Consider the following 144,179-nt stretch of genomic DNA (forward strand, 5'->3'; position numbering starts at 1 on the left):
TCATCAGTGGCAAATCCTTGTAATACGCTGTTTTTCTATTTTCATATGTGGAGATACTTACACAATAAGTTATATTATAAAAAATTACGAGGTGCAAGTAAACTGTGGCAATTTCTGAAATGCAGCCTCAAACTGATCATATCTGAATTTAGGCAAATCATCCGTGTGTAAAATAAATGCAGGCGGCATTACGAAACTTAGCAACTTAAATACCTTTCATTGAAATTATTTTATCCCCTGTGGTTAAATATTTTCGAGCGTCTTCTAAACATTTCATCCTTCGTCTCTTGTATAAGGGACTAAAAAACAACAAGACAGCGAAATAGCCAACAATCTAGGATTTTAGGTAAGTCTTCCACTTTATATCAGTTGCTCTAATGCCGTCATTATAGCGGCAGATCAAAAGAACACTCTTTTCGGCTCATCTGTAGTAAAATATTGCTGCGATTGTGGTTACATTAGAAGTAATAGCGTTTATACATGCAACTATTCCGTAGCTATACAGAAGAATCTTATGGCTTGAGCCGCTCTAGAAAAAGCCGATAGTATTCTCTAAGTAATCTGCACATGTCTCCACAACATATATACAATTAATAAGCAACTTGGGATTGAAAATATCCCAATATTTCAAACTGTTAAACCGTGCTTCATTTATAAGACAAAAGATGCTTGTATTGAAATGAATTTAATTAGACGATCATAATATGAACAATTGGGGTCACGAAATTTTTTTTAGTCGCAGCAAAATGATAAAAAGTGTTAAAGATTTAGGCGTGTATTTAGGCTTTCAAAAAAACTCAATTACACTCAAATTCATTGAGTAGAAAGTTTTAATCACGCCGTAAGATTTCCATATCGTAGTGTTTCAACTCACATAAGAGTTTGATTTTCAGCGGTTTATCTTAAACTTTTCTATTGATTAAGAATCAAAGACTAATTTACTGTATGAATCAATAACAAACAATATCTTAGTTATGTCACACTCAATGATTGTAAGAAAGTTTTTTGAACACGGGCGATAGTCTTCATTTAAATGGAAGTTATATGTAGTCGGCATTGCACCATGTCTACAGCTTTACCTAAATTTAGACCTAGATTGAAGTACCTCAGTGCCGTAAGGACATGTAGTTCAGACCTGCATACCTGTGGTCTACCCGATTTTCCTGGCTAATGAAAGGCTGAAACTATGGCCATGTGCGCATACACTGTAGACAAATTCATGCGAAACTCCGCTTAGACTTGCCTGTAGTACAAACGCGGCTGAAAAACGTCGACTTGCCATGCTGAGAGGACAAATTCCTATATGTATGTAATGAATACACGAGAACCTATATACCTTGCCATTCAAACAATGAAAAAATCTTACGAATTTTAACTGTTTCAATAGCTTTCATTCAAGGTTGTATGGCGTTACAATAATAGTATAGGTCTATACGCTTTCTGAAAATACTCAGAAAATGAACTAATGCCATGTTTAATGCAAGGTTGCCATAAATATTCAAATAAATCCACCATCATTGAGTTTGTCAGCATTCATTTAATTGCTTGCATAAATTGGAATTCATAGGCCGCGTTTAACCAGATTCAGCTTACTGGTATTTCCGGTCATTTAGTTAAATTTATTTATTTTGAATACGATCATTGCCCGTCAGCCCCTGAAACATATATTAATACTCTATAGTTTAATAATACGTCGTTTAATAATATATGTTATCTCAAATGTTCCCAACTCATCGTCCTAAAATAATATTGTTGATATAATTATCTGACTGAAAATAAACTTTATAGATCGCGCATATTAAATCATCTCATCGTATAAACAAACATAGAAATGTAAATAACATGACGTATAGCGATAAAGCCAATGGCAGAATATTGAACCATCAGAATTATTACGTCTTCGGAAAATCTCGGTTCAAACCTTGAAACAGACAAAAACAGCGTGTAGCCACAGTTTTTATTTTTATGCCTAATTTACTTCCGGCGCTTGACCTGAAATATTCTAGATTAAAGTTAAAAGACAGTTAGATTAAGTCTGGCAATTTCGGACAAATTTCAAATGAAGAATTTTTAAATTCATCGCAATTATCGCTACTCAGGTTTAATTAATGAAAGAAATCACCACAGAAAGATTACATTCATTGGGTCGTGAATGTCATCTTTGTGTGGTGATTGCTTTCATTAATTAAAACTAGGAGCGATAATTATTATGGTTTATCTGGTTGGCGTGGTTGGCGCGTGAACTTATTACTTCAATTATCAAAATGTCAATATTTTTCACCACAGTCATCTTCACTCTTTACGCATGGCTATTTTAATTTACATACTTCTCTTTTTAGGACATTTTGCGTAAAAATGGGTTACGCGTGTCTTCGATTTTGTGTGTTCTTCTTCAATATCCTATTCTTTGTAAGTATACAATCACTAGCGATTTAATATTTAACTCCACGTATACTGCACGATTATTGAGATCGTTTCGCCGGGAAAAATTGTCAATATCAAATTATCTTTTACAATACAAAGACCTATATCAAGAAGCATGAAGATATTCCGGATGCCACTGCTACATGCAGCACCTTACAACGAATCTTTCTATGGATCAGATTGTAATTTAATTTATTTCTAACGATACTCTCTACAAATACAACACTATTTTCTCAAAAAAAAACAGATAAAACATGGAAGTCAAGGAAATCAATATTTCCCAAACTGATGCCCAAAATCTGCTCAGTGTACTCTACGGAAACCTTTCAAGAAAGAATATGTCTTGATTAAGATATTTAAGATTTAAGATAGAAGTACTATTTTCGCAGTCAATGACTAAACTGCATTGGTTAACAATGTTACTCTACATTAAAATATAGTTAGAATTACATGATAAATGTAAAATGATAATGATATGTATATTTTATTACCATTTTAGTTGAGTGGTGTCGCTTTGTGTGGTTATGGTATTTACCTTCGTGTGGATGAAGATGACTACTCAGATATATGCGAGCAATACAGCTGGGTCAGCGCTGCGAACTTGTGTATTGCTGCAGGGGCTTTGATATTCTTCATTGCCGCCTTTGGATGCATTGGTGCTGCAATGAAAAGCTCTGCTCTCCTTGGATTTGTAAGTGGAAAAGTTGTAGTGAACTATATAGTATGCCTCAGTACGTTAGGATAAGACTAAAAACCCCTTAGTGGGGAGGGGGGTGAAAGAACGGAACGAGAAGTTTTTGGTTGCAATGTCTACCGTTTTAAGGTATAAATCTAAATCCACGAATCCTTTATATCATATCACGTGCATAATGTGCGTATGTTTGGCATGCATTTTACACCAAATTGCTGATTTTTAAATGTTTTAATGAATGTTTAGTTGATTTGATTTCCTTTCAAGTTGATTGATCAGGGAACAAAAATCTATCAATTAACCTCTTCAATTATCAAAAGAAATCTATCAATTAACTCTTCTGCCGTTGTTCCAAAAAAGATTCGGGGGCCAATCACAGCTCGACCAGCCTTCTCGGCCCGTTTAATCGGATCAGTTCTTTTCTTTATTACATTCTGACAATTCCCCCCTTCTTCCGGTCATGCAATAAACAACTGTCGCGGCAAGTAGTTAAAACCTGTTTTGTCCTGGGATTTATTCAACTGGAATTGTAGTTGATGTAAGAGAATATTGCTAGGTGTGTCTTGTCAGCGATGATAACTGATTTACAGAAAGCAAATGCACCTTCTGATCATTTCACAACGGTGTATCTAACTTGTTCATGACAAATACGACGAAGGGGAATCTATTTTTTTCCCTGATGCAAAAACCCTAACACTGAAAAATTTTTTTCCAGTTCTTCTTCTTCCTGTTGTTGATTTTTGTTCTTGAACTGGCGGCTGGTGTCACGGCGTTTGTGTATCGAACAGAGGTCAGTATATAACCGTCATGTATGCATGGAGACATTTTGAACAAGTATGGCGTAGCCATGCATGCAGCCTAACGATTTTTTCCAGAATAAATATTCATTTTTCTAGCAATTGATCGTTTTCAAAGATTAGCATATATAGCGGGGCTAACTCATTTAGCAGCCTACCCTATACTACGTATATACTTTCCACAATTCTGATATTGCTTATTGAGTTTTTTTCTTCAGTGTTATACACGATTACTTCTATTTGCAGTCAAACCTATAGCAGCTAACGTGACGTTCTCCCCCACCCAACGTTACGTTCCGCCCTAATCAACTTTATGTTCTGATTCAATAATTATGCAGCTATGATTTGAGTGACTGTTTTTAAAATATTTCAACCGTCAACCCATTAGAACTGGCTAATCAAAACATACGGATTTTACTGTTGGCTAATTTTATTCAGTAAACACCCTACTCGCGAAAGCTTGCCGTGAATGTTATATAAGTGTAAGAATATATACAGCATATTAGGTTGATAATCACTCGTGAATCGCTGCGTTGGCAATAGCCCAACGTAACGTTGAGTGTGGGTGAACGTAACCTTGAGTGGAGGTGAAAGTGCGTTGACTGCTAATAAACAACGATAAAAATTCGGCTTCCGGCGCGTGTGTTAATTATCATCTTTTAATTTGATCATGGAATTTCTATCAGTTTATCAGTAGAACACCACGTGATCAGCCGCATATATTAACGTGAATAGCATTATCTTAATCAGAAGTCTCACAGTTCAACTAGGTCTTATACATATACACAGCCTGAATTGTAAAATCAAATTATCTATTATATTATTTAGACATAAAATTACATAAACCTATAATTACTCCGGCGCCAGCGACGGAGTTGAAAATTCGCCCCGGTTTTGTTTTGTCTTTGTTTTGTTTTTGTTTTTTTTTTTCGTCGTCGCAAGTCTGTAATGGCGCGAAACATTCTAGTATTTAAAATGTGTATGTGACTGTATTTATCTACGTCCCAGTCTTATCTCCCAAGAGTTGTGGTGCACAGCTTTGGCTAATTTTCCGATGCGCGATTTGATTTCGCTCGCATGATACGGCAATTTCTCCAAGAGGGACAAATAAACCGTTGTTTTCATGCTGTTCGATTAAGTTTAGATTGAATTGGAGTAAGAATATATTTAATACATGTAGATTCTGGTCCTATTTTAATAATATCGCTGCTATTTCGCCGTTTAACAAGATGATGTGGTGGTGTATGGGCGCGTTGACACGTCGTAGTTTGCACAGGATTGAAGATATAATATATAAGCGCGAATTCCAAAGGCTAAGTGTAAGACAAAGCGAATGTATCATGCGGTTTGTTTACATTTTTGAACAATTGAACTTCTATACTTTTTAAAGTACGATGTGCTTCTGAATTTTGCGATCGAACATTTAGCTTCGCAAGGCATCTAAATGCGAATATGAACTGTATTGTTTATGTTCAGAAGCTCTATATTGAAGACTGGCACGTGCGCCGGAGTTAACGCCAGAACAGGCGTCTTGTTGTATATTTAATTCGGAGGCCAAAATTCGCGTTTAGCTATTTAACGTTTATAAATTATGGTAGCATTTAAAAAATACATCCTTAATTATCTATATTTTATGAATAAAGAAAGTAAGGTTTGGTCACTTGCTTATGGGAAGAAGGAGGTTCCTTGTAATCGGCCACTCTTGAGCAGAGAAAACCAGCCAGTGAATTCAAATTTTGCATCAAAAATCCTCGTTTTATTTGCTTCCCTAAAACCTCTGATTGCGCATTGTCAGTCCCGTGAACAGAGATTCAGTTGATCAATACCATTCTTTAGGTCGTTGATGAGGCAGAAATTTGCTTAAATGGTACAATCCGTCAAGCTCGAGACGGAAAAGGAACCTATCAAGATGCTTGGAAAAATGTTCAAAAAGAGGTAAATTAAGTTGATACCTTCAGTTTCAAAAAGCACGAATAGGTTCATCAGGCGACTAAATTTCAGCTCGTTATACAAGTCTGATGACGTGCGTCTTTCTCGTGCGAAATTTCCTTGCGAAATTTCCTCGCTGTTTCTTTTCATCTATGATCTTGTGGATTTATATTTCATGGTAATTACTAAAAAAACCCCGAGGATTTTACCATGTTTGCCTTTTCTTACCCAAGTAGAATAATGAGTCCTATGTATGTTTGGGGTGGATTTCTATATGCTTCTTCCTTACTATTGAATTTTGAAATATTTTCAGGGTCATTTTGTGCATAAATCAAAGGATATTTTGCATTAGCTATTTAGAATCGTGATGTACCTAGCTGAATGTTCCGAGTTGGGCATTTAGCTAAATACAATGTCACGTTTTGCACGACAATGCACGGTTTTCAAGGCAGGCACATAGCTTGACTTGATCTATAACTAAATTAGGGTAATATATTACGTTGCAGTTTGATTGTTGTGGAGTCCGTGGTCATGCAGACTGGGAAGGTTTTGCCGATCATAACTGCGAGGATACTAAAAACGATGTAAGTTGCTGTTTAGTACTTAATTTTAGTACAAAAATTAAATGAATTATCAATGGCCGGTTGTTCGAAATGGGTTTAGCTTATATAGTATAGGTGGATAAGCTAAAATTTGAAAAATGAACGCAGCTCTCATACCCCATATTTCGGGGAAATATTGCACCATTGAACTATTCAATATCCTCCAACAAGGACAATGAAAACCGAGCAATGTAAAACATCTGAATTAGGGCTGTCGTATTTTTTTTGTGTCAATTTTACAGTTCGTCCATGCATATAATACCAAAACTTCATTTATTTCTATAACGCCAGTGAAATGTACCCAAAAAAGGAGTTGCACTTTTTCTCTTTATTATTGGTCTTCACTTACCGGTTCAATAAATTGCATGCCCTCGGAAAACATACTTTTTTATTATATATTAAGCAATTATTTTTCACAATTTGATGTAAGAATTTTCATTAAAAGGGCTGTTTGGACAAATTTGAAGACAAGTCAACAGAATTTCTTTTAATAATCGGTGCACTGTGCATTGGCCTGACACTAATTGAGGTACGTTGATCTGTTTGAAATCCACAAATTCACGCATGGTTTTGGTAAAACTAAAGTGGAAGTCTAAACAATATGTAAACAAACAGTTTTATTGAGATTATAAACTTCTACATTTTTTAATTCGATATAGTTTACTGTGCAGATGTCTAACAACTTTAACGCCTGTTTCAAACGTTGTGCATGCTTCCCTTCATTAGTTCTATTGTTTTGAAGGCGTTCGGCGCATGCAATAACATATTATATTTCTAGCTTATACGAGAAGCACGTTTGAAACAGCTAGGCCTAAGATTCGCTATACACGTCTAAATTAATAAGAACTATAGAGTTAACAGGCTCCTCCCATATAAATTTTTGTTAGCAGAACTGATCCTAAACTTGAGGTATATGCCTTAATTTGTGTTTTGCTAACTTTGCCAAGTTGGCTAGTTAGAAAATATAATTCTTAACAGGTGTTATGTTTTTATCAAGAGATTCCTTTAGTAAACCCGATTTGTTTTTTTGAAAAAACCTAGATGAAAAGACTATCTTCATATATTTATCAATTACCGTAATAAGCAATGATTTAAATTTTCCTTAATCCATAAAATTAATCCCTTCACAATTATATTAATGAATTTTAAAACTTATTTGATGATATTTTAATGTAATTGTTGCATGCATGTGCGTGTTCTTCATGTATTTGATAGTGCTGAGCACAACACGGAAACCATCTCTTGTTTCGACACCCGTTGAATAAACCTATTATATAAATGTTAAAGTACAAAACTAACAATGGTTCTCTTTTCTGTAGATTCTTGGAATGATCCTCTCTATTTCCCTAATCCTCAAGATCAACAAGGAAAAGAAGAAATATTCTCCTGAACCTAAAGAGGACTATGGCAAATTTTAAAACCTCTTTGACTTTTCAGCCTATAATCGTTTATAACTAAATATAATTTGAAATATCCTGAGAAATATCCACTTTCAATGTTCAAAACTAAGAAAACCGCAGTTGCGGTATTTTGTAGGTAAAATGTCAGCATGCTACTTTACCTCCTAATACAGCAGACATTTGCAGGTGGGAAGGTTGTTAAAAGTTTTCATAATTTTTTTATTTTGTAATTGATGATTTACTGTCACTTTGCCATTACGCGTGAAAATATACTTTGCTAAAAAGATAAGTTTTTAAAAGAAGACTCGTGATTCTAGAAAACACTCTAAGAAATAGTTATAATGAATGGTACTATACATTATATGGTAGTGAACAAGCTCGTAAATACCTTTTTTTGTCTTATTTAACCTACTGTCTACAACATCAGTGGCGTACGGGAGACGAGAATTGGGGGGAAGGCAAATATTCATATATTCATTTTTATTAACAGACCTGTTAAGACAATGGATTTGACTGAAAGAAATTAATCTTGCACAACCTGAATATATGAATATGTGCTCCCCCCCCCCATTATGGTCACCCGTGCGCCACTGTACGACATTATGGTATTCTGACCCAGTCCAATTAAGATTTGGCGTGAATTTGAAACTAAGGCAATGAACTGCCAAACCACAACTGTGTTGTCGAGTTCTCACTCTCTACGCAACGATAAATCCCTCCTAAACAAGCTCCAGTGTTGCCATAACTTCCAAAATATCCCGTACAGTTGTTACTCTCCAAGGGCTGACAAGACTTAGAAAAATAAACATACAATGTCCAATATTTCGATTGGGAAAGAAAAGTATAACAAGAATTCAATATTTTCCCATTAATTTTTCCAATATGAGTTGAAATAATGTCGGAAATTAGTGATGGAGGATGAAAAATGTCGTAGTTTATAATATTTCTAAGTCCAACGCGATAATAGTCTAGTTCTTCTTTGTCTTGTTCCTTCTCGTAGTCACAGGTAAACAGGAGGAAATCTGATTGGCTATAAATTGTTTGCATCCTTGCTTTGCTCAGCCGATACCCTGACCAAATAGGCACTAATTCATTTACTGGATGGTCTTCACTTACAGGTCCAGTAAATTGCAAAAGTTTTGAGCTGTTTTCGAAACTGTGCGACTGCACTAATGTCCATCTAGTGTTCGAATCAAAATGGCAATAAACGTTATAAAGCAACATGTTGGAGTCCAGCACTTTGTAGATGCCAGATTTCAGGGATCGGTTTTGATACCCCTTGCATGACGTGATCAATAGTTTTTCACAATTATCACCATGGTAACCGTTTGGGCATTCACAGGTGAAACGTTTCCAGGGTTGAGAAAGTGATTGCATTGGTTTACATAATTTATTCTCGGAACAGATACCTTGTTCTTGGCAGCAGTTGTACTTCGTGAAACAACTTATGCTTGAACATTGCTCCGCCATATTCTACCGGGATAAAAATATTATTCAGTTGGTCCCAACAAATTCTCGATGAGACGTTGCAGAAACATATTTTTTCATCTATGATATATCTTATGTAATTAATGTACAAAAAATAGAAGGGAGCGCGATTTGAGCATAAATTGCACCCATTCGCGTTGCGGGTAATTGCACTCTTGCCCATAGCTAATTAAAATCACTCCGAGTATTAATTATTTAACAACTAGCCAATCACTATTGAAGATACAAAATATGAATTGTGGGCACGGTCTGTTTACAAAAACTTGTGATGAGCGATATTCAATACTTGTATTGTCTTTTTTGATTAGAGAAGACGTATAATTAACAAGCAATAGAACAAAATTAATTAAGTCGTGCTATTAATGCCATATTGTTACGAGGTTGTTTCATTTTTGTAACTACCCGTATGATTTTGTAATTAATTGCACTCATTCTATATCACCATTATTACTCCGGCGTCAGCGACGGAGTTGAAAATTCGCCCCGGTTTTGTTTTGTTTTTGTTTTTTTTTTTTTTATTTTTTTTTTATTATTTTTCGTCGTCGCAAGTCTGTAATGGCGCGAAATATACTAGTATTTGAATAGTGTATGTGATCGTATTTATCTACGTCCCAGTCTTATCTCCCAAGAGTTGTGGTGCACAGCTTTGGCTAATTTTCCAATGCGCGATTCGATTTCGCTCGCATGATATGGCAATTCCTCCAAGAGGAACAAATAAACCGTTCTTTTTATGCTGTTCGATTAAGTTTAGATTGAATTGGGGTAAGAATATATTTAATACATGTAGACTCGGTCCTATTTTAATAATATCGCTGCTATTTCGCCGTTTAACAAGATGATGTGGTCGTGTATGGGCGCGTTGACACGTCGCGTAGTTTGCACAGGATCGAAGATTTAATACAACTATATATAAGCGCGAATTCCAAAGGCAAAGTGTAAGACGAAGCGAATGTATCATGCGGTTTATTTACATTTTTGAACAATTGAACTTCTATACTGCGATGTGCTTCTGAATTTTGCGATCGAACATTTAGGTTCGCAAGGCATCTAAATGCGAATATGTATGCGAAACAATACGCGAACTGTATTGTTTATGTTCAGAAGCTCTATATTGAAGACTGGCACGTGCGCCGGAGTTAACGCCAGAACGGCGTCTTGTTAATTAGTTTTTCGTCATTTATCCTTTGTCCAATGAATGGCTACCTATTTTAACCCAAGGACTGAATAGTATATTCACTATATTGGTAGAGACTGACATGCTTGTGACCGCTGTCGTGACATAAGGCAACATTTGCACTTGAAACAAATAAGAAATGCATGAATTTTTTTTCGTGCATGACGTGGATACATGATAAAAACAACAAAAATATTGCAAACTTTATAATAAATTAAATCTACATCACGTGATGTACCGCCAATCTAGTTAAGTATAATAGGCAGCTAATCAGGATAGTATAATAGGCAGCTAAAATTGGCCAATCACATGATTGGCTTTAAATCGATGGAATAATTTTAACCCTCTTTAAATAAAGTTGATTGATTGATTGATTGATTGATGTTCTACAAATAATAATAACAATATATTTTTGATATATTCATCCATCTTAAAATTAAAAAATACAATGGACGAAGTACATATAATTGCTAGTTAGATTTAAAAAGGTGGGAGATAGTTATAATCGCCCTTTTAGAAGCTAGTTATCGTTTCGCTACTTCGATGCCTGAATAAATTTTAATGTTGTAACAACATTTTACCTGAAAATTTTCCTCGTGGTGAACTTCCTTCATATCATACATAACATAGACGCAATCATTATTTTCATGAAGCAAGGAGCTGTTGTCGTCTTTATGACTTGAACAAAGTTGACATTTTGTGTTTTGGCAAATTTGAAACGACTGGCACCTGCAGTTCTCTAGACAACGCTCGAAACAATCTGCAATGCCTCCACTCTCGACATGAGCCGTTCCGACAAGACAAGAATCGTCAAATTCTTTATTTCTTTCTGTTCTTAGTGTAAACTGTGGTTGACCATTCAACATATTTGCATGGATGTTTAACAATATTGCGAACAAAAGAGCTGGGAAAAGGCTATGTAAAACGAAAATAAAACGGTTAGATATGATATAGGCATTCAAATGTTTCGGTGATTTATGGTTAAAGCTTCAGCAAGCTGCGCAGGATTTTTTCTTTCACAAACACCGAGAAAATTATAAAATTATCGGGTTTCCATGCCAAGAGGTTTCTAGTTTCTACCCGCAACATATCATGCACCGGCTGCCATATTTGCCCGGAAACGTCCTGCGGAGGGGGTAGGTTTCTTTGCATATCATATCAATGTATAATTATATAATTATAGACACGAAATTAAAAAACTCATGCAAGGGTCAGTGAGATTCATAACGAAGAAAAATCTTGCTTGAACTCCCAGGAAGCTTAGATTATAGAGTTAATTTAATTGAACATGCCCCAGCATGCTAGCTGGTTGTCACGAAAAATGCATGGACACGGTGCCATGCAACAGAAAGCGGATTTTTTAATCGCTTGAGTATTACCCGTTTGTTGGGTATGACGTTCGGATTTTGACCTATCATGCAAGGCTCTTTAATTATAATAGTAAAAATATAGCTCGACAATTTACGTAAATTTAGACACCACATAGAACTGACAATCAGGTTGCATTTAGCTAAAACACATTCAATTATAAATATACGTATCGATTAACGAGAGTTTTAGCGCAACCAAAATATACTTAGAGAGGGCAGGCTTGTAATTGGACTGATATCTCGCCGTTAGCGCAACGTTTTAGACACGTTTCTAGTTTTCGTTTTATTTCTGAGAATGTTATTTTGCGGTGACATTCACATATGCCAAAGATAGGCTATACAGTTTTGGCAGCACACCAGCAAAATATAAAACCCGCGGTAGACTTTTCAATAGTGTAACATTTATAAGTGAATTGCATACCTCAATTTTTTATTGACTAATATTCTTTGCGGCAAAACCATCAGGACTCGTTGTTCTGACTCGTCGTAGGGCATATTCAAGCGTTTTTTATGATACGATTATGAGACCCGTGCGCACTGACTGCTGTTATATCTGTCAATTGTAATTAATTTTGAATCAGTATATATCTATTTTGGAGTGCACCTGCAAAAGGAATTCATATTTCATATTTTAGGACCTGCCTGTTAATAACTAAATTATAAATATTGAGACTTATTTGTTTGTAACTAGATCTTACATATATACTAAGTTATGTTTAATATATTTTTAATTATAAACGCTGTTTTAATAATCACAATTTTAAATAGAAAATAGCATGTGACATAAGGCAAAGCGTTGCCGTGATAAATATCAACTTTCAAGACAGCAAAAAGAGAAAACAATTTTTAACATTTATAAACCGCCAGTAACGTGACTTTTCGCCTTATTCTTTTATTTCAATATCTTTATCAATATCTTAGACATTCTAGCGATGATTTGGTTGTCGAGAATTGTAATGAAAAATTGAATTGTAATGAAAAATGAAAATCTATAAAATAATTAACTCATTCAATAAATACCAACCGGAAATGAAGCAGAGAAAAGGTTCGGCGTCATATTGAAACGGCGAAAATTATACAAACATTTATTCACGGTTATCTCTTTATGTTTCGAACATATGACTATGTTTTGTAACCCTAATCTCATGCCCAGTCTCTCTAACACATTGCTGTCCAATTTTGTACTCAGGGCAGGGTTGTCCCGTCCGGGCAAAATGTCAGCCTAGTTCTTAGGCCTCTTATACGTTCCTAGTACAATTAGCCCTTGGGACTAGGCTGTCAAAATGTCAACAATTTCAAGTGCTCTTATTTCAGTGAGCTCACTCATAGGGCTGTCTCAAATTACATTGGCAGTATTTATATTATATATAGGACGGCTTAGACGTCTTTATTCTTTAACCTCTGAGACGTTAAAGTTGTCTTATATAAATACGAGAAAATGGTTCTATTTTTTCCCAACTGTAAATTAGAATTTAAATTTTTCACCCTTTATACTATTAGTTAGAAGAATAAGGACAAATAATACCAGGCGTATGATAACTCAGTTTTGTCGAGACGCTTCATGACGTCACGATCTAAGATAAGCTAGAGACTATTGAAAATGGACGCATTTTGCACAAAGGCGGGCCATCCACGCGATTATGTGGGCCCAGACTCATTTCGAAAAACGGAGCAAATTTTTTTTATCGTGTTCACAAATCGCAGTTAGCCGCAAGACGTTCAATTCCTCCAGACACAGCCGTCCTATAATATAAATACGGCCATTGTTCTTCCTCCATGTTTTCATACTTCTAAAATAATTTTTGACTGATTTTTTGAAAATAGTACATGCAGAACTAAGATTTACATTTCGTGCTCTCATGAAACACATAGCATAGTATAATAGTCATATTGTCAAGTTTATTAAAATAACTTTGCCCTTTTTTCACTGCTTCTCTCATGGGTATTATGGAAGTAATGCTAATGGAACTAGAATAAGTCTTTGAACTTAAAAATGGACACTAAAACCACATCTCCAAAAATTGAAACATTTATTTTTATAGTTCCTCACGAGATAAGCTGTTCAAAATATTGTAGGTGCAAAAGAAAATGTGTGCCAAATCAGAACTCATCCACACAATTGAAATATGTGGTGAAATTATTCCCTTTTGGCAAAAATTGATATTTTGTGACACCACAGTTGGTCTAAAAGGCTGTAAACAAACTTCTAGACCAGATCATGATTCAACATAAAGTAAACTACATACAATTTTTCTACTCATGATGCAGCAGCACATTTACAAGAAATAAAACCATTTACTAATGACAGCAGACAGGTCAACAATTAAGAATTTTACTAATTTGGATGCTGTAAGATCAATAAATTTAAAAAAAAGTAACAGCTGGAAGTAAATTTCTATCAGGCTGGTTATGAAAGTGCAAGTATAAAGTAAAGTAAACTAACTTTACTATTTTTTTTATCTTTTTTTGTATTTAGGTTTTATAATTTATTTATCACAACAAGAAAATTTACATGCAAAAAGCTATCTGTACTTATCACATGCTTTACTATGCCATGCTTTATAACAATTATAATCATTAGAAATGTGAAAATACTTTTTTTGGCACTCAGGACCTTCACAAAAAGTATTTACACGTTTCTCCCCCCTCCCTTCCTTATAACAAAGATAACAATTGCGCCTTATACCAGCCTTGATCCCAGGTGTATGCTCTATATGGAAAGCATCTGGATTCACTGTGTTTTTAGTTCTGTCAGACACCGGAGGGTCACGGTAGTCTGGCATACGACACAATTGCCTTACAATAGCCTCCCGATAATTTACTATAGTATACCCTTTCTTGCGCTGCAGTTCTTTGAGATCCTTGTGTTCTGCCCGATATTTCTGAAAAAGTATAAAACTATTAACAATTGCCATATCTACAAGGTGATAGAACAAAATTTTCCACCACCTATAACATTTCCTACGAATATTGTGGCTAGCAAGAAGCTGATCAGACCTGTCTACGGCATTCATGTACTGGTTGTACCTATGTATGGCCTTAGGCTGGGGGACATCTATCTTAACAAATTTCTGGTCCACCATTGCCCTTCTCTTAGCTACCACCTGGTCGTTGGCTGAGTCAATTGTAGTCAACACTGATACAGGCTTGTTGTCAACCCATTGCAGTGTCAACACTTCTGACTCCCTAACCCACCGTACCCCTCCACGCTTCTGGGTCTTGGCCCAGGCTTTTACGTCTTTTAGACACTGTGGGAATCCTATCCTATTTATTCTGGCTGTGCCTGTGGAAAGGGTACCATGCAAGAATAAGTCCCTAACTAATTGGTGGGAAGTGTAAAAATTATCAAAAAAAACATGATAACCCTGATTAAAATACTTATCTAATAAATTCATAACCACATCATAGCCCAACCCATGCTCAGATGAACCTTTGGCCTTCTTTCCTGTGTAGATCTCAAAGTTACAGGTATAACCATTAGAACTGTCGGCAGCAACCCATAACATTATCCCCCACTTAGTAGGCTTATCTTTCATAAACTGCCTAATCCCTGACCTATTCCTTGATTTGACCATGCGCTCGTCAACAGCAATATTCTGCGAAGGCTGGTACAATTGTTCACATCTCTCTCTAAAAGACTGAACAAAAGACTCTACCTTTCGCAGTTTATTACTGGGGTCTTCAGTGACGGGGTCCACCACATGCAGAAATGCCATTAAAGCCTTATAACGAAAGCGAGAAATTATTTCTCTTGCCCACAGACCATGATATAAGGTCTTCACACTCCAATAATTTGAGATGTCACTGCCGACCCTTACCAAACCAGCATACACTAAAAAGGCAATCAACCTTTCAATCTCTTCAAGGTTGGTGGGTTCCCAAGCCCCATCCTTTGTTGTGTACGCGGATGGTTGAGTACCTATATTTATGTGGGCATAAGCATTGGTGTGGGCAACTACCTCTTGAAGCATTCCCCTTGTGAAAAAGAGCCGAAAGAACTCAACTTCACGGTGCATACTTCTGGTGAAAGCATGATCAAGGTGGATCCCAACAGCTCGGCTAGGGGCAAAATCTGGGAGAACATTCCTAGTGTCAGGATCACAAAATCCCTCATGCACTTTGGGGCCTGATCGGTTACGAGACAGGGAGCTTTCACCTTGGGTCCTAGTGGGTTTGCCCCTCCCTTTACCTTTCCCTCTGGCTCTACCCTTAGATTTTTTTCTAATAGGGGAGTGGTGTTCTGAAGATGTGTCAGAACTAGAACTTCCCTCATCATCAACAGCATCTGTAGGGCTAGTATCTTCATCACTAAAAAACGTTTTATAGAATTAAAATTCACATATTGTCACCAATAGTACACTCGAGAAAGAGTCAAAATAATCAGAGATTAGTATACTTTGGAGTTTGGTCTACTCTGTGTATGAAATTATGAATAGAACACACGTCCAAAGGTCATTTCCGTTCGCTTAGGAATTCGGCTAAATATATTCATAAACTATCACTAATCTTCTACAACGATATAGTATATACACAGGTAACACAATTTAGATTTAATAATTCTGGTTAAGAAATGTTATTTGGAGAAAATAATCTAATATTGACACGTGAAAGTGACGCTCTTTATGCAAACGTCGTGGAAACAATGAAATAAAAAAATGATCTGAATATTTACCTTGAAGCTCCAGAAATGACTCCTAACTCTCGATTGAGATATTCTTCTTCGTCTGAAGACATTCCGTTGTTACTAGCACAATCAGAATCGGCTACATCTAAAATAACCTCCTCAAAAGTGAACGTACTAGAAGAAGCCATGTTTACAATCTGACAACCCAACGGAAAATGAGACAAAATCACAAGAACACTGAACACCAGTACGCAATGTTTTCAAATGTGAAGTGGCTATAAAAGGTTTGTTATTTTCTCTAAGCCAATGAAATTACGTATCTGGGATAATCGAAAGCCGAAATTATTCTGATTGGTCGTTCACAACGTTTCAAATTTGAAAATTGAAATACAAAAAACCGTTATAACTAACCGGAAGCCAGGATTTCTGGCTTCCGATTTGGATTATTTTAGAGCCTTTATTTATTTTCTGATTTTTCTCGCCAGAGGACCACCAGCTCAACGAGCTCGGGGACGAGATTGATCGTGGTTCAGCCGGTTTATTGCCTTACTCCCGACTTCCATTAGCCTCCTCCGCAGGCATCTCTTTAATATGTATTTACATTAGGCATTTATATTTGGCGTTTACGAAGCCGGTCCTTTCTACATTTAACAAAAAATTGCGCCTTTATATACACTTAGTATGAATATCTTATTATTCTTATACATTTCCCTGATATGGTTTTGCCCTGCCCTCGTAGTTGTTAAAGTATGCTCTATTATATTCCAAATATTCCAATATATATGTATCAATCAACTGTAAATAGATTTAATTTAGATTTATGAGTGATCAAATGATTCCATAGATTCCATAGATGCAAGTGTAGTAAATGTTTCTTTAATGAAAGCCAAATATGGTAACCAAATGTAAAATGAAATGTTATCCGCCCTAAAGAGATTATCATGTAACCACTTATATATAGATGTAACTTTCCTTGTATACATCAGAGTGAATAAAACTGTGTAACCCTAAAGTTGTGCTGTGAATATAAAGGAGTGGCAAATGGCTACCCAAAACTCAACAGGTTATGGGCCCAGGAGAGCTCTGGTCTTCGATGGAAACGAATCGAAGTACGAATTATGGGAGGTAAAGTTTTTATCCTTTATGCGGATCCAAAAACTTTACAACATTTTTGTGCCTAGCAGCGATGAGCGTGAGCTAGATGAGTCGAAGAATGCCGATGCCTTCGCCGAACTTGTACAGTGTTTAGATGACCGAAGCTTGTCCCTAGTCATAAGGGAGGCAAAAGATGAGGGTCGAAAGGCTTTAACAGTGCTGAGAGAGCACTACCAAGGAATAGGAAAACCCCGAATTATAGCCCTGTACACCGAACTTACTTCACTGAGAAAGGGGGAAAGCGAGTCAACAACGGACTACATCATACGAGCGGAGACCGCGGCGACAGCGCTGAAAGCAGCAGAGGAAATAATAAGCGACGGCTTATTAATTGCAATGGTTTTGAAAGGCCTTCCTAGGAACTATAAAACATTCTCTACTGTGATAATCCAACGAGAAAAGCAGATGACATTCAGCGAATTCAAAATAGCCCTGCGAAACTACGAAGAGAGTGAAAAGAGTTGCCATGGTACGGAAGGCAAAGACAACGTGATGTATGCCGCCAAGACGAAATTCGACGGAAAATGCTTCAAATGTGATAAGAAAGGTCATAAGAGTTCCGAATGTTGGCTAAAGAGCGAAAAATGGTGTGCCAAATGTCGAACCAAGACCCACAATACAAGAGATTGTAGAGCCGCAAAGAAGGACGCAGCGAAGCTTATCAACGGACAAGTGAAGAATCAAGATTTGGATGAACATTCATTCGCATTTACGTTAAAAGATGGTAAAGGTAGGAGTACGAAGAATTCGAAGCTTCTCGTGGACACTGGGGCGACCAGCCACATAATTAATGATAGGTCTAGGTTTGTAAGCTTTGACAAGAACTTTGATCCGAACAGTCACTTTATAGAACTTGCCGATGGGAGCAAGGCTAACGTAGTTTTAGGGAAGGGAAATGCAATGGTTAAATTGTTTGATGTAAGGGGTAATGTACAAAATCTAATGCTAAGCGACGCACTTTATATACCGTCCTACAGTCAAAATATTTTTTCAGTTTCGGCAGAAATAGGTACCGTAGAGGAGGATCGGTTGCTTTAGAAGAACAGGTAAGTAAATACACTACAGCTGAAGGTCAGGTATTTGAGATAGAAGAGAGAGAGCGTTTGTACTATTTAAATAGTATCTCTTCTTCGTGTAACAATGCTACCTCCATTAATGAGTGGCACAGGATTTTAGGCCATTGTAACTTTGGAGATGTGCGTAAATTAGAGCAGGTAGTCAAAGGTATGAAAATCATAGACCACAGCGAGAAAGATTGTGAAGCATGCATTCAAGGAAAGATGTGTCAGAATAGAAACCGAGAGCCAGATCAGAGAGCTAAAGCACCTTTAGATTTTGTCCACTGTGACTTGGCAGGGCCAATTGAGCCCGTTGCCAGAGACGGATTTAAATATGCATTGTCTTTTATAGACGATTATACAGGTATCAACATGATATATTTCTTAAAGCGAAAGAGCGACACTTTAGAAGCCACAGAAAAATTTTTGGCCGATGTTGCGCCTTATGGTAAAGTTAAAAGGATACGAAGCGATAATGGTGGTGAGTTTACGAGTCAAGAATTTAAATCTCTCTTACGAAAGCAGTCAATAAGACACGAGACGAGTGCCCCGTATTCCCCTCACCAAAATGGAACTGCAGAAAGAGCGTGGCGAAGCCTTTTTAGCATGGCTAGGTGCTTGCTATTGGAGGCAAAACTACCAAAACGGTTGTGGACCTACGCTGTGATGGCTTCGGCCTACATAAGAAATAGATGCTTCAACCAACGCTTAGAGAAGACACCATTTGAGGCGTTGACAGGTAAGAAACCAAATTTAAATAATATGCATGTATTCGGCACAACATGCTATGCTTTTTTGCAGAACACCAAGAAAATAGACGCAAAGAGCCGTAAAGGTATATTTATAGGGTACGACAGAGGTAGCCCATCTTATTGATATACTATCCGGAATTAGACAAGATAGAAAAGGTACGTTGTGTCAAATTCATTGACAACTTCCAAGGCAAAGACAATAAACTCAACGATCTTGATGAGTTTGTACCCGACAGAAAACCTTCGAGTACTAGCAATGAAAACCCCAAAATGCCGAGTACAGTTGAGGAGAGCTCGAATAATCTCGAAACAATCAGCGAAAATGTAACAAACAACACCGAGGTGGTTGCCGAGGGAGATAGGTATCCAACAAGAGTTCGCAATAAGCCAAATTATTTCGATCAAAGCAAATTAGATGACACATTAGGTGAGAATGTTAATTACACTGTTGATTATTGCTATAGAGTTGCGAACATTCCAGTGTGCTATAAACAAGCACTTGAGTTGCCTGAGGCAAACAAATGGCAAAAGGCAATGGAAATTGAGATGAAAGCGTTGACAGATAATGACACTTTTGATTTAGTACCGCGACCTAAGGATAGACAGGTAGTGGGGGCAAAGTGGGTTTACACTATAAAAACAAATCAAGAGGGAGGAAAAATATAAAGCTAGATTTGTAGCGAAAGGGTATTCTCAAGTTTCAGATATAGATTACCAAGAAACGTTTGCACCAACTGCACGCATGAGTTCGATCCGAATGTTATTACAACGTGCCGTGCAAAACGACATGATTATTCACCAAATGGATGTGAAAACAGCATACCTTAATGCGCCAATTGACTGCGAAATATATATAGAACAACCTGAAGGTTTTGAAAAGCGAAATGATAGCGGTGAAACGTTAGTTTGTAAGCTGAAAAAGTCGCTATATGGTCTAAAACAAAGCGGCAGGAATTGGAATAATCTACTCCATCAATATTTGATTAACGAAAACTTTATTCAATCTCTTGCAGATCCATGTGTGTATGTGCGTACAATAGATGATGAACGATGTGTGATCGTAATCGTTTGGGTACGATATCATAATCGCCTCGAGTGATTCAAATTCACTACAGAGCGTGAAAAAGTCTCTTAAAGAAAGGTTTAAAATGACCGACCTAGGGATTCTAAAATGGTTTTTAGGCACTGAATTTCAATGCAGTGAAAACACAATTAAAATGAATCAAACCCGGTACATTGAAAAGATTCTTGAGAAATTCAAAATGACCGATTGTAAGCCAAAGCCGACGCCGTGTGAGTTAGGAGTAGACAAAGTTTTGGAAGTGGAATCTCCTGAAATGGAGGACCCCGGGCTTTATAGAGCTATAGTAGGTAGTCTCATATATGTAATGACTGGCACTAGGCCAGATCTGTGTTACATCGTGACAAAATTGGCACAGAAAATGTCAAAACCAACCCAGGCAGATTTAACTAAGGCAAAGCACGTTTTGAGATATCTAAAAGGTACTTCAAAATTTGGTCTAACGTTCACAAAGTCCATTAACCCCCTCATTCTTCAAGGTTTTTGCGATTCAGATTGGGGAGCATCTATCGCAGATAGACGGAGTATAACAGGATACAACTATCAACTAGCGCAAAAGGGACCGTTGATATCATGGAAGAGTCGCAAACAGCCGACAGTGGCACTATCCACCTGTGAAGCGGAATATATTGCATTGACAAACGCGATGCAAGAAGCAAAATTTCTGAAACAACTCTGCATCGACATGAAGGTAAGTATACATGAAGGTAAGGCTTTCATAAAGATAGATAACCAGGGAGCGATGAATCTGGCGAAGAATCCTATTCATCATCAGAGAACAAAACATATAGACATCAGGTACCATTTCATTAGGGAAGAAGTGAAGGAAGGACGAGTTAGTTTAGAGTACGTTTCAACAGAGGAAAATATTGCAGACATATTTACAAAGCCAGCCAGTAAAATAAAATTAGAAAAATTTAAAGAGACCATATTAGGTAAGTATACATAGGTTCATAATTGCGCATATAATTTTAAAGCGATGGCCCGCCCTGCTGCACGCCATCAAATAAATAATTTACTATAGAACATAAAGAGCAAGTGGGGGTGTTAAAGTATGCTCTATTATATTCCAAATATTCCAATATATATGTATCAATCAACTGTAAATAGATTTAATTTAGATTTATGAGTGATCAAATGATTCCATAGATTCCATAGATGCAAGTGTAGTAAATGTTTCTTTAATGAAAGCCAAATATGGTAACCAAATGTAAAATGAAATGTTATCCGCCCTAAAGAGATTATCATGTAACCACTTATATATAGATGTAACTTTCCTTGTATACATCAGAGTGAATAAAAATGTGTAACCCTAAAGTTGTGCTGTGAATATAAAGGAGTGGCAAATGGCTACCCAAAACTCAACAGTAGTAAAGCCTTCTTTAGAAATGGTTATTAATACTTATAGCTTAAAATTTGACGCCCAAATTGCGGCAAATGCGGTTTCAGGGGTTCTTTTTTTAAAATTTTCCCGGGGGTACATTTCCCCTGGAGTGGCCTGGACAGCTGGACTAGGGTGTCTCACCCCTTCGACGCTCGTTTCGTTGCGCAAGGTGATATTGCCAGTTTTCGCTCTGGATCCGCCCCTAAATGATATTCGTGTAGTGTCGTTTAGCTTCGAATAATCCGTCTGTTTTTGCCCGTGTTTACACAAAAACGAACTAGAAGACGAACTATCTTTTGCTTTCCCAAGTTCGTCCAGACGGATGATCCGTCTCTAGTATAAATCGGGCCATTGTGTAAGAATGGACTGAAAACACGAGCGAGATATTATAGACTAAAAACGTCGAATAGGGTAAGCGAAATAATAATAACTTAACAAAAAATAAATACATTATCATAGAAACATGTTTTAGAACATTACATTTATTTATTGTTAGCTAACTGAATACACTTTTCAAACCGCCAAACCTTGTTTCAGTTCACAATAGTTTGTCGTTGGTTCCCATGACCGTTAGTGTTTAGTGACTCCCAGGCCCAGGTCATTTATCACGTGTGCTACCAGCCGGTTTAAGCTATCCAATTCTATTGCATTCTATTGCAAACCTATCTTTATATTTAATGCAAGCTTTGCATCTACATTATTGTCCGTAATTATCATAATTACGTTTTAAAACTTAAACTTTGCAACCAGTATGTTCTTAGCATTAAAAGTAACCGTCATAGTTCGCACTTTTTGCATTCGTCAATTTTGGGTAGAAATTATAACATCGTTAGTTGAAAGCGCATAAACCAAAAAAAATTTTCTACAGTCACAATCTGCCATTTTACCATCAAAACATCCTGAATTCTGGATAAGTGCAATAACAACTTCCGCTAAGGCCAGTAACTGCCAAACCACAACTGTGTTGTCGAATTTTGATTCTCCACACAGCGATAAATTTTCTCGAGGCAAGCCTGAGGAGAATTGTAGTTTCCAAAATATCGCAAACAGTTTTCAGGTACCGGTAATTCACACTTAGCAGCAGATAAACGCACATGTAATGGACGCTTTTCTGTCTGACTAATGGAAATGGGACAAGACTCATTCAAACGGTTCCCGCTAATTTGGCAAAAATGAGATGACGTAAAACCCCCTGTCCCTGAGGATTCAATCTTGAAAACCTGGATTGTTTTACCTGACGATCGTTCTGTTATATCTTTGAGTTGCACGCGACAGAAATCTCGTTTTTCTTCATCTTCTAATTCCTTTTCGTAGTCACAGGTAAACTCGAGGAAATCTGATTGGTTATAAATTGTCTGCATTCTTGCTTTGCTCAGCCGATACCCTGACCAAATAGGCACATGTTCATTAACTGGACAGTCTTTACTTAATGGCTCACTAAATTCCATAAATTTTCCACGACCGGAATAGTTTTCAAAACTGTACGACTGCACTAATGTCAAACTAGTATTCGAATCAAAATGGCAGAATACCCTGTAAGCTGACATGTCGGAGCCTAGTAATTTATAGATGCCAGACTTCAAGGAACGATTAGAATAACTCTTACATGACGCCATCAATTCACAGTTATTGCCATAGTGACCATCAGGACATTCGCAGGTAAAACGTTTCCATGGCTGATCAAGTGATTTGATTGGTTCACAAGATTGGTTCTCAGGACAGATATCCTGTTCTTGGCAACAATTATACTTCATGAAACAACTCAAACTTGAACATTGCTTCTCTATTTTCTATACGAATCAATAGACAAAAGACAATTATACATAGATGCAAGGTTTAATTGGACCTGCTTTGGATGTCAAACTTTCATAGGCCGAACCCAATGTTAAAGAGTTAAAGTCCGTTTGTCTAGGATTTAGCACACGAAAAGTTCAGGCCAGAAACAGGTTTTAGTTGCTGTTGAGAGCAGTATGCATGTATAAAAAACTTGACATTAAAATTAATAATTAATATTCTAAATCCCTATGACGTCATTGACGTGAACAGCCGGCACGCGGTAAAAATAGAGATTGTGTCAGGTAGGTAAGTTGATTTGGAGAACGAAGAGAAATATAATTTTGTATTAACATTGGAATGGGAATATCGTATATAGTCTCGCGAACAGTTGCAAAATGCAAAGAGTATAACCTTGCAAAATTTGTAAATTGCATGCCGTACATCTTTTGTATCACGCACGCGGACACGCAGGTGCTACTGAGTCGGTCACGGAAAGTCGGAAACTACAATAGTTAACTGTATATTCTTTCATACAATATGCCCCAGGCCTCAAACTTCACTATAAAAGGGCGTGCACAACAACCGAACCTTCGGTGGACCAACGGTGTAAAAATCATGCGAAAAGTTGAGAAACTCAACAAGACTAAAATAACGAAGAAGAACACCGGACGGAAACGACGAGAAAAAATAAACCTTACGCTTTTGAGAAGCCTAAACTTTAAGGAATTTTTGAGGATTTTTGATCCTGAACTCTGAAAATCGTTTTGTATATTCAACATAAATAAATGGATGTGCTTTCTCACCTTGTGTTAATACTCGGGTCGCGTCAGCGCAGTTATCCCACGATGTAAAGGCAAAACATTTTTTTTCTACTATCTATCGCGCAGATTCTGTTTATAATTATCTTGATATTTTGTATTTACCTGCAATTTTCCTGACAAATGCACTTCTTTTAAATTGTAGGTGACGTAGACGCAGTCACCATTCTCATGAAGCAACGAACTGTTGTCTTCTTTATGACTAGAACAAAGTTGGCATTTTGTGTTTTGGCAAATTTGAAAGGACTGGCACTTGCAGTTTTCCAAACAGTGCCCTAAACATTTTGCAAAGTCTCCACTATTTACATGAAACGTTCCAACCAGATATGTTACGTCAAATTCTCTATTTTTTTCCGTATTCAGATTAAACTGAGATTGTCCACTCAAGATGATTGTATCGAGAAGGAATATTGCCAACAAAAGGGTTGCGAAAAAGCTATATCAAATGAAAGCAATTTACATTGATTAAACTTGGATTGAACAACTTGCTTTTATAATATAAAGGCCCAAACAGACATGCAGGACGCGATTTGGCAGCGCGGCACGAATTTTCAATTTCTTTTTATTTTCTCGAAAGCAAATAAATTTTATCCAATCATAATATTCTTGTAGATTACTTAACGTTAAAATACTCATTAATATTCAATAGACGTTTTGACCAATCCAATGAACCTTTTTAAACACGTGAGTAGGCTTTTATACTCAATAAAGCACTATCAGGACACTGTTTTATATAAAGACACATGTGGCTTTATATAAAGTTCATGTTCAATCCGATTGGTCGCAACGTCTATTGAATATTAATGTCGTATTTTAAGCTATTCAAAACACTCGTAGCTCGTGTTTTATGCGCTATAAACCGCTCGGCTGCGCCTCGCGTTTTATACCGCGTAAGACACTCCTACTCGTGTTTTAAATACTACATAATACATTTTGATTGCTCTGGTGTCCATATATATGTTTAAAAAATTGTTTCAAAAATTTAATTTATATATATAAAATATATATATATATATATATATATATATATATATATATATATATATATATATATATATATACATATATGTGCAGAAGAACAAATACACCTTACATAAATATCCACAAGTGAACACATGGCTCAATTGAGAGCAAAAACGTACAAATGTATATATATATATATATAATTATATATATATATATATGCTTCTGAAAACTCAAAATTCGCATCGCGTTGCCCCTTCTCGTCCGGTGTGTGTGGATCCTTAGAGTTGATAATTCATTAACCATCGGAAGTCAATGGAAAGCATATGCCGAGTTCAAAGTATTTAAAAAAAGGCTTGCTCATTGATTTTTTTGTTCATTCATACGTGGAACCGGTTATATTTTATAATGCATTTTTCTGCAATTTTTATTACAAATAATGCCCCATGCAGTTGTATTTCACCGGGGAAATATACCGTGCTGCGCGCGTTCATGCAGCATTCAACATGCATGAATCGATAATATCACTGCATGCATACAAATTTTGAACGAGGTTGATTTTTTCCAATCGGTTACATTTTCGTGCCGGATAGCCTAAATAACGAGAAATTTTGTAATAATCATAGAGGTAAACTGACGTCTATGTTTAACGAAATTTTCACCAGAAGAAGAAAAAGAAATCAAATTTTTATACCAATAAGCTACGGCAAGTTCTCAGCCCATGTTTGGTACGAAAATAAAGCTTATAGACACAATTTTGAAATTTTGTCATAATTTTAGCAAACGGACTCAATGTCTTAAATTTCTAAAATTAAAACTGGGCACTGCGAGGCAGGTCAACAGGAGTCAACGCACCGTTTAACACGCCTTTGCGATGGCCCGGCAAAATTATTGCATGCATGGGGAGACAAGTCGTATTAAGCCTTCCACAACTCTTTGTGGTCACGCAAATCACTATTCCGGGAAGCAAATTACCATTCTGGCATTCTAGCCGGCAAAAAACCGGAATGATAGGGGTCTGAAGTGTGAACAGACGCTATATACTGAAAAAAACTGAATCTAACATTTCCCAGTAACTATATAATTATTGTAAATGGTAACCCCTTACCTCAAATTAATACTTGACTGCATCCTTTCTAATAATTCAAGCAATGTCTCGCATGTTTTACCTGAGGTTTTAAATTGAGGTGTTCAGACCGCATTCATGAGGAAATGTCAGTCACTATAAAACTTAATGTCGCGGGATATTAATATATATACTGCATATTTATATAACATATAATTATATATAACTGCTGTCATATCTGTCCGCTTTATTACATAAGTATAACAAATAAAAAAATGGAGTTAGTACATTTTTCTTTCAATTCACCTGTCAGAAATATATAGAAATACTCAATTTTAATAAACTGAATCATCAATAATGCATTTGTAATAAGAAAAAATAGAAGCCGACAATAAAATCACAATATATTATAATAACCAAGTCCAATGCATGTATGAATCATGACTGAATGGAATGAAACGAAACGAGGTATGATGATGTTCTGTGCGACTTTCTCCTTTTGATCGACGCGCGCGAATGAGTGATAAGTTACGGATGTACAAATAAGGACATGCACTTATTCCATGTGCCAAAAAAAAGGAAAATCGCAGCACTGAGAAATTGCAAGTGTAAACGTGCCTAATCATGATTTAGGTTAATTTATCGGTTGTATAAATCATACCCTATATTATAAATCATACTTTATATTATAAATCATACCTTATAAAAATTAATATAAATCATACTTTATATTATAAATCATATCTTATAAAAATTATTATAAATCAGACTTTCCTGCATAAATTATGTGAAACACATGTTGTCAAGTTTGAGAATCAGCCAATTAGCTATTTCCCAATCGAGCAGGGTACTTGGCGAGTCGCGAACCGGAAAGCATCTATGGACTGTTTGGAGGGACAGAAATATAAGTCTGAAACATTTGTCCCTCCAATCCGGTCCATATATTATGCTTTGCGGTTCGCGACTCGACTAGACCTAGTACCCTGCTCGATTGGAAAATGGCTAATATGAAAGCTATATTATAGGGCATGCTTTTTAATTATCAATCAGTGATCAAGACCATGTTTGCGGCAATATATAGATCATGATCGTGATCGCTGACTGTTCACAAGAGAGAAATTTGTGATGCCTGATTTTATTATTTACCACATTCATTTTTTTTTAAAATAATTTTTGGCCAATGCATTGCTAAACAACTCCTCCTAGATTGTCATCCAGCAAATCTCAGGGTTTTTTTTACCTAGGATACCTGGGAAAATTTAGCCTGTGACTATGCACATCATCTTAGAAACTTGAGCAACTGAAATGCCAAATGCCTTACTGGCTCTTACACGACGTATCCCTGCTGCTGTGTCGGATCGGAAATGAACGTAAAATTACGGCACGTCGTGTGAACGTTTGACGTATGCGATTGAAAATAATCGACTTTCGATATTTCAAATAATCTCCTCCAAATTGGAAATGTGGCATTTTACTCATCGAAGAAAATAGTCCATGTACAGGCCTTTAGAGGTTAGTTTTTTTTGTTGTTATGATATAATATGCTTTGAATAGTTTTTTTGCGGCATTAAATTACAAAATGCACCATGCAATTGCCTAAATTCGTGTCTGTTGATAGTTTGAAGTAAATGTGCCAAAGATTAGGATACTATGTGTGCATCGGATATTGTTGACATTTCGTTTATCATTAGCTTGTGCATTTCTAGTGTCTGTTTTACTCTTTTATTTTGAATGTACCGTTAGCCGAGATTATGTTTTTACAGATCTCACGAAATGTTTACTTTTGCCCACTGCATCCAATCTAGATCAGGATAAATAACATGGTTGCTCTGAAGCAGTATCTTTCTCGCATATCTTGAGCGAGTAAATACGATAGATGATCAATTTATAGTGTATTATGTATACGTTACATGGAAAGTAAATTATACAAAAAGTTTATAACAAATATAATAAGTGTTTTAAGTATTTATATTTTAACAAGTATTTAGAGAAATTGATCTAGCTAGTTGAATACATTCCATTCAATTTAATCCCCCTAGGGACATGAAGTTTAGGAAAATCTTAGGAACTGTCCTTTTGTAAGATCATCTTGTACTAAATTATTCCTTCAATTCGATCTGCACAACTTCTCTTCGGTTATGTAATTATATTTTAGAATAAATATGAGAACCCAACATATAACTTTAACAAAGACATATATTAAAAACAGCTAGTTTTTTCAAGAGATTTATCGCCAACAATCTCTAGCAGGATATTAATTATTTTTGCTCTTCACACCCACTTGAAGAAAGTCCATAAGGTACAAATTCATTATTAGTGAGCTTAAGCATGTTTCTGACAACACAAACTGCACGAGTAATGTCAAAAGATTGGGTAATTAAGGCGTGAAAAACAAAAACTTTACTTCCAGTCAACATACGTGTTGTCAAAACTTCACCTGCTTTATGTTCACTAATACAAGACAGCAGTTTGAAAAAACAAAACATAACTGGAAGAAAATAAAATCATGAAGCCAGAAATGTAGCTTGGAGTTAGCTAATTAACATGAGTGAGGTCTTAATAATGAAATTTTACTGCAAAATCATTGTCCAGACTGATGAGTTACTTCCAGTGACTGTTGCAAGAATAAGTCTACATGTACCACCTCTTTCGCAGGCCCTTTACCAGGTAAATATGGTAGGCGGTGATATTTTGCTGGTATAGAAACCTGCATTTTCCGAAATTCGCCCGAAATGCTCCCTAACACAGGAGGTAGATACATGTATATAACATTTATATGTTATTTAATATATGCATACCTAATTAGCTATTCAGCTTTCATTAATAAGTCACTACCCAGCATACAGTAGATAGTAGGCTTATATTTGAGATGTTTTTTATGGGGGCTTTATGTTTGAATAAGATGGTGTAGATTAGTAATGTGATGGGCTTTATGTAGTTGTGTGTGGTGATTTACTGGTGTTTACTTCACAGCTGGGTAAAATTTATTATTATGTACAGTTAATTTCAATAAAGAAGGTGTGAGCATTTCTTCTAAAATGAAAGAGCATGAAATGCTAGCTGTGATTAATCATATTTTTCCATTTAGTGTAGTAAGATGAAATGAGTTTTCTCTCTATGTTTACACTAAAAACCTCAATACAGGGCCGTAGCTAGAAGCTTAATTGGGGGGGTGCATATTCATATATTCGTCATATGCCCGAATGATTTCTTTTGTATGCTTATACCTATGATATATAAACATGAATATATGAATATACACCCCCCCAATTAAGCAGTCTAGCTACGGCTCTGCCTCAATATATCATGTTCTGTTTTTCATTAAAATGAAATACAATGTGTTTCAAAACATTGTTGCATTGCAAGTTGATGTTGAAAGTTGTTTTGTGTAACATCACCTTAAGGCTTAAGCTAGTACATAATGACTTTCTGTCTTTTGCTAAATTAGGTACATTACTGGTTTCTAGAGTACATGAAGGCATTCCTGATGTAAGATGTAAATTGTTAATAATTGATTTAGGGTGTATTTTGTTTATGGCTTGATCCTTAGTTGCTTTTTAATTTCTCACAACCCGAAATGGGTGCCTTTCATTTTTGACATGCTTTTCAGCCACAGTTGTCCCAGCTGAATCTTTGTCACCAATTTTGCATGGAAATCTCAGAGTTTTAAGTCTATTTTTAAGTAAACTACTATTCTGTTGTCCACCGCACCATTGCATGCGTCATGTAAGAAATTATTTATTAATTCAAATTAAAATTATTGATGAAAAAGAAAGGTAGATAGCAATATAGAACAGTGATAAGGACAGAATATTGTATTTTTTGCTGTAATTAAATTGTAGGACTTGCAGAACAAACTAAATAAAAGTAAATGCTCATACACAACTAGTTTATGAAATGGTATCATTTTTTGTAAATGCTCTTAATATAGTTTTGCAGAAACTTTATTGATAATATTTTTGAGATTTTTAATTCAAAATGTTGCATCTAGGGAAAAAACTTCTATCAGTCTAGGCTTTCATGTATAATTTTATACCAATTTTTATACCATACCGTACATACAAACTTAGTCTAACCAATAAAATGGTACCATCCATGCATGATATTTGAAACCATTAATTTTCATTGGTTGTATTTCCAGATGTATGGTGCTAGCTCAAATATCGCCCCGTATCCTACAATGGGGGGCCAGGGCCACGGCCACATGAGTGGACATGGAGGCCATGGAGCCCATGGTCATAGCCATGCTCCAGGTGAACACTGTGGTATGCATGGTGGAGAGGTTGAAGATGATGCAAACTTTCCTTCTCCTGGACCTGTGAATAAACCCAAACCCCCTGCACCCCCCGCCTCGTCAAAGCCAGACCCAGCTTCAATGAGTATAGTCCAGTCAGTGCAATATGGTGAAATGGAGAAACTAAAAGATTTTATAGAGAATGGTGCTGATGTTAGAACTCCTGATGCTGAGAATGTCACATTACTTCATTGGGCTGCCATTAATAATCGAATTGAGATTGTCAAGTATGTATCTTTATATATGGATTTTATTTAATTTTATGTTATTATTGTTTGGATTTATGTTTGCCTGCTTTTGTTTTGTGAAAAAGTGAAAATTAGTATCACTTCAATTCAAGAGCAAGTGAGAGGAATAAGAAAAACCTAAATTAACAATTAGTTTCTCTGGTGCTTATCATGTTGCCAGCACCTGTGGATGCATGTGGATGGTATGGTACGTACCTGGTTTACTTTGTGTTTCTGATCAATCACAGTGATTTTATTGACTTTGATGTCACCATAAAAGCTTGTTGTATAAGAACTCCTAATAACGTTTCTCATCACTATTTTGAAGCTCAAACATTGCTTCAAACATTAACCTTGAAGGTATAATTTTTAATAACCTCCAGTGGTTAAAATGGTGTACGTTTCATCATTCAAGCAATGAGAAAACTCTTAAAATCGACACATACCAAGAGTTTATTTCAACTTACCTCGTTGATTTGAGTATGCTTTTCTATTAATATTATCTCGAGTTTTCATCGTTTGTTTAGGTAATAGCAATATTATTTGATCATGTGGAAAATTGCGGGTGATTTTTTAGGCTACATTCGGACTCACGGTTTTAAAATATGTTAATTGCACAAAGAACTATGCTATAAGTAAATTTACTTATTTTCAATACAACAGAACAGATACCATGTCCATGTATGTAGTTCAATTGTACTTACAATTTGTGCACCCATTTACGATCTTTTCCAATGGACACTGATGTTTAAAAAAGAAAAAAATTCCATCGTTTGTTTTTCTCAAGATGTTATGTATTAAAATCTAACCGAAGTCGATTTTCTCTCAACAAAACTTGTGCACGCCCTGTCAGTTCAATGCGCCCCCCACGCCAGCCATGTTTGTTTTCTTTTCGCGGGAATTCTCGTCTCTCGACAAAAATCACATCACTCAAAATTTGATATAACTTTATGCTCTTGCTACACCGTTTTTACACATTTCTGTGCGGATTTTTTCACATTTACTGCACTCTAATCTTTACCGATGAAAATCAAGAAACGTTTCCTTAATCTTATATTATTTCAATCCAGGTTGCAATGAAAATGGCCGTATTTATATAAGAGGACGGCTTAGACGTCTGAACGAATTTAACGTCTTGTGGCTACATACATAAGTGCGACTAGTATAAATACTAGATGGACATAAACATGCCCCAAAAAAATTAATTTGCTCCGTTTTTCGAAAGATGTTTAGACCCACACAGTCGAATGGCCCCCGCCTTTTCTGCAAAAATGCGTCCATTTTCAATAGTCTCGCATTTATATTACACGATTTTAACGTATACGACGGTTAATTCGTCTGTAAAGAGCGCCATATGGATGTACTTAATTTGAGACGTTTAATTCGTCTCACCATTTTTTTCGTATTAGCCGAATTTATATCTGAGGGAATAAATCACACAAATTTTAGCCCAAAATGGAAATAAAAGACTGGTAATTAAGCTTCGCGGTGTATGTTAATTGGAATACAAAATGTCGTCCAAGAAGAGAGCACATGCAGGTATCAAGAATAGTTACCCGTCTGTGTCGAGTTTTGCGTCAAAGACAGAAATCCATCTTCTAATATAAATTCGGCTATTTATCTAACTATAAGACGTCTTTAACGTCTCGGACGTCAAAGTCGTCTCAGACGTCTAAGCCGTCCTCTAATATAAGTGCGGCCAATAGCGCAAATGTCAGTGAATACAAGTACTTCAAACGTATTTAAAAGCTACGCGAGCGGTTGACATTCCTACGTTATTCTATCAAACTTCACCGTCTATATAGCTACTCCACCCAATTGCGCACGCAAATTAACCCCGTGTATTTTTTTTCAGTCTCCGAATTGTATAGTCCGTCGCTAATTTATGATTCAGTTGACCAATGACTTGAAGCAGTAATAAACTGATAAAAAAGACTGAATTCTGTCCAGTTTTGAGTTTATAGTAAAAGCCTGTAAGATGTTTTCCGCCAAACCTTGACGTTTTAATGTCTGTAAAGCATTCAAAATTTTCAGCAATTATATCTTTTTATTTGCCAGATATCTCATTACAAATGGTGCGATTGTCGATCAAAAAGGAGGAAATTTAGAAGCAACACCTCTGCATTGGGCGGTGAGGTTAGTAGTATTCAATGTGTTACGTATGTATATTCTTATATTTAAAATATTTTACAATTATTCGCCGAAGGTGAAGTGAATATTGCCCAATAAAAACCGAGACGAAGTCGAGATTTTTATTTAGCGATATTCACCGAGCCTGAGGTGTGATTTTTGAGAAAAGCAAATCAGTTGTAGAGAATTCATGTTTTACAAACGTAAACAAATATCTCGACAGTTTTACGGCGATTCAATGTTTTCGCAAAATAAGATTAAAAAGCGTTCTACAAAGTTGTTTTACCTTTTTGCGAGTTTAAACGGGCCTATATGGGGCAACATAATATTCTTTGTGGAGACGACTTTTAACTGTAAAGTTAAAAATTTACACTCTCAAACGTGCATCTTGTACTAATCGTATTTTGTATATTCAAGATGTGTTGGTTATTCGTTTTTCGCATGCAATAGTCATTTGAACAGCGTTTTCTTGGTAGCATTCCATAAAATAAATAATTATTTTAAAAGACAGATATAGCAGTTTCTACAATTATAGCACTGTGAAAATCTGGGTTGCGCTAAGTTCATAGTCTGCATCAGAAATACCAGTGCAATATTAAAGTCACTTGGTTTAAAAACGATCACAACAGACTTTGTGTCCTAGTGAACTGAATTAACCAGACAATGTGCAAGGGCAGGAAATAATTCCACTATAGCTTTGCCTAGCTGCGCCCACAAACATAAAAAAGCAACACCTCATTACGAACCAATAAGAAAGCACCTGAATATACGAACCAATAAGATTAGGCTATCGTAGAAATCAGAACGGAGATGAAGTGTGAATGTGAATTGGTAGTCTATTTAGTCGATTGACGTGTTTTCCAATAATTAAGTTATTAGTTACCAATCTGTTAGTATTTGTTTACAACAATGATATAGTTAAATTGACGCTATAGACGCTATAAAATATCAATGTCGTTGTCTAATATAATTGAAACATCGTCGTCGGTTTTAAATGCATGGTTTTGGATTAACCCGGGTATTTTAAGCGTTTATTTTGTTTAGACAAGGTCTACTAAACATGGTTGTCATGCTGATGAAATATGGAGCTGATCCCAATTCAATGGATATCGAAGGTACCGGAACTCACTGTTTTATGCCTTTTGTACACACTTTTGTAAAATTAATGGTTATTCCATCAATGGACCATTGAGGTACCAGGACACAGCTGGCCACATGCATGGACGCGTGTACAGTATCATCTGTGACCTCGACTTGTTGTAAAACAGGCGTGATCCAGTGATACGAAGTAACAGCCTTCCCAATGCATCTATCGCCTTTGCTTCGCTTATTCTACAAGTCATCGATCTTCTCAAGACCTTCTCAATGATCTTTCTCACTCTTTTACTGGTTTTCTGCGCGTGCATGGCATGGCACCACCAGGTTTTAGCAGCCACCAAGATTTTTTCTCTGGCAGCGCGATTTTAAAATTAAAATTTCCTCCGAAAATAAGTAGTAATGAAATAACACATCACTGTTCTCTGATATCAAATAAAAAACCTTCTGCGAGATAACAAAACCTGACAATTTCTTAGCATACTAGACTCGGCAGAAGATTCTCCTGCCATTGGTGACTATATTCATTCATTTCAACGTTTTAGTTTCTTTTTGAACTATGCTTCAGGTTGCTCATGTCTGCATGTGGCGAGTCAACTCAGTCATACAGCTGTTGTTGCTTATCTTATTGGCAAAGGAATGGTAAGTACTGTTTACTGAGCCTCAAGTAAACGGGAATAATACTTGTGATAGTTAGCAATGTAATACATGTAAATGTTAACAATACATTACCATACCTGAACAACAACAATACTCCTGGTAGGAGCACCAACGAACGGAATCTTGAATCGTCCCTGCCACTCCATAAGTATGATTTCGTTGCACGTTTCCCAGTTATTTTTCTTAGTTAGTACATAATTTAATCGTTTATTCGATGATAACAATGATTGGAGCCTGGGCAATTATAAAATGAATTGTTTTAATCATTCAGGATGTCGATCAAGTTGATAATAATGGTATGACACCCCTCATGTGGGCAGCTTATAGATCATTTGGGTGAGTGTCAGCTATGTGTAATAGTCAATTGTTTGAAGTATTTATGTACTGAAGTAATATGTACCTATACGTTATTCCATATATATAAGAGTTGAGCATAAATAGGAGTCGAGTATAAAGTAGCAAAAATAAATGTCTATTTTCTTTAATCACCGCAAACAATATATTTCTTTATTAATGTGCTGTAATCCTGTTTTAGAGTGGATACCATAAGATTGCTGTTGACAATGGGAGCATCGGTGAACCGAAGGGATAAATTTCATAAGAATACAGGTATACATAAATTACATGCATTATTATATTACGAGCCAGTGTGTGTGAAAAGAACATGTGTGAAGAAGTACGTACTGTAAATAATGTATAACTAAAATGAAAGACGCAATCTGATTGGTATAAAGTCGTGCAGTATGAGACAAAACCACCTACATATACTGTATGTACGAGGAATTTAATGATTCTCGTGGTTTGAAATGTTTCTCCCGGCAGGAATGTGTGCTCCGTGCACGAGGGATGTTGCTCGACTTTTGGAAAGAAGGAAAATACACTCGTCATCGGCTCGAACATCCCTCGTGGCTGAGGATCACGCAATCCTATAAGGAAAACCATTTGGAATTACAATTTAACAATCATTCCACGCTTGTACATATCAAACAACATCGTGGGTACATGTATACGAGTTCACCAATGTCACTGTTTCAACATGGTGTACATTGTAGCTGCTTTACCCTTCAATGCAATGCTGCAATAATTTACATTTTACATTAAGCACTGTGAAAATCTGAATTGTACTAACTTTATAGTCTGTATCAGAAATACCAGTGCAACATCAATTTTTGGTTCAAAAACGATCACAACAGACTTTAATTGTGTCCAAGTGAACTGAATTGACCAGACATTGCATGCCAATGAGTCGATCATGTTTTTGCTCTCACTTCATAATTTTGACTGAAATAAGGACTGAACCAGATTTCGTAACTTCAAAATGGAGCTCGTAATACTGTATTACTAATGCAGTACTAAATAAGCCCTCCTAGCACAATCTCTTAGAATAGTGGGAGGGGGTATACTGTACAAGCTCTCAGTAAAGGGGAAAAGGTCTGGTTGACGAAGCTCAATATAGAAGTGTATTCTTCTGGCTCTATGTATCCCTGTAACTGAGAAAGGATCAGCCAGTCATTTATTGTAGTAAATTGTTTCTTTCAATTTCTTTGTGCAGCCTTACACTGGGCAGTTATCTCCAGTAACCACACTGGTCTTTCAGTGTTAACCAAAGCATCCGCGGACGCAACTATCACGAATGAAAAGGTCAGTGAACAGAGTCCAATATAGTCTTTTTCTCTTATGTGCTGTACTGTAATTGCGTGGGTAAGATTCGTCAAATCTACGTGACGCAAACTGTTGCTGGGGATAATCACAGCCGCTAGTACTTCGTGGTAGTAGATCTTTTTCATGCTGTATTGCACCAGCATTTTTAGAATGAAACTATGGTAGGAACCTTCTGTATGTTACTGTTTAATCCAAGATCTATTTATTTGTCAAGTGCTGTATGTATGTTCAATATTTATAAAACATTTCATACAACGTACGTTTAGGGTGAGACTCCTCTAGATCTTGCCAAGCAGAAGAAATCATCTTGGATAATGACTCAGCTAGAATATTTGAATTTAAACCAAGGTCGTGAGCAACCTGGTTGGCTTCGCAACATATCAACTAATAAGGTAACATGTATTTTATTTTTCTTGTATTCTGCATTAAAGCAGCATTCATGTAGCACCAAGCACTGTGAAAATCTGTTTGTGCTAGATTCATAGCATACTTCAGAAATAGCAAGTGCCACACTAAGATTTGGTTCAAAAACGATCACAAGAGACTAGTTGTGTCCTAGTGAACTGAGTTAACCAAACATTTGTCATTTTACCGATGTAGCAATCCGAAAGGCGACCCCCAATTTCAACCTAGGGATAAATTTACTCGGGGTGGGGTGGTTGCATCTGGGATTCGAGTAATTCGGGTTAATTTCGAGTTAATTGGGTACGAAAATCAGTACCCCATTAAAAGTACTTTTGTGTATTTGGAAGTTCAGAGTCTTTTTTGAGGCAGGTAGACCGAACCTTGTTTGATATTTAAATTTTTTGCTGGTACTTTGAACCTGTATACAACTGCCCTGGTGCACGTCATGTCTGCTGTACAATCGTGTAACGTTTCATTTGTACCTTCGTTAGGTGTTTCGTTATCGTATCATGTTCTGGATTCCATTCTATACTCTCTTCTCTGTTGCTTGTTTTTTGGAGTGGACAAGTGGTTGGGAATGTTTCCTACTCGTTTTCGCTACCCTGCTAATAACCTGGGGCTGTATAAGGTATGATCAATACTCTATGTTTCATAGCTATTAATATTTAAGCGAAGTTACGTATATAGTAACGTGTATATGTCTAACATATTGTAAACGTATATACATATAGTAACGTTTATATATCTAACATATTGAAAATGTTTTCTCCTGACCATGTTCGATTCTTGTCAAAAGACCCCAGATGCCCAGCACTGGCATGCCCGCCGCTTTTTCTGGCGCCTAAGGGGCTGTTTACATGAGCCCGGTTACCCGAGATTCAACGAAGCGTTGGGGGAATATGAGGTATTGAAATAAGTCTTTATGACACCAAACAAGCACATGCTATTGTTGTGGTGATTATACGACTGCCAGGATCATGTTATCTGCTCATTTTAATACCTCACGCTTCGTTGAATCTCGGGTAACCATGTAGACTTGCTACAAGTCGACTCTTTAAACCCACACGCGAGTTTGAGCGACCGAGCGTAGCGAGGTCGCGAAAGCGAGGGAAGGAACGCGCGGAAGAGTCAAACTCGCGTGTGGGTTTAAAGAGTCGACTTGTAGCAAGTCTAGTAACCATGCTAAACAGCCCCTCGCCTCCAAATTAATTTGAGTGCCCAGGGCGCGTAGTACTCAACATGGAAACTGTGCTCAGCATGGTTTATCTTTGGGCACCGGTGCCGGGCACTAAATCTGAACACAGTCTTAGTAATCGTATCATTCGACCTTCGTTTTCTTCATCAAAATTTAAAATATCGTATTAAGACAAATGTAAAGGGGAATACCCAATCATTTTTTTGTGATGCACTGTAAATTAACCCAGAATACCCAGGCCCTAATGCATACGTTAATTAAGCCTTGTTGTACAAGCTACATTCTCTGTCATATAAAGTAGACTGGTTAGAACACTGTCTCGCTGACCTAAGATGCATTTCTCTCTAATTTGTCTTCTACCAACACCAGCATTCAATCTATTTTATATTCCCTTTTCTTTCAGGTTATTTTATAGTTATGATCTCAATTCTAATCCTATAGCTCTTGGTATTGCTATAGCAACGAAAATTATGACGTATACTGTATGGTACTTTTATATTCTGGATTATATCCTTTTTGACTGACATTGCTTCACGTCTATTTTTCTGCATAATTCCATTTTTGTGTGTTTTTATTGATACCTCGGCAATGAAGCATGCGATATATGCACTGTGGACTTTACACTTGTTCTTTCCGGCTGTTATTTCCTTAACAATTTTTACATTGTTCATTATATTTTATTTTACCCTTCTGTGGATTTTCGACGATGTTATTTTACTCGTTTTATAAAGCGTGGAAAACAGATCCTGGTATCATTACAGCGACACACGGGGAAAGAAAAAGGGTATGAGTCAAGAACATTATCATATGATCTGAATAGCACAAGAGTAATTAAGCATTTGAAATAAACGACAAAATTTTTAATTGCAAACATGTTTCGACTTAACTTTAAGCCATCTTTAGTGCAAATGAACTAGTTATTTACATTATGAAATATATAAAGTAGAAATATGATATTTCTACTTTATATATTTCATAATGTAATAATATCATATATTCATATTTCTACTTTATATATTTCATAATGTAAATAGCTTATCCATTTGCACTAAAGATGGCTTATAGTTAAGTCGAAACATGTTTACAATTAAAAATTTTTGTCGTTTATTTCAAATGCTTAAGAACATTACCTTGTTAAAACCTTTACAATTAAACATCGACTGTTGACATTCCATTGACAAATTAAGCATCAGTTTTGTCTTATTTCCCATGGTTTGTATAAATAAGGGAGAAACGATGACCCAGCAACAAAAATCAAACTCGAGAAACAAATTGTTTAAGAAACATTCTGAAGTCGTTAATAAACAATATTTCCATGCACGGGTGGGGTGAAAAGTTACAAAGCATATGTAGGAAGAATATTTTATGTGTAAACAAGCATTCATACATGCAACACACATTCTACTACAATAATTGCACGTGACCTGCAAAATTTCGTCTCTGCATGGATTTTTACTCCTGCATGAGATGCTGGGAAGTGCTATAGTTATTAGATACCCGTTGCAATTTACCAATAAGCATTATTTACTTACGTCTTCAGTGATTATTAGGTACCACGACAGCTGCTGCATAATGATCTTTTCTTTTCAGATTATTGTTAATCTTGCTGAAGATGGTACTCTTGACTTCAAACGCTTCTGCCCAACATGTCTTGTAAGTACAACCAAGCAGTTTTGATATGACAGTTTTGACGAGATCAAACAGACACTTTCTAAACGCGAGCAGAGATAACTTAGCCTAGTTGCAGCTAGTGCGCTCGAAGAAGTAAAGAAAATGCTTAATATTGATAACGATCGTACTGTATTCAGGTTGTAAGATAAAATATATGCATGCAGGGTCGAATCTATAGATGTGGGCATGTATAATACCGTTCTATATGTTTCATTAGGTAAGACGTCCAGTTCGTTCTAAGCATTGCTCTGTGTGTGATCATTGTGTCGCTCGTATGGATCATCATTGCCCGTGGGTTGATAACTGTATAGGTAAGATATACTATAATCTGGGGTCGGTTGTTCGAAAGACGTTTAGCTTAAACGGTGGATAAGCCAAAGCTCAAAAATACTGTCATAGATCGTTGAATGACCGAACCTGCATCTGATGCATTAAAAATATGTACTTCCATGCATTGAAAATTGAATTATTTACATCGAAATAGTTTATCTCAGTTGTTCAATAAATCGATAATTTTCTTTTCCATTTCGAACTTATCCACCGTTTAAGCTAAACGCCCTTCGAACAACCGACCCCTGGACGCCAACTTTGGCTTGTTGTTCTCGTTGTTAACAATGATTCAAAAAAAAATGATGGCATCCTCTTTTATATCTAGGTGTAGGTAACCACGCAGCATTCATCATATATCTGTTCTCAGTGATTGTCTGCTACACGTATGTCGTGTATGGATCATTTTACTGTAAGTAGTTATAGATTAATAAATATATTGGGGGGATTGAGACTATGGGACTGCATCATATAGTTAAATCCAAAGCTCCCCAATGGTATATCCGGTCGAAAATCGTAATATAATTCCATATCTCGTCACCATCGGTCAGATTTGTTACCCAGTGCGCCTCCCAACTGCGTGCATTATTTGGTATGCAGAAATTATGGCCCGTATTTAAAAAAAAACGATATAATTTTTTTCAGTTTTTACGGACAAGTGTAGTGCATTTGATAATGGCGTTTTGAAAGGTTTTACAGCAATGTTCAAATGCTCTGGTATGGTGTCCTGGACGATATTCTTAGCTGTATTTTATCTGTTCTGGGTCAGTTCCTTGTTTGGATCGCAATGCTACCAGGTAAACTATCGTTACCATTTAGTAGAATAATATGGCGAGTATTTGTTTTTATCTTTTGCTAGATTAATCCATTCATTCAATAGTGGTAGTAGCATTCACGGTAAACATGCACCATGCAGTTTAACATGATTTCGCTAATATTATGTTTTTGCAATCATGTCTCATCTCGTAAATCTTGATGATGTTTAAATCTTGATCACGTAAACTGGAGTAGCGTAACAATGTTTGACATGATTTTGACGACTTTTTCGGTTGTTGGACGCCTCGTAGCCGCTTAAAGACAAATAGATATCTTGTGAACTTTACATGCAAAGCCATATTTTTCCATCATGCAGCGTTCTGCAACCAAACAGCATCACTCATTGTGATCTGTCGTTATTCGTATAGTAAAAACACAGCCGCTTTTTTTTAGATATTTTGGCGAGGAATGACAACGAATGAAATTATAAATGCTCCAAGATATCAACATTTCTTCACCGGAAGTGACGGCATGCCAACTAGTCCTTTCTCGTAAGTTCATATGGTTAATATTTACAGCAAAAAGCGACTGGTGGAAGAAAAAGGGGGGGTTAAGTATGTCTGTGTAAGAAAAAACATTGCATGATAATGCAGGTTCACTTTGTATAAAGTGTTATACTCGGGGCAGAGCAAGCATAACTGTATATATTAATCTCAAAAAGGGTTGGGTAGACGTAATTTTATTACGTCTAATTTTTGGGTGGTCTACGGGTTTTCTATACTCTTTGTGCTGGTCATTTGTAAGTTTCCCAAGTTTGTAAATTCCTGATTTAGAGCTAACAATTGCTATAAAATGAATCCTCAATTTAAGAATACTAAGTTTTATATGCTGCATATCTTTTAGACGTGGGATTATTGGAAATGTTGCTGATTTCTTTCAATGTTCGTGTTTTGGTTTGGCGAGACCGGTTTATGTTGACTGGAAAAATGAATACGACTTTGATAAATTCTCAGGGCATAGAAAACATACTGTATAACGTATGAGAAACATTGTCTATATTGTCTGCATGCAGTTGAAAAACATAGAGATCGTGACCTTTAAGACGTTTTGGCAATCCCTTCTGATTTAGTTGCTAGTTTTTAACGTAAACAGATGCATGTAATAGTTAGTTTCGATTAGAACGTAAAACCATGTCGCAGTTACAAGCTTAACTCGATTGAACTGGCTACGATTGCAGATTGAATACTGAAATATCTCAAAAAGCGTACATGCATCCGTGTGATGTGTAGTCAACATTCCTGTGTTGACGGAAATATATATCTTCTGGTCCACAACACAACTGGATTACGATAGTGAAACAAATGTACGGAAAGAAACTTTTTTTGGATTGCAGCATCGCTAAACAGCCAATCGATAACTTTCGCATAACATATTTTTACATACATATGTGACATTATATGGATTTAGTGTTTCACAAACAATATGATAGTGCAGAATTGTAATTATTAGCTAACTACCTGAAAGATTTGACTTTAAGACTTTTATTTTGACAAGTGAATACATTTTAAACTGAAGTCAATTTACATCTATAAAATATAAGCTTCCTTTATTATATGAACGAAGGTTTAAACCAAGTAAACTTTATATTCTTGGTTCGACTTTGGCTCGACATTTTCTTTTTCCAATTAACTCAATGCAGTAACGTAGTAAGCATTAATGAAGAGATAGCCTGGGAGATGGGAATTGAGAGCATGATAAACATTTTATTTGCAACCATTTAACAACTTCGAACGATAAGAAAACAATCTTTAGTTATTACAAAAATTACAACTCGAGACAGAGTAGATTTTTCTAAAAATCTAGAGTCCACGAGGAAATAAGAAGCCGAAAATTTAACTATCTAAAATAAGTATTTGCCTATCGCTGATATCTTGAGATTCATTTAAACTATTTTACGAGTATGTTACAAATATTATTAAGCTACAACTTACAAGATTTAAAAAAACGAACGAGGATAAAAAAGAAAGACAATACATTAGTAACTAGGGATTCAAAAGTACACCCAAGTGACCCAACTGCATGGTCACTAATCTTGTTTCTCAACACTAACAGTCAGAAGAGAAATCATGTACAGCAACTTTTTCAATTATAATATGGCATTTTCCTATTGTATTAACTGCAAAGAAGACCTTGATTTTCTTCGTGAAGCTTGAGATTGTAGTACTTTACTTGTTGAGTGCATGCAACAGACATTGGCCCGAATTATACTAGAGACGGATGATCCGTCTGGAGTATAAACACACGATCTAGACGATCTACAGTATTATATATCACACGTTGAGAAATTGCACTGGAATTGGGAAATTATTTATGTGGTAAAAAGAGTGTACAAGAGCCGTTTTATGATGAAAATTTTGTTGTTCGTACCCACCCCGTATACAAGGACTGTTTTCCATGCACTGTCGCGTTTTTCATACGCACGTCAAAGTCTAAATTCTTATATAAGTTATCTTTAAAAAAACGAAGTGAATAAATCTTTGTAGTAATAAGTAGAACTTAGTTTTTTACGCATTTTAGAATGCATTAGTTGACCTAGATGTTAAATAATAAAAAATTAAAAGCATAATTAAAAACTTTTACGTGTGTGTACGTACGTGTTAAAACGCGACAGTGGAAAGCAACCCTAATAGACGGATGATGCGTCAAGGCGAACTTATATGTATACACAAGAACTTATCTAAGATGTCTTGAATTGACTATATGGGGGGTGAAACTTGCGATGTGCGCAATTTACCATGCAGTATGTGTAGACGTCGGAATTCATTAAAGTCCGAAGACTTCATTTGTAGGTCAAAAAGTGCACAATGTTATCACACAAGGGAATTTTACTATGATTCGTTTCTTGAAATCTAAAATCTTTATCGGCGTCTATCGCTTCCTCTACCTTTAAATCTTCTAATCTCCTGTCTATCGTCACTAGGCTCCTGTCTCCTGTCGCGTCTATTGCCGAAATACTCCCGCATAAAATCGCTACGGATAGAGGCAATTTTGTCATGAACCATTGCTGTGGCCGTGAGGCAAGCCTGGGATGAACCATTCATATACGTTACTAATGTTAATGTTCCACATTGCAGTGGAGTAAAACGTACAGCACGTGACCCATCGTCACGATCTTCAATGGAAACATCTTTTACTGCGATATCTTGAAAACATGGTATCATCGCAATTTTACTATTATTCACAATTGAATTATTGGGATCTTTCCTCTTTATCACTACTTCTGCTTTCTCTGAAACTGTCAAAGGTGAAGTGAGGGTGGCGATGAAGTTATCTGGGCTGTCATCATTAAAATCAATCAAACGAAATTGCACCATTCGATCATAGAGATCCGAGTATTCATTCACCTCTATTTTTTCTCCAGTACATGACCTCTGATCAGCATTTCCATTCTTTAAATTTTCTAAACACTGTGTCATGTACTTTGTTAAATTCAAAATTTGCACATCATTTCCATTGCTAAAAGCTCGCTGGGTGAATTCAACAGCGCTCTCACAGCTTGCAATATTCAATTCTAATTCTTCTTGTTTAACATGAAGTTGCTTTATCTTGCCAACGTTGAGGATCTCGGCTTCCTCCAAATATTTATTTTTCTCTTTCTCAAGAACATCACCCAAGCCCTCGAAATATTCATGGATTTTTTTTACTGAGTTGACTTTGCCTTCATGAAAGTTGTTTTCCACTTCTTTAAGATAAGCCAAGTTGTCCCCAAACTCGCTCTTTTTCACGTTTACCTCCCCAACCAACTCAAACAATTCGTCCTTCTTTTTTTGAAACACGTCTCGGGCAAACACGAAATCATGTTGATGGTGATCTATAATAATACAATCCCGACATATTGTTTCTTGGCATGTGTTGCAGTAAAGCTTGAGAACTTCGTCTTCATGCTTAGGACATCGATCAGTTTCGGTGATCACGGGTATTTTGCTATCTTTTAACTCGTCCAATGTGCTCAAAGTGTGATTTTTTGTGTCCCGAAATCGTTTGTGTGCTTCAGTGCAAAATTTGCAAAGATATCGTGTGCATTGTCGACATCTAGTTTCTGGCAGCTCTTTACTATCACAATTTTCACAGATAATATCTCCCGAATTGGATTCCGCAGCCAACAACACAGTTGCGAGAAGGTTTTTCGCAAAAAAATTCGTAGGCAAGAATGAGACGTCCGGGGGGTTGGGAACCTAAAAATGGATCATTTACTTTTAGCTAAATTCTGATTATAAAGGGACTCAAAAAATGTACCGTGATCAAATCATGCACATTGTCAGTACCGGCCATTGTAGCCATGCATGATATTTAGTCTGCTATGCGCAATTAATGAACTTGCATCGAAATAGGTAAAATGGAATACCGAATGGACAACTTGCGCAATAGACTAACTTTGATTGAAGTAACTAGAGGCAAATAAATCACCCCAGCTAGAAAGATCTTACTTAAATTAGTAAAACTGCCAAGTTTGGCTGCGAAATTTTGTAAAATAGGGAAAATATAGCCATGCGAAGTTGGCAAATTTAGTATACTTTTGTATTACGTGCGGAAATGTGTAACTAATTTAGTATACAAAAATCGACAACTTCGCATGGCTATATTCCGTATTTTACAACAATTCGCAGTCAAACTTGGCAGTTATTTTAGTAAGCTCTTTCAGAAATTAAATGTCCTTTTTATCGCCGAGGTAAGAAATTAGTCTAAAGCGCAAGTCGTCCAATGCAATAAAAAGTTGCTTGGGATCAAGGCTTGTTGACGCTAGTATAACAATGCATGCGGAATGTAATAATTATCTAAGTTTCATAGCAAATATATGGTGAATAATAGCAAAAACTTGAAAGGTAATTCATTTTAGCAGCGGAAATACAGAAGCTAAACTGATGATACAGTAGATATTAAATATTACGAGCGAAATTGAAGCAATACTTAATGTGGATGATGTGAAAAGAATATCGGCGTATTTTCTTTAGCAAGTCGCCACTACTCAACTAGGCATAAAAATATGAATTTAAACTAAATGTAGGCAGAAATGAAAGGACAAAACGTGTATTATATTAACTTTGGCGGGCATTGCGGTGTATTTTGCGGGCTGAAATATATTTTAGCCCGCTGATCTAAGCCAATCAGGAGAATGAAGAAAGTGTTTATCCAATTTTTTATACAAAAATTGCCCTTTAAATTAAATATAATAGTACCGTAATACAGTTGATGTTCTTGGCCTTGGACATAAATGTTTTCGGCCTGACTCTGAACACATTAATGCCTGCGAACATCAAATCTATTGTTATAATATCTCATACTTTTAATATTTCTTACATACATTAATATTAATAAGTGTAAACCGTATTATAGTATAATCATACCTCAACTGTTGTTCGACATTCTGGGCAATTTAACACACCATCTTTCATATCAAGTTTTGCAATACAGTCATGACAATAAGAATGTAAACAAGGCAAGACTTTTGGGTCTTTCAACTGCTCTAAACAAATAGCACATCTCAAATGTTCCTCAAATTGACTTCGTAATGATTCAGCCATAAAGTCTAAAAGAAGGGATAAAACTAGACTAATAAATTTCTGTTAAAAAGGTAATATAACTTGCGTGTAACAGCTACTTGCATCTGACCACAAAGACCATTATTCTTTGCAAGGGAATAATGGTATGACACAGTACAGGCAATTCAATTTAACGTAAATGAGTTAATTACACAATAGATTTACCAGAGAACTGCATGTGAACTGGAATGATAACTTAGACACAATCTTTTAGCTAGCTATAGGCAATTTGAAGGTGAAATGAGGGACATGCAACTGTAGCTAGTTCATGTCTATGCAGTTGATAATTGGCAGACTGGCAATTATCATTAATTAACAAAACTGGTGCTGGTCCTAAATCTAAATATCGGCCTGCAGTTATGATTCCAGTCTTTGTATGTATTTTATTGAGTTCACTGATCTACTATCAGTGATCTACCATCAGTGATTTAATATCAGTGAATTAAGTGATCTACTAATCAGTGAATCAGTGATATACCATCAGTGATCTACTATTATTGATCTACTATCAGTGATTTAATATCAGTGAATTAATGTAGTGATCTATCGGTATACCATCAGTGAATTATTGATCTACCATCAGTGATCTACAAATTGGTGGTGACTAACAAAATTGAACTCAATAATTTGTAAAACAACTTTATTTCAGGATTTCCAATCAGGTGCTAAACTTAATTTTTTTTTGCACTTTAATCACTGCTTCCAGTGATTTTGTGTAATTTTTGTGGACTCAATAAAGGACCTCTGGGAGAGGCTTGGCACTCTAGCTCTTCTGCCAGCAGCTATTATGTAATTAGTTAAAGGTAAGCATGGATATAAGTGAGCATTCATCATATTCTGACTATATATAGAGTCAATTCTCACAGATCAATCATTGCTTATACAATGGCCATAGTAAGAATCTTGAGCAAGTGAGAAGATCAAATCAAATACAATGTACATATCAATATTTAACAATTAAAACACACCAGTAATTATAATGTGTCAAAGACATTTTTAAAATTGGAGTTACACTTTTCAAAATTAATTGAATGCGATTTTATTTGATGAGGGTAAAATTGTATTATAAAATATAAAAAGTAAAGTTAATTAGTATATTTAATATCAAATTAACAATCTATATGAGTCTACAGTATAAATGTGCCAGTATTATATTGGAACCAGGCAACAAGGGGACATTGATATCCATTTAATGCAAGGTTAAGACGCCTTTTTAATGAACATACCATTTCTGATGTGCAAATGATAAAAAATTGAGCCTTGGTTGAGTGTTACAACTTTTACAATAACTGTTTGACTGCAGTTTCAGACTAGAGAAATGTATACAAAAATTTAATGTGTCCTTAATTAGCCATTATTTCTCTTGCATACAACGTCCTTAAACTAGTGTATTATATTTACCCGCAATTTGCTTAAAGTTCATCAATTGCATGGCAAGGGCAATGTGGAAAGTGCAGCACAAGCTGTATAAATTGTAAATTTGTACGACGTGATTCCATCATAGACAATCCAGAAGACAATGTCTTCTGGATTGTCTATGATTCCATCATCAAATAGCCATTAGATAAAGAACCGTGACAGGCTTAATCATGTGCCACTTCGACTTCAGCTTTCGTCATTTGGGATGTATGAGATAAGCCTAAACTACTGCTAAGCCCATCAAGTCTGCGACACCATTGACCAACTGAATATTTTCATAGCCATAGGCTTGCTTTGTATCAGCAGCACATAATACAACTTAAAGAGGACGAACTGATGGCAATACATGTTCTTTATTTGACGGTGCCAAATGTAATATGAATACGTACCGTATTAAAATGAAGAAGAATGTTCAACTTCGCCAGAACTTTGCTTTGCCTCACTGATAATTTACTAGAGTAGATACATATACAGAAATTAATAAAATATGGCGTAAAAGTGACCAACTGCGCATGCTCGGAAAGTGCCTGAAATGTTCAAAACACTGAGCTATATAATAATTCCTGGAGGACCGGCTCGCTGCCAAATCGTGTCGCCAAAAACATGGCGGATTTTGAGCTTTGCTGACGCCACATGGTTCCTTTTGCTCATGGTGGTTACCACTGACACACCGCGATACAAGGTGAAAAACTGTGTCCATCTCCCTCCTGGTTTTTATGAAAATATTTTCAGCTTTCTGTACATATTTTTTGTTTTTCATATAAAATGGATAAAAGACTTAAAAAGTGTTTCTCTTTTTCCCTGTTCAACAAATGGAAAGGACACGTAGCTTCGTGCTCTGCGTCTGACGTTGTGAATGGCTTAATTCACTTATCGGGGGAATGATTTTTCTCATTCGGCTGTTATTTTATGGCATCCAGGTAAGCCGGTTTTTATAACAATTTCAGTTTTTTGCCTTTGGACTCGAATATAAAATGATTACCAAAGGCTCTGAGCCATATAAATCCATCAAAACTTATGGTACAAACAGCAAATATACTATTTTAGAACTTTGGCACATGTGCAATGTTATATACTCAAACAGACGAAACAGTCAAACTTTATCATTTTTCTTGACTTGTGTGGAGAAGGAATTAAATTCCTGGCAATGTCAATCTTTAAGTTTGGTCTATTTTGTTTTCATGATAACAAACAATAATGTAAATAGGTAAACCTTCCCCTCAGTGAGTCTATTAGATTCAAGCAATAATTACATGATCTAACTGACAAAAGTGCTGAGTGGGTGCTGATGCAAAGTAATGCAAAGTAATTGCTGCAAACAGTGTAAATTTCAAGCTCTGATGATGGTGACTGTTAAAACCTAGTTAATATATTATCTTGTTTGCCTTGTCAAATTCAAATCAATTATCATGGCTTATATTAATTGATTTTTTAACTTCTTGCACCTTGTGAATAAATCTTGATCATATTTCCATTTATATTTTTCAGGATGAAGATGCTATGAAATAAAGCAAGCTAGAGATGGCTTATTAACTAATTGTCATGCAATTTGTGGGAACATTGAACTGAGATGTATTAAGCATATTATACACATTGTTATGAATCTGCATTGTTATCCTTGATTACCATGTTATCTGATTTTGTTTTGGCTGTTATTTTTAAAACCATTGTTATATTTACAAAGGAAATAAATATAAAATGCACTGTGTGAGAAATGTATCTTCAATCTGCAGCCTCTTTTATAAGTTTCTGTTTATGGTATATCAAACTTCAAGAGGGCTAAATTCAATGGGCTAATCAGGAGTAATTGAGTCTATGGAGGGATGAATATTATTTATTAATAAGACCAGGGGTCCAGGGGTGCAATTGGATATTATTGAAAACTTTTATAGCCCATTGAGGTACAATTAAGCTGATGACCTTAATGAAAAGTATATTATGCAAATATGACTCATGGTTGAAACTATACTCTTGCACTTAGTCAGCTGCCAAGCATCTTGCCCCTGAGCTTTGGCCTCTGTTTCTTTGGATTATACCTAGATATATTGTCCTGAAGACATTCAAGAAAACATTATTAATTGAATTCAGTAATTCTGCAGTTCATGCAGGGTTCAAAAAAGTCTAATTGATGTCCATAAATATCCAGTATTGTACCTAGATATATTGTCCTGAAGACATTCAAGAAAACATTATTAATTGCATACTTTCAGTAATTCTGCTGTTCATGCAGGGTTTAAAAAAGTCTAATTGATGTCCATAAATATCCAGTTGTCCCCAAAATGTCCGACAATAGTGCCAAAAAGTTCAAGCATTTGTTATAGGAATGTATAAATAATGAAAATATAAAAAAAACACCTGTCAGTTCGTGTCAGAATTAAAATCTTCAATTTTGTCCACAATTTTTGACGTTTTAATATACAATTGTTCTTGCGTTGGCAATAACAGCATCTACGACTTGTATTCATCTTAAAAAAAACGCTTTATATTTAAAAAAAATGCAATTAATGATGTTTTCATGACTTTATATTTCAGAAAAACAAAACAAGTTTTCAAGGGAATTTTTTTTATAAAGGCCAGGGGGGAGAATCTGTTGTTTACTAAATCCAGGGGGGAGAACACCCTTGTAGCGGGCTCATATTTGAGCCCGGTCAGTGGTAAATACCATGGCCAAAAGGAACCATGTGGCGTCAGCAGAGCTTCTGCGGTTGCGCAGAAGGGCGAAGTCCGCCATGTTTTTGGCGACAAAAAGATGGCGGCGAAGTTACCGAAAAATGACGAGCCGGTCCTCCAGGAATTATTATATAGCTCAGTGGTTCAAAACAGCTTGGAATTTCTTGCTCAAACATTAAATTCTAGATAGTAGGTTTGTTGTGGCGAATTAGGCGCCAATATTGCAGACTAAAGATCAATAATTAACACTTATTTACTGCGACCGAAGGAAACATTATGTTTTGTGGACCCGAGACCTGTCGATATTTCACGAGGCAAAGCCGAGTGAAATATCGACGGTCGAGGGTCCACTAAACATAATGTTTTCTGAGGTCGCAGTAAATAAGTTTTTTATTGTATACCACTTGTCAAAGAAAAACTAAACAACGAAGTAAACAACGAAATGTTTATTTATAAAACATGTAATTTCAAATAAAGAAACAAACGCTGCGAAGGACGAAGGTCAACTTAGCCCAATGTCAACTAAAGGTCAGATGTCCACGAGTGCAGCACGTGATTAAAGTTGTTATTTCCCATGAAATAATGCATTGTTTCCCCCTGCTGGGGGTCGCGCGGGCGACATCAAAATTTCGTCACTCTCACGTGATTCGCTCTCGACCAATGAAACGCTACGAACACCAAACTTTGACAAGTGGTATATAATAATACTTTTGATTATACTGTGGAGTACGTCAGAGATGAGAAACTGTTGACGGATTAACTATGCAGGCCGTTGCTATGGAAACAATGAGGTTTCAATATGGCCGCTAATTATAATTTAATTGCAATTATTTCGTGAATCCTTCGGTGAATTTTTTTTATTTTTCACCGAATGCTTTGCAGGTCATTTAGTAAACGACCGGACAATTTTAAAAGAAAGCTATCGATAGGTTTTTTTTAATTGCGTAAAACCATATTTTCCCCCTTTAATTTTTTTTGTATCGATAACTTTTTCTTAAAATTGTCCTGTCAATTACTAACCATCTGGAAAAATCTTCAGTGGAAAAAGAAGACATTTCACCGAAGGGTTTGTGAAATAATCGTAATTTAATGATAATTGGTGGCCATATTGAAACGTCATTGTTCCCATGGCAACAGCTTCTATGATTGGCCAATCAATATTTTCTTATTTCAAACATGGTACTCAATACGTTAAAGCTAATTTTAATCTATAGTTTACAATGTTGGTGCTTAATTCTGCATCATCAAACCTGCACTTAAAAAAATTCTCAAAACCCTAGGGAGCCACCTTAATTGAAGCTTTAAAATATCGTCATTTATATAGCGTTTTGCGCACTTAAGATAAATTGCAGAATTATTATACTAAAAATGGCACTTGCTGAGCATGCGCACACAAAAGTGGGTAAACTAGATCCAGCTCTGTATCCTTTAAGTACTCTGTGCCCTTTTCCCCGCGTTTTTGTTTACGCGTTCGTCAATACATGGTTGGTATGCCGCAAGCGCACTACATACACTGTCACATGCATCCGGAAAATGCGGTCACACTAGGAACCTGGACCTGACCTAATATTTAACCGGTGAATCTCGCGCTCAGGGAGTGAAGCGTGCTTTGGTGTGCAATTGGAGCGACTTCCAATGATAAAGAGCTGCTTTTCACTGTCGCCTTTTTTACTACGGACGTGCACGTACGTAAAAGTCTAATTAAAGCCTCATATGACATAATTAAAAAAGTTAGTCGAATAAATCGAAAGAACCTGGTTTTACGCATATTGTAAAATCCATTTGTGAAATAATAGGCGATTTAGGTCAAAGACGACGTGAAAATGCCGAATAAATGGCGCGATGCGCTCAAATATGGACATGCCAATACATTCACTCGCCATTTTCACGTCGTCTTTGACGTTCACGTCTTCGGGCATGCTAATTCTCCCTAATAACAATTTGATGGAAGCGTTTCAAATTTTCCGCGCGTAAAAAAGCGCGACAGTGGAAAGCAGCCCAAATTATGACTCGTAAAACAGATTTCAACATAAAATTATGCATAATTTTGTTTATTGTTTAGTTAACAGAAACGAATCTCTTATGCGTAAAATGCAAATCACTCTTGGTCTCGTCCTGTTAAAAACAATAAGCTTAAATTAAATTGTTCTCTGCAGCCAATCGGAGGATGAAAATTTTGATGACGTAGGAAGAAACTTTGCAGCATGGAGTTGGGCGAACTTTGATGCAGAAAGTCATTTTTGAACATTTCCTTGTCAGGAAAAGTTGTTTTGGCAAGTACTCTGGGAAGAACTCTTTAAACCCTCAAGAAGCGAACGTTTCATGATGAACTAACAAGTCGTCTTATCTTGTTAGCGGTGTTTATGGCTATGTGTCTACAGGTATTTATTCAAAAGTAATCGATCTATAATGAATGCTCTCCGCCACGGTCAACGCATGTTGTTGAATTTGAACGGCAAACATTAGCATTGCCGGTTGCTACCAAATAGACCGATTTTATTCGATTTTTGAACCTAATTTTATTATTAGTCCACTAGTTTTCCCATATTAAGTTTACTGTAACTCATATGTGCCTTCTTTTATCATTTTAGAGCGAGAATCCTGAAAAAATACGCTGAATTCTGAGGGAATGTGACCACGTGTAAGGTTAGTTCGTGTCAAACGTTAACTTGATTTTATCAATACCTCTCTGTGGGAATGTAATTATACCTTTGAGAAGTTGTTTTTCATGATAAATTAATATATAATATGCGTGATGAGTTCTTACAATTTTCTCTTTCCTTCAAAATGACTTTGCGTCCTAAATCGTGATATATATTGGGCTTAGACCCTTTGTAACACTTTGAGCCTTAGTTTAATGCACCTCGAGTTGCAACAGCCGATTTTACATCCAAGCAAGGAAGTTTCACCTTCGTCTAAAAGGGGCAATTCTGTCCATAATTCGCATATAGAGACGTTTTTACAGAGACGCGAGACGCGAAGCGTATAAAGTCGGCGCGTAATTCAGTTTTTATTCAAAGGTTTTCGCAAAAGGCCGGTGTTTCGACAAAGCGAATGTTGACTGGATGCGGGTATAAAAGTGCCACAGTTCTTTGCAAGGACCATTTTCGTTTAAAAACTGTCCACCAACCCGTACATTTCAGTGAGAAGAACAGAATAAAATCATGATCTTTTCAGTATAAGACCACCCTAAAGGGGGCATACATGTATAATTCCTCATAAATTCTCTGTTTTCAATTTTTAGAAAGAATTGAATCGTTCGCTTATCGTCAAGAGAAAGAAACTAAGAAAGGTGACTAGAGGAAATCCCTAACTGCGCGAAAGTGTGAAAAATGTTTCAACTTTAAAATTGCATGTGCCACTTTCAAGGGCAAGGAAATTGATGATAGCAAGTGAGACTTCAATGGGGTGAGGGCATGAGGGTTATTTCATTTCTGTGCATTGTTGTCTTTTTGTGCAAATTTTAAATGCTTTCGAGGTTTGAGTTGTGCTCTTGAAGTAGGAATCTTTGTGAACACTCCAGTGACTTCGCAGTTCAGTCGCCTGTACCGGAGCATGCTTTGAATGTCCGACTGTGATGTTGATTTTCCCCGGGTGTCAGTTGTGTGCATGTGAGGGGAGGCGCCGCCCTTCGTATGTTCATCTTTCGGGAGGCCTGTGGGCCCGACTGGCATTCGGGGAGAGTCGGCAATGCAGCCGAGCGTCCGAAGCGTGTTTTGGTGCAAGCAACTGAACTGCAAAGCTACTGGAGTATTCATGAAGGCTCGTACTTCAACAGCACATCTGGAACCTCAAAGGTATTTGGAATTTGAGCAGAAGGTCCACTATGTACAGCGATGGAATGATTCTTATAAACTTGCCAGATTGAAGTCTTTCTTGTTTGAGTCTTTTGAGATGTTCTTTTGATTGGCATTTGCCCTCGTTCCCAGACCCTTGCTATATGCTTGCGGTCTTCTCCTAGACTCGCATAAGATCAAGTTATATGCTTGTGATCACCCAGTATGCATTTATTTCTAGACCTTGCTATATGCTTGTGAACACTATGTATTTGTTTCCAGACCTTGCTATATGCTCACGGTTTTCATTTAAAAACACGAGTCGTTTCTTCAGGGAACATTTTCGCCTTTTGTTTGGCATTTGATACCAACATTATTCATGAAGCATGCAATGTGATGCCTCGACTATTTCATAATATTCTGTCAACCTTCCTTGAGTTTCAACTTTCGATCGTAAAGTATAAGTTAGATTTAACTTGCCCGCTTCTAACAAAGGAAATACGGGTGAAAGGGGCCCCTCATTTGTATTTCTGAGTTGAAGCATTATCTTTAGGCAAAACTATCCGCTCCCGTGAGCGCCTAAACTTAAGCGCATGACAAACAATCTTTGCAAGAGGTTTACAGTATATAATGCTTTAGTCTGCATCGGTTTCAAATAAAAAAAATCGAAAAAATAAATAATTTTTGAGCAACTAAGGGATAGAATTGGGTTGTTTCGCGACTGTGTCTAAAAATATCCACTTAAACAGTCCAGAGAATAGAAGGCCATTATTAATTTTCTCAATAATCGATTGACTTTTAAAGCAAAAATTAGGCAAAATATGCATTTGCGTGCGCATTGGGAGTGCCTCTACATCCAATCTTAACATGAAGCATCAAGTTGTGATAAAAGATCGAAATTGAACAAAGTTGTCGGCCATGGATTAACAACGTGTGAACAATATATTGGATGAAATGAAGAAATCAACTTTGTTTTGATTATAACTTTCCAATGGCTGAAACTGAATATTCCAAAGATGTTACTGGTCCAGCATCAAAACGCACTAAACTAATGTGATTTATGATCTTTCAACGCCAGAGAAGTGATCGTTAACGCTAATTTACATCATTAAAAGATCAATTTCTACTTCAAACTGGATGTTGTGTTGCGTTCTAAAACACGAACTGAAGTTCTAAAACACGAGCTGCGAAGACGAACTGAACACGGCTTTGACTTAAAAGCAGATTATAAAGACGAAGCAAATCATGATTGATGCGTTCAACGGACGACGATTTCGACGCGGCGACCGAAGACGATACGACGACCACCGATCCACGACCAGCAATACGACGACAACCAAAGATGAGATGACAGATGAAGATGATGACTACTCTCAGGTTCATACTATACTTCTATAGCTACTGTAGTTCAATCTCGAATCCAGGACTTCCAGTTAAGTTTTGAATTTCAATCAAATAGGCTATTGTTGAGTCCTGGTTTGAGATCTCCTGGTGGTTTAGTCAAATGTATTTACACACGGAGTTGATCAATCCCCACCTTTTGGCATTGCATGTAAAAGTATGAACAGTCTGTTTGAATATCCGCATGCAAAACAAAACATTTCGAGATCAGTAAAGTTGGTGCAGGTTAATTCGTAAAATTTGATTCTCGAGCTCGTGTGTAAAATGCAATTGATGTCGTTGTGCGATGAGCCATAGTTTAAAAAATGGCCATAATGAAATTTCAAAATCTTGCTGCATGATTTTTCAAGTTCAAATCTAACATGAAATCAAGTGAATTAATAATATTCACATTGAAAGTTGAGGTTTAATTCTTAGTGCATGTTCCTCGGTCGCATGTGCGAGGTTTTAAATTAGTTGCATGATACCTCAACTAAGTTTGGCACATATTTTTACCTCAAAAACTAGCTGCATGTGTGCATCATGACCATCATAATGATGGCGCTTTTCACGAAATAAAAAATGATAGGATGAAAAATTGCATGGCTGAGTTGCCTTTGATTTCGGCCGCGCAAAAAGAGTGGCGGATTCAGATTCCAAGTTGGTAATCGACGACGACTCTTTAAAAGCAGCGCGCGCAGTCTTTCAAACCACCAGGAACGTCTGAGGAAGATCAAGCACAGCTTCGATATTTGTTTGTTTCCAAACTTTGCATGGTTGTTCTTGATCTTCAGTCAGACGAGCGGTATCGTAGTGCGCGCGTTCGGTTAACGTTGTGCTCCAAGATATTTTTCACTTAGGACTCTAAACTGAAAACTGTCTCATGGCGTACACGTTATAAGCGTCGTTAACAGCGTTTTTCTATTTGAAAAATTGTTGTGGCGCCAAGTACCATGTTGTAATGATCTTTCGCGCTGAGGCACCTGTTCTGTATTGTTCTTCGATAATATGGAACGGAGTGTCTTCAGCTGCGCGCCGCGCACTTTCGGATGAAGATTTTTGCCTTTAAATCTTCGCCGGAGTAAGTGGAGTTCGCACGGTCTGAATTAGGAACTACTGACGAGACGATTAAAAAACAATTGGTACAAATTCTTAATCTCTGTTTCGGCCGACAACGACTTCAGTGCATGATCCAGATCATTCAGACCGTTAAAACGCAGCGCTGGAAAAAAATGCGGCAAAAAAAAGAATGAAAGAAACACTGAAATCCGTGATGTTCGATACATGGTACTTTGAATACTTCAACAAATCGTAATTCTGCGGAAACATGAGATTGTGTTGACGTCGGAATGAAAATTCGTTAAAGTATGCGACGCACTATCATGCAAAAAAGAGCGACATTTTTAGGCTTAAAATGTTGTCTCTGCGAAGGTTGGATGGGAGTTTGACTAACGGACAATCATATAAGAGCATGCAACCCAGTTTGTGGAGGATCACTAGGGTGCGATATAGGATGCACCATAGGTTAAGTTAGGTTAAGGCCATGATTGAGAATCCACATCTGGGTTTATCTGACACGACGGACATTGCGCGCGCTTATTCCCATTTCAACCTTCAAATATGGCGGTAAAATATTAATGGAGCAGCGATTTTTTTTTTGAAAAATTAATAATCATCATGTTCTTTTTTTCAGGCTGTAGTTTGTAAATAGTTGTAAATTGCACTATGTGTAATATTTAAACTTATTATGTAACTATAGTTAACTTGGGGGGGACCCCTATAGGTTGCGGAACTGCGGCTATTTCGGATTAGGTTTTCGGAACTCCGGCATTTCGATTTCGGTGGAGGGTTTTTCTCCGGGTACTCCGGTTTCCCTCCTTAAAAAAACAGTGTCCATGTTTGGGGCCAAAGTGACCGGTTTTTTTATTGTGATCATGAAGCGTTGCTGATAATTCTGACAGAAAAACAATGTTTGCACTATTCCTAATTATCACTGATTCAGGACATAGTTTTCTTGATTTTTGCCTCGATGCATGGCAATTAAAACGCAACTGTATTTTGGATAAGAGAAATTAGAGTTGAAAATTAGGATAAAAACTGAAAATTTCACTGCAACCACCTTAGAATTTACTGGCCTCTGGGTTCAATTCCCAGAACACTGAGTAATATTCATTGCCAGATCTTCAGTAAAAGGAAATTTATAGCGAAGATCAATTATTTCACTCACGAAGCAAGAGGTGGGGGGTTAGAAGCTCGAGACAAAGGGAAGAGAATTAGAGAAAAACTGAGGATCCACAAGCTTGAAAATCTTAGTGTCGAACGACAAGAAGAGTTGAAAATCATCAGCTTTTGAAGTCTCAAGATAAAAGTCGGAGAGCATAAGCTTGAATCATCCAGACGAGTCGAAAATGGACCAGGTTTTGAAGTCTCGGGAAGAGCCAGAGATCTGGAAAAACACCTTTAAAAAACAAGTAATTCCGCTCCATGCACTGTACGATTATCCAAAGATCTCAAGTGTTGTAAAACCTACACTGAATATCAAACAGCAGCTACAATATACAGCGAGGTTTTATTGATTTGTTATACTAATTCAAGAACAACAAATGGTGTTCTTTCGCATCCCGTCACATCGCGCTGCATTTCTCAATCGCATCTTTTAGTATTTGTGTACGATTGCAGTTGTAGAGACCAAGCTCTAACCAACCCAGCTTCAACTCATCTCTTTCTACTGGTCCTGGCAACCTTAATGATATTATGACCGCAGAAAATAGAAAGCTTTTCTATATGTATACGTGCATGGCAGCGTCTTCAAACAACTTTGCTTCAAATATGGTATAACAACTGCCTAAATAGACAAAAACACTTCTTAAAGTTTCGACTTTTTGAAGGGACTTCGTCTAGACAGTTGATCATGGTATTATAATTATACTAACTCTCCTGGCGAACGCACTTAGGCCACTGAAATGTCGATAAGTGGGTCTAATTTATCGGCAGTTGTTATACCACATTTGAAGCGAAGTGGCCTTGAATGGGGGAACAGCTCAAGACTTTCGACCAATATAACCACAAGTTTGTTAGATTATATAATTAACAACAATCGGGCTTCATTGTGCATTGTTCGTCGTGCATTGTGCATTGTGCGAAGTGTTATCGTTCCCGTACTCCCGGTTTCAAACGGGCTTTATCTTGCCTTGCGGTCACGCACGTGTTTCACGCGGGATTTGAATTGAAAGGCGTGATATATTCCGCAAGACGCATGCAAACGTTGTTTTAAAATTTATAAAGGATGATTTTTCAAGCCTTTCATGCAGCAACAATCGGTAAATAGCTTCGTAAGGTTCCTCGAATGTAAAAAGTACAAGACTGCATAATTTTCTTTTGTGATAGGAAATTATTCGCGTGTTTTGAAAATTGAATTAAACATTCATGATATCCTGCATGCTGTTATCGTATAATTTTTACTACTTATCTTAGATATTTGATGCTGGATTTTTTTATGGAAGGCTTTTAGCGAACTATAAGTGTAGCGCCTACTCTCCAACAGAAATTAAAAATTCCATGCAATCAGTTGACTTGGGAATGTGGTAAAACGAATATAATTCCTTCTTATTTTATTTGGAGCAAAACTTCAAATACATGATAAACAGTTGTGTTGCAAAAAAATCACATTTTTGTGCCACAAAAATCTTAATCAGATTAAGAAAGATCAGATTTACATTCTTGACACACTTAAGCTAGGTGACGTCGTGCCCTTAAAAAACGGTTTGATAAGCTCATTCGCATTAATATGCTTTAAGCTCGTAGCAAGGATGGCAATTTTGAAAACTGTATCGCTATTATTTCTTAGTAATGTTTTGTTTCTGGTCAGCAGTGAGTTGATTGATATGAGCTTTCCATACAAAAACAACTCCGTGACTTTTCCTGGTATAAAACCGTTCAGCATCTCACTGTTTCACCGCGGACCATTTCTCGACGCTCCGTTCATGCTTGTTTACGATATTCATTTGAACGAAAACACCGGCACCCATATGGATGCACCAGTTCACTTCTTCAAAGGAAAACCCTCGGTGGATCAAATCCCACCTAAAGATTTGATAGCAAAAGCAATCGTTGTGGACATTACTGAACAAACGTTAAATGATCGTGACTATGCATTGACTGTTCCTGACTTAAAAAACTGGGAAGAGAAACACGGAAGGATTCCTGATGGAAGCATTGTGTTCATTTTGACTGGACTTGGAAAACACTGGGAAAACTATGAGAAATACATGGGAAAAAAGGAGAACAGCAATGACAGCTTTCATTGGCCAGGTATTAAATTATAGCGACTTTTGACTTATGCATCATTAATTTTTAATAACACCTTGCCTCTCCATAATTGAATTCCCATCACATGCACGAAATGACGATGACAAAGTGATGACAACGAACATTCCATTGAATCTGCAAGTGCTGATAGCTCTGTTGGGATTTCTTAATATTGCCAATCATGAAAATTGAGAATATATGAGACGCAAGCTTTGCAGGCAAATCTACTCTCTAAATTGGGACCCAAGCGGATTTTCTATAATGCACGTACAATAGTGAGTTGTTTTAAATGCGAAATCTAATCTATGAAATCACACAAATGTTATCATAATAGACCTTTCCTATAACGACGTCAAACGGGGAAAGTCTGATGTTCCACGAAATTTGAACATCAGACTTTCCGCGTTTCAGTGACGTCATTATGAAAAAGATCTATTCCATTTCGTAATTTTCATTATAAAATAGCATATGTATGTTTATATAACGCGTGTTCTGATTGGTCGAAGTCCGTGTTTCCATCAGGCCAAAGACGCGACCCTCCATCCACGACACCTTTTTACTCCTCTTTTTTCTTAAATGTCTAAGATTAATATGATCTGCTTTAACGATTTGTTAGGCTTTGCGAATGCTACAGCTCAATGGTTAGTTGACGAGCGGAAAATAAAAGGAGTTGGTACTGATGCTCGTTCTTATGACGTTGGACCATCTACAACCTTTCCAGCACATCAAATCTTTCTCGGAAACAATATCTATTGTCTCGAAAGTGTCGCCAATATTGAGAAACTTCCAGTGAAAGGTGCCGTTGTCTACGTGATGCCGATGAAAATCAAGGGCGGAACTGGAGGACCAACTCGTGTTATTGCTGAGACTAAGCCTGCAGGAAACGATTTTCATACGAGCAGTAATGATTTGGTATGTAGTTGTCAAAGTGAATGATTGTGTTTTTCATAATTATTTTAGTGAAAAACGTTTAAACGAATCATGTTTTTACATTCCCCACTCAACGTGTTTGAGTATTCTATATAATAACTAAGCATTGGTAAATAATCGTATAATTTCGATTCAGGCATTTCCATATCGCTAAATAGGCGAAAATTGACCAAAAATTGTTGAAAAAATGTGTACTCTCAACGTCTCAATGAGCTTCACGATGCCAGCCTCTATGCTATATGCTATTAAAAGTATTAAAGAAAAAATATTCTTACATTACATAATCAGAAATCTGTATTTCAACGGAATTGATCCATTAGCGTTCATTACGTGAATTTGTCTAACTGACTATAAAGTGACTGAATCTGATATTTTCATATAGTTCTATAAACGTCACTAGTCCCAAAAATTTACTGACGATTTTTGAAGCACGCGCATTTCTATTTGTGACGTTTCTTCAGGAATGCCACAGTTTAAAGATTTTGCATTTAAATCACAAGACTTACAATGTCCTGACACGTGAAGTCTTGAGAAATTCTAAAATTATTTTATTCTAGATTGCGAAATTATTTATTTATATAAGGTGTATTAACTATCCAGATAAGTCCATACTTCATACGTTGTTCGTTTCAGAGAGTTTTTAAATGCTAGAAGCAACGTCCATGCACTGACTTATTAGAGTGTATAAATAACTTATGTATAGTGTAAATGTGACCCTCCACGGGAAAACCAACATTAACGGTTTGAAAAAACGGGCTGAAATACCGTTTGCTATCCGTTTTCTATCCGTGAAAATCAAAAACGGTTGCCGTTTAAAAATTTTAAACGCCCGTTTAAATTTTATTGCTTGGCGTTTAAACGGTTTGTTCAAAACGTGAAAACGTTTTCATCGATCCGTGAAAACGTTTTGAGCGATCCGTGAAAACATTTCGGTAGAGCTGTGAAAACGTTTTGCTTTGGCCGTAAAAACGTTTTGGTAAAACCGTGAAAACGTTATGGTAGAGCCGTGAAAACGTTTAAATAAAACCGTCAAAATGTTTTATCACAGACATAAACATGCAGGTTTCACCTTTCACCTATATAACCAGTGTAACGTTTCCGCTAGCGTGCAATTAAATATTTCCATCAAACAGTCGGGACGACCTTGTAAAGTTAATCGTGTAAAACTATATAAAATGTAATAAAATGTTTATATATCAGAGGCAAGCAAAATGGGTCGAACACCAAAGTGAGATATCCCTATATATCACTGATTACAACAAATCTAGTTTAGGTTTATAATGCTTATTAGGCCGTAGGATGAGCATCCAAAAGATGCAATTCCGTTGCACCCCTCGTGGAACTACATAATTTTCACATGAATCAATAGATAAAAACTTACTTTATCAGAATCCGTCGCTCCCCAAGTGAAACAGGTGCACAATTGGGAAAAAAATCCCTCCAAAGTTTGCTATATTCGCGCTTCGAAATATTCGAACCGCCATTGTTTTAGTAGCAAACACGCATGCGCATGTCAGCCAAACTCGCACTGCGCACGCGCAGACAGGAAAAATGGATTTTCCCTGTGGGTTTTCCCCGATTTCCCGTGTAAAAATAACAAAATAAAATCACGGAATAAAGATCAAACCTTGTAATATTAACGAATAAATACACACACATTAAATATTGTTAAAACACATTGTACATTTTGCTTGCTCATATGCTAAATCACTTCAATTCATTGGCTATTGTTTCAAAATACCGTTTTAACGTATAATTCTACTTATTAACAACTTAATTCAATAAAAAATTGTGAGGTAAAAAACCCACCTGTATCAAACAGGATGGAGAATATATAAATATACATACAACTCACACAATCAAGAACAAGTTAAATATTTCGCTTAAATATAGCCTTGGAATGCTATCCCGTTTCTGTAACTCAGTACTTGCACTTTGTTCCCTTTGAATGATAATGCCCCCAGTGATGTGAGTTGTCCCTTTGCCAGATCTAGTTTCTTCTGAGAAATCATCATTATCCCATGCAAGAGAAGTTGGAAACATCACTAACAAAGCCTGGAGGAATAGCAGAATCATTGGATATATTCATCTGTGCAAGGGCAGTTTCATGGCACAATACAAATGAGTGTGACATGCAATGTCCAAAGCCACTCAATAGAGAAATCACTGAGGCTGAACCTGTCAGTTGTCTAAGTGCCATGGCAAGTGCTATGCTCTTGGGCGTAGGATTCCTTCCCCCAGATGCTAAATTCACAAGGTCTTGTACAATTGATGTTAGTTTGGCATTGTTCTTGCCCTCAATTGGCACGTACTCACTTAAAGTTGGAATCCACAAGTCCAAGCCGAGACATTAAAAAGTTCACATGGAACCACTTTTTGTACATTATCCATTGTCAAATCAGATGCCAATAGTGGCCAAGGAAGATTCAGTTTTGTATATCTTGGACCTTTTGGCGAGAATCAATGCAGCATTGTATAGATTTGTAACTCATTGACTCTAGAATTTTCCTCAGTTTCTGTGTTGGAATTCAGATCATCATCATCAATGGTACCGGTATAGCTCTCTTCATCAAAGTCTTCATCGTTGTTTTCTGACTTGTTTGACATATGTTCCTCAACCAATTCGGAAGAATCCAAATTTTCCACATATACAATCTCACTAACATTTCTCATTTTCGGTACTTAGAACACAAGTTGGGGATAACTTTTCATCAGTTGTTGCTTGAGTTTAAAAGCTCTATATTTAGATGCATCCACATTCTCGGTGTCCTTAGCAATGATAACAAATTTCTCCAGCAAATCTTTCATATACCTTATTTGCTTATTTGCAATGACCTCAGTCTCGATTACTTTCTTACAGAAGACATCATAAGACTTCTCGTACACTGATGTAGATCTTTCATCTCCAATTGCTTCTTTGTCTCTCTGGTGAGAAATTTTGTATAATTGCAGTAGCAAACTTTGTGATAGGGGACTTCCAGTGCTACACAGTCTTTCCCCCGGATTTGCACAAGTATCCGTTCATCATTCTTTCTCACGGCAGCTGTACGTAGAAGACCAGCATCAATTATTTCTGCCAACATGAGTGGGGTTCTTTTTCTCTTCTTAGTTACCTGGTGTGAACAAAACTATTAAACTAAATATCTGCTAATAACACAGTTGGATGTTTGTAGCATTAAAAACTATTTTACCCTAAATAAACTTAATTGACCACAATTCAAGATATTTTAAAACCAAACTCGAGAATGCTGTGCTACTAGTACACATTGCACTATTGCACTAGTATAATTATATCTATCAAAATGACCATACCTTGTCTAGTGAGACCAAGAGGCGTCTCTTCCACAAACAATACATATCTCTGGACTCGTTTCTTTTAGGCAAGGTCTTATTAACGCCTGCGACTGATTGGCGTGTAATTTTTCGTCTTGGTTCTATTGGTTCCACTTCCACATGTAGTTCTTCGGTAGAAGTTACAGTTTTAGAGCTAGTTCCTTCTCCTTTTTCTTCTTTTCGCTGTTGTCTACGGATATTCTCTTCATCAGAAAATCTCTTCCAGCATTTCATACGATGGTACCATTCTAAGTTAATGCTGTCAGGGTTCTTCTCCTGTTCTCCATGTATGAATTGACAGATCCGTCATCGATGTTCTCGTACGATTTCTTAGCTATTTCAGCTTGTTGACATTTAAGTTTGGCCCATTTAGACCTACACTCAAGACATTTCTTAAGCCCTTGGCGTGTAACTTTGCAAAGTTGCTCCGTAACGCCAACAAAATGAATAAAACATGAGGATATTCGAGTTTTATAAATATTTTCAGCCATGATTGTTTTGCATAACTAAGCGTGTTTCCACTTCGAAGCATGTGCGTGCTTATGCGCGTGCGCAGTGCGAGTTTGGCTGACAAGCGCATGCGTATTTGCTACTAAAACAATGGCGGTTCGAATATTTCGAAGCGCGAATATATAAAACTTTGGAGGGATTGTTCTCCCAATTGTGCACCTGTTTCGCTTGGGGAACAACGGATTCTGATAAAGTAAATTTTTATCTATTGATTCATGTGAAAATTATGTAGTTCCACGAGGGGTGCAACGGAATCCGTTTTCTAAGCATCTTTTGGATGCTCATCCTACGGCCTATATTAAAGAAGTATGATTGATTATATGTCTATCTTTTAATAAAGTATTATCACAGAAGCGAAGACACAGCCGCCCTTGATGATTTGCCAAATTGCACTGCCAGAAACCCATCACCTGGGTCAACAGGCCCCAAAATGCTTTTTCGCAATTATAAATGTACCTATTTCTATAGTGCGTGTGAGAAAACATATAGTTTAAAATTTATTACAGCAATTAAATTCTATACACATACTAAGCAACATATCTGAGATGCAAATATAATTCAACTAATTATAACGAGAGATATCTGGTATTTGTTATGCAAATACTTATATAGATAATAAAATACGCACATTCACGATCCATTTTGGCAAAAACAACTAATTAATGCGTTATAGGATCGTGTGCGAGTTTCCTGTTATATTATATCAACTTTTATATACGCTATATTACACATTTTCACAATATTTTCAACAAAGTGCATTTAACCAATCTTCGCCAGTGCGTGTCGAAGTTTGAAAAATGGGTTGGTAAAAAATCACGATCGGTATGATATATATAAATCGCCGTTTTTCTGCCATATCGATCGCTTTTTAGACTAGTTATATATGCTTTCATTTTTGAGAACACACGACTACACAGTCATAATAGCCTATGCTGTATAATCAGATTATTCTAATCCGTACTTAAAATTGAACGAATATTTATGTATGTTATTGAAAAGATTTGACCTCTGTAGGAAAAATATGAAGCTCTATGTCAAATCTTACTTAACTAAGATTCTTGGTGGTCACAAAATATCTCTAAATATTCATAATGAATACTTTATCTCCTTCCATATTTTAGAGCATCTGCCCAAACTTTAACAGTAGAATATAGCTAGCATGTTATCTGAATAATATTATACGCTATCTGCGCTACACTGCATGAAAAAAAGTTTTTTGTTAGTTGATATGGATCGAAGGCCTTGCGTTCTGTAATCCAAACGTCAAGATTTCCGCCCTGAAAAAGCAACTTAATACTCCATCCCGGCGCAAAGGTGCACAATTTTTTAGCCAAAACATATAGCAATTACATATACTGCCCTTATAGAAACAGCGGATCGAAACTGTCAAAAATGCGCACAATTTTTTCTGCAAAGCATATAGCAGTGCAGTCGCCCATATAGACGCGACAATCCCAAACGCACGCACAGGGGAGTTTATACTCACCATTATAACAAAAAATCAATCCACATCATCTTCGAGACATCTAATTGTGACACAATTTGTGCCCCCTGCCTACGATTACCCGGCAAGCAAGACTTCTCCAGAAACATTATGTGTTGATGCATAAAATGTATCTACTGACTCTCGTGTCTGGAAAAATCTTATTTGCCTGTCCTGCCTGTCTCAGCTTAGGAATTAATAAGGTTGCATCTACACACAAATTACTTAGGAATTTGCATGCAATTTTTGGTTAAGAAAAATTTCTGGTGTTTGAGTGCAGATGCACCTATTTATGTTATCTCAGTTTTGTGACCACCCAATTAAAGTACTCAAACCTCTTTGAACCTCTGGCAAACGATGTTCGATTTTACGATGTTCGACTGAGCCAAAGTGATCTTGACCAAACAGCAACTTTCTTTTGTCATATAGTCTACAAAAATTTCATATAAGCCTTAGTGCGCACTTAACAAATAAATATATATGCACACACTTAACAAATAAATATATATGCACACAAGGCAAAAAAATAAAGTTTTGATCGAGCCAACAGTAATACGAAATCTGATGATTCATGATTTCATCGATAGGGCCTGATTTCAATGCTTGACGGGAATTATTTCCAAGCGCGACTGATGCATAAAGTATTTTTAATCAAACATGCCTTATATCAAACACTACAGTCTAGAAATTAATCAATATGTGTTCATACCTTTATATGCACGTGTTAAAACACCTCGACGTATCCATAGATTTGAATATCCAGCAAATATTTGGGATAGGACTTCGCGAAATTATTGGTAAAGATCTTTACCCGCGTGCTTATGAACTTGATTGGCGCCATTTCATATTTGTTCACTTCGCCGATCCCGTGCGCCGATCTATATAGCTGGCAACAGCCTTCAAGCGCAAATGTGCAATGACCATACATGCCAAATGCATGATTACAATTTAATATCCGGAATGCAATTTCCTTATAAAGAGAACCGAAATCAAAATTAGTGAATATTTTCCTATTGTCCAAGCAGCTGTTAAATAAGAATTCTAATGTTTATTTTCTGTGAGGTCAAGCTTAAATGTTTGTAAGACCTATGATAATCGAACGAAATGGGTTTCTTTTAGATATAACTTATCGCCATTCCCAATATTGTATTAGGCTTACGCTGCGGCATGTCAGCTGCCAATTTTACCAATTGGGCTTGTGCCAGTGTGCGCAAGGATTGCACAAACTTGGTAAAAACATAGCGCTAAAACTTTACCTCGTAAAACACGCAATTTGTAGACCGTGTCTTTCATTGCTTATGCTCTAGTTTAATATCCAGAAAGCTTATATATATAGTTAAATGGTATAATATCGATTATAATTTCTGGTTTGTTATATTTGTCACATGATCCTGATTATTTTGAACAATTAGTATGGCTTGTGTTTTGTGCCTATCAAAGTTTAGCTACGCTAAATTTCAGTGAGGAATATTATGATGTTCATTGGGCGACTTCCTTGTGGTTCTATTTTTTTCATTACTTTCATACAATCTATATCATTTGTACAATTTGAGCTTTTCCGCGTTCCACGTTTCCGATTCGAGGAGCTAGTCGAGGGAAATCAAATTATAACCAAACATAAGATGCCTGATTATAAATGTGCTTCAGTGCTTGGTGCATCTGACTTTGCCGAAAGTTGCGAAGTGTTTTATTCGGATCGCCCTCGGCCGGTGAACATCGGCGTCCACGATCAAGCGCTTCAAAAGATCTATGTCTGTTGTTGATACAATTATTGCGATATAGTTTAATAGTTATTTACATTTATTTCATTGTTTACACAACTATATAAGGGTTTTAATCATTGCATACTATAGATATGCAGTTATCCGCGGTTTTGCTCCTATACTATCAGGCTGCTTCGTATCTATCCTAATGACTATTTAAACGACTTCCAACAACCACACAACAACTATGCAATTCTACGTAATGCTGCTTTTAAGGTATATATGGCTAGATCGAGACGTTGCATGTTTGTGCGCGCGTTGAACTTTGGCTTTATGGAAACAACAAGAGTATTAAAGCATAGATTCTAACCATTGCATTGCCGCGGCATTAAAAAAACAATCAATTTTTGAAAGAAAGCTTTTTCAGTTTATGACTTGAAATTTGACCTTAATGACATAATTGCATGCACTGAACGCTAAGAGAAATCTTGAAGCGCACGAAATAGCATTCGATTCGGCTAAAATGATGTAACCCCTCTACAAGCCTTCTGTTAAGGAACTGAATACGTTTCTAGGAATATTATGTGTTACACATTCGTCGCTTCTTCTATAAAGTTGTAACATTGCAAATGTTTAATCTAACGTTCTACCAAATCCAATGCGATTGAACAAAATTCCAGCAAACGTTCCAACGAACGGTAAATCAAAACGGTTGAACGCTTTTGGAACGATTTTCGAACTTTTTTTCTCGAGGCGTTCAAACGGGCAATTTCGAACAATGAACGATCTCGAAAATCGTTTCAACGAACGCAAGAACGCTTGAAGTGTTTAATTGAACGGGAAACGAATGAATAATGAACAATATTTTTCAAGGAACCAAATAGCGTTAACGTATGTTTATGTGTGGAAGGCCACACATAAACAACAAAGTAAATTGCTTCGCACGAGTGGCAAATCACAACTGTATGACTGTTACTGGTCTGCTTGCTTCTCTACCTATAATTAACTTCGTTGACTAGGTACATATGACATTGATCAAGTAGCTATTTATGTGTAGCTGTCAACGGAGCGTAATTAGCCCTAAAGCTGTTGGACTGCATGTATAATAACATATGTCTGCAGTCAGTGCAGTGGCATGACTGTGGCCATGTTCTTCAGGTATATTTTGCTATTGTTTTTACAATTTTACTCCATTTTATTATTTTAATATTATCCATGCTGTACTGGGATAACGAAGCAATAAAGAGTAGTGTACGTGCGGATAGCGATCGAAGCTCTCGCTCCCTCATAGCTGAACATAAACAACGTATATAATGTTACACCCGCTACTTGCGTTTACCTGTTAATCATTTCCCCCCTCCCGGTATATCAAACATGCCCATGCAACAGACAGTTGACATATTTTACCGTTGTTTGATTTAAACACCAGTATCATGGTCTGCGATCAAAGGATTCCCCAAATCGTCTGGTTTCGTCCGTGAAATTGGGTATATAAATTCGTCAAACCGTTTATACGGATGAATAGGCCCATCCAAAAAAACGGTTCATTTTTCTGTGCGTTTAAACGGTTATTCGTATCCGTGTAAACGCTTTCACCAAAGCGTAAAAACGCTTTCTTGAAAGCGTTAAATTTTTTCATCGAACCGTTTTAACGTTTTAACGAAGCGTGAAAACGCTTTACGGCATCCGTTTACTAACCGTTTGTAATCCGTTTTTTTGCCCATTTAAACGGAAAAGCGTTAATGTTGGTTTTCCCGTGGAGGGTCACAAATTATGCTCATTAGTTATATGAGCAACCGTATTATAGCTGTTACAATAATTATATGCTTAATTGCATGTACTCTATCACTATTTCAAAATAACTTATTTTATAGGCTACCAGCGTGCTGATTGATATGAGCTTTCCTTTTGAAAATGACATGATAACCTACCCTGGTCTGTTACCATTCCGCATGTCCAAATTTCACGCAGACCCTTACACAAAACAAGTTCCCTATTTATTATTTGATATGGACTTCAATGAACATACTGGCACACACATAGATGCGCCAGTCCACTTTGCTAAAGGAAAACTTACTGTCGATCAAATCCCACCTAAAGATTTGATAGCAAAAGCAATCGTTGTGGACATTACTGAACAAACATTAAAAGATCGTGACTATGCATTGACGATCGATGATTTTAAAAACTGGGAAGAGAAACACGGAACGATTCCTGATGGAAGCATTGTGTTCATTTTGACTGGCCTTGGAAAATACTGGGGAAACTATGAGAAATACATGGGAAAAGAGAAAAAGAGTAATGGCGAGTTTCATTGGCCAGGTGATCTATAAAACATATCTATTTCTTCACCAGCACAAAGTTTCAATCACAACTATAGAATGATCATGGTTGATCCGTATTAAAATAGTTTCAACTTTCAAGTAGTTTGGAAATGATACTAATTATGCAAGCACTTTTTCTTTGTATAGGTTTATGTTCACGTCCTTATTTTCGAATTCAGAATTCATGACTTATGCATGTATTCAAACAACTCTCTCGCGCTCATTGAGAGTGATATAGAAATTTTATCACTACTGATCAATGAGAAAGTTATTTTTGATTTAGTGAGTGGGAGGTGGGGCGCTGAAAATTAAGCTCGATCGTATAGACACTACCCGAAATTGGGTGGACACAAAACTGGCTTGGAAACGAGGCGGACAATGTAATCTATTGTTAGTGGGATGGTTTTCATTGCCCGAGAACAAGTTTGGGAAGTGTCCATTCAACTAAAGATACCGGAGAAGATTGAGATCCTCCAACTCAATGAGAGTGAGCTTTTAGAATACAGGCGTTACTGCAGTGTGTATGAAGGTTGCAAGTACAATACATATACAAAGGAAGTCTCTTCATAATGTCTGTTAAAACACAACATTATACGAAGATTATTAATATCGCGAACCCAAGATAAAGGTTAAATTACGACAGAAAAATATTTCGTAATTTTTCAATTTCATCCTAAATTCTTCGATCGCGCTATATAGAGTTACAGTATATTCAAAGTTTTATACCCAGATTGTACACTTTTTTAGGCTTTGCAAATGCCACAGCTCAATGGTTAGTTGACAAGCGGAAAATAAAAGGAGTTGGTACTGATGCTCGTTCTTATGACGTGGGGCCATCTGAAACCTTTCCAGCACATCAAATCTTTCTCGGAAACAATATCTATTGTCTTGAAACTGTTGCCAATATTGAGAAACTTCCAGTGAAAGGTGCCGTTGTCTACGTAATGCCGATGAAAATCAAGGGCGGAACTGGAGGACCAACTCGTGTTATTGCTAAAACCAAGCCCGCAGGACGAGGTTCTCATCTGACGAGCAGCATCTTGGTTATTTTCTTGTCCATTCTTTTAACGTTGCTTAACCACAAGTAAAAGTAATGATGTTGGTATTATTCTCACAAGGTCATTCAATTGCATACAATACGATCCAAAAGTTGAACAATGCTTAATTCTTTACTGTGATATCTAAAATTAAAATATATTTTCATAATACGATACTGAATAACATAATAAGCATGAAATGAAAATAAAATGATTATGAAAATAAAATGATTGTGTGTAATTTATGTCTATATATACTTTTTATATATTTATATAATATATTTATATATTATATAATATATATCCGAGGTAAAATAGTTCGTTTCTGCAGTATTTTATTTAAGGTATTAAAAATTTCTCCGGCAGGATTTCCCAACAATTAATTGGCAATCCATTCCGATGCCCCGAACAATTTCATTTTTCTAGCTAAAAAATAATCGCCTCCCAATGGACCATGCATTCATTGGAAGGCATACACAACAGTCATGCTCGTATTCAAGAATTGCGTTTGATTTGCAGCGATACATATAGAAATGTACTATAACCACATAATTTATATTCAAGCACTGAGCGCTATTACAACAAGCTTAAAAGTCCATTTTTCACTGCTCTTTGTGAAGTACTTAACCTTCTTGAAAAGTGTCTTGTTTTTTGGAGGTCAAGTGTACAAATATTATAAAACCTCATTTTGATTTTTGACAATTGCATGGCTCCATGCATCAGATGATGCATATGACGCAGAGGCAACAATTGTATATCGTCACGATAAACAAAATGAGTTGTCCATATTTGAACACCTGCCTCACCATACTATCATATACGAAAAAACTATACATTTTATTTGCTTTTTTTATGTTTTGCTATAATTAGATATAAGTGAACTAGGGAAGTATTAACTCAAGGCGTATTTCACTTAAACCGTGAAAGTCTATAACTGCAAGAAACGTAATGCAGCAGAAAAAACGGGTGATTTTTAGTACTTCACCTTTACGACTGTGTTTGTTTCCGAAAAATGTGAAACATCAGCTATCACTGCTTAAGTCATTTTATAATAAATAATAAGCTTGGAGGATTAGGTCTGGCTAGCTCAGGAAATACTTTGCTTCATTTGAAATGGTGAGGGGTTGCTGCATTCATATATTTCTAGTATGCTGGTAATCCTCGGGCCAGCGCGGAGTCCTGTGCGAGGGTTTCAATTTCGCTCGAAGATTAAAACTATGCACCCGGGTATTGTGACAATTGAACAATGACGGAATCCGCGTTTTTCAAATTCTATGTCATGCACGTTACATGTTCAACGATCATGACTCATCGCACTTGTAGGCCTGCGCGAGATTTGCAGGACCTTGTCATAAGCACCTTTTACTTGCAACGACCAGTAACGACAAGTTTGTAATTTTCTATTTTTCAATGAGAATGTCAACGATTTCACCGTCATTTCGCGAACCTTTTTTGTAGAAATATTTTATTAACTTTATACCAAATTAAAGATGACTATGAAGGAAACATGGATATAGTTTAGGACTCAGCAGTGAAAAAAGGAGGATTTGTAATCCGAATAAGTTTTTAAAACAGTATAGGTGTCCATTTAGTTTATTCTGTGTTTACTTATATAAGATAAAGGACTGCAATGTATACACGTAGTGGATTTTGTAACATATAAATTATTTAATATAGCCCACTGACAGCAACACCAGACTTTGAACTTGTTGTGTTCATAAGTTAATTGCAAACTAGTCTTTAGACTTATTTATGTATAGGGCTAAATATTGCTTAATGACGACGAGAAGTCTGTTCTGTGCATATTTTCTGCTCGAAATATATAAGCCTAACATTATAAACAACAGTCGGACCTTCTCCGTTTGAATTTTAATTGCATTTACAAAATAATAAAACAAGACAAAGCTTTGTCGTAATGCTTCATGTCGTGATGCAAGGAATTTTGCTTAAGCTCGCCCCACACTGTATGAAGCTATCAGCTGAGCTGACGTTTTGAGTGCCACAGCGCACCAGAGGCACTTGTGCACGTCAACCGCCACGAGAGACGCTTAGCTCAGCTAATAGCTCTAGTATGCAGCGGGCTTTAGGGGCAGTTCACATTAGCCGGGTTTTACCCTACCTTGGAAACCGAGCTTTTCCATTTTGCGACGTTGCCAGGTTACGGATATTTAGCGAAGCGCAAACAGAGGCGTACGGGAGACGATAATTGAGGAGGGGGGCACATATTCGTATATTCATGTTGTGCAAGATTAATTTCTTTTCAAATCTATTGTCATCACAGGTCTTTTAACATGAATATATGAATATGTGCCCGCCAATTATCGTCTCCCATACACTAGTGAGCGCAAAATGGACTTTGAGGTATTGAAATGAGTAAATAACATGATTCTGGCAGTCGTGTTATCATCCTAACAATATCATGTGATTGTTTTGTTGTATAGATAAGCTCCATTATAACCAAGGAGCAGCGTGGCAGCGTCTTCAAACAACTTAGCATCAAATGTGGTATAACAACTGACAAAATAGACAAAACACTTCTCGACGTTTCGACCTGAGGGCCTTCGTCAGAAGAGTTAGTTTTGTTTTATGTTAAATCTCGATAGCCGGGCTCATGTGAACAGCCTATTAGCATGGAGGCTTTTTTAATTGGGAATATTTTTAAATTTATTTAAATCACTATGCCTCTGCATGGGTTTACTTTCATTAGCACAAACAAAGACCACTTATTATTACAGACGTTGCTCAACGTGGCAACTTTCGAAACCGCTTTGAATAAAAAAATAACGTGTCAACCAATCTTATTTTTCTGTTGTGAAGAACTTGCAAGGGTCACATATTCAATTAGTGGGCAAGATCATCGAAATGTAAGTACAAATGCACAATTCGCTCTTTTGTCTTTATACATTTGTTAATCAGTTAGTCTTTATGGCATACATCTTTTGTAAAATATCAAGTATCAAATGTCACCAAAAGTGTTTCTTCAACTGTGTGATATTACTTCTTATTCAATGTAGCTTCATGGCAGTTGTACTGCATGATTTCGGAAACGGCATTTTATCAATGGCAATAAGTCCATATTACTTCAATATCTGCCTGACTGAATATACTCAAGGGCCTTACCTAGAAATGGTTTTTTAAAACATTTGTCTCTTTGAATAAATGTTTAAAAAGGAAGCATCGTTCTGTACGCAAGACGCTCTATTTCTGAATATCTTGAAAACGAAAATTAAGCGCGTACGCATCAAATGACATACATATAGAGAGACCTGACAAAGTTTATTAAGGGACTGCTTATTCATGCCTGGTTACCCGAGATTTAATGAAGCGTAACTTGATTTTGAGGTATTGAAATAAGTCGTTCTGAAGCAAACCAGCTCATGCTATCGTTAGGATTAGTTAGGATTAGTTAGGACACGACTACCAAAATCATCTTATTTACTCATTTCAATACATCAAAGCTAGGCATTTAATGCTTCGTTAAATCTCGCGGGTAACCGGGTTCATGTGAATAGCCCCTAAAGTGAACTGGGGGGAGAGGTTTGGAGGGGGGGTGGCAAATATTATACACCTATTCTAAAATACATTGTGCACATAAACTGAAACGCAGTTATGCAACGTTGTAATTATATATTAAATTGTTCGTTTGTTAGAACAAGCGAAAGGAAAAGTTGTAATATTATTTCTTATAAGTCAGTTTACGCTATATATTTATAACATTCTGTTCAAATGCCCCACTTATTTGCATGCATGGATTCCGGCTTCCATTTCCAAAGACAAGACTCACAGAGATTATGACGCTGGTTTATGAACTCCCAGTATCCAAAAATATATTCCTAAAAATGCTAATTAAATAAAGTTTATTTGAAATTAGCCACAATACTTCCAAACAGGGCGACTATCATTGTTGATAGTCTATTAACAGTTGTGTGCTTAAGAAAGTGACGTAATGACGAGTGAGTAACGTCAAAAAGACTGGGTCAAAGATTTTGATCAGTGGAAAACAAAAAAAAAATTACTTCCGTTCAACGTATGTGTTGTCAAAAACGCCACTTGCTTTAAGCTCACTAATGTTTTACAGTATCTGTCTCTGCCATTTTCACTGAAATGAATGCAAAAGTAGTTTAGATTCAAGTGTGTTTACCTTCAGAAATCTCTTCATTGTAGCATTGGTAATTTTTTCGGATTATATAGTTAATTCTTTTCAGATGGTTTTGTGGTTTCGAAAACGTCCTTAATGTTTAGATTTTATTACTTTTGCATGATATAACTTCGATTTAAGGCACGTATTACTGTAAATAGCGCAAAAATATCTCCTCTCAATAAAATATGCGGAAAATTATCTGGCCGTGTTTCTCATCCCCTTCCTTCCACAGCATATTTTGGTGAGTTAAAAACATCAATAACTTCGAAAAAATCAGCAGCAAAAGATTCGGATTCCATGGCAAAAAAAATGTTGTCGCAAGTGGGGGCTTTGCGAACATTTAATCAAGTTTCGGGCTATGCCTCTCTGCGTAGCGTTAGTATAACAGTTTGAACAGCTCATCATGAGCTAATCAACATGTACCTATCGTTTTTTCGTGCTAACTTTCTCTTCCTGAATATTTTGTAGGATAACCAAAACAATAATAATTTCTTTCCTCCTGGTCATTGTTTGTGTCACATCAGGTCATGGAAAATCATTGCAAAAAGGTGGAAAACGTCATTTCATGCTGCCGCCTCAAATCCCTTCTGGAAAACGTTCCTTAATGGACACGGATCCCCCTCGTGGTGGTGAGGGGTTAGGAAAACGTCGTTTTAGGGTACCGCCTCCAATCCCTCCTGGAAAACGTAGCTCAGTGCTGTATCCACCTCCAGGAAAACGTAGCCCAGTGGTGTATCCACCCGGTACTGGAAAACGTAGCCCAGTGGTGTATCCACCTCCTGGAAAACGTAGCTCAGTGGTGTATTCACCTCCTGGAAAACGTAGCTCAGTGGTGCATCCACCTGCTAGAAAACGTAGCTCAGTGCAGAGAAAGAGGCCACCTATGGGAAAACGTAGCTCAGAGTAGGGGCAACCAGCGGGAAAACGTATAGCTCAGTTTATTGATATAAATTTTACCGTTTTTTGCACTGATTTATACAAACATCGTAATTATTAATGACTATAAATACTAGAATAATTTATCTTTTAGCACCACGTCTTGCACTATTGAACTGTTATATAACGACAAGAGACGCGCATGTTATCATGAAATTGTGTTTAGTTTGTAATGTTGAACGAAAAAAAAAAACATTTGCATAATCATCATCAAACACGGGGCACTGTTATTATGTCCATTGCTGATCATTGTGAGTGGAGACGGTAGCTGACGTTTCAACCGTTTTTGGCGATGCGATGAAGTTACATTAATCCAACCTCTCCACTGTTTTATCTGAACTGTTTTACCTTGAACTATGATAATTTTATTTCATTAGCCTCCATTGCGCGAGATTCAACCAGCCAGGCTTGAATTGTTGTTGAATTCAATAGTTATATGCTGTTACTTTTTATGTGTAACCAGGACCCGAAAGATATATTCCTGCAGTATTTTATTCCAACAACTTTTAAGATATTTTCCTCAAGTTATAACCGACTTAAAAGTGCAGAAGTTGAAATAATTTCGACGCTTGCCGAATATGTGATTTGTAATGGATGTTCACATGAGCCGGGTTACCCGACGTCGGAAGCCAAGCTTTTCCACCTTGCGAGGTTGCCCGGTAACCGATATTTAACGAAGCGCAAAATGGACTTTTGAGGTATTGAAATGAGCAAATGACACGATTATGGTGGTCGTGTTATCATCCTAACAATAACATGTGATTGTTTTGTTTCGAAAAGACATTTTTCAATACTTCAAAGTCGCCGTAAAATACGCTTCGTTAAATCTCGCAGGTAACCGGGCTGATGTGAACAGCCTATTAGCCTGCAGGCTGTTTTTAATTGCGAATATTTTAAATTTATTTAAATGCGCTATGCCTCTGCATGGGTTTACTTTACTTTCCATTAGCACAAACAAAGACCGCTTATTATTACAGACGTCGCTCAACGTGGCAACTTTGGAATCCGCTTGGAATTAAAAAAAAAACGTGTAAACGAATCTTATTTTTCTGTTGTGAAGAATTTGGAAGGGTCACAAATTCAGTAAGTAAGCAAGATCATCGAAATGTAAGTGAAAATGCACAATTCGCTCTTTTGTCTTTAAACATTTGTTAATCAGTACACCTTTTGTAAACTATCAAATAATGTCAAATATCACCGAAAGTGTTTTTTCATCTCTCTGATATTATTCTTATTCAATGTAGCTTTATAGCAGTTGTACTGCAGGATTTGCAAGAGGCATTTTATCAATGGCAATAAGTCAATATTACTTCAATATAATTATACTTTTATATAATTTATATTAATTATACTTTTATATAATTTATATTAATTATACTTTTATATATTTTCAACATCTGCCTGACTGAGTGTATTCAAGGGCTTTACCTAACAATAGTTTTTTAAAACATTTGTCTCTTTGAATAAGTGTTTATAAAGGAAGCAACGTCCTGTAGGCAAGATCCTATCTTTCTGGATATTTCGAGAACGAAAATTGAGCGCACTAAATGACATACGTGTAGAAAGACTTTACAAAGTTTACTAAGGGGCTGTTCATTCATGCCTGATTACCCGAGATTTAACGAAGCTTAACATGATTTTGAGGTACTGAAATAAGTCGTTCTGAAACGAATCGGGGGGGGGGGCTTTGAGTGTGGCAAATATCATACACCTATTCTAAAATACATTGTGGAAATAAAATGAAACGCTTTTATGCAGCGTTGTATTTCTTATAATTATATATTAAATTGTTCGTTTGTTAGAACTCGCGTATGAAGCATTATAATATTATTTCTTATAAGTCAGTTTAACGCTATATATTTATAACATTCTGTTCAAATGCCGCACATATTTACATGCAAGGATTCGGCCTCCCATTTCCAAGGACAGGACTCACAGAGATTATAACGCTGGTTTATGGACTCCGAGTATCCAAAAATATATTCCTAAAAATGCAAATTAAATAAAGTTTATTTGCCTGAAATCAGCCGCAATACTTTTCAAATTGGGTTATGATTGTTGAGCTTAATTATCATGAAGTAAAACTTGGGATTTATTTTTTAACAAAATTTTACCATGAGCCTATGCGATTAGGCGACTATCATTGTTGATAGTCTATCAACAATAGTGAGCTTAAGAAAGGGACGTAATGACGAGTGAGTAACGTCGAAAAGACTGGGTCAAGGATTTTGATTGGTGGAAAACAAAAAAAACTTTTCTTCCGTTCAACGTATGTGTTGTCAAAAACGCCACTTACTTTAAGCTCAGTAATGTTTTACAGTAACTGTCTCTGCCATTTTCACTGAAATGAATGCAAAAGTAGTTTCAATTCAAGTGTGTTTACCTTCACAAATCTCTTCATTTTAACATTGTTAATTTTTTAGATTATACTACAATGAACATATCTTCTTTTCAGAAGGTTTTGTGGTTTTGAAAACGTTCTTTAGTGTTCAAATTTTCTTACTTTTGCATGAAATAACTAAGATTTTGAGCAGGTATTACGCTAAATAGCGCAAAAATATCTCCTCAATAAAATATGGGGAAAATTATCCGGCCGTGTTTCTCATCACCGTTTTTCCACAGCATATTTCAGTGCGTTAAAAACATCAATAACTTCGAAAAAAGTCACTAATAAAAGATGCCTTGGTAAAAATTGTTGTTGTAAGTGGGGGCTTTGCGAACATTTAATCAAATTTCGTGCTTTGACTCTCTGCGTATCGTTAGTGTAACAGTTTAAAAAGCTCATCATGAGCTCATCAACATGTACCCATCATTTTTCAAGCTAGGTTTCTCTTCCTGGACATTTTGTAGGATAACCAAAACAATCATAATTTCTCTCCTCCTAGTCATTATTTGTGTCATATCAGCTCATGGAAAATCATTGCAAAAAGGTGGAAAACGTCATTTCATGCTACCGCCTCCAATCCCTTCTGGAAAACGTTCTTTAATGGACACGGATCCCCCTCGCGGTGGTGATGGGTTGGGAAAACGTCGTTTTAGGGTGCCGCCTCCAATCCCTCCTGGAAAACGTAGCTCAGTGCAGAGGCCACCAGCTGGAAAACGTAGCTCAGTGCAGAGGACGATGCCACCTGCTGGTCGTTCTGGAAAACGTAGCTCAGTGCAGAAGCCACCTGCTGGAAAACGTAGCTCACTGCAGAGGATGCCATCTGCTGGAAAACGTAGCTCAGTGCAAAGGATGATGCCACCTACTGGAAAACGTAGCTCAGTGCAAAAGCCACCTGCTGGAAAACGTAGCTCAGTGCAGAGGATTATACCGCCTGCTGGAAAACGTAGATCGGTGCAGAAGCCACCTGCTGGAAAACGTAGCTCAGTGCAGAGGCCACCTGCTAGAAAACGTAGCTCAGTGTAGGGGCCAACTGTTGGAAAACGTAGCTCAGTTTAATGATATAAATTCTACCGCTTTTTATACTGATTTATAGAAACATCGTAATTATTAATGACTATAAATACGACAATAATTAATCTTCTAGCACCACGTCTTGCACTATTGAACTGTTATATAACGACAAGAGACGCATGTTATCATGAAATTGTGTTTACTTTGTAACGTTGAACGCAAAATAACAACATTTGCATAATCATCATCAAACACGGAGCACTGTTATTATGTCCATTACTGATCATTGTGAGTGGAGACGGTAGCTGACGTTTCAACCGTTTTTGGCGATGCGATCAAGTTACATTAATCTAAACTCTCTACTGTTTTATATGAACTGTTTTACCTTGAACTATAATCATTTTATTTCATTAGCCTCCATTGGGCGAGATTCAACCAGCCAGGCTTCAATTGTTGTTAAATTCAATAGTTATACTTTTTATGTGTAACCAGGACCCCAAAGATATATTTCTGCAGTATTTTATTTTAACAACTTTTGTAAGGGATGTTCACATGAGCCGGGTTACCCGACCTCAGAAGCCAGGCTTTTTCACCTTGCTAGGTTGCCCGGTTACCGAGATTTAACGAAGCGCAAAATGACTTTGAGGTATTGAAATGAGCAAATAACACGATTCTGGTGGTCGTGTTATCATCCTAACAATAGCATGTGATTGTTTTGTTTCAAAAAGACATTTTTCAATACTTCAAAGTCGCCGTAAAATATGCTTCGTTAAATCTCGTTAACCGGGCTCATGTGAACAGCCTATTCGGCTGCAGGCTGTTTTTAATTGCGAGTATTTTAAATTTATTTAAAAAACGAGTCGCGTGCCTTTATGGTGTAATAATGCACGATGGGGGAATGTTGGGAGAATACGAGAGAAGCTTGTAAAACACGAGGCGTAGCCGAGTGTTTTACAAGCTTCTCGAGTATTCTTCCAAAATTTCCCCGAGTGCATTATTACACCAAAAAGGCACGCGACGAGCTTTTTTAATTCTTTTATAATATAAGAAGAAATTATAGGGCAACAACAAAATTTATTTATTTGATCAATAATGAAATTCTCCTTACATATTATTTAAGATGTTGCTTAGCAACAAAAACTTCAAAAGCCAGAAGCGTGCATTATGGTCTCATAATGCACGCGCGGTAGCCAATCAAATTGCTCGTTATATCATACTTATATTATAATCCTTAATTAAATGCGCTATGCCTCTGCATGGGTTTACTTTCATTAGCACAAACAAAGATCGCTTATTATTACAGACGTTGATCAACGTGGCAACTTTCGAAACCGCTTGGAATAAAAAAATAACGTGTAAACCAATTTTGTTTTTCTGTTGTGAAGAATTTGCAAGGGTCAAATTCAATAAGTGAGAAAGATCATCGAAATGTAAGTACAAATGAACAATTCGCTCTTTTGTCTTTATACATTTGTTAATCAGTTAGTCTTAATGGCATACACCTTTTGTAAACTATAATATCAAGTGTCAAATGTTACCAAAAGTGTTTCTTCAACTGTCTGATATCACTTCTTATTCAATTAGCTTTATGCATGCATGGCAGTTGTACTGTAGGGTTTCGCTGGGCTGTTCGTTCATGCTCGATTACCTGAGATTAACGAAGCGTAACATGATTTTGAGGTATTGAAATAAGTCGTTCTGAAACAAAACTAGCTCATACTATTGCTAGGATTACTACACGAGTACCAGAATCATCTTATTTACTCATTTCAATACCTCTGAGCCATTTAATCCTCCGTTAAATCTCATAGGTAACCGGGCTCATGTGAACAGCCCCTAAAGCGAATCGGGGGTGGCGGGCTTTAAGTGGGGCAAATATCATACACCTATTCTAAAATACATTGTGCACATAAACTGAGACGCTGTTATGCAGCGTTGTATTTCTTATAATTATATATTAAATTGTTGGTTTGTTACAACTCGCGCGTATGAAGCGTTATAATATTATTTCTTATAAGTCAGTTTAACGCTATACATTTATAACATTCCCTTCAAATGCCACACATATTTATACATGCATGGATCCCGCCTCCCATTTCCAAGGACAAGATTGACAGAGATTATAACGCTGGTTTATGAACTCCCAGTATCTAAAAATATATTCCTAAAGATGCAAATTAAATGAAGTTTATTTTAAATCTGCCACAATACTTTTAAAATTGGGTTATCATTCTTGACCTTTAAGGTCTTTAATAAAAATAAATAAATAAAAATAAATAAATAAAAATAAAATAAAATAAAGCCCCTTTTACACGACCAAATTTTCTTTGACGAATTTCATGTGCCATATATATTTTGGCCGTGTAAATTAGAATTGTTCGACGAATATATTTTGACAAGTGCGTTTGTCCGAAAGCTGTGACAAACGGTAAAATTTGATCGTCTAAATTAAATGAACGTCAGAAAAATTTGGCGAAAATTTAAAAACAAATGGCGGCAGTTCAAGGAGCTAGCTGTCCACTTATCCGGATGGATGCAGCGATTTATTCGCTTCTCTAAGTTACGTTTTAACTCTTCGCTTTGTATTTTTGTTTACGAATTAAAGTATGAAACATTGTGCAATATTTGCGCGGAATATAATGCGCATACTTTTTTTACGCGGACTAGCGGATATGGAAGGGAGGGAACTCCCTTATTTCAGTTGTTGACACGGAAATATTTCAGTTGTTGACACGGTCAAAATATATGCCACATGAGATTTGTCACGGAAAATTTTGTTGTGTAAAAGGGGCCTAATTATCATTAAAAAAATTTTGGATTCATTTATTAACAAAATTTTACCATGAGCCTATGCGATAATGCGACTATCAAGAATAGTAAGCTTAAGAAAGTGAAGTAACGACGAGTGAGTAACGTGAAAAGACTGGGTCAAGGATTTTGATTAGTGGAAAACAAAAAAAACTTAATTTACTTTCGTTCAACGTGTGTGTTGTCAAAAACGCCACTTGCTTTAGGCTTACTAATTTTTTAAAATAACTTTCTCGGCCATTTTCACTGAAATGAATGCAAAAGTAGTTTCCATTCAAGTGTGTTTACCTTCAGAAATCTTTTCATTTTTACAATGTTAATTTTTTTAGATTATATGGTGAACATATATTCTCCTCAGACGGTTTTGTGGTTTCTAAAACGTTTTTAATGTTTAAATTTTATTACTTTTGCATGATTTATCTAAGATTTTCAGCACGTATTACGCGGAATAGCTAAAAATATATCTCGATCTTCTCAATAAAATCTGGGGAATAGTATGCGGGCGGGTTTAGGGGCTGTTCACATTAGCCGGGTTACCCAACCTCGAAAGTGAAGGTTTTCCACGTTGCCAGGTTGCCAGGTTACCGAGATTTAACGAAGCGCAAACAGTGGCGTACGGAAGACGATAATTGGCTGGGGGGGGGAATGGGGCACATATTCATATATTCATGTGTGCAAGAATAATCTCTTTTCAAATCCATTGTCGGTCTGTTAACATGAATATTATATGAATCTAGTATATACCACTTGTCAAAGTTTGCTATCCGTAGCATTTCATTGGTCGAAAGCGAATCACGCGAGAGTGACAAAATTTTGATGTCGCTAGCGCGACTCCTTCATAGTGAGATATCACGTGTTATCTCATGCGAAATAACAACCTTAATCACGTGCGGCGCACCTGGACGTGCGACCTTTAGACTGTTAATCCATTTGAAATTATGTCTTTTATGAATATTTTAGCTTGTAATTTGGTTTTTCTTTGACAAGTGGTATATAATAAAAAGTTATTTACCGAGAACTCAGAAAACATTATATTTTGTGGACCCGAGACCTGTCGTTCCTTCCTTCCTGTCCTTCCTTCGTTCGCAGTAAATAAGTGTTTAATGTGCCCCCCCCCCAGTTATCGCTTCCCGAACGCCAGTGAGCGCAAAGTGGACTTTGAGGTGTTGAAATGAGTCAATAACATGATTCTGGTGGTCGTGTTATCATCCTAACAATATCATTCATGTGATTGTTTTGTTTCATGCTAAATCCGGATAGCCGGGCTCATGTGAACAGCTTATTAGCCTGCAGGCTTTTTTTAATTGCGAATATTTTTAATTTATTAAAATGCCCTATGCCTCCGCATGGGGTTTACTTTCCATTAGCATAAACAAAAACCGCTTTTTATTACAGACGTCGCTCAACGTGTAAACTTTCAAAACCGCTTGGAATAAAAAAATAACGTGTAAACCAATCTTATTTTTCTGTTGTGAAGAATTTGGAAGGGTCAAAAATTCAATAAGTGAGCAAGATCATCGAAATGTAAGTACACATGCACAATTCGCTCTTTTGTCTTTATACATTTGTTAATCAGTTAGTCTTTATGGCATACACCTTTTGTAAACTATCAAATGTCAAATATCAACGAGAGTGTTTCTTCAACTGTCTGATATTACTTCTTATTGAATGTGGCGTTATGACAGTTGTACTGCAGGATTTGCAAGAGGCATTTTATCAATGGCAATAAGTCAATATTACTTCAATATCTGCCTGACTGAGTATATTCAAGGGCTTTACCTAACAATAGCTTTTTAAAACATTTGTCTCTTTGAATAAGCGTTTATAAAGGAAACATCGCATGTACGCCAGACCCTCTCTTTCTGGATATTTTGATTAAACAGGAAAATTAGGCGCACCAAATGACATACGTATAGAGAGACCTGACAAAGTTTACTTCATTCATGCCTGGTTACCCGAGATTTAACGAAGCGTAAGATGATATTGAGGTATTGAAATAAGCGCAAAAATATCTCCTCTCAATAAAATATGGGGGAAATTATCCGGCCGTGTTTCTCATCACCCTTCTTCCACAGCATATTTCAGTGCGTTAAAAACATCAATAACTTCGAAAAAAATCAGTAGCAAAAGATTCCATGGCAAAAAATTGTTGTTGCAAGTGAATGCTCTGCGAACATTTAATCAAATTTCGGGCTTTGCCTCCCTGCGTAGCGTTAGTGTAACAGTTTGGAAAGCTCATCATCAGTTCATCAACATGTACCTATCGTTTTTTCAAGCTAACTTTTTCCTGCCGAACATTTTGTAAGATAACCAAAACAATCATAATTTCTCTCCTCCTGGTCATTGTTTGTGTCACATCAGGTCATGGGAAATCATTGCAAACTGGTAGAAAACAACATTTCATGCTGCCACCTCCAAAATCTACTGGAAAGCGTTCTTTAATGGACATGCATGCCCCTCCCAGTGGAAAACGTTCTTTGATGGACATGCCAGTCCTTCCTCCCAGTGGAAAACGTTCTTTAATGGACATGCCTCACCCTCCCATGGGAAAACGTTCTTTAATGGACATGCAAGTCCCTCCTCCCAGTGGAAAACGTTGATCAGTGCAGGGGCCACCTGCTGGAAAAGAGCTCAGTTTACCGCTTTTTACCCTGATTTATACAAACATCGTAATTATTAAGGACTATAAATACTACAATAATTAATCTTCTAGCACCACGTCTTGCACTATTGAACTGTTATATAACGACAAGAGACGTATGTTATCATGAAATTGTGTTTACTTTTGTAATGTTGAACGCAAAATAACAACATTTGCATAATCATCATCAAATGTTATTATCTGTTATTATGTCCATTACTTATCATTAGAAGTGGAGACGGTAGCTGACGTTTCAACTGTTTTTGGAGATGTGATCAAATTACATTAATCCAAGCTCTCTACTGTTTTATTTGAACTGTTTTACCTTGAACTATTATTTCATTAGCCTCCATTGGCGATTCAACCAGCCAGGCTTGAATTGTTGCTGAATTCAATAGTTATAAATGCTGTTACTTTTTATGCGTAACCAGGACCCCAAAGATGTATTCCTGCAGTATTTTATTCTAACAACTTTTAAGATATTTTCCGCTAGTTATAAATGACTTAAAAGTGCAGAAGTTGAAATAATTTTGACGCTTGCCGAATCTGTGATTTGTAAGGGATGTTCACATGAGCCTGGTTACCCGACCTCGGAAGCCAAGCTTTTCCACCTTGCGAGGTTGCCCGGTTACCGAGATTTAACGATGCGCAAAATGGACTTTGAGGTATTGAAATGAGCAAATGACACGATTCTGGTAGTCGTGTTATCATCCTAACAATAGCATGTGATTGTTTTGTTTCAAAAAGCCTTTTTCAATACTTGAAAATCGCCGTAAAATACGTTTCGTTAAATCTCGGTAACCGGGCTCATGTGAACAGCCTATTCGCCTGCAGGCTTTTTTAATTGCGAATACTTTAAATTTATTTAAATGCGCTATGCCTCTGCATGGGTTTACTTTACTTTCCATTAGCACAAACAAAGACCGCTTATTATTACAGACGTCGCTTACGTGGCAACTTTCGAAACCGCTTGGAATAAAAAAATAACGTGTAAACCAATCTTATATTTCTGTTGTGAAGAATTTGGAAGGGTCACAAATTCAATAAGTGAGCAAAATAATCGAAATGTAAGTACAAATGCACAATTCGCTCTTTTGTCTTTAAACATTTGTTAATCAGTTAGTCTTTATGGCACACACCTTTTGTAAACTATAATATCAAGTGTCAAATGTCACCAAAAGTGTTTCTTCTACTGTCTGATATTACTTCTTATTCAATTAGCTTTATGCATGGCAGTTGTAGTGCAGGATTTTGCTGGGCTGTTCGTTCATGCTCGATTAGCTGAGATTTAACGAAGCGTAACACGATTTTGATGTATTTAAATAAGTCGTTCCGAAACAAAACTAGCTCATACTATTGTTAGGATTAGTACACGACTACCTGAATCATCTTATTTACTTATTTCAATACCTCAAAGCTAGGCATTTAATGCTTTGTTAAATCTCGTAGGTAACCGGGCTCATGTGAACAGCCCCTAAAGCGAACCGGGGGGAGAGGTTTGAAGAGGGGCAAATATCTCACACCTATTCTAAAATACATTGTGCATATAAACTGAAACGCAGTTATGCAGCGTTGTATTTCTTATAATTATATATTTAATTGTTCGTTTGTTAGAACTCGCGTATGAAGCATTATAGTATTATTTCTTATAAGTCAGTTTAATGCTACATATTTATAACATTCTGTTCAAATGCCACACATTATTTACATGCATCGATTCCGCCTCCCATTTCCAAGGACAAGATTGACAGAGATTATAACGCTGGTTTAAGAGCTCGCCAGTTTCCAAAAATATATTCTTAAAAATGCAAATTATCATGATAGGGTTTTTTGAAATCAGCCACAATACTTTTAAAATTGGGTGATGATTATTGACCTTTAAGCCCCTTTTACACAACCAAATTTTCTTTGACAAATTTTATTTGCCATATACATTTTGGCTGTGTAAATTAGAAATGTTCGACGAATATGTTTTGACAAAGGCGTTTGTCCGAAAGCTGGCTTGTTAGCTTTGCAGCAAAGAAAATGTGACAAACGGTAAAATTTGATCGTCTAAATGAACGTCAAAAAAATTGGCGAAAATTTAAAAACAAAAAAGCGGCAGTTCAAGGAGCCAGCCGTCCACATATCCGGCTGGATGCAGCGATTTATTTGCTTCATCAAGCTACTTTTTGGCTTTTCGCTTTGTATTTTTGTTTACAAATTAAAGTATGAAACATTGTGCAATATATGCGCGGAATATAATGCGCATACTTTTTTTGTTTACGCGGACTAGCGGATATGGAAGTGAGGGAACTCAGCAACTGGGCAAACAAAATATTTCAGTTGCTTACACGGTCAAAATATATGCCACTTGAGATTTGTCACAGAAAATAATAATTTCTTTTAAAATCCATTGTCGGTCTGTTAACATGAATATTATATCATTTTAATATATACCAATTGTCAAAGTTTGGCATTCGTAGCATTTCATTGGTCGAAATCGAATCACGAGAGAGTGACAAAATTTTGATATCGCTAGCGCGACCCCTTCATAGTGAGATATCACGTGTTATCTCATGCGAAATAACAACCTTAATCACGTGCGACGCACCTGGACGTGCGACCTTTGGACTGTTCATCCATTTGAAATTGTGTCTTTTATGAATAGTTTACCTTGTAGTTTGGTTTTTCTTTGACAAGTGGTATTTAATAAAAAACTTATTTACCGATAACTCAGAAAACATTATGTTTTGTGAACCCGAGACCATCGATATTTCACTCGGCTTCGCCTCGCTTCCCGAACGCCAGTGAGCGTAAAGTGGACTTTGAGGTATTGAAATGAGTCAATAACATGATTCTGGTGGTCGTGATATCATCCTAACAATGTCATGTGATTGTTTTGTTTCATGCTAAATCCGGATAGTCGGGCTCATGTGAACAGCTTATTAGCCTGCAGGCTTTTTTTAATTGCGAATATTTTAAATTTATTTAAATGACCTATGCCTCTGCATGGGTTTACTTTACTTTCCATTAGCACAAACAAAGACCGCTTATTATTACAGACGTTGCTCAACGTGGCAACTTTCGAAACCGCTTGGAATAAAAAAATAACGTGCAAACCAATCTTACTTTTCTGTTGTGAAGAATTTGGAAGGGTCACAAATTCAATAAGTGAGCAAGATCGTCGAAATGTAAGTATACATATGCACAATTCGCTCTTTTGTCTTTACACATTTGTTATTCAGTTAGTCTTTATGGCGTACACCTTTTGTAAACTATTAAATGTCAAATATCAACGAGAGTGTTTCTTTCAACTGTCTGATATTACTTCTTATTCAATGTAGCGTTATGGCAGTTGTACTGCAGGATTTCGGAAACGGCATTTTATTAATGGCAATAAGTCAATATTACTTCAATATCTGCCTGACTGAATATATTCAAGGGCTTTACCTAACAATGGTTTTTTAAAACATTTGTCTCTTTGAATAAGCGTTTATAAAGGAAGCATCGCATGTACGCCAGACCCTCTCTTTCTGCATATTTCAAAAAAGAAAATTAGGCGCACCAAAGGACATACGTATAGAGAGACCTGACAAAGTTTGCTTCATTCATGCCTGGTTACCCGAGATTTAACGAAGCGTAAGATGATTTTGAGGTATTGAAATAAGCCTAAAATATCTCCTCTCATTCAAATATGGAGAAAATTATCCGGCCGTGTTTCTCATCATCCTTCTTCCACGGCATATTTCAGTGTGTTAAAAACATGAATAACTTCGAAAAAAATCAGTAACAAAAGATGCCATGGCAAAAAATTGTTGTTGCAAGTAGGAGCTTTGCCTCCCTTTGAACAGTAGTTTAACAGTTTGAACAGGTCATCATCAGCTCATCAAGATGTACGTATCGTTTTTTCAAGCTAAATTTCTCTTCCTGAACATTTTGTAGGATAACCAAAACAATCATAATTTCTCTCCTCCTGGTCATTGTTTGTGTCATATCAGGTCATGGAAAATCATTGCAAACTGGTAGAAAACGTTATTTCATGCTGCCGCCTGGAATCCCGTCTGGAAAACGTTCTTTAATGGACACGGGTTCCCCTCGTGGTGGTGAGGGGTTAGGAAAACGTGGTTTTAGGGTGCCGCCTCCAATCCCTCCTGGAAAACGAAGCTCAGTGCTGTGGCCACCTGATGGAAAACGTTTCCCAGTGCAGAGGGATAGGCCACCTGCTGGAAAACGTAGCCAAGTGGTGAGGCTACCTGATGGAAAACGTAGCTTACTGGGCCACCTTCTGGAAAACGTTAGCTCAGTTTAATGATATAAATTTTACCGCTTTTTACAATGATTTATAGAAACATCGTCATTATCAATGACTATAAACACTACAATAATTAATCTTCTAGCACAACGTCTTGCACTATTGAACTTGTTGCTGATATAACGACAAGAGACGCATGTTATCATGAAATTGTATTTACTTTTGTAATGTTGAACGCAAAATAACAACATTTTCATAATCATCATCAAACACGGAGCACTGTTATTATGTCCATTACTGATCATTGGGAGTGGGGACGGTAGCTGACGTTACATTAATCCAACCTCTCTACTCTTTTATATGAACTGTTTTACCTTAAACTATGATCATTTTATTTCATTAGCCTCCATCGCGCGAGATTCAACCAGCCAGGCTTGAATTGTTGTTGAATTCAATAGTCATGTACTGTTACTTTTTATTCGTAACAAGGACCCCAAAAGATATATTCCTGGGGCCGGTTGTATCAAGCCCGTTTAGGTTAAACGGTGGATTAGTCAAAATTGAATAACACTCGACGTACATCTGTCTTGAATGAGTCAACTTGAATATTATGCATTGAATATGCAGTTGTAAACGGTATCTTTGTATTAAAGTTAAAAACATTTGGTTTGCTTCTTGAATAAAACGATAGACTTGTTTGTATTTTGAACTTATCCACAGTTTAAGCTATAGTAAACGGTTTTGATACAACCGGCCCCTCGACCGTTAACCGTAAAAGTGCAAGTTGTCCACCTATTACGTTCTAATACCGAGACACTACTCGCGAGTGGAGTTAAGATCACAGCGTTTCCATACAATGGTAATTTATATGTGCTTACCATCAATAAAAGTTCGATAGCGCTATCAACCGGATAGCTATTTTTTAACCGTTGCAAACATGCCTGGAAAACTAGAATACTATAGATTAAGATTTAATTAATCTACGTTATATTAACCACGGGCGATTTCAGTTGTAGAAACCAGTATCCGATGGATTGCGCTATCCTGCTTTCGTGCAACTAAGCTCAGAGAGTTAGATTCTTGTAAAGAGTTTAAACTAACGAATGATTATAAATAGAATTTTAGAATATATTGCAGACATTCTGTCTTTGGTCTGTAAATGGAAACAAGTTAATCGACACGGATTCTTTAAAATCCTTTGCAAAAAAAAATAAAGAATAAAGTGTAGATGAATTTTTACTAGCGCTATGATTTTACCCAATACATCGTAGTTTATTTGGAAGGCAACGTTATCAAACTTCAAAGCATTGGCTGCCTAAATAAGTTGAATTAATAATAAAACGCCAGGACACTGTCCTTCTCGTTAAAAATCTAAAAGAATAATGATTTTATCTTATGACTTTATCTTGCAGATATAGATCTAATGCGACTATTAACAGAATTATTATATTCAAAGATCCTTTATTGGACCCTTTCTCTATCTCTTGCAATATTCCAGGATCACTTAGCTACAGAAATTTTGTCTCATTGTATACGTATATGTTTAATGATTGGAAACTAAGACTACTTTTTATTGCAGAAATTTATCGGCCTATATAGCGAGGCCTATAAAACCACTTGCATGGAATAAAGATAACGTGCACACCGAGCTAGCTTACTGCTGTGTTGTCTTTCAGAAAGAAGGATCGTCGAAAAGTAAGTACGTACAGTTCGTTTATACTTATATTGATATATTTATTCGTATAGCAGTGTTTCTCAACTAAAGTGTCTCATTAACTTGTTAAATTTCAGATTCAATAAATCGTGTGACTGTTGTACTAACAGATTACAAATGGCAATAAATTATTGGTTTAATATCAACCTTGTTGTGTACATTCAATAAATAAATACTAACTTTAATTAATATATTAAAACATCTGTTTCTGAAAGTTCAGTGCATGGGTATCCAAAGGAATCGCCCATTCTACGCTGAGCTAACTGTTTTTAGTTTAACTTTACGACTCAAGAATTCAAAATGATAATCAAGCTTACCATGCAAATGACTTTACTTGAGTTAAAAGACTTTACAACAATGATTCTCATGTTTCATTGAAAATTGCGTTGGAACCACTTGAAACATACTATTTCTGGTGTATAATTACGTCATTGTTGTCATAGTGAAACGTTTCAGGCTTTTTCTTCTTTGTGTTCTACTATTAGCTACACATCATCCCAAAACTCTCTCATTATCTCAAATTAGAAAATTAAATTAAAATTAGAACCCTTGATTAAAGAGTTTCATAATGCAAAAACAATATAAATAATCTGTACTACGCTTTCGTCTCGACGTAAAGCTCCTAGGAGATTAGGTAGAATTATAAATTCAGATGGATATTAAAATTACTCTGTCATGTCATCAACACATGAATATGTAATGTATCTTCCGTTATATTGTCTTATTTTCCCCTCCGATCTTTATAGGATGATTAGGATCAGCAAAGCATATTCAATTTTCCTTTTTCTGGTCGTTGTTTGTGCGATGCCAGGTACTAAAAGATCATTCGAACATGCGGAGATGCACTCCGAAGCGCAACCTCCACAAGAAAGTCAGGAGATACTTCCTGATGAGGAACGTGTTCTGATGCGTCTGGCTCCCAGACTTCACAGAGTCCGTGCCACAACGGACCAGTATTCATTCGCGGGGGCTGAGGATAATTTAAAACGTAACTTTTTGAAAAAGCCACTTTCTCCTGGAATACACAGTCCATTAAACAATGCACCTCCTCCAGTACTACGTAACTCATTGAATAATCCACTTCCTCCTGGAATACGTAACTCATTGGACAATCCACTTTTTCCTGGAAAACGTAACTCGTTGAACAATCCACTTCCAACTGGAGAACGTAACTCATTGAACAACCCACTTCCTCCTGGAATACGTAACTCATTGGACAATCCACTTCCTCCTGGAGTACGTAACTCATTGAACAATCCACTTCCTCCTGGAAAACGTAACTCATTGAACAACCCACTTCCTCCTGGAAAACGTAACTCATTGGACAACCCACTTCCTCCTGGAAAACGTAACTCATTGGACAACCCACTTCCTCCTGGAAAACGTAGCTCATTGAACAATCCACTTCCTCCTGGAATACGTAACTCATTGAACAATCCACTTCCTCCTGGAATACACAGTCCATTGAACAATCCACTTCCTCCTGGAAAACGTAACTCATTGAGCAACCCACTTCCTCCTGGAGTACGTAACTCATTGAACAATCCACTTCCTCCTGGAAAACGTAACTCATTGAGCAACCCACTTCCTCCTGGAAAACGTAACTCATTGAACAACCCACTTCCTCCTGGAAAACGTAACTCATTGGACAATCCACTTCCTCCTGGAAAACGTAACTCATTGGACAATTCACTTCCTCCTGGAAAACGTAATTCATTGGACAACCCACTTCCTCCTGGAAAACGTAGTTCATTGAACAATCCACTTCCTCCTGGAAAACGTAGCTCATTGAACAATCCACTTCCTCCTGGAATACGTAACTCATTGGACAACCCACTTCCTCCTGGAAAACGTAACTCATTGAACAATCCACTTCCTCCTGGAAAACGTAGCTCATTGAACAATCCACTTCCTCCTGGAATACGTAGCTCATTTAAAATCCGACTTCCTCCTGGAATGAGTAGCTCATTGAAAAATCCACTCCCTCCCGGAAAACGTAACTCATTGAACAACCCACTTCCTCCTGGAATACACAGTCCATTGAACAATCCACTTCCTCCTGGAATACGTAACTCATTGAACAATCCACTTCCTCCTGGAAAACGTAACTCATTGAACAATCCACTTCCAACTGAAACCCGTAACTCATTGAACAATCCACTTCCTCCTGGAAAACGAAACTTATTGAACGATCCACTGCCTCTTGGGAAACGTAACTCATTGGGCGATCAACTTCCTCCTGGAAAACGTAACTCATTCAACAATCCACTTCCTCCTGGGGAACGTAACTCATTGAACAATCCACTTCCTCCTGAAAAATAACTCATTGAACAATCCACTTCCTCCTGGAATACACAGTCCATTGAACAATCCACTTCCTCCTGGAATACACAGTCCATTGAACAATCCACTTCCTCCTAAGAAACGTAACTCAGTGTAATGATTTAAATTTAATATACCGCTTTATATGGTATTATTATTATTACCATTAGAAATACCATTACTGAAATGTTATGAGTTAAGATGTTGTATTAACACTGCTAAATTATTTTAATTGTTTAGCACACTCATGCCATGTATTTAAGATATTGTTTTTACTCGTAGAGTTGAATCGTAGTGTATGATTTGCGAAGATACAACTCGTGTTTGTTGTATTTGCGAAGAGCCGTCATCCACATCGCTGCCTTAGGCCACAGAAAATACGTTAAATAAATAGTTGATTAACGTAAATCAGTTCCCAGGTAGATTTAATTTTGTGTGCACATTATTTGATTTAAATAAGAATATTTTCATGGGTAAGTTTGTGCATACAGTTAGTGAATGTAAAAATTTGGGTGAGATTTGGCAACTTTATAAAAGGATGTACATGACATTGTATATCATCGGCTTGTGCACAGTTGCAGAGTCCTGATGGAGAGATGGAGAATACTTAAAGGTCATAAAAATATAGGAAACAATTTTTGTGAATTTTAAATAACTACTGGATACATAGATGCATCCATGCATACTATCGAACTCTAAGAACAAAATTTCCACGCAGGAAGAGCAAAATTAAGCCTCGCATACTCATAAGTGTCCATGTTATAAATGGAATTTTATAGATTTATGTCCCAGATTGTAAAGTGTATGGCTGTGAAACTTTAAAATGCGACTAAGAGAATCTTAATTTATTTCCAGACCGCGGATATTCTTCTAGTACTCTAGTAGCTAAAGTACTTATTCAAAGACAATTTCTAGTAGCTAAAGTACTTATTCAAAGACAATTTCTAGTAGCTAAAGTACTTATTCAAAGACAATTTCTAGTAGCTAAAGTACTTATTCAAAGACAATTTCTAGTAGCTAAAGTACTTATTCAAAGACAATTTGTAGTAGCTAAAGTACTTATTCAAAGTACTTATTCAAGACTTTTCTAGACACTTTCTCTTGTTAATTAATGTATTTCTATATCATATATTTTTGTCAAATGGCTGGGAGGGTTTTCATCCAATGAGAATGCTTTCAGGTTAAGCACTCGCAATAACTGGAGAAGGGTCATAAAAATATAGGGAACAATATTTAATTTGTGATGTTTAAATAACTACTGCATACATACATACATGCATTCATGCATATTATCGAACTCTAAGAAGAAAATTCCCACGCAGGAAGAGCAAAATTAAGCCTGGCATACTCATAAGTGTACATTCTGACTTATTTTCATTAAAAATACAAGCAACAAGGTTGTTGCATGTATATGTTTCTTTAGTAAATTGCACATAAATTGTATATATATATATATATATATATATATATATATATATATATATATATATATAATATATATATTATATATTAATATATATATATATATATATATATAACAAATGATGAGTTGAATTAGGGAAAGTTTTAGAAATTTTAATATTGTCAATAATTGTCAGTAATTTAATAATTAAATAATCACGCGAAAGGAATACTAAAATATTTTGATAACAAGACTTGAGATTTAAAGAGACTTTTCTAGACACTTTTTCTTGTTAATTAATGTATTTCTATATCATATTTTCGCCAACTGGCTGCGAGGGTTTTCAACCAACGAGAATGCTTTAAAGGTTAAGCACTCGCGATAAGTTGAAAAAGGGTCATAAAAATATTGGAAATAATATTTTGTGAAATGAACACTTATGCAAAAACATGCCCATGCACATTGCTTAACCCGCTGGTTTTTTAATTGCGAAATTTTTAAAATTTATTTGAATGCGCTATTCCTCTGCAAGGGTTTATTAGATTATCACAAGCAGAGACCGCTTATTATTACAGACGTCGCTCAACGTGGCAACTTTCGAAACCGCTTGGAATAAAAAAATAACGTGTAAACCAATCTTATTTTTCTGTTGTGAAGAATTTTGAAGGGTCACAAATTCAATAAGTAAGCAAGATCATCGAAATGTAAGTACAACTGCACAATTCGCTCTTTTGTCTGTACACATTTGTTAATCAGTTAGTCCTTATGGCATACACCTTTTTCAAACTATCAAATGTCAAATATCACCGAAAGTGTTTATTCAACCGCCTGAATTACCTCTTATTCAATAAGCTTAATGCATGGCAGTTGTAGTGCAGGATTTCGCAAAGGGCATTATTTTTATCATTAATGGCAATAAGTAGATATTACTTCAATGTCTGCCTGACTGAGTATATTCAAAGGCTTTACCTAACAATGGATTTTTAATACATTTGTCTCTTGAATAACGTTTATAAAAGAAGCATGCATCGTTCTGTACGCAAGACCCTCTCTTTCTCGACATTTTGAAAACGAAAATTAAGCGCACCAAATGACATACGTATAGAAATACCTCACAAATTTTACTAAGGGGCTGTTCACCGATTACCCGAGATTTAACGAAGCGTAACATGATTTTGAGGAATTGAAATAAGTCGTTTTGAAACAAAACTAGCTCATACTATTGTTAGGATTAGTACACGACTACCAGAATCATCTTATTTACTGATTTCAATACCTCAAAGCCATTAAATTCTTTGTTAAATCTCGCAGGTAACCGGGCTCATGTGAACATCCCCTAAAGCGAACCGGGGGGAGAGACTTTGAGGGGAGGAAGGGGGGGATTATCACACAACTATTCTAAAATACATTGTGGAAATAAACGGAAACGCTGTTATGCGTTGTATTTCTTATAATTATATATTAAATTGTTCGTTTGTTCGAACTCGCGTATAAAGCATTATAATATAATTTTTTTATAAGTCAGTTTAACGCTGTATACACTGGCGGTCAAAAAGAACTGCTCAAATTTTGCTGTTATCGTTTGTAACAAGAATCGTGACAATCAATCTTTTATTGTACACTAGCGGTCAAAAAGAACTGTTTAGATACAAATTCATAAAAAAAGAAGGGAATATAGGAGAGAGCTTCATAGGCATTTTGGATAATTCTCTCATTCCAAGCAATATTTCAATAATATTTTGCAACCTGTCACCCTTCCAAGATAGTCAAACAATGGTTTCAGGAGAGGCAGTGACAGAAATGTATTGGCGTACACACTAAAAAGACCTTAATTAACTCTATTGAAAATCTGTGGAACAATGTCAAGGGGATAGTGCAAGAAAGGAATTAATTCATAAAGCGTCCATGATTCATGGGTTGCTGTAAAGATTGTCCATAGGATGAATTTTTCTTACCGCTCACGATTACCACCTTAACAAAAAAGTATGCCACGCCGATGTAAGGCCGTCGTCAATTATAAGGCCAACGAAGGGTTAACAAAATATTAATATTTCATATAGCTTAGCAAGTAATCTAGTCTATATTTACTCGTATATATTGTTAGAGGGACAGTTACGTTCACATTACCAGAAATTTGCGACATGATAATTTGCATGTATACTAATTTGCATTTAACTTTCAGCATAATGGCCTTCAACTTTCACTATAAAATACATATAGTAAATATACAAAACCCAAAAATGCCGTTGACCTAGATCTTGCCCACTGTTTGCCGACCTCTGGATCAATAGAACAGCCGTTTCCCAACGTTTTAATGATCGAATTACTTTCCTTAGGTATTTCTACGTTCGGCCAAATGATTGTGAACAAATGTGTATATAGCCTTCGTATTGTTCAAGTTCCAGACAAGACTGATAATATTTTTTAAAGTGATTGCAGTAAAAATCCGAGCCGTATAGAAAAGTTTATACACAAATACGAAAGAGAATATCTTAAACAATTTTTTTGGGTACATTATACGTCAATTCATCAACTACCTGAATCGAAATATTCGAATCAATATGAGCGATTTTATAAGTTCGTGGACAGCACACGGACAAAACTTTGAGCAATATATTTTTAAATTTGGCCGAATGCAGAAATGCCCAAGCTAAAAAATCCTGTCACCAAAACGTTTCTAAACAGCTGCTCTACCGATCTAGAGGTCGGCAAACAGTGGGCAAGGTCTAGGGCAAGGGCATTTTTAAGTTTTGTCTATTTACTATATGTATTTTATAGTAAAAGTTGAAGGCCATTATACTGAAAGTTAAATGCAAATTAGTATACAAGCAAATTATCATGTCGCAAATTTCTGGTAATGACTTCACTGGCGTAGCCAGCATCGATAATTGGGGGGGTCCATATTCATATATTCATGTAAACAGACTGTAAAGACAATTGATTTGAAAAGAAATTAATCCTGCGTATCACGAATATATGAATATGGACCCCCCCAATTATCGTTCTGGCTACGCCGTTGGTTCACTTGAGAGCGTTTTAACTTGTTTTGAGCAGTTCTTTTTGACCGCCAGTGTATTTATAACATTCTGTTCAAATGGCACACATATTTACATGCATGGATTCCACCTCCTATTTCCAAGGACAAGGACAATCAAAGAGATTATAACGCTGGTTTATGAACTCCCAGTATCCAAAAATATATTACTGAAGATGCAAATTAAAATAAAGTTTATTTGAAATCTGCCACAATACTTTTAAAATTGGGTTATGATTGTTGAGCTTATTTATCATTAAGAAAAATTTGAGATTTATTTACTGACAAAATTTTACCATGAGCCTATGCAACTATCAACAATTGTGAGCTTAAGAAAGTGACGTAACGACGAGTGATTAACGTCAAAAGACTGGGTCAAGGATTTTGATTGGTGGAAAACAAAAAAACTGTACTTGCGTTCAACGTATGAGTTGTCAAAAACGCCACTTGCTTTAAGCTCACTAATGTTTTGAAGTAAATTTCTCGGCCATTTTCACTGAAGTGAATGCAAAAGTAGTTTCGATTCAAATGTGTTTACCCTCAGAAGTCTCTTCATTTTTGCATTGGTAATTTTTTTAGATCATATGGTGAACATATCTTCTTTTCAGACGGTTTTGTGATTTCTAAAACGTTTTTGATGTTTAAATTTTATTACTTTTGCACGATTTTGAGCACGTTTTACGCGAAATAGTGCAAAAATAACTCACCCCAATAAAATATGGAGAAAATCACCGCCCTTCTTCCACAGCATATTTCAGTGCGTTAAAAACATCAATACCTTTCAAAAAAGTCAGTAAGAAAAGATGCCATGGCAAAAAAATTGTTGTTGCAGTTGCAAGTGAAGGCTTTGCGAACATTTAATCAAATTTCGGGCTTTTCCTCCCTGCGTAGCGTTAGTGTAACAGTTTGAACAGCTCATCATGAGCTTATCAACATGGGCTATCGTATTTTCAAGCTAACTTTCTGTTCCTGAACATTTTGTAGGATAACCAAAGCAATCATAATTTCTCTCCTCCTGGTCATTGTTTGTGTCGCATCAGGTCATGGGAAATCATTGCAAACTGGTAGCCATCCCCCTCCCGGCCATCCCCAACCCCCCCATACAAGTGGAAAGCGTTCTATAATGGACATGCATTTCGCTCCCTATCCCCCTCCTCCCGGCAATCCCCAACCCCCCCATACAAGTGGAAAGCGTTCTATAATGGACATGCATTTCGCTCCCTATCCCCCTCCTCCCGGCAATCCCCAACCCCCCCATACAAGTGGAAAGCGTTCTATAATGGACCTGCATGGGAAATCATTGCAAACTGGTAGAAAACGTCATCTCATGGTGCTGCCTGCAATCCCGCTTGGAAAACGTTCTTTAATGGACATGCCTCGCCCTCCCAGTGGAAAACGTTCTTTAATGGACATGCATCCCCCTCCCAGTGGAAAACGTTCTTTAATGGACATGCATCCCCCTCCCAGTGGAAAACGTTCTTTAATGGACATGCCTCGCCCTCCCAGTGGAAAACGTTCTTTAATGGACATGCCTCGCCCTCCCAGTGGAAAACGTTCTTTAATGGACATGCCTCGCCCTCCCAGTGGAAAACGTTCTTTAATGGACATGCATCCCCCTACCAGTGGAAAACGTTCTTTAATGGACATGAAACCTCCCCGCAGTGGAAAACGATCTATAATGGACATAAAACTCCCTCCCAGTGGGAAACGTTGATCAGTGTAAGGCCACCTCCTGAAAAACGTAGCTCAGTTTAATGATATAAATTTCACTGCTTCCTATACTGATTTCTACAAACATCGTAATTATTAAAGACTATAAACACTACAATAATTAATCTTCTAGCACCACGTGTTGCACTATTGAACTGTTATATAAAGACAAGACACGCATATTATTATGAAATTGTGTTTACTTTTGTAATGTTGAACGCAAAATAACAACATTTGCATAATCATCATCAAGCACGGGGCACTGTTATTATGTCCATTACTGATCACTGTGAGTGGAGACGGTATAGCTGACGTTTCAACCGTTTTTGGCGAAGCGATCAAGTTACATTAATCCATTGTCTCTACTGTTTGATATGAACTGTTTTACCTTGAACTATGATTATTTTCATTAGCCTCCATTGCGCGAGATTCAACCAGCCAGGCTTGAATTGTTTTTTAATTCAATAGTTATATGCTGTTAGTACTTTTTATGCGTGACCAGGACCCCAAAGATATATTCCTGCGGCATTTTATTTTAACAACTTTTAAAAAAATTTTCGCAAGTCATAAACTTCTTAAAAGTGCAGAAGTTGAAATAATTTCGACGCTTGCCGAATCTGTGATTTGTAAGAAATGTTTCACGACTCACGGATGATTTGAGCTGTATTTACGTTACGGGATAAAGACTGGCCTGTCTTGTACTTTTTTATACGGTTTGAATGGCCAGACTGGTCCTATTACGTTCTATTACCGAGATACTACTTGTGAGTTAAGATCATAGCGTTTCGTGAATACACTCGTATTTTATACGTGCTTGCTATAAACAAAACCTCGATTAACAGGGCCGTCCTTAGGATATTTTACTGATCGACGGACTTGTACCGACTACACTCTGGATGAAACTTTGTCAAGTTTATATTGGATCGGTCTATAGTATCAAAAATATTTTTGTCTGCCGACTAAAATAGCAATTTTACCGACTGAACCTCAGAATAAACTTTCTGGGGGGGTGTGACACCTCCAAACTCCCACCCGTAACTCCGGGCCTGCCTCGATAGCACTATCACGCACCGGATAACGATTTTTTAACCGTTCTAAACATGCCTGGAAATCATTAGATTAAGACACGATTACTAAGGTTCAATCTAGATTATAAATTCTACTGGTTAAACCAAGATTATATTGCAGCCATCGTGCCTGTGGTCAGTGAATTGAAACAAGTTGATCGAAATGGATTCTTTTATAAACATTCTGTGCAATAAAGAATAAAGAATAAAGAATAAGGTAGATGAATTTTAGATAGCGCTATGATTTTAACCATGAATGCATCATGCAGGGTTTTTCAACTTTATCTGGAAGGCACATTCAAATGTGCTACATTGTGCTACATTGTGCTACATTGTGTTACATTGTGCTACATTGTGCTACATTGTGCTACATTGTGATACATTGTGATACATTGTGCTACATTGTGCTACATTGTGCTACATTGTGCTACATTGTGCTACATTGTGCTACATTGTGTTTGTGAAGAATAGTTTGATTATAATTACATGATAATTGAGTTGTAGATATGGTAATTAATTAGGGGGATATAAAAAAAAACTGGGGAGAGGGTTGAAATCAAGGTCAAGGAGTTAAGACAGGACAAGTCAGCAAAGCGGTCCTGAGAGTTAAAAAGAACCTTTTGAGTGGAATAAGCGGAGTATTGGGGTGATCCCGTCTAGAAATTACTACGCTATATCTACGCTATATTTGATAAAGTTGAAGTAAAGCCTTGAAAATCAAGTATATTGAAGCGACGGGGCTACTGAAGCAAAACCCAGAAGTGTGGTGAAGCTGAACGAGTCAGTGTTGCAATAACCAAAACCGATAAAAGAATAACCGTAAGAGACGAGGGTTTCCCTGGGAATCGCTTGGTGATACATCGTAACCAAAGTGTTGGGCTAGCCGAAGAAACAAGACGGAAACTCTCTGGAATTAGGGTTTGTTTGAAAATACTGTAGAAAAATAATAGTTAGGGGTAGTTAATTAGAATAAAAGATTTTATTAATTATTAGAATACTTTTGTTGTTTTGGATCAGCGTTTGCAGCGCCCACGTCGACGATAGAAATCGTCACAGTGCTACATTGTGCTACATTGTGCTACATTGTGCTACATTATGCTACATTGTGTTACATTGTGCTACATTGTGCTACATTGTGCTACATTGTGCTACATTGTGCTACATTGTGCTACAACATTGTGCTACATTGTGCTACAACATTGTGCTACATTGTGATACATTGTCAGTGCTACATTGTGCTACATTGTGCTAAATTGTGCTACTTTGTGCTACATTGTGCTGCATTGTGCTACATTGTGCTACATTGTACTACATTGTGCTACATTGTGCTACATTCAGCTACATTATTCTACATTGCATGTGCTACATTGTGCTACATTGTGCTACATTGTGCTATTGTTAAACATTGCTCTTAATCAAACAGGAAATTACTCAAAGTACTCAAATTATGTTAGCTGCGATATTTTAATACTAGATTATAATTTTACTTGCTCATGCAAAGCGGGCGCTATTTTCTCAGTTTGGTATTACAGGGTTCGGCAAAAAACACCAAGTCTCTTCTCTTCGTCAAACAACTGTGACTACATGAACTACATGTATATGATGGCAACAATTTATCCGTCATTTCAAAAGAATAGCCAAAATAATTGCATTGTAAATAATGTAAATAAACCGCGGTGAATATTATGTCTATGATGTGGAACCGATACTTCGACGCGTAAATCGATAAAAAACAATACACTTATAATCAACACAGTATACCACCAAAATGATTTGATTATTGCACAAAATGTCCGTTTTGTGTAGTATCAATTATGTACTGTATGCGGAATATCAGGTATTGACTAGGTATCGACATAATGTATATTCAGGTAAGAGATCTATCACTACATACACAATACAGCATCGTTTGTCCCTAAGCTCTTAGCTCTATTTATGGATATACCGTCCAATTATATTTGTGCTTTATCAGAATGCTAGTAATTTATTGCATCGATTCTCAAAAGAATTACTTGATTTTGCGCCCGAAATGTTTCGAGGAACACTCTTCGCCCCTCGTTTCTTAAAATCGTGAATATTTATCAAGCCCGGTGGCACATGCGCAGTTGTGACCTGTAGGAAAAAATCGGGTGCTCCGGGGGTATATTTCTTAAAAAAAAACCACACCACGGAAATGTAATGCTTCAAAATTTACAGTAGCGGGCCAGATTCCTCAATGTGTTTGTGAACTTAGGAAAAGGGATAGATGATTAATAAATAAAACAAGTTAAACTGATTTAAAAACGTTACATTACTGATCATGTACAAAAAATTACTATATAAGCATAAATCGAACTGCCCCCCCCCGGAAAGTTTACACTATGACTGACTGACTGACTGACTGACTGACTGAATGTATGACTCGTTTGATTTTTCTGCCACTATTCACAATACTGTTAAGTTTCTTTGAAACTTTGCACTAAAAATGAACAAAATTAATACAAGCTAAGCAAGAATTTGGTTAAGTTTTCTACAAGGTAGCAAGAAATGGTTTTACTATAAAGTCTGGTAATTTTATTTGGAGATAATGTCGTTGAATGCATAAAAGCGATCGAAAACTGTACCCTGCGGTTCATGCTATGGACTTGGCCGATGTTCGCGATGAGTTAGAACGATATAGTTTCGGCCCACTGTCGGGACGACAACTACTTGTACTCAACGACTGTTTAAGTATAAACGAGAGCAATTATCGAAGGAATCAGCTTCAAAGCTAAACAAACCAAAGGGAGTAACTACGCGTCAAACAGCAAAGACTCAAGCCCATGTCGGCCAAGACCTTTCTGAACCTATAACAGCGCAAAATGTCGAAACGAAAGATGCTTCACCACAGCTCACTGTACAAGATAGATCGTTCGGAAGCGTTGTCGAACAACAAACAACAGCTAAAGGCTGTTTTCCACTTACGCGTTTGTCATACGCACGTACACGCACGTAAAAGTCTAAATCCTTATACATGTTACCTTTAAAAAAACTAAGTGAATAAATCGAAGGAACTTGGTTTTCTGCATATTTTAGTATGCATTAGTTGACCTAGATGTTAATAATAGAAAGTTAAAAGCATTTAACATTTCCCGTACGTGTACGCGCGTATAAAAAACGCGTAAGTGGAAAACAGCCTTAACGCGACACTTGACACGAAGCTTAATTTAGAACACCCTATTGAAGAGTCCCAACAGCGGGTGGGGAAATTACTGGATGAGAGTCTAGCAATTAAATTAGCATTATGATGAACGCAGCATCATCCACTCAACGCAGACAATGACTTGATTGGCTTGAACTTAATTTGTTTCAAGCATTTGTGAATTGAACACTTATGCACGCACGCATGCACATGCATTGTATTTAAAATTTAAAATTTAAATAAAAGTCGAACACTGCTTTATCTTTTAATATGAAGGCCTGTTGTGAAACATTTTCATTTCTTTATACGCCGTTATAAAAAATTTTCAAAACGGGCATTCGACTAAGAGAATCTTAATTTATTTCCAGACTGTGAATATTTTTCTAGTATATTCTAGTAGCTAAAGTGGTTATTCAAAATTTTATCTTGTTTTCTTTAGGAAATGCAATTTTCTCCGAATCATTTTAAATTTTGGCTTGATTTCATTAAAAATACAAGCAACAAGGTTGTTGCATGTATGTTTCTGTAGTAAATTGTATATAAAGTGTGTATATGTAACAAATGATGGGTTGAATTAAGGAAAATTCTAGATATTTTAAAATTGTCAATAATTGTCAGTAATTGTAATCACGCGAAAGGAAAATTAAAATATTTTGATAACAAGACGTGACCTTTAAAGAGACTTTTCTAGACACTTTCTCACGTTAATTAATGTATTTCTATATCATATTTTCGGCAACTGGCTGCGAGGGTTTTCATCCAACGAGAATGCTTCAAGGTTGACTCGCGATAAGTGGAGAAGGGTCATAAAAATATAGGAAACAACATTTTAGGCCGAAATTTTTAATAACTATACCGCATCCATGCATTCTATCGAAATCAAAGAAGAAAATTCCCCGCAGGAAGAGGACAATTAAGGCTTGCATGCTCATAAGTGTACATGTATAAACATAATTCATGCAATTTTATAGATTTATGTCCCAGATTGTGAAAGTGCGTGGCAGTGAAACTCTAAAATATACATAATTATTTTATTATCTTATCGAAACACAGAATAAAACTGCTTTCAAACAGATTCATAACTTTAAAGATGATGTAAAGTCCGTTCTGCGTATGAATACCGCGCATAACAATATTTGTTTACGTTTGTGCACTGTTCATAAAATGATTGCAATATACGGGGTATTTAATATCTATATATGGAATGCAATTGATATGTATATTAAAGGCTCTATGCATGAAAGATTGTGATGGCTTTTTAATCAAGATAGAAGGTCGCACTGCGATCTCTGTGCATTCAATTAATATTTTATATAATTATGTTGTCAAAACAATTCTTAATGAGTGATAAAAGAAGGCAGATACATATATGACTGACCTTCTTTATTGTAATGGCATAGAATATTACTCCCTCTTTTTCACATCATTCTATTGCTATGTATCAGAATTATATCAGAATATGTGGTTTTGAGCAACTACTCGTTAACGATAAATCACGCACTTTCGTGATTCACAAAATATTGCAGCAAACAGGGTCAACCATGTGTATAAAATCTGCGGTATGGTTTTAGAATTCCTTAGCATCTATACAGTATAGTTATTAAATGACAAAATTATATTTCCGATCTGCTGCTTTCTTCAAGCCATATGAATAAACTTATATAATTTATATGAATAAACTTATATAATAAACTTATATAATTTTTTTCGTCAAATAAGGCCAGATACAAAATAGATAAAACTAGAATGCAAATTATGGATACACGATATGATTCTTAGTAAATGCAACTGGCTAAAAAAAACACGACAGTGCATTGCTCCTAAAATGATTGCAATACAGGGTTATTTATTTATATATGGAATGCAGTTGATAAGGCTTTGTGGGATATTGTGCATGATGGTTTTTTAATGAAGATAAAGGGTCGGACAGTAGCTATATAAGGTTGTGTGCATTTAAATAATATTTTATATAGTTATATACAATCGCGCAAAATAATATTTAATTGGTGATAAAGAGAGCAGATTTTACATATAATATTAAGGCTTTATATAAAATAGGATATTACTCCCTGGTTTTCACATTCCATTAAGGCTAGTTTCCCTCAAAAAAATTCTCCTTTGGATCGGACAGGACAGGAAAGTTTTCTTTGTATAAACGCGCAGCCTGAGAACTCACCGACAAAGAAAATTTTCCGATCCCAAAGAGATTTTTCCTGAGTGGAAACTAGCCTTTACGATTTATCAGAATTATACTAGAATCAATGGTTTTGAGGTATGCAACTACTCGCTAACAATAAATCACGCACTTTCGTGACTCAGAAAATATTGTGACAAAGAGGGTCAACCGTGCTTGTGTGAAATCTGCGGTTGGTTAACAGAATTCTAGAATTCTATAGAATGCATTGGTTGTATGCAGTATATATATATATATATATATATATATATATATATATATATATATATATATATATATATATATATATATATATATATATATATGCATATGCATTTTAAATTCACAAAATATTATTTCTTATCTGCTGTTTTCTTGAAGCCATTTTTAAATAAATCAATCCGTAAGCACAATGTAGGAATAGCAAAATTTTCATTTTGGAAGCTGCATTTGATAGAAATAAAAGTCTTTTGAAAAAATCAACAAAGACGTTAAAATAACACGTACAAAGGAAACGTACCTGGTTATTAGTCTTTGTTTCCATCCACTGAACGCAAACAATGCCTTGATTGGCTGGAACTTAATTCTTTTCAAACATTTATAAATTGAACACTTATGCAACGCACGTATTCACCTCGTATTTAAAATTCAAATTTGAAATTAATGTCTGATAACACTTCTTTTAATTAATGTATTTCGACATCATATTTTCGCCAAATGGCTATGAGGGTTTTCATCTTTAAGGTTAAGCACTCGCGATAAGTGGAGAAGGGTCATAAAAATATTGGAAACAACATTTTGTGAAATGAACACTTATGCAACAACATGCCCATGCACATCCCTTAACCCGCTGGCTTTTTTAAATGCGAATTTTTTTTAATTTATTTAAATCTATTCCTCTGCAAGGGTTTATTAGATCAGCACAAACTAAGACCGCTTATTATTACAAACGTTGCTCAACGTGGCAACTTTCGAAACCGCTTTAAAAAAAAATAACAAGTAAACCAATCTTATTTCTCTGTTGTGAAGAATTTGGAAGGATCACAAATTCAATAAGTAAGAAAGATCATCGAAAGGTAAGTACAAATGCACAATTCACTCTTTTGTCTGTTAATCAGTTATGGCATACACCTTTTGTAAACTATCAAATGTCAAATATCACCGAAAGTGTTTCATCAACTGTCTGATATTACTTCTTATTCAATTAGCTTAATGCATGGCAGTTGTAGTGCAGGATTTCGCAAAGGGCATTTTAGCAATGGCAATAAGTCGATATTACTTCAATTTCTGCCTGACTGAGTATATTCAAGGGCTTTACCTAACAATGGTTTTAGTTTAAAACATTTTTCTGTTGAATAAGCGTTTATAAAGGAAGCATCGTCCTGTAAGCAAGACCCTTTCTTTGTGGATATTTTGAAAACGAAAATTAAGCCCACCAAATGACATACGTGTAGAAAGAGTTGACAAAGTTTACTAGGGGGCTGTTCATTTATGCCCGATTACACAAGATTTAACGAAGATGATTTTGAGGTATTGAAATAAGTCGTTCTGAAACAAAACTAGCTCATACTATTGTTAGGATTAGTACACGACTACCAGAATCATCTTATTTACTCATTTCAATACCTCAAAGTGAGCTCATGTGAACCAGGGGGAGAGCCTCGGAGGGGGAGGGGGGCAAATATTATACATACCTATTCTAATATTCTAAAATACATTCTGCACATACTGAAACGCTATGTTATGCAGCGTTGTGTTATGCAGTTATGTTATGCTATGTTATGCTATGTTATGCAGTTATGCAGCGTTGTATTTCTTATAATTATATATTAAATTGTTCGTTTGTTAGAAATTGCGTATGAAGCATTAAAATATTATTTCTTATAAGTCAGTCTGAAACAAAAGATCGTGAACTCCAAAATATTCTAAACAAACATTCAAAAGTTTTCCATGGGTTGGGTAAACTCAAGCAAGAGAAAATCAAATTAAACGTTGATAAAACAACAACACCCCGAGCACAGCCACAACGCCGAATTCCCTATCACATACGTCAGAAGGTCCAGAACGCGATAGAACAACTAGAGAAAGACGATAGCTGGTTTGATCCAGCGAAATTTGATTATATTGTTTGACTAGTTTAGTACTTTACCTTGAGATGGGTGCAACAGTTTCGTTTCTGATTACCCACAAACAGCCATACAGACTACCTCCTTCTCTTCATCTCAAAAGGTCGATGCAAAACATAATAATTTCAGCCTTCTTTACTCTGGCAAGTGGCATCGGACTTATCACATGTATCTTGACGGGAAACCTGTTTTCTCTAACGGATTCAGCTGTTCAGTTACTTTGTAGGGTCTAATATGTTTGTAAGATAATTTGCATGAAGGTTTATATTCTTTAAACAAACTGTTCCACTTTTCTCCAAATAAAATGTAAAAATTTTAAAGGCTTGTATTTTCTTTGGGTTTAGACATTAAAAGAAATCTTTGCCATCGTCGAAAATGATCATCTTCCCCCTATCAAGTTTTATCCTCCTGGCTGGGATTGCAATTCCTGGTAGGAATAAGATTATGATGAAGAAGTAAAATTGTTTTAAAATTATAACTTTTTGGTGAATTCACAATTCGTTGCAATTTGCAAACTTATATGTATAAAAACCAAATAACATATGTGCAATGATTTCCAAATTATGACGAATTATGACATAATAATGCCAACAGATATTCTGTGTTTGCGATATTTCTTTAGCTTTGGGAGCCAGATGATAAAAATTATGATTATAAATTCCATATCTGGAATCCATCCAGGATATATATATATATATATATATATATATATATATATATATATATATATATATATTTAGAATATCCTAGCTGTGCAATGTTTTTCGTAATGTATATATTCAGAATATCCTAGCTGTGCAATGTTTTTCGTAATGATTACATTCTCAAGTTATTTTCACTATTGGCACTGAACTAATTTTGACATATCTCCATTCAAGCTGAATCGCTTTGTGGTTGTCGCATCCCATTTAAAGCAATTGGATGTAGAAAGGACAAACGTCATGATCGCGCTTTGCCAAAGATGTTGATCAATGAGAGAGATAGATACAGTAGCCACTACAATGGTTTTGATGTTGACTGGATGAATTGGGATGAATATTTACCTGCTTTTACATGTCGCTGTGCTGAAGCTGCCATGAAGAAAGGATATAAATATTTTGGACTGCAGTTCTGGGGTAGGATATTGGATATTTGGTTTGCCCCTTCCTTTACCTTTCCCTCTGGCTCTACCCTTAGATTTTTTTCTAATAGATGAGTGGTGTTCTGAAGATGTGTCAGAACAAGAACTTCCCTCATCCTCAACAGCATCTGTAGGGCTAGTATCTTCATCACTAAAAAATGCTTTATGGCATTATAATTCACATATTGTCACCAAAAGTACACTCGAGAAAAAGTACTTTCCTAGAACTTCCCTCATCCTCAACAGCATCTGTAGGGCTAGTATCTTCATCACTATAGAATTATAATTCACATATTGTCACCAAAAGTACCTTCGAGAAAGAGTCAAAATAATTAGAGATCCGTATAATTTGGAGTTTGGTCTACTCTGTATATGTAGAACACACGTCCAAAGGTCATGTCAAAATCATGTTCTATATACATATTATATATATGTATTCGTATCACGTTGACTATAATGTTGATATATGACTCAACTTAAGGGGAATGTTGGAGTGGCCCGTCACCAGCAGCGGAAAAAGGAATTATAAAACATGCAAGGGGAAAGAAATGCTATGGTCCCCAGTATAAGAAATGTGACAGTAACTCAAACAATTGTGTTGGAGCTGAAAACCACAACTTTATCTATGAAATACGTAAGTTAACTAAGTTTATATTATGACGCTAAGAATTCAGTGCCAAAGTCTAAACAAGTGGCAAAGTCTAGTTATAATGTTGGGGTCAGGTGTCAATTGAGACGCAAGTCCTGTTCCTTACCTCTGTCACACTTTTGCCCTCTGTTATTATTATTATTATGCGTAATAATTGTATTTGTGTTGTGACAAATGATTACATTAAATCAAATTCAAGCAATTTCGTTAGTCGAGAGCTATGATCTATAAAATGACAGAAACTCGGCATATCGTCGCAAAAATATTAACGGATTCGATCAGTCATCGCTTGTATATTTTTTTAGCGATTCCGCCAATTTTAGCACGTGTTTCAGTTAAGCTGATCAATAGCATTTTTTGAATCCTCTATGTGTTATCTATGCGTGATATGTTCAAAATTTTGACTTTTCCAATTTTCTAAGTGTTGCGGAAAACAAAAACGAACTGATTGCCGTTTAATTTCGGAAATTTTTTCGATGTGGTGACACGCACGTGTGACACTAGGGTATACGAACAAACAGCGGAGATTAGTAGAAGTTTGACTGATATAGAATCTTTTCTACTTTTCAGACCCTTACCAGTGTCCAGTTAAATTTGAGCGTTTGGGTTGCTACAGGGATAGAAAGCAGAAGAATACAAATGATCGTCCATTAAGTGACTACCTTCTCACCGATCGGGATAAACGGCATTCTGTGTCCAGTGGTAGAGATATTGACTGGTATAATTATGATACTTACCTACCAGAACTGGCATGTCGCTGTGCAATGAAGACAGTTGAAGAAGGATGGGATACTTTTGGCTTGCAGTATTATGGTAAGATATTAGAGAGTTTTAGTTTGACGTTTACGGCAACCGCTAACCACAGTTTCACGTTAGCGGTTTGACGTTGTCGTTGTTGCAAATTTGACATTTAGTTCACAGTCATTTACCTATACCTTATTTTGGAACGATTCAAAATTGGCATCGAGTAAACAGTTTCGCTGTTAAATTGTTGATAGCTATTTCTAATGCTTCATTTTTTTTAAATCAAATGTCGTTTAGACCTGGAAAAGTTGACTGAGAATAATTTATTTTTTAGTAACTTACTATCGACCTACCATATTGCCATACAATCGTGTTATTGAATAGTGAGCCGCTTTCTTAAAGAAAATCGGTAAACGCATTGAAAGCAAGCTAGAAAATTACCTCAAAGAAGATTTGAATATCCAATAAGTCTACTATAGTAGTGTTTATACGTGAAACGAGGCACCATTGCAAAAACAATTCGCTAGGTAAATGAGCTACGTGAAAATAGGTCAAACGGCAAAATTTCAAAGTCAAGCCGCGGTTTGCGGTTAGCGTGAAAAAAAGTCAAACTAAATCTCTCTATTTTGGCCCATGCGGCTTTTGTATAAGTACAGGTTACCTATAGCTGGCTTTTTACTGTAGTATGTGGTATCCAGACAAACTGTTTTATTGCATACCATCAACATCTGAATTGGTTTAGCACAATACAATTTGTCTAATTTAAACATCATTCGATGAGAGTTGATGCATGGAAGGTTAATTTCAGGCAACAGCCCGAATTTTGTTCTTCAGATTTATCATACTTATTTGCGAGAAAGTAAACATGACAAAATATGGTTTGAACTTCAACGATAGTTCATTGTACTACCGGGCCTTCAGTGCCGCAGAGTTTATTTGATAGTGCAATAGACCTTTTTCGTAATGACGTCAAACGCGGAAAGTCTGATGTTACACGAAGTTTGATTAGCTAGATAGTTTTGTGGAGCCAATCAAATTTCGTGTTACATCATACATTCCGCGTTTGACGTCATTATAAGAAAGGTGTATTGTCAGTCATTGATGCAAGAGTAAGATAATTATTTATGGGAGGATGATTTATCACTCATTTCTAAATAAATATGACGACAATTTTCCAGGCGAATGCTGGTCTGGAGAACGTGGCAATGTAACTTATTACCAAGATGGAGAAACATCAACTTGTAAGAACAAATGTTTCAAAACTTGTACTAAATCTGATTCATTCTGCACTGGAGAACAAAAAACGAACTACGTTTATCGCATAACTGGAGGTAAGAATTGAACGCACAGACATGTAGAAAAACTGCACTCGTTGTCGATTTCATATTACTTTCCAACGCGCAATCTGCGAGTTCGTATAGCGAACATGTCAATTACGTTCGTTTCATCGAAATAAGTTCCAAGAATCTGCCATTTTAAAACTTCTTCCAAATGCAACATGTTTTTGGCCCAAGAGCACGCCAACCCTCCTCTCGATGTGTAAGTTTTCTAAAAAAAGAGATTCTGTTGTATTCTGTTGCATACAAATACATCTCGAACGTTTTACGGCAATTGAAATAAAGACATGTTTTTGAAAAGTTAATCTAAAAAGCATTCTACAACGTAGTACTTTAAATAATTTGTATATTGTTCAAATATCTTTAAATTGCTGCACTGTAAATTATTTTGGCCATTCTTGAATTCCCCCGAAAAATAAGAAAATCATTGAATATTTACAATTTTCCCTACTTGTTTCTTGTAAATCAAGGCATATCGAAGGCATGCTGCTTGCTACGTGTTTAATATGTCAACTCTTATTTAAACTCTCTTTATTAAAACTACTTCAGAATATTTGGAGTAACTTGTTCTGCAACTAACTATAAGCTCACGAGTCTATTGGTTAGTTTGACACTGAATTAAAAATTCGGCAAAGAAAGAATGTTAATTTTGTCCGAATCTTTTGGCTATGATCGACAAAAATAACTGCATGGAATGAATTCAAACGTTGAATAATTTCGATAATTGTAATAAACTGTACGGAATAACGATTTTTCTAGACGTGTGTGAGATTCCTTACACTGCAACTGGCTGTTACAATGAAATTGAATCTCAACGTGCTCTTCCCGAATTCATTCTCGATGATGTGAATCCAGCAAGTCCCAAGTTCATGGGAATTATCAACACAGACTTCAGTGATTGGGAAGAATACATGAAAGGTTTCGTATGTCGTTGCGCAAGGAAAGTCCTGGAGAAAGGATACAACACTTTTGGAATCTTCAATGAAGGTTTGTCTATTCAATAATTACTCAAAAGTTGAGATATTCCATGAAAAAGCACACAGTTCGTTACTGCGGCAGCTATTATACCATTTGCGTTCAAGTATGCAGCGTCATGAGCTACCATGCACTGATGTGTCCCAAAAGTCCCCTCTCATTGACATAACTTTTTTGTTGTTACGGGTACTGTTTTGGTGACGCACTGCATTATTTAACGGATTTGCTTATGTTTAAACATGACGTATTTTGAATATTCGTTCGACTTCAAACGAAAAATACACGAATGTCAACCATAAATAATAAACAAAAAGAGCTAAACCAACGTTAAACTTTGCTAAAGCAAACGTTTTACACTTAACGATACGTGTCATGGTTGCTTTCGAACGATGCTTCTTCATCTTGTGCCATGGCTTCCATGCATGTATAAGGTCAAGCGCAAATATACAGAGGCAATACCGTAAAGTGTTTTCCGTGCAACAACCCAATTAAATGCTGATTTGATTGATGCTATTGGAAAAGAGATCCGATCAAAATCCGATCTGTAAATTTCAATCTTCTGTTACTACACAAATTACAAGATTTGACAATAATTTTGTTCATATAACTCGTGTTCTTCGGTCGTGACTCTGTCTTTCCTGCATCATACCATTTTACGAGAGGGTTTACCTTTAACACATTCATGTTGTGTGTAACTATAGTGATGCTTGGCACTACTGTAGTACTGTAATAAAACAAACTACGTGTATGTGCATGTTTTAACCATGAAACGTGTTCTTATAAGAGTTAATGTTGCGTTTAGCAAAGCGGAACGTTTAACAAACATACGTATGTTTGCTGTTCATTGTTCACGGTTGACATGTGTCTCTTATTTGTTTAAAGTCGAACCCTTGATCAAAATACGTTTTCAACTTGAACAAACACGTGAAATAGCTTCATACTTTTACGCGAACAGTAATAAATGAATTAAATCTGTTTCGCATAATTCAAATTCATTTGTCACGTCAGTTGGGTTAAATATTGGTAAATACGTAATGCTGTTAGACAAACAAATATAGTTACACTACAAAATTAAATATACCGTTTTTGAGATAGATTCGACCAAATTCCGGAGGTAATTACGTATCAATCAAATCAAAACCCATGCCTTTTTAGTTAAAGCCATAATGGTCTTCATCTCACTAGTTTTTTTAGTGGCCACGTGCAGTCAACAAAGTAATTGATGTCTTAGTTTAGGTGGAATGGAACATTTAATACCATTCATAATTATTCTGTTACAAAACACCTTCTTGTTTCCATGAAAGGTGTATAGGAATATACTTATGGGACATAAACAGTTCGTTTGTATAAATTTCATCGATTATATTCTTAGGTCAGTGTTACAGCGGACCCACAGCTGAAACAACTTATAATAAACATGGAGAAAGTGACCAATGTTTCTACAACGGTACACTAGCGTGTTCATCTCGCATTTGTGCTGGTGGCAAGAAAACAACCTACGTTTACCAACTTTAAGATGAAACAACATTGTGTGAGACTGGGAGGAAATCACTAGTGCATTTATAATGTTTTGTTATATAACGCCCTTTTGTTAGTGTGAGTGATGTGTTTGAACAATAATTATCTTCGCGAACAGTTGAGACCAATTTGAAGGTTTCTTGCCAACAAGTTAAAGTTTCAACTGAAGCAAGATCTAGTGTGAAATTGTATACTTAAAAAAACGTCGATGTTTTTGTATTGTTGTTCTTTGTTAAGATATCCGAGTTTTTGTTGAAATCATGGATCCAGGTTGTGTTTGACACTTAAGGATAAGCATCGGTGTAGGTTAATATCTGGTGCAGGTTAACATCGGGTGTATCCACGCAACGAGAAGTGTGAAAATTTTAAAGCAAATAGCTTAAATCTATTTTGACTGCCCCCTCTCGGACTCAATGTGGAAATGACTAAAATCACTTTGGGGAGTCAAAAGAAATTACCAGATCTGAATACAACCCACCGCCATCATGAAAATAAACGACAAAATAATCTTTACAAATAAACCAGACACTAACCCTAACCCAAAAACTACCCAGAAGATATTGTCAGTGGTTCAATTACTGCATGAGTTTTCAAATATTCGAAAGATAGAAAAATTTTTTAGTGAAAATTGGAGATCGAAAGATTGCAACGACGCGTTTTCGAACCTAGGCATCACGCACGGGAGACAAATCACTTCACCACTCGACTACTGGATGTCAAGCGTTGAAAACAAGGTCAGTTTAATGCAATATATAGTGATAACTTATGGAAAAAGTATGGGAATTTTTAAAAATATAAGTAACCGTGGGCGCACCTTGTCTCTCAACCCGTAGAAAATTAAATTCCGGGAGCAAAGAAAAAATTGTAATGTTCGTCAATTTTTTGAAAATTTCAAAATTCGGATCCAAATACCTCGAAATGGATCAAAACTAAGTAGAATTACATTCTATGATGTTACGAATACATTTGAACACATAAAATAATACTTTTATAAATTTCAAAATTTCACAACAATCGCTAACATGGGACCAAAGGTAAAATTGTGATTTTAGTCATTTTTTTGAAATTTCAAAATTCACTTCAAAATACCTCGAAATGGATCAAAACAATTGATCAAAACTAAGTAGAATTACATTCTTTGATGTTACAAATACATTCGAACACATAAAATCATTCTTTGATAAATTTCAAAATTTCACAACAATCGCTAACGGGGGACCAAAGGAAAAATTGTTATTTTTAGTCAATTTTTTGAAATTTCAAAATTCAATTCAAAATACAACGCAATGGTTCAAAACTAATTAAAATTACATTCTTTGAAGTTACGAATGCATTTGATCACATGAACACATTTGAACACACAAAATCATACTTTTGATAAATTTCAAAATTATTCAAACAATTGGTAACAGGGGTTAGTTTATCAATCCCCATGATTTGAGTCTCTAAATTAAACAATAGTACAACACCAGAAATTTCGCTGCGATAAACTTTACGTTAACTTCTCCCAAAGAACTTTCAATCGGTAAATAGGCGCATGTTCCAAAAGCTGCACGCGATGCATCTGCGAACACGCACAGAATTGGCGATCCTACTCTCTCTCGTGGACAAATACATCTGTCAAACGATACTCCATTCAGCTGCTTCATTTCCTCGAAGTAGGATGCCCATTTCTTTTAAACGCTTGGTTCCAGCTTGTCGTCCCAGCCTACTCCTTGTCCCCATAGCTCTTGTAAACTTATCTTTGCTCTCACGAGAAAAGGTGCAACGAAACCAATTGGATCGTATATTCGAGCGATTTGGCTGAGTATCTTGCGCTTGGTAAGATCTGTAATACCGGACTTAACAGCTTCAATTTCGAACTTATATTTCAGGACACCTTTTGCACAATCCCAAGAAACTCCAAGCACTTTTGCGTCGTTTTGACTTTGTGGTACCTTGATTTCATTCCTTTTCGTGTTTCAAATTTCAAAATTCACTTCAAAATACCTCGAAATGGATCAAAACAATTGATCAAAATTAAGTAGAATTACATTCTTTGATGTTACGAATACATTCGAACACATAAAATCATTCTTTGATAAATTTCAAAATTTCACAACAATCGCTAACGGGGGACCAAAGGAAAAATTGTTATTTTTAGTCAATTTTTTGAAATTTCAAAATTCAATTCAAAATACAACGCAATGGTTCAAAACTAATTAAAATTACATTCTTTGAAGTTACGAATGCATTTGATCACATGAACACATTTGAACACACAAAATCATACTTTTGATAAATTTCAAAATTATTCAAACAATTGGTAACAGGGGTTAGTTTATCAATCCCCATGATTTGAGTCTCTAAATTAAACAATAGTACAACACCAGAAATCATTCATAAACATCAAACATCTTCATCAACCTTACAGCAGCAAAACAGCGACAAAGACATTCAGACAGTCAACTCTGCGTTCTCGTTAGTGCCTTCAGCCCGAGAACTGTCGATCAAAAGTCTGGATAAATCCCCTGACTTTCCCTGCGAGTTTTCAAATTCATATTTCAAAATATCTGACATTGAAAACAACTCAAGATTTTCTACTAATTGTGGACTTAGTTTATTCATTGATACTGATCCATGAGATAGTTTGAACGAAGACTCCACCATTGTTGGGTATACCAGTGCAGTATGGTAATCCAGGTTATATATATATCCCAATGGTAGACCATAATCTCGATGAATCACCCTGAATTTTCTGTAGCTAAATTTTCATTCCACAACAAGAAACACGGCATGTTTATGGCCATTTTAAGAGCACATTCAATTGTTATTCCCGATTGATTGCATATGAAATCCGACTTTGATTTAAATTCAAATACATAACTTCGAAGTTTGGGACGGCACTTGTAGAGAAAGTGGACAAACCTACTGCGACCATTCTATTCCTCGCCACAATGAATCAAACTACGCAGGTATTATACACTGAAGCCAGAGTTAGCCAAACTTAACATCAGCACACGGAAGTGCTTTTCAACATCTCTCCGCTCAATGAAGGCTTGTCGAGACAATTAACCAAGACCATTATACACACTTATACAAACATTGTGGACACTTGATCTCTTGCTCTGCACACAAAGCATCACCGAAACCAGTTCTTTGTTTAAAGGCTGCACCTGCTCCTTCGAAAAGGTTGGGACAAATACCCAATGCTACAATAAACTGGATATATAAAGAGCTCGGTTCTTGCTCAAATGTTCCTCCGTTTCTAAAGCTCGCCAACGCAAACATAGATTCAACGCTAACAAATCATTAGAGTTGGTTGTGGCTTTAACGGCTAAGTGCATGCCTGTAGCTTTACTTCGATTGGTGTTGGATAAAATCTGAAATATTGAAAATATTCCCTTCAAATCCGGATTCCAAATTAGCAATTCCCACTACTAGCGGTTGGAAGATGGAATTGCACTTTGTCCGCCATATTGAATTGGGACAACTGAGCCAGCACTTTTCCTTTGAAGGGAAGGCCAGGCCAGGGAGAGGCCAACACCGTCATATCATGGATAGTTAGTAAAAGAAAAAAAGAAGAAAGATCGAACTTTAATATTCCCCGAAAATATAACAGAATCAACGAAGATAGAAAATAAAAACTTGTCAATAAATACATACAATTTAGGCCCAAATTGTACCGGCAAATCAAGCGGCTATACTAAACGAATTTGATGTATCAGAACGCAGTACACGGAATCGTATAATTTGTGGAATTTTATTCGTATTTGAATTAAAATTATTCGATCTATAAAATAAGGATTAACAAATTATAGCTAAATATAAATTAGATTACATGTGCTTATTATCATATTCGAATGCTATGTAAATTATATATAAACGTTGATCTTTACTTACTTCTTGCCGGGTTTCCGCGTTCTACATATCTTCCCAGTATTAATCCATAAACCGTATTTTCACAGGTTAGCACAGAACAGAGTAAATTTAAACCAGTTGCACACAAAACATGTTCTCACATACATACAGACTACAGTTCGTAATAATCAGCTCATATTACCTAGTAAACCTCGTGCTCTACATTAAACGTCAATCAAACTAAACTAATCAAATTATAATCAAAGTTAATATCATAAATGTTTTACTCAGCTCCTCATCGATACATCTCCCGCCCCCATAAAGGGATCAGAACTCTTTATCTTCACTCTTCGTCAGCCTCCGCTGGGTGGATCACTGCGATCTTTTCGACTGGTCTGGAATACTCTCCCGATGCCGTTCGTACCTTCACGTTCCTAACTTTCTGATCTTTTCCCGGGTAAACTTCTATCACACGCCCGACTTTCCACTTTCCTCTGATGGCCGTTCCCTCTTGCACAATGACAACATCATTCACTCGTACGTTCCATCGGTCCGAGTTCCATTTCTTCCTTGGTACCAATAGAGGGAGCACATCTCTTGTCCAACGCCTCAAAAACGACTGTAAAAAACGCCTCCAAAACGCCTCCATAGTGATTCTCGACTTGTGGGTTCATTCCCTTACCGATTACGCAATTGAATTTGATCTTCTTCACCAAGTCATGCACTTTGATTATCCAATAACGGCGTCTTGTCTTTGCAGCTGTCGTTGCGACACCCGAGTGTCCCCTTCCATGCTCTTCCTCTGTAATCAATCGCGAAACTCTATGATCGTAAGGCAGTAACGCAGGATGTTTATTCTCATATGAAACCAACGCGTTGTCGACACGTCCACCGACTCTAATTATACCTTCTTCGTCGACGAACGGGGAAAGTGTGCGGAATTCATTTCTTTTCATTCGATCCTTTAAACACTGTTGCGCTTCTTTTATCCAGATCTTTCGACTTTCTTCGATTTCGCTCGGAGTTAACGACTCTTCTCCTAACGAATTTTCTACCTGGACTCGTCCTATCTTTGCCATTAGCTTATTCTTCAATTTCAACACCCAGGCCGTCGTGCGCACGAGTCTTTTCCAACTTGAATAATCTTTGCATTCAATCCCGTTCTTTAACTTGACTGCTTCAGTAGTCTGTTGTCACTATTCCAACGGTCTTCTTCCTTATGCATTCGCGCTCGACCTCAGCAGGATCTGGTTTCTCATCTTCGTTTGGCCATTCGTTCACTGGCCGCTGCAGGAATTCTGGACCACTAGACCAACGTCTGGACAAATCAGGAACAGATAACCCACGAGATACATCATCGGCTGGATTTTGTTCCGTTGGCATATGTTTCCATTGGACAGGTTTCACATTGCTTCGAATTTCCCCAACTCGAATTGCTACGAATGGTTACAGACGCTTTCCGTTGTTCTTTATCCAGGCTAAGACAATCGCACTGTCCGTAAACAGGATACTTTCCTGTAGCTCGATCCGGATTTCTTGCTCGATCGTTTTACACAATCTGCTCGCCAACACAGCCGCTTGTAGTTCCAAACGTGGGATGGTCAATTCTTTCAAAGGGGCAACTCTGGATTTCGCTGCGATAAACTTTACGTTAACTTCTCCCAAAGAACTTTCAATCGGTAAATAGGCGCATGTTCCAAAAGCTGCACGCGATGCATCTGCGAACACGCACAGAATTGGCGATCCTACTCTCTCTCGTGGACAAATACATCTGTCAAACGATACTCCATTCAGCTGCTTCATTTCCTCGAAGTAGGATGCCCATTTCTTTTAAACGCTTGGTTCCAGCTTGTCGTCCCAGCCTACTCCTTGTCCCCATAGCTCTTGTAAACTTATCTTTGCTCTCACGAGAAAAGGTGCAACGAAACCAATTGGATCGTATATTCGAGCGATTTGGCTGAGTATCTTGCGCTTGGTAAGATCTGTAATACAGGACTTAACAGCTTCAATTTCGAACTTATATTTCAGGACACCTTTTGCACAATCCCAAGAAACTCCAAGCACTTTTGCGTCGTTTTGACTTTGTGGTACCTTGATTTCATTCCTTTTCGTGTTTTGCTCTTCGAGTTCTTCGTTCGACTGCCATTTGTTCACCTTGAAACCGTTCTGTTCTTTGTTCACCTTGAAACCGCCTGTCTCCAGAATTGTGTCTATGCCGCTTGTCATTTTTTTGGCTTCCTCGCCTTCCTGCTTTGTATTCACCGAGTCAAGAATGTCGTCCATATACGTGTTGTCCTTAGTGGTTCGTGCTGGCTCTGGATAACTGCTCTCTCCTTCCTCTGCTGTCTTTTGCAAGGCTATCTGAGCCATTGCAGGTGTGGGCTTGTCCCCGAACGTCAAAACATTCATTACGTAAATGTCCGGCGGTCTGACCGTTTCTACGTTTCTCCAAAGGAGTCTATAAATGTGTTTGTCCTCCGTAGGAATGAGAACTTGATGATACATCTTGGATATGTCAGCAGTTACAGCGACCTCATTCTCTCTGAAGCGCAGTATGACTCCGAAAAGATCGTTCAATAAATCGGGTCCCTTTCGCAAATATTCAATGAGTACGTGGCCTTGATACGAAGACGACGAGTTGAAGACTATGCGAACAGGTGTGCTTGCACTGTCTGGACGAAGCACAGCGTGGTGCGAAATGTAATGAACCGGACTTTTGTATTCTTCAATCTCCTATGGTGTCAACTTGCTTGCAAAGTTCATTTCTTCCATCTCGTTTATTTTTCGGTTATAGGCAGCGGCTTCATTGGGTTTCTTCATCAGTCTGCGTTCAATTGATTCTAAACGTTTAACTGTCTGTTCTTTATTGTTAGGTAGCTCAACAGGGTTTCTTTTCCATGGGTACGGGATCATCCATTGGTCACCAACCTTCTTGGCAGACTGCTCGATTATCAACTTTTCTTCTCGATCTTCCTGGTTTAACTTATTTGCATCACAGATGCAAGGATAAACTTGGACACCCATGGCTTCTGTCGTCCAAAATTCAGAAAGGTCTACTGCAGAGGCAGTCTTCACATGAAGAACGGTCGTTGTCGCATTACTTAGATCACCTGGTGTTGAACCGAATATTACCCAACCAAGAGGAGATGTCCACCACGACGTTTGACCTTTTCCTTCCGTAGATTGAACTGATCTGCTAGTCCACTCAATCGAACAGCTTTGATTTTGTCAGTGATACAAGGGATTCCAATGGCTCGAATCATATACTTCTTCGTATCATCCATTCCAGTTACATTCACTTTGTACACTTTCGTTTGGATTTCTTCTTCTTCGCCTCCAACTTTTACTATGTTCACAGTTATATCTTGACCACGTAAATGAAGACTGTTCGCAGTTTCTCTTCTAATTAAGCTGACTTGAGCTCCTGAGTCAAACATAATGTTTGCGGGCTTGTACACTCCGTTAGATCCACAGATGTTGGCGGCAATTACAGGTAACATGGTAACCTTTTGGTCAGAAAGGGCAGCGACACCAACGTGATTCGAACTGGCCTTGTGCAACAACGGGTGGTGAGTTGATGTACATTGGTTTCCGGCATCGACTTTCGTACATTGCTTTCGTCTATTGCAATTGGCTTGTCTGTGATCTCGACCTGCCTTCTTGAGGCAGCTAAAACAAGCATGATTGCTCTTGGCTGCGTTTATTCGCTCGTCAACACTCTTCGCTATTAACTTCTCACATTGGTCAGGCCAGTGATTTGAGTTGTCGCAAACCCAGCACTTATGTCGGGTCTTGCCATTAACATCAGTCCCTCCATACAATGCCTTGACTTGTCGACGACTTGGGCTGCTTCTAACTGGCGCTGTGGCACGTATCCTCGATTTCATTTCGATCGTCATCCAGTTTATCAGGTTGCTTAGCGTAGCCGATTTTGCGTCGCTTTCCAGATCTCAGTTTCACTAATCACTAGACCACACTTTCCGGTCATCAGGACACATTTTTTGTTCAATAATCGACAGCATATTACTATTGTTCATATCATTAGGGATTCCTATTTCCTTCAGGGTATTGTAACATCGTCTAACGAGGTGCACTAGATCACAGAATCTGGAGTCCTCCCCAACACTTAGTGGTTTGAATCTAACAATATCTTGCGTAATAGTGTCGGCAACAAAACGGGGGTCCCTATATATCGAATCCAAGTATTCCCATGCAGCGTCGTAATCCGAGCCAATACCTTTATCATATCGAGTGGCTTGTCCTTTAAACAAGTGCGCAGCAGTGTAATAGCATCTCGTTTTGCGTATCTCGATTCAATTGCATGTTTAAAATCGGCTCGAAAATCATGTACTCGCAGACATCGCCAGAAAACTTAGGCAATCTAGGTTTTTCCATCCAAAATCCACAGGCAGTCTTGCCCGAAACAGTTCCTATTTCATTATTTATTTCTGGTTGGGAGGTACTTTGTTCCTGTTCAGGGTTACTTTGTGTAGACTCAGAGGGTTGTAGAGTCGTCCGCTCACTGTTGCCAACGGGGTATCTTGGGGCATTTCAATCGCGCTGTTATTCTCGCTGTGGATGGTAGATAGACTGCAATCTGCTCCCACTTGGCTCAAATTACTCGCGCTGTTTGGTGGGTTTTGCATTCCTAGCGTTCCTGACGCATTTCGCTCCTCTATTACGCTAGGTTCGCTATTCTCGCTAGTCATCTCTTCTATATATCGTTTAGCATCAATTTCAAGCTTGAGAAAATCATTTTGATAATCGTCTAACCATTTTTCCTCGGCCTCAAAGTCCTTATCATCTGCTATTAATTTCGCGTACTCATCATGTTTCAATACAACACTATCAAAGGCCTGCGCAACTTTAAGAAGGTAACTGTTTACCTCGTCTATTGGTCTTTTCTGCTCTTGACGTACGACAAAGGCTTTTCCAAGCCGCGTCAACGTGGCTTTCGCAGTGCTGATAGGAACTACATAGAGATCAGTGGTTGTCACCTGTTCGCGGGTGACCTCTTAAAGGGTCGGCGTTAGATCATATCGAACTAACGTACATGACGTCATAAATTTTGCAATAACGGAAGTATAATAACAGAAGTCTTACATGAAGTCTTGCTAGAGCTGGTTCATAAAAATGATAAAATAAAAATGGCGATGAATGATGATACATTTATACATTTATAAATGTACACGAAAGTGTAAATGTCTGTTACCCTCATACCCAGTATAGGAGTGATCATATACTTATGTAATAGTATCTCTGGCTTTACCTTAATTACGGTTAGGGTTAGGGTTATTGAAAATTTTATGACGTCATGTACGTTAGTACGATATGATCTGATCTAACGCCGACCCTCTTAAAGATCAGGCGAATTGCCTGATATATAAACACGTGTTGACAACATATTTCATATTGATAATTCTAGTGAGCTGAGAGTATTGGGAGACATAAATGTAATTTTTTTGTACAGTTTATTGCTTTATTATAAAATATAAAAGATCATCAGTGATTTGAGTGTTGCCGGAACAAATTCGGAACATTTTGGTGCCGTGACCAGGATAAAATAGCGAGTTATTGCGGGTGAGAAAATCGTGATATTTAGACACAGTTGAAGATTCAACATAATGGACGAAGCACAAGAAAAGAGCAATGCGGATAAACCCGGGAAAATGTCGATCGAGGAAAAAGAGCGAGAGAAAAGAATCTGTTAGGAGATCGAGAAGCTTAAATTCTACCTGGAAGACGTTCAAGAACTCGTAGAAACTGAGAACTTCGACGAAATAAAACAGGTGTGTAAGAGAACACAAGATATTCAAAATAAACTAAATGATATGGTATCAGAGTTACAGGAGTTGAAAATAGAGACGGGGAGTGAGTCAGTGAGGGCAATCATGCAGGCAATGGAATAGAGATTTAAAAGCAGAATATATGCCATTTAACAAGAAGAGAGCGAGTTTAGTACGGGCTTTAGAAGAAAAGGAAAAACGAGAATCTATGAGAGAGGAAGAAGAGATAACTCAGAGAAAGATCGAGAGGGAACAACTTCTACGTGGTCATATGCTTAAACAAGAGAAACAAATCTGGGAAGAGAGAATGAAGTCTGAACAGGAGATAGCAGAGAAGAAAAGGAAATTAGAAATTAAAAGGAAGCAAGAACAAGCACCTCGAAGTTACCAGAAATGAAGATATCCCCATTTGATGGCAGTGCAAGAGACTGGATCAGATTTGAGAATATGTTCAAGGCGCAGATAGATTCCAAGTCAATATCTGACTCAGAGAAATTTGGTTATTTGCTAGAGTCAGTTAAACCCAAGGTACGCGAAAAACTTGCTAATCTGAAGCCAGGGGAGCAAGGGTATAGGAGAGCATGGGAAAGGCTGAAGGCAGAATACGGACATGATAAACTGATAATTGCTGCGCACATTGAAGAGATTATACAGTTAAAGCAAGTGAAGGGAAGAAACTATGAGAGAGTTAACGAGTTTTACGAGACATTGTGTAAGAACTGTGATGCACTCGAGACAATGGGAGAGGAAACTATGTTAAAGGGTTTTGTAGTTACAACCCTAAACAAACTTCCTCAGGCGAAACCAGATTTGGTCCTCGTGGATGATGACTGGGAAGATTGGGATATGAAGAAGTTAATGTCAGCGATTCAGAGATGGCTCAAGCGAAACAAAATGGTTGATATCCCAAACAAAGAAATTAAGAAGAGAGATCCTCACTGGTATACCCAGCAAAGGGACGGTGTTTCTAAGAGGAAGAGTCCAGTGTGTCTTTTTTGTAAAGAGAATCATTGGGGTGACCAGTGCAAGTCGTATGCAACTACTGGAGAGCGGAAAAAGTTTTTCGTTGAGAACAGGCTATGCTTCAATTGTGGAAGAACAGGACATCGTGAGAGCAAATGCCATAGCAGAGGGTGCTTTAAATGCAGAGCCAAACATCATACAAGCTTATGTGACAGGACAGAGGAAGATAAAGACCAACATGGAGACAATATAAAGCTGAATGGCTACACACCGGTTACAGAAGATAGATCCTTGCCTGCGATCATACCATTGAAGATTAAACAGAAAACGTACTGGGCTTACCTGGATACAGGTTCAGGAAGAAACTTTATATCGAAAGAGGCTGTTGAGCAGTTAAGGTTGTCTCCTAGTCGACATGAAACCAGAAATATTCTTACTGTGAATGGGACGAAGAGAACATCAATGCCAGTTTTTGAGGTGAAAATAAATTCCTTGGACGGTAAGACAAGTGAGAACATTGAGGTAGCGGGAGCAAAGATGAGGATTTTACAACCATAAAACGACCGACGTTTGTTGAGCTAAAGCAGAAGTATCAACACATAAGAGGCAAGACTTTCTATCGTACTGAAAGTGAAAGATATCCTATACACCTAATCCTTGGAGATGCAACCTATTGTAAGATCAGGACAGAAGAAGTCATTAAAGGTGAACAAGAGGATCCTGTGGTCGAAGGTACCACCTTTGGGCGGGTGGTGCATGGTGGAAAAGATTATGACAACTCAAGTTGTATGTATGTTCGTGATCAGAGCGAATACGAACAGTTATACTCGCTAGATGTATTAGGTGTCGAAGATCGAGGGGAGAAAGATCAGTCTGCCATGTACGCTGATTTCAGAGAAAATATAGTAAGAAGTTTCAGTTCCTTGGATACCGACAGCTGAGTTATCAAATACAAATGAAGTCCAAAGTCGAAAGAGACTCAATAATGTGATGAGAAAGATGAATCGGAATCAGCAAGTAAAGTGCGAGTATGAGAAGATTGTAGAGCAACAGCTGGAAGACAAAGTTATAGAGAAAGCGAATGGTAGTCCTGTGGGCGAGCGTGTGTTCTACATGCCCCACAGACCGGTCATTAAAGAAAGCTCTTCTACTACTAAGATAAGAATGGTCTTTGATGCCAGCGCAAGACCTCACCCATTAGCTAACAGCATAAATGAATGCATGTATACAGGGCCTCCGTTACAACCATTGCTATGGAACGTACTCGTTCGGGCGAGAATGGCTACCAACCATCTAACAGGCGATTTGAAGCAGGCGTTCCTACAGGTTGGACTGAAGAAAGAAGATCGAGACGCATTTCGTTTCCTGTTTGACGTGAACGGAACGATAGAACATTTGCGATTCACGCGCGTACCGTTTGGTGTGGAGGCGAGTGCTTTCATGCTCGGAGCAACATTGGAACATCATTTTGATTGTTACACAGCGGAATTCCCTGAGACTGTGGAGGCATTAAAGCAGAATACTTATGTGGACAATCTTATGAAGGCAGGAAGCAGCGCTAAGGAGTTAATACAGTTCAAACATGAAGCAACTGAGATCCTAGAAGCAGCTAAGTTCCCTGTTCATAAATGGGAATCGAATATACAATCGTTAGACCAAAAGAAAAATCCTACGAAATTTCTTGGACATAATTGGGACAAGCGAGCTGACACGTTAGAGATTCCGATAGCACCAGCCAACGTGGAAGAACCAGTTATAAAAAGGCAGATTCTAAAGGAATTGAGCAGTGTGTATGACCCCTTGGGTATCATATCCCCAGTCATGGTCGAAGGGAAACGAATCTACAGAGAGGCATGTAACGAGAAGGTTGGATGGAATGGAGAGGTTTCGAGTATCATAGCGAAAGATTGGTTGAAATGCCGACGACAACTCAGAAATGTGAGGATTCCTCGAAGCATTGCTCGGAGTGTAAGAAAGGTGAAAGCAATTCACCTTCATCTGTTTGCAGACGCCAGTTTCACGGCCTGTTCAGCCGTTACGATAGCTGTAATCGAACATTCCAGTGGCATCGTGAAAGGAATGTTGACTTCGAAGTCGAGAATTGCGAAACGCAACACGTCGATTGCAAGGCTAGAGTTGGTCAGTGGGCAAATGGCGGCCAACATGGCCAAGAACTTGAATGATGCATTACGAAGTTTACCAATCGCATCGATTACAGTGTGGATGGATAGTCTAGTGGCGTTATTCTGGATTAAAAGTCCGGATAAACCTTGGAAGGTTTTCGTTTCCAATCGAACACGAAAGATTGCCGCCATTACAGAGGAAGTCGGTATGGACTAGAAGTACTGCCCATCCGAGGAGAATCTAGCGGATTTAGGAAGCCGCGGTGCATCAATCGACAAGTTGGAGAACGCTGATTGGTACGAAGGTCCAAAGTGGTTGACCGACGAGACAAAATGGCCAGAACAGCCGAAAATGGAACGTAACAAATTCGTTGAAGAAGAACATAAACCATTGACAGAAAGCGTCTTTGTGGCAAAAGAGAAGAATCCTGACACGTTTGATTTGTTGCTCTCGAGGTCGAATTATTGCAAAACTATACGTGTTACCGCCTGGGTCCTCAGATTTCTTTGGAACGTGAGAGCGAAAAATATGGAAATGAAAGAACAAAAGGTCTGTTAACAACGAAGGAGATAGAACAATCGAAAGAGAGTTGGGTGAGAAGAGCTCAAGCAAGCGTTTCAAAGAGTTTACAAACCCCAGGCTGGGAAGTTGTCTGTGATGATCAGAGTGGTATATTGCGGTGTAAAGGTAGGATACCAGGGTACCAACCAGTTTATTTGGAGAAAGGAGAATTTACTGACAAGTTGATCGAGCATATACATAAAGAAACGAATCACTTTGGGTTAGCGAATACAATGGCCGCCGTCAGAGAAGACTGGTGGATAACACGATTAAGGACAACAGTTAAGAGAATAATCAATCAGTGCATTGTTTTCAAGGTGTTCCGGGTGAAACCCTATGGTCCTACAAGAACCGCTGATTTGCCATACTTCCGTGTTCAGAGCGAACGACCGTTCGAAACAACCGGCGTCGACTTCGTGGGACCATTGACGTATAAAGGAAAAAAGAAAGAAGATGCTAAGTGTTACATACTCATCTTCACTTGTGCGACTTCGAGAGCGGTTCATTTAGAGCTGACAAGAACGCAATCGGCAGAAAAATTCAAGCGAAAGCTTAACCTCTTTATCGCTAGGAAGACCAGACCTAAACGAATTGTGTCAGACAACGGGGCAGCTTTCAAGACAACGGCAGCATGGATTCGAAAGATAAGTACTCGCGAAATCATAATATAAACCAGCCTATTTCAAAACAATTTCGAGATAAAAGTTAGAACTTGATATAGCATATATTAACCTACATATTGATGTCATTCACAGTGTTCTCGCTAACAGGTATTAATTCATGTACAGCCCCAGCGAGTTAACGCTCAATAGAGGTTCACTTTACGTGTTTTAAACCTGCTATTGCTATTAGTTAAAACGAATTTAGTTTACTAACATTTCATATAACAATTCACTTGGACCCTAAAATGCTCGCAGCAATCCCTACCTTGCATGAATTGAACACTTATGCACGCACGCACGCACGCACATTGTATTTAAAATTCAAAATTGAAATAAATGTTGAACACTGCTTTATCTTTTAATTTGAAGGCCTTTTGTTAAACATTTTCATTTCTTTATACGCCGCTATGAAAATTGCTTTAAAACGAGCATATATATATATATATATATACATATAAAACGTATAAAAACGTTGGCCGCAGATAGATAGATAGATACTCGAAATCTAATTAGAATTGCATATGTTGTGTAATATGATTGAAGTCCCATGCAAATGTAATCATATGCAATTCTAATTAGACTTCGAGTATCTATCTATCTATCTGCGGCCAACGTTTTTGCAAATGGGTGTATATATATATATATATATATATATATATATATATATATATATATATATATATATATATATATATATATATATATATATATATATTACATTAACAGGTTTTAAAAAACCCTGTTACATTGAAAACTTTTGTAGGAAAAGGGATAGCTAGATTATTAATAAATAAAACAAGTTAAACTGATTTAAAAACGTTACATTATTGATCATGTACAAAACATTACTATAACATAAATCAAACATCCCTCCCCCCGGAAAGTTTGCACTATGACTGACTCACTGACTGACTGACTCACTGACTGACTGAATGAATGAATGTATGCAAAGTTTTTTACAAAATTAAAAAATTATAAAATTGAAAAAATTTTTACAAAATTATAAAATGAAAAAAATTCATTCAGCATGAAATTTAGATAAATGAATTATTATTACAAGCAAAAAGGTGGTTGAGTTTTCTACATGGTAGCAGGAAATGGTTTTAACATAAAGTTTGTTAAATTCATTTGGAGATAATGTCGTTGAATGCGATCGAAAACTGTACGCTGCGGTTCATGCTATGGACGTAGCCGATGTTCGCGATGAGTTAGAACGATATAGTTTGTCCACTGTCGGGACGACAACTACTTGTACTCAACGACTGTTTAAGTATAAACGAGAGCAATCATCGAAGGAATCAGCTTCAAAGCCAAACAAACCAAAGGGAGTAACTACGCGTCAAACAGCAAAGACTCAAGCCCATGTCGGCCAGGACCTTACTGAACCTGTAACAGCGCAAAATGTCGAAACGAAAGATGCTTCACCACAGCTCACTGTACAAGATAGATCATCCGGAAGCGTTGTCGAACAACAAACAACAGCTAACGCGACGCTTGACACGAAGCTTAATTTAGAACACTCTATTGAAGAGGTCGAACAGCGGGTGGGGAAATTACTGGATGAGAGTTTAGCAATTAAATTAGAAAAATAATTACGGTCTGGAAATAAATTAAGATTCTCTTAGTCGAATGCCCGTTTTAAATTTTTATAACGGCGTATCAAGAAATGAAAATGTTTCACAACATGCAGGCCTTCAAATTAAAAGATAAAGCAGTGTTCGATATTTACTTCAATTTTAAATTTTAAATACAATGCATATGCATGCGTGCGTTGCATAAGTGTTCAATTCAAAAATGTTTGAAACGAATTAAGTTTCAGCCAATCAAGTCATTGTCTGCGTTGAGTGGATGATGCTGCGTTCATCATTCTGCTAGTATATTCTAGTAGCTAAAGTAGTTATTCAAAATTTTATCTTGTTTTCTTTAGGAGATGCAATTTTCTCCGAATTATTTTAAATTCTGGCTTGATTTCATTAAAAATACAAGCGACAAGGTTGTTGCATGTATGTTTCTTTAGTAAATTCTAACAAATGATGAGTTGAATTAAGGAAAGTTCTAGATATTTTAAAATTGTCAGTAATTGTAATCACGCGAGAGGAAAATTAGAATGTTTTGATAACAAGATGTGACCTTTAAAGAGACCTTTCTAGACACTTTCTCGTGTTAATTAATTTATTTCTATATCATATTTTCGCCGAATGCCTGCGAGGGTTTTCATCCAATGAGAATGCTTTAAGGTTAAGCACTCGCGATAAGTGGAGAAGGGTCATAATGTCCCATGCAGATTGTTCAAGTGCATGGCAGTGAAACTCTAAAATATGCATATTTTATTACCTTATCCAAACACAGAATAAAACTGCTTTCAAACAACAGATTCATAACTTTAAAGATGATGTAAAGTCCGTTCTGCGTATGAATACCGCGCATAACAATGTTTGTTTACGTTTGTTATATAATCTTTACATGACGTATGTGTCGTTTTAATTTTCTTATTTTCTTCTCGTTCTCGCTCGACTGGCTGTGATGAATGATGCTTATTTTATATTATAATATATTTTGAAGAAGATATAAAGCAAAGCTTGTTAATATATTTGTATAATCTTCGTCACTCGCAATTCGAGCCTCTTCGCCTTGCGACATAAAATAATTGTGCTCCCGAACTGCCGTTTGTAATACAACGCGCTAATATCGCAAATCATTAACATTCCAAAAGTTGCTCCCCCACTGATGGAATGTGCTGTTGCACGGAATATATGCGCAGAACGAACTTTACCTCATCTTTAATGTACGTGCACAGATTTGTAAAAACTACATGTATGTTTGAAAACAAACTGATAATATAACCTTTTTCCGTCAAATAAGGCCAAAGGGATCAAAATAATGCTAATTATTATGGATACAAGATATGATTATCAGTAGATGCATTAATGCAGCTGGCTGAAAAAAAAGCAAGACAGGGCATTGCTCATAAAATGATTGCAATATTCGGGGCTAATTATTTTATTATATATGGAATACAATTGATAGCTATATATATTAAAGGGTCTATGGAAGATTGTGATGGTTTTTTAATCAAGATAAAGGGTTGCACTGCGATCGCTGAGCATTGAATTAAGTTTTATATAATTATATTGTCAAAACAATATTTTTAATGACTGATAAAGCAAGGCAGATTTTACATATGACTGACCTTCTTTATTGTAATGGCATAGAATATTACTCCTTGGTTTTCACATTGCATTGCTATGTATCAGATTTATATCAGAATATGTGGTTTTGAGCAACGACTCGTTAACGATAAATCACGCACTTTCGTGATTCAGAAAATATTGTGACATGCAAAGAGGGTCAATCGTGTGAAATCTGCGGTTGGTTCACAGAATTCTAGAATTCTCTAGTATGCATGGATGTATGCAGTATAAATATGCATTTTAAATTCACAAAATATTATTTCTTATCTGCTGTTTTCTTGAAGCTATTTTTAAATAAATCAATCCGTAAGCACAATATACATAGGAATAGCAAAATTTTCATTTTGGAAGCTGCATTTTATAGAAATAAAAGTCTTTTGAAAAAATCAACAAAGACGTTAAAATAACACGTACAAAGGAAACGTACCTGATTATTAGTCTTTGTTTCCATCCACTAAACACAGACTATGACTTGATTGGAATTTTATTCGTTTCAAACATAAAAAATTCAACATTTATGCAACGCACGCACGCACATCGCATTTAAAATTTAAATTTGAAATTAATGTCGAACACTTCTTTATCTTTTAATTTGAAGGCCTGTTGGTAAAACATTTTCATCTCTTTACACGCCGCAATCAAAATTGCTTTAAAACGGGCATACGACTAAGAGTATTTCCAGACCGTGGATACTGATTTTTCTAGTATATTCTAGTAGCTAAAGTACTTACTCAAAATTGTATCTTGTTTTCTTAAGAAATGCAATTTTCTCCAAATTATTTTAAAATTCTGGCTTGATTTCATTAAAAACACAAGCAACAAGGCTGTTGCATGTATGTTTCTTTAGTCAATTGTATATAAATTGTATATATATGTAACAAATGATGCATGGGTTGAATTAAGAAAAGTTCTAGATATTTTAAAATTGTCAATAATTGTCAGTAATTGTAATCACGCGAGAGGAAAATTAAAATATTTTGATAACAAGATGTGACCTTTAGAGAGACTTTTCTAGACACTTTCTCTTGTTAATTAATGTATTTCTATATCATATTTTCGCCAACTGCCTGCGAGGGTTTTCATCCAATGAAAATGCTTTAAGGTTAAGCACTCGCGATAAGTGGAGAAGGGTAATAAAAATATTGGAAACAATATTTTGTGCCTAAATTTTTAATAACTATACCGCATCTATGCATTCTATCGAAATCAAAGAAGAAAATTTCCCCGCAGGAAGAGGACAATTAAGGTTCGCATGCTCATAAGTGTACATGTTATAAACATAATTCATGCAATTTTATAGATTTATGTCCCTGATTCTTCAAGTGCATGGCAGTGAAACTCTAAAATATGCATATTTTATTATCTTATCCAAACACAGAATAAAACTGCTTTCAAACAACAGATTCATAACTTTAAAGATGATGTAAAGTCCGTTCTGCGTATGAATACCGCGCATAACAATGTTTGTTTACGTTTGTTATATAATCTTTACATGACGTATGTGTCGTTTTAATTTTCTTATTTTCTCTGTGATGAATATGCTTATTTTATATTATATCTTGAAGAAGATACAAAGCAAAGCTTGTAAACAAACCGTTATTTAAAACTTTATATATTTGTAATTGTAGGACAAGCGAGAAATTAAGTAGCGTCTGTAGTAACGACAAATAGCGTCGCCATCTCGTATCCAACAAATAAATTCTTGAAGCATTCCTCTCAGCATAATATTGCTTGTTCTTATTTTATTGCTAGCAGCTCAAATAAGGCCAAAGGGATCAAAATAATGCTAATTATTATCGATACAATATATGATTATCAGTAAATGCATTAATGCAACTGGCTGAAAAAAAGCAAGACAGTGCACTGTTCATAAAATGATTGCAATATAAGGGGCTATTTATTTATATATGGAATGCAATTCATATATATATTAAAGGCTCTATATGCATGGAAGATTGTGATGGTTTTTTAATCAAGATAAAAGGTCGCACTGCGATCGCTGTGCATTCAATTAATGTTTTTATATAATGATGTTGTCAAAACAATTCTTAATGAGTGATAAAGGAAGGCAGATACATATGACTGACCTTCTTTATTGTAATGACATAGAATATTAGAATCAGAATTAAATCAGAATATGTGGTTTTGAGCAACTATTCGTTAACGATAAATCACGCACTCCCGTGATTCAGAAAATATCGCAACAAAGAGGGTCAACCATGAGTAAAACTTGCGGTATGGTTTTAGAATTCCTTAGCATCTATACAGTATAGTTATTAATTGACAAAATTTTATTTCCGATCTGCTGTTTTCTTCAAGCCATATGAATAAATTGGCAAAAACTGCATCTATGCTCGGAAACAAACGGATACAATTTTTTTCGTCAAATAAGGCCAAAAAGATAAAACTAGAATGCAAATTATGGATACAAGATATGATTCTTGGTAACACACGACTGTGCATTGTTCCTAAAATGATTGCAATACAGGGTTATTTTTTTATAATATGGAATGCAGTTGATTAAGGCTTTATGGAATATTGTGATGGTTTTTTAATCAAGATAAAGGGTCGGACAGTAGCTATAAGGTTGTCTGCATTTAATTAATATTTTATATAGTTATATACAATCGCAAAATATTTAATGGGTGATAAAGAGAGCAGATTTTACATAATATTAAGGCTTTATATAAAATAGGATATTATTCGCTGATTTTCACGTTCCATTAAGGCTAGTTTCCCCTCAAAAAAATTCCAAAAAGACCGGAAAGTTTCCTTTGTATAAACGCAGCCTGAGAACTCGCGGACAAAGAAAATTCTCCTGTCGACTGTTCCGTCCCAAAGAGATTTTTCCGTAGTGGAAACTAGCCTTTACTATGTATCAGAATTATACTAGAATCAATGGTTTTGAGGTATGCAACTACTCGCTAAAAGTAAATCACCCACTTTCGTGACTCAAAAAATATTGTGACAAAGAGGGTCAACCGTGCTTGGTTAACAGAATTCTAGAATTCTCTAGTATGCATGGATGTATATGCAGTATATATATGCCTTTTAAATCAACAGAATGTTATTTCTCATCTGTTCTTTTCTTGAAGTCATTTTTAAATAAATCAATCCGTAAGCACAATGTAGGAATAGCAAAATTTTCATTTTGGAAGCTGCATTTTATAGAAATAGAAATCAACAAGGACGTTAATAGAACACATACAAAGGAAACGTACCAGATTATTAGTCTTTGTTTCCATCCACTGAACGCTGACAATCACTTGATTGGCTGGAATTTAATTCAGTTCAAACATTTATTTAAAATTGAAATAAATATCGAGCACTGCTTTATCTTTTAATTGGAAGGCCTTTTGTTAAACATTTTCATTTCTTTATACGCCGCTATGAAAATTGCTTTAAAACGAGCATGCGACTAAGAGTATTTCCAGACCGCAGATATTCTTCTAGTATATTTTATTAGCTAAAGTACTTATTGAAAATTTTATCTTGTTTTCTTAAGAAATGCAATTTTCTCCAAATTATTTTAAAATTCTGGCTCGATTTGATTAAAAATACACGCAACAAGATTGTTCCATTTATGTTTATTTAGTAAATTGTATATAAATTGTATATATAAATTATAACAGACGTTGGGTTGAATTAAGGAAAGTTCTAGATATTTTAAAATTGTCAATAATTGTCAGTAATTGTAATAACGCGCGAAAGGAAAATTAAAATATTTTGATAACAAGACTTGAGATTTAAAGACACTTTTCTAGACACTTTCTCTTGTTAATTAATGTATTTTTATATCATATTTTCGCCAAATGGCTGCGAGGGTTTTCATCCAACGAGAATGCTTTAAGGTTAAGCACTCGCGATAAGTGGAGAAGGGTCATAAAAATATTGGAAACATTATTTTGTGAAATGAACACTTATGCAATAACATGCCCATGCCCATCCCTTGACCCGCAGGCATTTTTAATTGCGAATTTTTTTAAATTTAAATGCACTATTCCTCTGCAAGGGTTTATAAGATCAGCACAAACTAAGACCGCTTATTATTACAAACGTATGCTCAACGTGGCAACTTTCGAAACCGCTTTGAAAAAAAAAGTAAAGTGTAAACCAATCTCATTTTTTCTGTGGTGAAGAACTTGGAAGGGTTACAAAGATCATCGAAATGTAAGTACACATGCAAAATTCGCTCATTTGTCTTCACACATTTGTTAATCAGTTATGGGATACACCGTTTTTAAACTAACAAACGTCAAATATCACCGAAAGTGTTTCTTCAACCATCTGAATTACTTCTTATTCAATGTAGCTTTATGCATGGCAGTTATTTGTACTGCAGGATTTCGCAAAGGGTATTTTATTAATTGCAATAAGACGATATTAGTCATATTATACTTCAATATCTGCCTGACTGAGTATATCCAAGGGCTTTACGAAACATTGGTTTTTTAAAACATTTGTCTCTTTGAATAAGTGTTTATAAAGAAAGCATCATTCTGTACGCAAAACCCTCTCTTTCTAGATATTTTGAAAACGAAAATTGAACGCACCAAATGACATACGTGTAGAAAGACTTGGCGAAGTTTGCTAAGGGGCTGTTCAAAAATTTTACTTCCGTTCAACGTGTGTGTTGTCAAAAATGCCACTTGCTTTAAGCTCACTAATGTTTTAAAGTAACTTTCTCGGCCATTTTCACAGAAATGAATGCAAAAGTAGTTTCGATTCAAATGTGTTTACCTTCAGAAATCTCTTCATTTTTATATTAGTAACTTTTTTAGATTATATAGTGAACATATTTTTCTTTTCAGACGGTTTTGTGGTTTCTAAAACGTTTTTAATGTTTAAATTTTATTACTTTTGCACGATATAATTACGATTTTGAGCACGTATTACGCGATATAGCGCAAAAAAACTCCTCTCAATTAAAAAAAGAGAAAATCACCGCCCTTTTTCCACAGCATATTTCAGTGCGCTAAGAACATCAATAACTTCGAAGAAAATCAGCAACAAAAGATGCCATGGCAAAAAATTGCTGTCGCAAGTGGGGCTTTGCGAACATTTAATCAAATTTCGGGCTTTGCCTCCCTTCGTAGCGTTATTGTAACAGTTTGAAAAGCTCGTCATGAGCTCATCAACAAGTCTCTATCGTTTTTTCAAGCTAACTTTCTGTTCCTGACCATTTTGTAGGATAACCAAAACAATTATAATTTCTCTCCTCCTGGTCATTGTTTGTGTCACATCAGGTCATGGGAAATCATTGCAAACTGGTAGGCATCTCTCTCCAGGCCATCCCCCACTCCCCCCTCCAACTGGAAAGCGTTCTATATTGGACATGCATTTCGCTCCCAATCCCCTCCTCCCGGCCATCCCCCACTCCCCCCTCCAACTGGAAAGCGTTCTATTATGGACATGCATTTCGCTCCCAATCCCCCTCCTCCCGGCAATCCCCATCCCCCCCATCAAACTGGAAAGCATTCTATTATGGATATGAATCCTCGTCCCAGTGGAGAACGTTGATGCATTTGTGCGTTGGTGCAGATGCCACCTGGTGGAAAACGTTAGCTTAGTTTAATGATATAAATTTACACTTTTACACTGATTTTACAAAACGTCGTATCGTAATTATCAATGATTATAAACACTACAATAATTAATCTTCTTCCACCACCTTTTGCACTATTGAACTGTTATGTGAGACACGTATGTTATCATGAAATTGTGTTTACTTTTGTAATGTTGAACGCAAAATACAACATTTTCATAATCATCATCAAACACGGGGCACTGTTATTATGTCCATTACTGATCATTGGGAGTGGAGAGTTTTGGCGATGCGATCAAGTTACATTAATCCATCGCCTCTACTGTTTTATATGAGCTTTTTTACCTTGAACTATGATCATTTTATTTCATTAGCCTCCATTGCGCGAGATTCAACCAGCGAAGCTTGAGTTGTTGTTGAATTCAATAGTTTATGCTGTTACTTTTTATGGGAACCAGTAGCAATTTTATCCTAACAACTTTTAAAAAATTTTCCGCAAGTTATAAACGACTTAAAAACAGAAGTTGAATAACTTTGACGCTTGGCCGAATCTGTAAGAAATGTTTCACGACTCACGGATGATTTGAGCTGTATTTACGTTAGGGGATAGAGACTGGCCTGGCTTGTGCTTTTTTAGACGGTTTAAACGGCCAGACTGGTCCTATTAAGTTTAATACCGAACACTATTGCTGAGTTGAGTTAAGATCATAGCGTTTGAATACACTGGTATTTTTTACGTGCTTACTATGAATAAAACCTCGATAGCACTCTTATGCACCGGATAACGATTTTTTAACCGTTGTAAAGATGCTTGGAAATCAAAAGATTAAGATATGAATAGGTTCAATCTAGGTTATATTAAACTACGGGTAGTTTCAGTTGTAGAAACCACTATCCCATTAATAGCGCTATCCTGCTTTCGTGCAACCAACCCAAGAAAGTTAAATTCTAATAAAGGGTTTGAACTAATGACTATAAATAAAATACAAGGATATGTACTCTGTTCTGATGCGTCTAGCTCCCAGATTTCACGGAGTCCGTAGCTCAACGGACCAGTATTCGTTCGAAGGGATTGAGAGTAAGTAAAAACGTATTGAAACAATCCATGAACAATGCACTTCCGTAACTCATTGGAGAATCCACTTCTTCCTGGAATACGGAACTCATTTGACAATCCACTTCCTCCTGGAATACGTAACTCATTGGAGAATCCACTTCTTCCTGGAATACGTAACTCATTAAAAAATCCACTTCCTTCTGGAATACGTAACTTATCAAAAAATCCACTTCCTCCTGGAATACGTAACTCATTAAAAAATCCACTTCCTCCTGGAATACGTAACTCATTAAAAAATCCACTTCCTCCTGGAATACGTAACTCATTGAAAAATCTGCTTCCTCCTGGAAGACGTAACTCGTTGAAAAATCTGCTTCCTCTTGGAATACGTAACTCATTGAAAAATCTGCTTCCTCCTGGAAGACGTAACTCGTTGAAAAATCTGCTTCCTCTTGGAATACGTAACTCATTGAAAAATCTGCTTCCTCCTGGAATACGTAACTCATTGAAAAATCCACTTCTTCTTGGAATACGTAACTCATTGAAAAATCCACTTCCTCCTGGAATACGTAATTCATTGAAAAATCCACTTCCTCCTGGAATACGTAATTCATTGAAAAATCTGCTTCCTCTTGGAATACGTAACTCATCCGACAATCCACTTTCTCCTGGAGTACATAACTCATTGGACAATCCACTTCCTCCTGGAGTACGTAACTCATTGGACAATCTTCTTTCTCCTGGAGTACGTAACTCATTGGACAATCCACTTCCTCCTGGAGTACGTAACTCATTGGACAATCCACTTCCTCCTGGAGTACGTAACTCATTGGACAATCCACTTCCTCCTGGAGTACGTAACTCATTGGACAATCCACTTTCTCCTGGAGTACGTAACTCATTGGACAATCCACTTCCTCCTGGAGTACGTAACTCATTGGACAATCCACTTCCTCCTGGAGTACGTAACTCATTGGACAATCCACTTTCTCCTGGAGTACGTAACTCATTGGACAATCCACTTCCTCCTGGAGTACGTAACTCATTGAAAAATCCACTTCCTCCTGGAGTACGTAACTCATTGGACAATCCACTTCCTCCTGGAGTACGTAACTCATTGGACAATCCACTTTCTCCTGGAGTACGTAACTCATTGGACAATCCACTTCCTCCTGGAATACGTAACTTATTGAAAAATTCACTCATTTTTGAATACGTAACTCATTTAAAAATTCACTTCCTCCTGGAATACGTAACTCATTCGACAATCCACTTCCTCCTGGAAAACGTAACTCATTGAAAAATTTAAATCCTTTTGAAATACGTTACTCATTGAAAAATCCAATTCCTCTTGGAACACGTAACTCATTGGACAATCCACTTCCTCCTGTAACACGTAACTCATTAAAAAATCTACCTCTTCATGGAATACGTAACTCATTGAAAAATCCACTTACTCCTGGAATACGTAACTCGTACTAATTGAAAAATTGACTTCTGCATCGAATACGCAACTTATTGGACAATGCACTTCCTCCGGGAAAACGCAACTGGTTGAAAAATCCATTTCCTCCAGGGATACGTAATTCATGGAAAAATCTACTTCCTCCTGGTATACACAGTCCATTGAACAAACCCCTTCCTCCTGTAACACGTAATTCATTGGGCAATCCACTTCCTCCTGGAACACGTAACTCATTGAAAAATCCTCTTCCTCCTGGAATACGTAACTCATTGAACAATCCACTTCCATTAGGAATGCGTAACTCATATGGAGCTCATTAAACAACCACTTCCTCTTAAAAAACATAGCTCAGTGTACTGGATTAAATTTAATATACGCTATATATACTGTTATATACTGTTATTACCAATATTACCATTAAAGATGTAGTATCAATACTGTTAAATTGTTTCAACTGTCGAGTGTCGAGAACATTCATTCCGTGTATTTAAGATGTTGTGTTTACTCGTAGCGTTGAATTGTTGCCACTCGAAAATACAACTCCTTTTTATTGCATTTTCGAAAAGTCGTCAGGAACCCATCACCCTTGACAGTTGACACCCCACCTTGTCACGTGAACTGAATCGTTGGTTGACGTAAATCAGTTCCCAGGTAGATTTCTTTTTAGAGAGTTTTTTGTGAATATTTTTTTATTCAAGTACGAATACTTTCATGCGTAAGTTTATGTATACAGTTCTTAAATGTGAATATTTTGGTGAGATTTCCCAACCTTATAAAACGATATACCTATGCGGTTTAGTATATCGATGACAAAAAATAGGGTAAGCATAACGTACATGTGGGTAGCCTTTGAATCTGAAAGCCATAGTGAATAACACTCATGTGTATATGAAATTAATATTGTTATCATGCTGCTGGTAGTCACCAACCGGGTAAGCTGAAGAATAGCTTGACCACTGTGGGAATCGAACTGAGCTACTAGGTCAAGACAATTCAGACTAGGTTCAAGACATATCGAACTGTCTTGAACTTGAACTGTCTTACCGGGTTCGTGATTTAGAGTACACTGCATGAAAAACCGCGTATTCACAGGTGAATACGTGCGAATATGAGTTCGAATATGGTCCATATTCACACGTATTCACAGATATTCACTGTGAATATCCTCGGAATATTGGGGGTATTCCGATGTGAATACCTGTGAATAAAACACACCGCGTATTCGGACCTAGAATACCTTCGAATACTCTGTGAATATTTTTCAAGACCTAGTATTCACACTTCGGCATAGAAAATGTGATTGTACGCATGAATACGGGATAATCAACGAGTTATATTGTGTAAATATTGCAGGAAATGCGTTTATATACCACGGAATAGGCAAAGGTTGTTTCAGTTCAATGCCGGTGTCAACTGTTATCCAGCATTTCTTCTCATCACGGTCAGAAATTGAAATTGCACTTGATTTGTTTAGGCGACAGACAATAAAGACAATAAATGTTACCAAGCGCACGATGATTTTTATTTGATTAATTTTTTTGCTGCCGCAGGGATGTCGAGTATCGTATATCCTCAGTCGATGAGCGCTGAGTAGCCTCGTAAGTCGTAAAAAAGCTGTATAAAAAGAGAAATATCTATCAATTTCTTTAATTACCTGTGTAAAAGAAGTTATATATAAAAAAATACTTTTATTTTTGCTTGGATACGTAAACACATGGGTAGAAAGTTGATGATTCTGTATCGTCAAAAGCATCCGTAATATATACAGTTCAGTGTTGGGAAATCGTAGGAAATTTCCACTGAGCTATATAATAATTCCTGGAGGACCGGCTCGCCACCAAAAAGTGTAACGAAAAAGATGGCGGATTTTCAGCTTTGCTGACGCCACATGGTCCCCTTTGCCCATGGTAATTACCACTGACATACCGCGATACAAAGTCAAAAACGTGTCCATCACCCTCCCGATTTTTATGAAAATATTTTTGGTTTTCGGTATTGTTTTCGGCATATATTTTCTCCGCGTTTCATCTAAAAAGACTCTTTTTCCCTGTTCAACAAGTTAAATGGAGAAGTGATTTTTCGCTCTACATATGATGCTGTGAATGGCCTAATTCACCTATCGGGATATCAATTTTTACCTCAGGTAAGCCGGTTTTCACAACATTTTCGTTTTTCGCCTTTGGTATAGACAACTACCAAAGCGTCTGTTGCAGTTTATTTTTTTGAAATTAATGTTAAAACGGCAAATATGCTGCAGAGTGCAGCCTTTTTGATCAATGGTACATGACTTAGTTACGCTATGAAAAACTATACTTTATGAAAAAGGATCAATAACTGATCTTTTGAGTTTTGCTATGTCTTGCCAGTTTTGGCTTTTGAATAGAACTCTTATGGCATTTGCACTGGAGCTTTCACTCATATTTAATGCCAACTCATGAGTATTTTCAGCCAAACAATTAAGATGAATCAATATTCAATCCTCCCAGTGAATCTATTAGTCTCTCTATTGATCCTTTAGATGAATTTAAAACATTAAACATGATGACTGTGTGAGTGCTGATACAAAATATTTTACTGTCAGATTTCAACAGTGGTTGTTAAAAGTCTAGTATGTTATCTTGTTTGCCTTGTCAAATGCAAAGTCAATAATCATGGCTTAATAGACTTCTTGGCATCTTGCACCTTGTTGATCAAGCTACAAGCTTGATTGTTAATCAGTTTGCAATGGTTTTATTCCCCTCTGGCTCTGTCCTCTGGGTGTACTTTATTGAGTACAGTTAAACTTGGTCTGATCTCTCTTTTTTAGGATGAAGATGCTATTGAATTTGGGGATGGCTTTTTGCAAATTACTGGAACATTAAACTGTTAATTTTACCATGTTGACTTTGTTAGTCATAGTTAAGATAGTTATTTAAATGGAAAATAAATTTATACAGACATGCATTGACTGAGCAGTTGTTTTCAATTTGCAGCAACTTCTGGACAGTTTTACCCTCCCCACCATTCAAAGGAATATTATCATGGGGCTAATCAGGAATTGAAGGTTAATAGATTATAGACTAATGGAGGAATGAATAGGCTCAGTTGCATTTTCATGAATTCATGAGACATTTGTTTAATAGCACAACTAGTACCATATTCTTCTTGGTAGTTGGTACTATAATAAAATTTTGTTATTACCATAGCCTTTCCTTGCATTATCTGGAATATGATTATGATTGGAAAATGCATTACTTGGGATACAGTAAGATAGGGGTAACTTAGGCTAGCTATAATGACCTGAATGAAAATATCCTATGCAAATGACTTGAAGTACTATTACTATATCAGCTGCCCAGCATCTTGCATGAGGTTTGGCCTTTTTTTCCTTGAGTTATGGGCTGATATGCATAAGCATGATGTTCTAAGGAAAACATCACATAACAACATATTTTCTGCCGGTAACCTTTAGTCGGCGATTGATATCCGAAAGATAATCCAAATTTCTGACAAGACTCGAAAATATTCAAGTATTTTCAAAAATTTTATACAGAAATGTATGAATAATGAAAATAATAAATAAATAAAATACCTGTCAGCTAATCGTATATAAAATCCTTCGTCCACAATTTTTTTTACGTTTTAATATTAATATTTTCTCTGGCATTCGCAAAACAGCGTCCACGATTGTATAGAACTGAAATAAACGCCTTATTGCAACGCTTTGTAGCACAAAAATAAATCGAAAAATACAAAACAGCAAGGTTTCCAATTCATGTTTCACGGCAAAAAAAATATTCATAAAAACCAGGGGGAAATACTGTTGTTTAGATAAACCAGGGGCATCTCTCGTAGCGGGCTCAGATTTGAGCCTGGTCAGTGGTAATTACCCTGGGCAAAGGGGACCATATGGCGTCAGCAAAACTTCTGCGCAGTGCGCAGAAGGCAAAATCCGCCATGTTTTTTTGTGCAAAAAGATGGCGGCGAAGTTACCGAAAAATGACGAACCGGTCCTCCAGGAATTATTATATAGCTCAGTGGAAATTTCCTTTGGGAAATTTCCTCTTCGACATGTTAGTGACAATTTTTGCGCCAAGGAATTGCGGCGAAATTGCGAATAAATGGCGAAATTCGGAGGTCGTATAACAATAACAAATAAATGTCTTTAAATGATTCCTCGCAAAAGTTGTCCAGTTACCTTTGTTTAGAAAAGGATAACATGGCACAAATGTCAATTGGTTTCAACCAGGGCGCTTATATATAAATGCGTGGTTTCAACAGAAGTTCAAGCTGTTCAACTTTGAATTGTTAAATATGTTCGCGATGCCCCAAAATAATTCTTGTGGCGGCG

General features: G+C 36.6%; 12 protein-coding genes across 13 annotated transcripts; 8 read left to right on the plus strand and 4 right to left on the minus strand.

The window, feature by feature from the left end:
* Window positions 1-257: 257 nt before the first annotated feature.
* LOC114526155 (tetraspanin-9-like) lies at window positions 258-8,225 on the plus strand. The gene is made up of 8 exons (XM_028547672.1): window positions 258-346; window positions 2,340-2,409; window positions 2,924-3,115; window positions 3,831-3,905; window positions 5,749-5,847; window positions 6,348-6,425; window positions 6,889-6,972; window positions 7,763-8,225. Exons 2-8 carry the CDS (start codon window positions 2,356-2,358, stop codon window positions 7,859-7,861), a joined length of 681 nt encoding a protein of 226 aa, XP_028403473.1. The 5' UTR covers window positions 258-346; window positions 2,340-2,355; the 3' UTR covers window positions 7,862-8,225.
* A 79-nt stretch (window positions 8,226-8,304) lies between these two features.
* Window positions 8,305-16,733, minus strand: LOC114526154 (piggyBac transposable element-derived protein 4-like). Of its 2 annotated transcripts, XM_028547671.1 has the most exons (5): window positions 16,548-16,733; window positions 14,708-16,183; window positions 12,297-12,428; window positions 11,087-11,420; window positions 8,305-9,316 (listed from the first exon to the last, which is right to left on the minus strand). In XM_028547671.1, exons 3-5 carry the CDS (start codon window positions 12,368-12,370, stop codon window positions 8,492-8,494), a joined length of 1,233 nt encoding a protein of 410 aa, XP_028403472.1. In that variant the 5' UTR covers window positions 12,371-12,428; window positions 14,708-16,183; window positions 16,548-16,733; the 3' UTR covers window positions 8,305-8,491. The 2 variants fall into 2 exon arrangements, with proteins under 2 accessions (XP_028403472.1, XP_028403471.1); XM_028547670.1 differs by lacking the exons at window positions 8,305-9,316; window positions 11,087-11,420; window positions 12,297-12,428 and having other exon boundaries at window positions 13,683-16,183.
* Window positions 16,734-27,960: 11,227 nt separating this feature from the next.
* Window positions 27,961-42,585, plus strand: LOC114526135 (palmitoyltransferase ZDHHC17-like). Its single transcript, XM_028547641.1, has 18 exons — window positions 27,961-28,064; window positions 30,694-31,073; window positions 33,132-33,209; window positions 34,248-34,318; window positions 34,867-34,940; window positions 35,230-35,294; window positions 35,494-35,567; window positions 36,511-36,599; window positions 36,887-37,012; window positions 37,517-37,653; window positions 38,624-38,727; window positions 38,883-39,004; window positions 39,811-39,873; window positions 40,109-40,202; window positions 40,547-40,630; window positions 40,864-41,015; window positions 41,428-41,525; window positions 41,878-42,585. Exons 1-18 carry the CDS (start codon window positions 28,047-28,049, stop codon window positions 42,008-42,010), a joined length of 1,962 nt encoding a protein of 653 aa, XP_028403442.1. The 5' UTR covers window positions 27,961-28,046; the 3' UTR covers window positions 42,011-42,585.
* An 11-nt stretch (window positions 42,586-42,596) lies between these two features.
* Window positions 42,597-48,488, minus strand: LOC114526136 (tripartite motif-containing protein 45-like). The gene is made up of 3 exons (XM_028547642.1): window positions 48,383-48,488; window positions 46,380-46,561; window positions 42,597-45,209 (listed from the first exon to the last, which is right to left on the minus strand). The coding sequence occupies exons 2-3, from the start codon at window positions 46,554-46,556 to the stop codon at window positions 43,893-43,895; spliced, it is 1,494 nt and encodes a 497-aa protein (XP_028403443.1). The 5' UTR covers window positions 46,557-46,561; window positions 48,383-48,488; the 3' UTR covers window positions 42,597-43,892.
* A 21,607-nt stretch (window positions 48,489-70,095) lies between these two features.
* LOC114526093 (isatin hydrolase-like) lies at window positions 70,096-71,498 on the plus strand. Its single transcript, XM_028547595.1, has 2 exons — window positions 70,096-70,408; window positions 71,158-71,498. The coding sequence occupies exons 1-2, from the start codon at window positions 70,096-70,098 to the stop codon at window positions 71,496-71,498; spliced, it is 654 nt and encodes a 217-aa protein (XP_028403396.1).
* A 2,676-nt stretch (window positions 71,499-74,174) lies between these two features.
* On the plus strand, window positions 74,175-76,739 carry LOC114526185 (early nodulin-75-like). The gene is made up of 2 exons (XM_028547705.1): window positions 74,175-74,311; window positions 76,057-76,739. Coding segments are annotated over exons 1-2 (441 nt in total). The 5' UTR covers window positions 74,175-74,309; the 3' UTR covers window positions 76,496-76,739.
* Window positions 76,740-92,122: 15,383 nt separating this feature from the next.
* LOC114526094 (sporozoite surface protein 2-like) lies at window positions 92,123-93,640 on the plus strand. The gene has a single exon (XM_028547596.1). The coding sequence runs from the start codon at window positions 92,123-92,125 to the stop codon at window positions 93,638-93,640; it is 1,518 nt and encodes a 505-aa protein (XP_028403397.1).
* A 13,482-nt stretch (window positions 93,641-107,122) lies between these two features.
* Window positions 107,123-114,855, plus strand: LOC114526148. The gene is made up of 8 exons (XM_028547665.1): window positions 107,123-107,262; window positions 108,657-108,742; window positions 109,191-109,427; window positions 109,914-110,066; window positions 110,652-110,894; window positions 112,004-112,156; window positions 112,922-113,149; window positions 114,510-114,855. The coding sequence occupies exons 2-8, from the start codon at window positions 108,688-108,690 to the stop codon at window positions 114,650-114,652; spliced, it is 1,212 nt and encodes a 403-aa protein (XP_028403466.1). The 5' UTR covers window positions 107,123-107,262; window positions 108,657-108,687; the 3' UTR covers window positions 114,653-114,855.
* Window positions 114,856-119,674: 4,819 nt separating this feature from the next.
* LOC114526095 lies at window positions 119,675-120,298 on the minus strand. Its single transcript, XM_028547597.1, has 2 exons — window positions 120,007-120,298; window positions 119,675-119,931 (listed from the first exon to the last, which is right to left on the minus strand). The coding sequence occupies exons 1-2, from the start codon at window positions 120,296-120,298 to the stop codon at window positions 119,675-119,677; spliced, it is 549 nt and encodes a 182-aa protein (XP_028403398.1).
* Window positions 120,299-124,489: 4,191 nt separating this feature from the next.
* LOC114526072 lies at window positions 124,490-125,802 on the plus strand. The gene is made up of 3 exons (XM_028547574.1): window positions 124,490-124,547; window positions 124,646-124,850; window positions 125,583-125,802. The coding sequence occupies exons 1-3, from the start codon at window positions 124,490-124,492 to the stop codon at window positions 125,800-125,802; spliced, it is 483 nt and encodes a 160-aa protein (XP_028403375.1).
* Window positions 125,803-126,243: 441 nt separating this feature from the next.
* Window positions 126,244-127,584, plus strand: LOC114526096. Its single transcript, XM_028547598.1, has one exon. It carries the CDS (start codon window positions 126,244-126,246, stop codon window positions 127,582-127,584), a length of 1,341 nt encoding a protein of 446 aa, XP_028403399.1.
* A 10,787-nt stretch (window positions 127,585-138,371) lies between these two features.
* On the minus strand, window positions 138,372-140,155 carry LOC114526097. The gene is made up of 3 exons (XM_028547599.1): window positions 140,021-140,155; window positions 139,622-139,771; window positions 138,372-139,556 (listed from the first exon to the last, which is right to left on the minus strand). Exons 1-3 carry the CDS (start codon window positions 140,153-140,155, stop codon window positions 138,372-138,374), a joined length of 1,470 nt encoding a protein of 489 aa, XP_028403400.1.
* Between the last annotated feature and the right edge of the window lie 4,024 nt (window positions 140,156-144,179).

This window comes from Dendronephthya gigantea, unplaced genomic scaffold (assembly GCF_004324835.1).
Source record: "Dendronephthya gigantea isolate DGI-Jeju-01 unplaced genomic scaffold, DenGig_1.0 000037F, whole genome shotgun sequence".
Lineage (NCBI taxonomy): Eukaryota > Metazoa > Cnidaria > Anthozoa > Malacalcyonacea > Nephtheidae > Dendronephthya > Dendronephthya gigantea.

Excerpts from the sequence above, each read along its gene's own strand:
- LOC114526094 (XM_028547596.1), top strand. The coding sequence starts at position 92,123 with ATGCCAGGTACTAAAAGATCATTCGAACATGCGGAGATGCACTCCGAA.
- LOC114526155 (XM_028547672.1), top strand. The coding sequence starts at position 2,356 with ATGGGTTACGCGTGTCTTCGATTTTGTGTGTTCTTCTTCAATATCCTA. Across the intron at positions 2,410-2,923 it reads TCTTCAATATCCTATTCTTT|TTGAGTGGTGTCGCTTTGTG; the intron begins GTAAGTATACAA and ends TTACCATTTTAG. Across the intron at positions 3,906-5,748 it reads CGTTTGTGTATCGAACAGAG|GTCGTTGATGAGGCAGAAAT; the intron begins GTCAGTATATAA and ends ACCATTCTTTAG.
- LOC114526095 (XM_028547597.1), bottom strand. The coding sequence starts at position 120,298 with ATGAAGCAGCTGAATGGAGTATCGTTTGACAGATGTATTTGTCCACGA. Across the intron at positions 119,932-120,006 it reads CCGGATCGAGCTACAGGAAA|CAATTCGAGTTGGGGAAATT; the intron begins GTATCCTGTTTA and ends AACCATTCGTAG.
- LOC114526136 (XM_028547642.1), bottom strand. The coding sequence starts at position 46,556 with ATGGCTGAATCATTACGAAGTCAATTTGAGGAACATTTGAGATGTGCT. Across the intron at positions 45,210-46,379 it reads AATGTCGAACAACAGTTGAG|GTTCCCAACCCCCCGGACGT; the intron begins GTATGATTATAC and ends ATCCATTTTTAG.
- LOC114526135 (XM_028547641.1), top strand. Across the intron at positions 37,654-38,623 it reads ATAACCTGGGGCTGTATAAG|GTTATTTTATAGTTATGATC; the intron begins GTATGATCAATA and ends CTTTTCTTTCAG. Across the intron at positions 38,728-38,882 it reads GTACTTTTATATTCTGGATT|ATTGTTCATTATATTTTATT; the intron begins ATATCCTTTTTG and ends AACAATTTTTAC.
- LOC114526096 (XM_028547598.1), top strand. The coding sequence starts at position 126,244 with ATGAATCGGAATCAGCAAGTAAAGTGCGAGTATGAGAAGATTGTAGAG.
- LOC114526097 (XM_028547599.1), bottom strand. The coding sequence starts at position 140,155 with ATGAGTTACGCATTCCTAATGGAAGTGGATTGTTCAATGAGTTACGTA. Across the intron at positions 139,772-140,020 it reads ACGTGTTACAGGAGGAAGGG|GAGGAAGTGGATTGTCCAAT; the intron begins GTTTGTTCAATG and ends TACGTGTTACAG. Across the intron at positions 139,557-139,621 it reads GTTACGTATTCCAGGAGGAA|GAGGAAGTGGATTGTCCAAT; the intron begins GTGAATTTTTAA and ends TACGTATTCCAG.
- LOC114526148 (XM_028547665.1), top strand. The coding sequence starts at position 108,688 with ATGATCATCTTCCCCCTATCAAGTTTTATCCTCCTGGCTGGGATTGCA. Across the intron at positions 109,428-109,913 it reads TTTTGGACTGCAGTTCTGGG|GGGAATGTTGGAGTGGCCCG; the intron begins GTAGGATATTGG and ends ACTCAACTTAAG. Across the intron at positions 110,067-110,651 it reads CAACTTTATCTATGAAATAC|ACCCTTACCAGTGTCCAGTT; the intron begins GTAAGTTAACTA and ends TCTACTTTTCAG.
- LOC114526093 (XM_028547595.1), top strand. The coding sequence starts at position 70,096 with ATGGACTTCAATGAACATACTGGCACACACATAGATGCGCCAGTCCAC. Across the intron at positions 70,409-71,157 it reads TGGCGAGTTTCATTGGCCAG|GCTTTGCAAATGCCACAGCT; the intron begins GTGATCTATAAA and ends ACACTTTTTTAG.
- LOC114526072 (XM_028547574.1), top strand. The coding sequence starts at position 124,490 with ATGAGAGAGGAAGAAGAGATAACTCAGAGAAAGATCGAGAGGGAACAA. Across the intron at positions 124,548-124,645 it reads GAGGGAACAACTTCTACGTG|CAAGAACAAGCACCTCGAAG; the intron begins GTCATATGCTTA and ends ATTAAAAGGAAG. Across the intron at positions 124,851-125,582 it reads CTGAAGCCAGGGGAGCAAGG|TTACCTGGATACAGGTTCAG; the intron begins GTATAGGAGAGC and ends AACGTACTGGGC.
- LOC114526154 (XM_028547670.1), bottom strand. The coding sequence starts at position 16,687 with ATGGCTTCTTCTAGTACGTTCACTTTTGAGGAGGTTATTTTAGATGTA. Across the intron at positions 16,184-16,547 it reads GTCATTTCTGGAGCTTCAAG|TGATGAAGATACTAGCCCTA; the intron begins GTAAATATTCAG and ends AACGTTTTTTAG.